We start from the raw sequence: 144,179 nt of genomic DNA on the forward strand, positions 1-144,179 counted from the left end.
TGAAACCATCAAGTATAAAGACAAAAGAAATAAGCATGCCATGTACATGAATATTTCATAAGTCATATATGTTCTATGTTATAGTATGTATGGTTATGTTATGACTTATGTTTATGAGAAAAGTCCAAAGTGTATGATATGTTTTATGAACTTGTTATATCAAAGAATGAAGGTCATGTTTTGTAGGTAGGTAAGGTCCTAAGTAATATACTTGTATAATGAACCTTAATAGTTTACAAATGACCATCTTCCCTTACTGAGCAATGAGCGTTCACCCCACAAAATGTTTTGCAGGTAAGGATTAAGGCATGAAACTGGGAGAGGATTCCGAGGGACACTATGAGCATGAAGGGATGTTTTAATGATGACTATTGAATGTTTTTGCTAGTATTTAGTGTAGCAATTATGTTCATATTTCATAATGCAGTAAATATGTCCATGTTCTATAATGGAGTAAATATGTTGTGTTAATAAAGGAAATCAAATTGCTAGTAAATTTTGTAAAAGTGTGTATGTTCTAGTAAGTATTACTATGGATTTCATAATTTACTCCAAGAAAGGAAACTATATTTTTTGATTTATACAATGAACTTATTATAGTTTTGAAAATAAATTAAACAAATATATATATTTATTTTAAACTACAAGTTTATTCTTTAAATAGGATTTTAAAATAAATTTCTTTCCTAGGCATGCGTTTTCTAGGTTCTCAATGGTCAAGGGATACTTAGGAAATATTTGGCTACGGAGGGGTTTTACACTGGCCTTCCCCAGCTAGATCCACCATGGATCTTACCGGAAAAGGCCAGATCAACGGCTAAGATCTAGCCGTTGACAACGGCCATATCTTGGTCATCATTGACGACTAAACAACAGCCAGAAATCTGGCCATCAACGATGGCCATCGTTTGGTCGTCTTTGACAACCGAGATGTGGCTGTCAATGGCCAAATCTTTAGCCACAGATCTGGCCAGAAATGGACAGATCTACGCACGACTGACAAAATCCTACCAATCATGTGTCATTATGGCGCCAGCGTCCGACAGTAGTAGCGGTCGGCGATGGTTGCTGGCGGGTGACAGCTGCTTGGGTAGGTGGGGGTGTTTTTGTTAATTTATAAATTTTTATTGAGAAAAGTAATTGTTAAATGTTTTGAGTTGAATAGAATAGGATTGGATTTTGAGTTGAATAGAAATAGTAATTATTTTATTGGATTGGATAGGATAGTGAAAAAAAAATCTAAACAAACGCAACCTTAATGTTTTTATAAAAATAATTTTTAGCCATTTGACATAATTGATGAAACATTAATGTGATAGGAGATGTGGGATGATTGAAAATCAAATGTCATAATAAATCATGAGTGAACGACTTTTTCCCACCCAAGGTCCTACCCAAAAAGTTTCAAATTAATACAACTTTACTACCCATATTAAGATCCGCCCATCAAGTTTAACTGAAAAATGACATAATAGTAAAATAAAAAAACAGTCAATGGGTAATTATTTCATTATATTCCCTATATATAAACTTAAAAAAAAACAAAAAAAAAAAAAAAAAAAAAAAAAAAAAAAAAAAAAAACATGAACCCTAATTCAAACCCTTTACTCTCTTCCCCACCCCACAGCCCCAAAGTCCTCCACCCCCACAAATTAGCCAGAATCATCGAAATTCACCCCCAACACCACTAATTGCAAGCAAGAGAGGTTGTGCACGTTGTTGGGAGAGTGCATGTGCGATATTGGCAGAAGTTGAGGGGGTGTTTGGGTGGGGCAAATCCACAAATAGTTGGTGGGCAATTTGAAAGGTTAGCTGGGGGAAGACGTGGTTGTGGTTGGAAAATCTAATTACGTACAACTCAAAATATTGTCCTCTCGCGTGGGATTTGACTTGAAGAACTTATTTATGAGTTGTAATTGAGGAGATAAATGTTTGAAATTAAGGAGAAAAACTTCAACGCACAACGGAAATTATATTATGTTGATTTTGGAGATATTTTTTAGTAATACTATGCCCATAACCCAATCTCACAACCTATTCTTACAACCCCAAAGTGGCAGCTGAGTTGGCAACTATCTCGTCAGCTCCCACCACACCTAAGGTACTAAATGACTTTGACTAGACACGAACGGTCATTTCCTAGGGACGAACGATCGTTCCTTTGTAAGGAATGGTTGTTCCATATGAAGGAAATACCATTCCTTATTAATGGAATGGTTTATGAAGGAACAATCATTCCTTATGAATGAACGGTCGTTTGTCCCTAAAGAACGACATTCATGTTCAGTCAAAGTCACCAATTGACGTGGTAGTGCCAACTCTATTGTCACATTAGGGTTATGAGAGAAGGTTATGAAATTGGGTTGTAAATGTAGTGTTTTTGGATATTTTTAAGCAGTTTGATATTATTGAAATGGTCGTTTTTCAAAACTATTATATCAAGAGTAATGCCATGTCCACAACCTTTTTCTCACAAACTTCTCTTACAACCTCGACGTGGTAGTTGAGTTTCCGTTGTCATGCCAAAATGATTTTGGCTAGACCAAAGATATGATCGTTCGTTGAAGGAATGACTGTTCCCTATGAAGAAACAACAAAAGGAATGACCGTTCATAAATAAGGAACATTCATTCCTAATGGCCGTTCATAATAAGGAACAACCATTCCTTATGAAATGAATCGTTTCCCTTAAGGAATAACAAAAGGAACAATCGTTCCTTATGAAGGAACAGTTGTTTGTTTCTAGTAGTGCCTTTGATGTCTTGCGTGTAGTGGGACTTGATGTAACAATGTCAATTTGCTATCACGTTAAGGTTGTAAGAGAATGTTATGAAATTGGGTTATAAACGTAGCAAGTTTTCTTATATCACAAGGGATAAAGATCTTTTTTATGCAATCTCTAATTAGACCTAGGCAAAGACCAGTCCCAACCAGGTCTAGGTCTAGGCTTGATTGGGACCAGTCACTCATGGGCTTGGGATCGGTCCTACCCCCATGAAAAATTTTAGGGCCCGGACTAATCCTAGGCCCATAGGACTGGGCCTGGAAAATTTATTTCCCTCCCCCCCAACTTTTTTTATATTTAGGGGCCAAATGAAATTATGTAGGGGGGTTTATGTAATTTTTTGGGAGAGATTAGTAAATTTTTAATTAATTTTAAAAAATAAAAAAATAATTAATTAATTAATTAATGGTTAATTATAATTAATAATTATTTATAAATATGGGGTGTTTTAAATTTAAACTTAAAAGAGATAATTTAATCAATTAATTTTAACATAGATGTAATATTTACACAGTCACATATTCACACTTCACAAATAAACAATTAAATAAATTTGTTTTTATTAAATTATTCATCTACATCATCAACAATATTTACATCATTCAAATCTGTATTCCTGAAGAGTTCGAGTAGTTCGAGATCTTTAGGGTGCTATTGTAGTCTTCTCTGTGCATGAGTCCAATCCCTTAACACGTTATCACTTCAATCATCTTATTGGTTAAAGAGAATATTCTATCTTCAACAATCCAGCCACTCGTTGAGATTTCTGACTTGGATGCAATTGTCGAAACTGGCACAGATAAAATGTCACGTGCCATTTGGGCTACAATGGGGAATCGACTTTGATGTTGGTTCCACCATTGAAGCACATCCATCTCACGTTTCTCCTTCTTTGTCATGTAGGACATGTCCATTTGTAGGTAACGATTTAGCTCATTTGGTCTATGTATGTACGAGCTAGAGCTACTACTTTCGTCATATTTCATATACGTCCACATGCTCGATCCACGATAAATGTCTTCATTAGGGTCCTGTTGGTCGTCTCTGCTGGACGTTCCAATTCCACTTCCATTGTACCTGCTCTGATATAAAGAAAAAAGGCTTTTCAATTTTTGCTTAAAGTTAATCAAATAAGATGTATGATCATGTCCTAAATGCTGGCCTATCTCAATAATTAAATAATTAACTACATGTAATTTAAACCTAGGATCTACAACAAGGCCTAATCCATATAAGAATGGAATATCTAACCAATATTTCTTATATTTTTTTCCATCTTTGAAACAATTTCCATTAAAACGTCATTATATCTATATTTAGCAAAAGTTTTAGAAATTTGAAGTAAAATATTTAACGCTAAATTAGTAGTAGGATAATAAATATCACTTAATATATTAGTGGAATCATAAAAAACTTTAAGAAATGAATAAAAAAGTTTGCAAACCGTCTAATCATCATAGCTGACAACTTTCTCTGGATAGTTCTTCCGGTTGACGAAATCTGTAATTTGTCTTGCGGTTAGCAAAACTTTTCCAACATCAAATAGGTGGAGTTCCAACGGATAGGCATGTCCGTACATAACTTTAAAGGTCGAACCGTGAGTCCTCTTACTTACAATATTTGATGTACTCCTGCCATTTTTTTTTTGCTATAGCCGCACGCACCCTTTCAATCCTTAAATTTATAGCTTCTAAACTTGTTGTAACAATCAAATTGATGATGTGGCAAGCACATCTCTGGTGAAAAAAATTTGCCTTCACCACGCGGATCCAATCTCTTTTCAAATAAAAAGATAGCTACGGTGTTAGCAGTTGTATTATCTAACGTTAGCGCTACAACTCTATCAGTTAATACATATTCTTGCAAAACTTCAAGAATTGTAAAATAAATAGTGTCAACATTATGTGCAATATATAATAGTCTAAAACCTATATATTTTTGTTGTAAACCCCAACTATAATCTAAGTAATGTATTGTGATCCTAGTTAGTAAATACGGGAACGGCAAAAAAAGGGTACGGGAATTTTACGGGTATAATACGGCAAACAGTGAAAAATACGTTTATAAAAATTTGGCCATAAAATTCGGATACGGGAAAAATACGGTATTGGTATATACGGGTTTAATACGGTGCATTGTCAATAATACGTTTTAAAAAATACGGCAATATCAATCTTAGTTTTAATACTTTTATGGATTACTTGACTAAAATCAATATAGTATTTTAAATGTAAAGTATTCAATTAACCAATAACACAAATATATAATATATAACTGATATTTAAATTATAGTCTCCAGACTCAAACACAATATTTAGTCATGATTCTTTACTAATTTAAAACTTGATAAGTTTGATATTAAATGCAACCAATTTTAACTTTCTATTAATCCATTAAATTATTTCAATCAAAAACTAAAATTTTGTCTCACAAATCTATATAAAAGATTAGTGTTACAATAGTCTAACTATTATTTTATACCTATAATACATGACAGTTTTTTTTTTCATAATAAATTATTATTTTAATTTCATTAATCCAATCTAATTTATTAGATAGCATGGAAATAATTTAAAATATGAAATGTGTTTTGACTCAATATCATAATTAAGCAAATTACTATTTAATTCAAGAAAATTATTCATCACAAAATGAATACAAAGAGGTAGGTGAAAACGTCAACTCTACATATTACTTTTGAGTTTAAAATGTAAAGGTGTCAGGTGTGGGGGAATAGGCGGGAAAGTGGATGTCTTTGGGCGGGTTAGTTTTTTTATTCCCCCCCTTTAAAACGACGTCGTTTCAATTATTATTATTTTTTAAAAAAAAATTCGCGAATAATTCGTCTTTGGGCGGGTTAGTTTTTTTATTCCCCCCCTTTAAAACGACGTCGTTTCAATTATTATTATTTTTTTAAAAAAAATTCGCGAATAATTCGTGAATTATTCGCGAATTATACGAATACTCCAATAATTCGCGAATAATTCGATAGTCCTTTATAAAATACGTAAATACACGTTTTATACGCATAGTTACTAACTAGGATTGTGATAGTTAAAAAATCTGTTTTAGATCTACAAGCCCATATATGTAAAGTAAGTGCAATAAATATATTCCTAAAATTTTGAAATTTGTTTTTAAGTTGAACACTTATTTTGTTATTAAGTTCTAGTACTTCCTTTCTACTTGTACCTCTACTAACAGGGGTATATGCTGGACAAAATGATGTTTTAATCATGTGAATAAAATAAGGATTTTCAGATAAAGAAAGGGGAGAGTCTGCAGTAACTATGTATCTTGCTATTTCCTCTCGTGCTTGGAGTGCATTGTATTGCCATGTTAACAGAGTTGAGGATTGTGGGTTACAATTAAGTTGAGTTTGAATTTGCTTACCGGGTTCAGTTGAAGATTAACCAGACAGCTGCATTATTTGGGGGTGCTTCTTCTCCAAGTGTCGTCGCATCGTCGAAGTCTCATTCTCAACGTCAATAATGGTTCCACATAAATTACATACCCTGCATGATTCTTCCCCCTCCCCATTTTGATTTGGTGAAGTATCGCCATGCATCTGACATGGCCTTCATTGATGGTCGGGGGGGAAGGGGTGTCGTAGAGTTGCAACTCGCTTGTGTTTGGTTGCATCCCGTCCCAGTCGAATATGGTCGTTGAATTGCAGTTGCTGCCTTTGGAAATGGTGAAAATGGATCGAACCATTCCATTTCTTCAGTGGATGAAACGTAAAACTCATTTGAGGATGATCCTCTGATTGCATAATTTCGGGAATCCATTATGAATTTATGATAAAAATAATAAATAATTAAAATAAAAAAAATGGATAATAATATGAATAAGAAATGATATTGAATAATATAAATAAATAAATTATAGTATCAATAAATTATAAATATAAATATAAATTGAATTGAAGAGAATATGAATAAGAATGAGAATTGGATTGGAGTAGAGAGACTGAGAGAATAAGAGATTTAGAGTTAGTGTGAAGAAAATGGAGGTGTGAGGGATTGATTTAGTGTAGGTTTTTTTTTTTGGGGGGGGGGGGGGGCCAGGGGAAGGGACCAAAGGTTATCTAACGTTCGCAACAACAGTCTGTGTTGTGTGGTTTTTTTTTTTTTAATTTTATAAAATATCAATTTAACCTTCACAAGAGGGGGGGGGGGGGGGGGGGGGGGGGCTGAACCAATGGTTATCTAAACCGTTCGCAACCAACAGTCGTGTTGTTTGTATTTTTTTTTTTTTTTAATTTTATAAAATATCAATTTAACCTTCAGTATTTTTATCAATTTCAAAATTTACGAAGATTTTTAGATATTTTACAGGAGGCTTTTGAAAAAAAAAGGTAAAGAGGTTTGGGCTCGAGCCTAGGAAAGCCTAAGCCTTAGAAAAGGGTCCGATCTAAGAACTGGTCCCTCTTTCATGGGTCTGACTCCGGTTTGGGACCGGACTCTAAGACTAGTATTTCGTGCGGACCGGATTTCAATCCCAAATGCTCAGCTCTATCTTTAATGGAGACCCATTGGAAACAATGTCAATCCAACGGATGCTGAAAAATCTCAATAATCGAGGCACCATGGTTTACCATCTGAATTCAATGTACACATATTCACTGTCAAAGCAATTTTCTAGATAGGCCTCGTGGATGCAGATTCTTATCCTATCTAACTTCAATTATTGAAGCTTTTCTCCTCGATCTTATCATCTTTGTCTCTTGTTTCTTGTCTCTGCATCTGTGGTAAAAAAGATAACGAGGTTGCTTAATCAAACTTTTGATTATGAATGGTTAAAAAATAACACCTATTTCTCCAAAATCATCTCAATAGAACTTCAGGTAGGGAAGTTTTTCTCCACAATTCTAATATCTTTGTCTCTCTCTTTTTCTCTTACCCCTCCTAATGTATCACGTAAAATTGAAAATTCCAAAAACTTCTCTAACGTGCGAAGAAATTCAGCCATAGCAGAAGTCAGCAAGTTTTCCAATTTTTTTTTTTTTTTTTTTTTTTTTTAATAATCGAACAGATTTCGCTCTCTATGTGGCAATTGTCGGTAATCGGTCTTACAAGGAGGTGATGGGATGCGGAAAGGAGAGGAACGTGTTTGAATTAAAGCTTTGCTTTTACACGAAGTGGCATGTTTGTGTTTCCCAGTCGTGAAAATCTATATGATACCAAAACCATATTTTTGATATTGTATGCTGATTAATGCATACATATCAAATATTTATTATATTAAATAATAATTAATTAAATTTAATATAAAAATAGATAAGAAAGAAAAAGATCTAACATAAATTCAATGATAATATAATATTTAATAGAGTAAACGATGTCTACCCACCCAAGGTTTCATAAAATGGCAAGTTTTTATTCCTTGTTTCATAAATTTCATATCCTCGCCCTTAATTTAACATCATTAGTAATTTTTGAGTTCTAACACAATATAGAGTGTTATCAGCAAACTGCCATTAAACCTTTTACTTTTGATTGTGACAGCTAATTATCAAAAACCTCCTTAGAACATGAAAGCATGCCCATCGCCCCCCTGGAAGTTGGGCAAACCCTAGCCGCTATAATCGACACCATAGATCAGCCAAAGTCAATGACAGTAGCGGTGAGTAGGAGACTAGAAGCGGCAGGGAACGCAAAGAAGGTAGGGAAACGAAGAAGCCGCACAACAACGCCATTCAGCGTGGGCCGCGATGTTGCATGCTGGAGTTGCTCATGGCGGACAGCGTTTGACAAGCTACTAGACACCGGGGTGTTGGGGGTTTTGATAAGGGGGGCCGATGATGCTAGGGGTGATGAAAGGTGGGATTTTTGCCATTGGAATCCTGCTTGAAAAGGCGAAACCCTAAACCTAGTAGCAGTCGACTATTGGTGGGAGCAATTAGGTGGAAATCATAGGGGTTTTGGTGTAGGGAGGACAAGGATGCTGGTGTTGGGGGTTTTGAATTAAGGTTTGCTTTTACACAAAGTGGCACGTTTGTGTTTCCTGATCGTGAAAATCTATGATATCAAAACCATATTATTGATATTATAAGTTGTTTAATGCATACATATCAAATATATATTATATTAAACGATAATTAATTAAATTTAATATAAAAATAGATAAGAAAGAAAAAGATTCTTAGATAACATAAATTCAATGATAATATAATATTTAATATATGAGTGAAGTTATTAATTATAACACAAATTTTTTATAAAGATTTGTGACATAAATTTCTGATCCTTATTCATGATAATATTGTTAAGATGTTTTTCTAATAATCCAATGATTTTGTTGTAATTGTATTGGTACGTTGCAATACTCAAAAGGAAGTGTTACAAACTTAGAAGTATGAAATGAAAGATGATGAAACGTGTTTAGATGGGTTTTTGCTTTTTAATGAAGTGTCAGCTAAGTTCATTCTATGTTAGAAATTGACATGTTTGTTGAAATATTAATATGATACTGTTGTGTGTGATTTTGTCAGAAATCTCGCAGATCCCAAAAGCTCGCAGAGATGTAGTTCGACTCATAATCAACTCAACCCAAGAATAAGCACAACCCAGAATCAGTATGATTCGAAATAAGCTCAATTCAGTTGAAGCTTGTCACAGCGACCAATCCCAACAACTGTTTGACAAAATCAAAGATAAGCTTCAATCTCAGATATTTCGGAAGGGATAAGATCAATACCACTGGCAGCGCAATCTTAGAGCTCAATCACGAAGATCATGGCATTGCATATCAAATCTGATCGCAATCCCGAACTTATCTCTCTTTCCTTTTACCAAAACTTGTAAAAATATCCCCTCAAACCATGAGAGGGGGGTTAGCAAATTAGTATAGACACTTTCATAGTTTTCTCTTGTAAGCTCTCTAACGAATAAGAGAACAGTGAGCGTAGGCTTAAGTTCTAACTTGCCAAACCACTTAAAAATTGTTTGTGCTCTTTACTTTATACACTTTTACATTATCATTGCTAGTTTATCTTAAATCACGCACACACCTGTTCCGATTTCACCAAGGTCAATCGGATCATTCCGGTTGCTAAGAGTTTTTCGTATCAATATTTTGGCACTAAAAAAAGGGCCCTCAACTAGCTCTCCTATTTCTAGCAAAGACAAGGAATTGCAGTGAACAGCCGATCACTTGAAATCCCCAATGATTCGTACGAGATCCAAGGCAACCATCGGAAACAACGACAATGCAAAGGCCACCCACCAAGAGGTAAATCATATCATTGCTCAAGGCTAATCACTAGCACCACTAGCGTAGTAAGTCGTTAATTAGCTAGGGGTTGGGACCACTAGCCTAGAAAATGGCCAACTGAAGGAGATGATAAGGTCGCTAGTTGTATAGATGGTGCAACAGAATGTGGCAGAGTTGAGAACGAGCAATAGGCCCACCAGAACCTCAATTAGCCACACTTCACAGAGCCTGCACCCACCAAGCAGAATAACTCTATTGGCGATCAATCTGGCTCGTCGACAGCAAGGAGTGACTATCACCCCCGACTTCAAAGGGCACATTTTGCTTACGAGCGTGAATCTTAGGAACAAGCTAATCCTAGGAGGCGACCAAGCAAGCAGCCCATGGAAGAGAATGAAAACAATGGTCCCACAGAGATTCTCATCCTAAGCAACAAAATGCCCAATGCCAATGTGCTGATTTTAACCCACACCAAAGGCAAGCTTAAACCTTTCAAACACGCGAGGTTAACCATTTAAGCCAATCTGGCAATAAGCAACGTTCCGATTTTAACCAACATCGCTAGCAATGAACTAAGGAGCATGATAACACCTACTACCCCAGACATCATGATTCCACCTCGCGCACCAATGCGCAAGCTAGAATTTGCTAGCAAGCGATCGATCTTAGGGCTCATCTGCTCGAGGTAAGATTGAACAGAGCTCGTGAGCAAAATCCTCCTCATAATGAGGATTTAGATTAGGTGTAGAGAATACTCGATGATCTAAGAGCCTGCTAAAATAACTCAGTGGAAGAGATAGTGAGCTCTTCATTCACAGAGGAAGTCCATCGACAAGCATCGCTTCCCTGGGGATTTAGGGAGCCAGAGAATGAGTTTGATAGGAAAGGAGATCCCAGAGACCACCTAGATACCTTCAACAACCTGATGGAATTACATCAGGTCTCTGACTTGGCAAAGTGTCATTGTTTCATGGTCACTTTAGTAGGAGATGCCAAAAAGGTGGTACAAAAGGCTGAAGGTGAACTCAATCCAATCTTGGTAGCAGTTCTCCTTGCTCTATCTCCAACAATTCGAGGTAAGGAGACAGTTCGCCATGGTGATAGACACTACATGCCCACTCGTGCATTTTAAATATGCATTACTCTATCATGTCTCTAGTTGTACTTATCAACCCTTCATGGAGGCAAATCCAACAAAGTACACCTACTTAAGTCATAACCCATCACCATTAAGGAAAAACTCTAGTGATGATTAACCTCCCAAAGGTAGAAGTGGCTCCCTATGGAGGCAAGTGAGACCGCGACAAACGATGGTTTGATTGATCTTATGGGATGGAAGGCTCAATTTATTTTTTGACTTAATATCTTTTATGAGGGGTTCATGCTTTAAAACCTCACCATTTTAATTATCTTATTTAGCATGTTATTGTTTGGCATTCAACCTTAGCATGCTTCTACAAATAAGACACTTCATAAACTCGTGTTGGTACATGGGCATTCTAACACCAATTTCCTTGAGCTTAGAGAAAGTTGGTAGGTCACCCTAGGTTTATTATTCTATTACAAAGAATAAAACATCTTCAGGATTTATCACGCCTTTGCCTCATCTTCAAAGCCTATTCTACTTTACATATAAATTTAAAGAAACCTCGAGCTACATTCAAGGGGATTTAGATGAGAAGAGAATTTACATTCAAGAAAATGAGTAAGGCAGGACACACAGGCCCAATTTAAAAACAAATCCAAAATAATAAAACCTAAAGTCTATGGCCGACTACCAAATACCATGCATAATAGACACCAATCATATAATGCATCAATTCAAATTTACCATATTTGAAATTTTGGGTAAATTTTACTTTACCCCCTTTAATTTTGTAAAATATCGCATTGGTTCCTAAACTTTGCAAAATTATAGTTTAGTCCCTGTCTAGTTTGAAAAATAATTGAGCAGTCCATGATAGCGACAACTTATTCTTCTATTGATGGCTAAGCATAAAAATTCAAAACATTTTCTCCATTCCCTTAAAATATCCTTATCCCATGGCAACGATTTAAGTCCTTTTCAACCTTCTAAATCCTACACGAAAGATCACAAGGTTTATCCTCATGGATGGCAACAACCATTAAAAACTAGTATCCCAAAACGGGCCACTCCCACTAGGCCCATGCACGTAGTGCAAGGCCTATAAGTCGTGGGCATAGCCTTGTCTTTTCGTGGCAAGGCATTGTTGTGCGCTTGCCCGTGAGGCAGGGGTTGTCGTCGCGCGTAAGCATGTGGCATTGGGGTAGTGTGCCACACACGCAGGCACCATGCACCAAGGGGTAATGCGTAGTGAGGCGCATACCCTCGAGTAAGGGTCAGTTGTGCATGAAGGCACGACCAAGGGCCCTTGGGGTTGCTTGGTGGCATGCAACAATGTGCAGTAGGAGGGACTATCGTGCGTGCCAACGTACAACAAAAGGCAGGGTTGCTAGGAACAGCAGATGAGGCAGGTTGCCTTGGGGCTGTGTGTAACGCCCCACTTGAGGTACGTAGCTAATGTTTCTTCCTTTGCTCTTATTTGAGTTGGTTTATTAGTATTATTGTTTGGTTGGCCTTTGATTGAGTGTTATATTGAACTTTTGCCTTGAATTGGTTAAAATAAAGGAAGTTTTATGTTCCAAGCTTCGCCCGGGCAAAGAATAATCTTCGCCGCGGCGAAGAGGTGTTGAAGCCACGGGGCAGCTGCTGGACAGTTTCGCCGCGACGACAGAAGCTTCCTCGCCGCAGCGACGTGTCGACCAAATTGTTTGTTAAGTTTTAGATATTTTCTTCCCTAGGGGTAATTTGACCATTCTACCCCTAATTAGTAGGAAAAGTGGGGAGTAAATTGAAAGGATTTTTCATGGAGAATATGTTATTGTGGGGGTGTTTTTGTAATGAATCAAAGGATATAGATGGAGTTCCTAAGGAAGAGTAAGGGCAAAATGGGAAGGCTTGTGCATAAAATGTGTTAAAAGGAATTAAGTCATTGCAAACCCTTCATTCTTCTTCTCCATCGCTACTCTCCTTTCTTATTTCCTCTCAATTTCTCTTTCATTTGTTAAGGGACTTTTAGAGGGCTTTTGGAGTGATTTGGGGTAGAAAATCAATCTAAGGCATCTTAAGGTGAGGATTCTTGCTTTGGATGTGAAGTTTGTGAGATTTTGTGTATATCTGAATATTGAGGTCTTTTGGTTGAATTGTTTTAAGGGTAGAGAAAAGTCAAGCAAACCAAGAGAAAAGAAGTACTAGTGAGATCTCTCCATCACAAGGTAAGTAAATCCCAACCCAAGTTGAGATTTGAGAATTTTCTTGATTAGGGTTTTGATAGCAATTATGTGTGTATGTTGTATACATGTTATATGCCATGTTATTGAGTCTTAAATGGAGATTTCTAGTGCTTTGTGATTGTTTATACATTTCAAATATAAGAAGTGAGATGTGGGTTGGAAAGGTAGTTTGAGATGGAATTGAAGGATATTGAGGAATCCTTTTTGGAAGTGTCTTTCTTTGGCAGGATTTATGGCTATGTGAGGGGGTTTCTCCCCATTTTGGATGGTTAGAGAAAGACTTAGAATTATTGTTATAGTAGAGTTTTATTATGCACTTGAGTTGTTTGATGAAATGCCTAATAGAGGTTTGAGTATGAGTAGTGAACCTTAATTCTTGCAACATTGCATGTTGGCATTTCATAAGTGCATTAGTGGAGATGAACCATCCATAGGCATTAATTGTGCATTGAGAAATGACCTAAGAAAGAGTAGGAAACTTTGTGTATGCACTTGCTCTATGAGTAGAGAACTTTGTGGATGCAACTACTCTAAGGGTAGAGAGAATGAGAAGTGCTAAAGTAGAGTGAATGAGAAGAGTAGTAGAAATGGGTTGATGCTTTGTGATCATCACCCGATAGTTATGAGAATCGGGTTGATACTTTGTGATCATCACTCGACTAGCCATTAGAAATGGGTCGATGCTTTGTGATCAACACTCGATAGGTAGTAGAAACGGGTGGATGCTGTGTGATCATCACCCGGTTAGTTATTAGAAAGAGGTTGATGCTTTGTGATCATCACCCGACATTTATTAGAAGTGGGTTGATGCTTTGTGATCATCCCCCGACAGTGATTAGGAAAGGGGTTGATGCATTGTGATCATCACCCGACATTTATTAGAAGTGGGTTGATGCTTTGTGATCATCACCCGACAGTGATTAGGAACGGGTTAGTGCTTTGTGATCGTCACCCAAAAGTCATAAGGAACGGGTAGGTGCTTTGTGGTCTCCACCCGATAGTTACGAAAACCGGGTAGGTGCTTCGTGATCCCCACTCGGTAGTCACCAAGAACGGGTTGGTGCTATGTGAACTCCACCCGACAGTCATGAAGAGTGAGATGGTGTTGTGTGAACGCCATCCGGCCATGCCTCCGGTAAGACGAGGCCATGACGTTTAGTAGGAAACAACAGAAAATGTGAGGAAAGAATTAAGAGAAATATATACAGGGATAAACAGATAGAGGGTTTTACTTACTGAGCATTATTTTGTGCTCACCCCGTTATTTTCCTTTGTGGATGCAGGATCTAGGTGATGATGCAGTCAGAGGGGTGTCAGCAAGCGAGGAGCAATAGCTACACTGTTTCCCCTGTTTTTGTCTTTTTTAAATGGCATTTTGTAAATAATGCTCTTTGTGTATAAAAGACTTAGTACATATAATAAAAAGAAAGTTTTGGGCCCATTTTCTATTATTATTATGCATGCATTGTACTAGTTTACAGCAGTTGTTACACTGTGTGCACCCTATTCGAGGGGCTGTGCATAGCCACACACAGTCATGGTCAGGGTGGCTATGTGCGACAGTGCACAGCCAAGAAGTAAGAAGTGCGTATGCCAACGCACAGCCATGGACGGCGGCTGCATGCAGCAGTGTCCAGCCCACAAAATTCAGCCACCAAATTAGGATTTTTGCAAACCTATTCCAACCAATCTACAAGAAACTCATCAACACAATTAAATCCAAAAACAGTAGGTTTAAAATTAAAATTAAAAACCCTATACATGCCAATCTAGTACTCAATCACATACATGCAATTAATGGCTGAATCGAAGCTCTGATACCACTTGTAGGAACCATGTTGTGGCAAGCACGAAATTACAACAAAAATTTTCTTGCCATGGCATGGTCCCATTACCCAAGATCATGACTTCAACTAAATTAATCAACATATAAAATTAACCATACAAGGTTATGTGATTTACCTCCATTGGTGGCTCCTCCTCTGGATCTTTGAAACTAGTCGCTATCAATCCAACGTAGGATTGAGTTCATTGGTATCCACACGAAGGTAGGCTCAGGATCACCCTATGATTGACTGCTAGATCAATCAGAGGGCTTAAGGGAGGTGGCAGATTAGAGGGAGAGAATTTCTCTCTCTAGGGTTGGTGGCTAGGGTTTTTGGGAGAGTTAATTTTGCTCTTTAATTTGCAAAATTAACTTTTGATTATTAGCTCTCTAAAAATAAAACCCAATGACCCTTTATATAGAAAATCCCAAATAAGAATCCAATAAGGATTATCCTTAATTCCTATTTGGATTGCATTACAATCCTTATTTGAATTGGATTGCAATCCTTGATATAAGGGATTAGAATATCTCTTAAAGATATTCTCCTAAAATATGAATCCTAACTAAATAAATATTCCTATTTATTTAATTCCTATATAAATACATATACTAATTAAATAAATATTACTATTTATTTAATCCATATATATTTATATATATTTATCATATTTAATATATGGGTTTTAATATATATTTAATTAAATTAAATATATATTCTCCATATTAATTAAAATTAATATGATTCCAATTTTTCTAAAAATTCTCCCAATAAATTGGATAATAGCATTAACCCCTTAGCAAAATTACCAAAGTACCCCTTTCGCCCATAATGATGAAAATGCCCCTAGACTCCCAAATTACCAAATTACCCTTTTTGGCCCAAGGACAAGATTGTCTTCCATTTCCGTTTCTCACTTAACTACCTTCTATGTGTGTGACCCGAAAGCTTTTCACTTTGTTAGCAATGTCCCGCTAACTAATTAACCATCAAGAAATTAGTGTTTTTGTACACCAATCAAGATTGGCCTCTAGCAAGGCATCATGATTCCCCAATAAATAAAGAATCAGCAATTTGGGCTTACCTTGTCTTTGGTATGGTTATCGTGCAATTTGATTTGTTTCATCATCTTTTATCTCATCAAGGTTTGAGGTACATAAATAATGTCTACCTCAAAAGTTACTTTGACATGTTCTATATTTGGTTCTTGAATCTAACGACTATTGGATTCGAGCACCAACTCAATTTCACCGTGGCCATGGATTTGAGGTCATAGTTCTTTAACCAAATATCTCGCCGAGATAAGATCTCCTATAACCAGGAGTGATGAATCCTTTGTTGATCCATCATAGCCATAGTGTACTTCTCGATGTAACCAATCACTATCGTTCTGGTTATCCCTAAAAGAGACAACGTTAAGCTAGTGTCAAATCACATCAATATTTACATACGCTGCTTTGGTGATCTCAAGTCAAAGGACCACATGCACCACCATCCGTAGAAGGATATATTCCACAGACTCTAGGTTTACCATCTTGTATAGAATCCTCTGATGGGTTAGTCTAGTGTACTTGCACAAGCAAGCACCCATGCGTTACACTAGGTTGATGCCCACAACCTTGACATGTGAGATCTATCATTACCTTTCGATAGGGTCATTCAACACGATGATAGTCTCTTCATATAATCTGTGTCCTTGGTCCGAATTATAGTATGACTATGACCGGTTTAAGAAGGGCCACCTTGTGCTCCTAGGGTTCTCACAATTACCATTTATAACACTTAATTCCCTCGTCACTGGCTCCAACCTTTTCAAGGACATATACTATTTTCTTTACAAGCAATAAATAGATGTTACAATATATGCTTATAAACAAGTGATGACTTTTATTCATTAATTTGAAATGAGTTTACAAGAGCTAAATCATTGGCTCTAGTGCACTTACTCTAACAAATAGAAAGTTAAATGTTGTCATAAACAATTTACATTAGAAATTGACATCGTTGTTGAAATATTAATGTGATATGAGATGTGGGATGACTGAAAATCAAATGTTGTCATAATAAATCAAGAGCAAACGAGGTTTTCCAACACAAGGTTTGCCATAATGACACTTTCCAACCCAAAAAGTTTCAAAATACCCATGTTAGGATCCGTCTATCAAGTTTAACTGAAGAAGGACGTAATAGTAAATTCAAAAAAAGTCAAAGGGTAATTATGCCATTTCATCCCCTATATATAAACTTAGAAAAAAACATAAACCCTAATTCAAACTGTTTTACTTTCTTCCCCACCCTACCGCCCCAAAATCTTCCACCCTCACTAATTGGTCAGAATCATCGAAATTCACCCCCGACACCACCAATTGCAAGAAATAGAGGTTGCACATGCTATTAGGAGAGCACACGTGATATGGGCAGAAGCTTAGGCGGGTTTGGTTGGGGCAAATCCACAAATAGTTGGTGGGAAAATTGGAAGGCTGGTTGGGAGAAGATGTGGTAATGGCCGAAAAATCCAATTACAACTCAAAATCACAGCAACAATTAACAAACTTCCAAAATCAATCAACACCAACATCAATTAACATCAAATCAAACTCCAATCAAGCCTAAAATTCAACAATTTTGCAAAACCCTAATTAGGGTGGTGGCCTATAAACGACGAACTACCATGGTCGGGGAAGATGGGGTTTTGGTGAGGGCTAGCTAATGGTTACAAAGGTGATCTCAAGGAAGGTTTCCGACAACAACATTAGTCGTAAAAGGGGAAAAATGAATGACACAATTAGGTTAGCCGCGGCTAGCAAACGGTGGGTTCAATCGGTCAGGAGAGGTTTCGAAAGGGGGTCAAGGATGTGAAGACGGTGAGGTCGTGGGGTATCAACAATGCTGGAATCAGGTCGATTTTGCCTAAAAAAAGGTAGTCAACAGTGAGGGAGTAGCAACAAGAATTGGCAAAATCCGATCAAAAATCCGGTTAATCGGGGTTGGGGAAGGTGCAATCAAGGATGGGATGATGTTTCAGCCAAGATATGATTCTCTCGTACGTGCTCTACCTTTGCACCATTGCTACTCCCTTGCATTCATGCCACCGTTGCACGCGTTTGCTGTTTGGTTGACTGTGGGTTATGGATTGATTGTTGAATTATTGGAGTGGGATTCCGGCCAATTGGTGTGAGAAGGTGAGAAGATTGTGTGTGTTGATTTGTGTGAGAAGATTGTGGTGAGAAGGCTGGGTTCGATTCCGGCGAATCGGTCAGAATCGCAATCGAAATTAGAGGTGGCAAAGGAGAAAGAAGAAAACAAAAGAATAAGAGATAAGGGTGTTTTCGTCCTTATACTGTTTATACCATGTTAGAGAATGGATTTTCCTAATGGAACATAACGGTGGGTGGGGAAAGTGTTGTTTTGAAATTTGACGGGTGGGAAAAAGTGTCATTTTGAAACTTGATAGGTGGGAAAGTGTCATTAGGCCAAACCTTGGATAGGAAAAAGTTGTTTACTCAATAAATCAATTATATGTAGGAAAGTGTAATTATCACTGGCTTGTGTGTCACGATTCTCGCCTCAGGACAATAAATATGTTACAAACATTAATCATTTACCCGCCAAATTTTATTCGATCAAGGTGTAAAATTGGAAAGAAGACAGAGTAGTCTTAATTAAGAGAGTTAGTAGGGTGCATATAGCATCACTAAGGAGTAAATTCAAATTTCATGTAAGGAAAATATTTTTTTTTCCATATATAATTTTCTCACCAATTACTTACACATAGCGAAAAATTAATATTATTTATCAAATGCGTTTCGGTATATAGTAGTAATTGGTATACAAATTAAAACTGCATGGCAATAAATCTTTTATCTGAAAATTATAATATACCTTTGAGAGATCATCTTTCATCACCATTTAATAGTTAAGAAAACTCTTAAAGCTTCTTGAGAGATCATATTTTGGTATTGTAGATGCAAAAAATCTACCGTCATGAAAATAGGGTCTAATCCTGTGAGGTTGAGGCCACTGACAATTCGCTAGACCTGCACACATGAAAGAACAAGCGTGAAGCTTCCGGAAAACACCAGGGTGGTGTTTTCCGTAGGCACTCCGACGCTCAAGTCAGCAAGGCTGAAAGAGATTATTTGATAAAAATTAAGGAGATGAAGAATTACCAGGAGTCTTGTCGGAAGCTAAGACTACGGTAGAGGCGTCGGGTTCTCGGGAGCAAGAACTTTATGAGTAAATAGATGGTTTTGAGTAGTGTAGATTGACTATGGGAGATTACATGCCTAATGAGGGGGCGAGCCTCTGCTTTTATTGTTTTCCTTAGGTTTTGGAATCTTAGTATTACACTAAGTCCTATTTTGGGAGATAATCCCTATCATGAAAGAGATATGATTTCTTGACTTTATCAGATTAAGTTTGTTAGTTTGAATAAGATTTGGAATCTTAGTAGAAGAGGAAATAGAATGGGATTTTGATTTCCTATTTATGGACTGTTGCAGGTTAATAAGCTGAAACCCAGTTTAGCTTAACTTATAGGATAGCCCAACTCATAGAGTGGGTAGTTCACAAGGTGATTTTAAGCATAGGCCCAATTAGGGTTGGGTTGAGGCCTTGGGCCATGACATATTTATTTTGTTATTGGGCCTCGTCAAGCCCAAGATGATTTTTGGCCCTAACAGTTAGCCCCCCACTCTCTAAGTTAAAGAGTATTTAGCTTAGAAAGTAGATTTAATCGAATGAATGCAGACTGAGCGGATTAGTGATAGCAGCTCGTTAGGTCGGATGGATCGTTGTGTAGTCTAGGTCGATCGAAGGTGTAACTTATGAATCGGTCTGGGCTGATCGAAGGTGTGAACTTATGAATCGGTATGGGCCAATCGAATGTGTAAACTTATGAATCGGTCTAGGCCGATCGAAGGTGTAAACTTATGAATCGGTCTGGGCCGATCGAAGGTGTAAACTTATGGATCGATCTGGACCGCTATCGAAGGTGTAAACTTATGGATTGGTCTGGGCCGATCGAAAGTATAAACTTATGAATCGGTCTGAGCCGATCGAAGGAGTAAACTTATGAATCAGTCTGGGTCGATCGATAGTGTAACTTATGAATCGATCTGGGCCAATCGAAGGTGTATGCCAAGTGGAGCTTGTATGGAGTTTGTGGTCGAGTCGGCGTGACCGACTTGTAGTTGAAAATCAATGTATTGGGCCTTGTGGCCGAGTTGATGTAAACCAGCTGTAGTTGAAAAAATTATAGATACTAAGTACCAAGACCCTGTCGGCGTGACTGACTTTGTAGTTTAAAACCTTTGAGGGCTATGTGGCCTAGTCGGCGTGACCGACTTTGTAGTTGAAAACATTTGATTGAAGCTGGAGCAATGACATAAATGGCATGCATGTTTTAAGCAAAGTGCCGAATAGAGAGTCAATATGCATGATATGCAGTGTTATGGACTAAATGAAGAGTGAGCTAAATGGAAAAATGGGCTGCATGTATTTAAGTAATGGGCCAAATAGAGAAAGATTTAACCAAATAGAGTGTTAGTTAAAAGGAGATAATGGCACATACCTTTCCCTTTCAAATGCTGTCACCCATGCTTGCTAGACCGAGTGGAGAGAGAGGTGTCACTTTCTACATCGGAGTTGAACTAGTTGAAGTTGAGTGGGCACGTGATTCATTTTTGGGCTGAACTGAATGGGCACATTGATATTGTATGTTCAGACCCAAATATCATTGAGTGGACTACTCGTGTTGTTTAGTGGTGCTGAATAGTGCTAAACGTTGGCGAGTGAAGGTGGTTATTGGAGTAGAGTGAGAAATCGTAAAGCGAGGGCCATGACATATCCTCCTGCATGTTTGGCATCAAAACTCGATGAATTGTTACTTGTATTAGGGTAGAATGTTGATAAGGAGCATAAGATACTCCTTGCTAGGAATTCAATCATTGAGAAAAGGAAAGGAGAACAATAACATCAACTTAGTGAAATGGAACGTGAAGAGGAGTCAAGGGGACTAATTGTAACAGAAAATAACAGAGGAGGCTGAGCCGAAAAGGCTTGTTGCTGAGTATGAGCAAAGAAAATGAAAAAATAGAAATCTAAGGAAAACAGATGAGCATGAACTTGAAGAAGCTCAAGCACTACTTGAGGAAGCTGAAAAGCGTAGTAAGGAGAAAGGGTAACTGCATGAGGGTACGTCTCTCTCTATATTAAAAATAATAAAAAAGCAGTCACAAGTAGACGGAATGGTGATAACCCGAGAAGGATAAGAACAAATCAAGCTGCAAGTGACTTTGAGAGCAACACCAAGAGAGGTACTATTCTTAAGAGTGTTTTGTTCATCAGTCTTCAATAGTGTTTTAAGTCTAGAAAAAGGGCTTTGTTTTTAGAGTGGTAGAACCTTTGCCCTTGAAACTAGAAAACAAAAGGTAAAGAAAACAAGCAGAGGTTAAGAAATTGTTCCAACAGTCCAAAAAAGGGGAAAGACTACCACCATGTGCCTCTATATGAAATAAGGACGTGTCTCTACTATCTGTCAGAGTAGTCTCTAAACGAGTCAACTCCACTGGGACGAAGCGTACTGTAATTGGTAAAGTTCTTGTTTAGGAAAACAGCAAGATTGGCATTGGTGTTGGCTGTTTCGAGTGAAGCTTTATGGGGAACTTTAACATTTCCATGCAAGAAGAAAGAGATCGAAAGGGGGGGGGGGGTGATGGTAGAAAGGGCACAGCGGCACGATATGGGAGCTCCAAAGACGATATCGATGGTGAGTGAGTCGGTAAGTGTCGGTGCATTGATAGTGGATGCGTAGGATATGAGGTAGACAATAAAGAGGAGAAAAATTAGTTAAAAGGGGGGTTTTGACTCGCGATAGGTTTAGCAGACTTGGCTACATTTTGGTGATAATTTGTTACGCCAAACAAAAGTCAAAATGGGTTCTCTAGCTGCACTGAGTGGATCTTAGGAACCCAGCTGAGGGGAGAGTTGTTGTTGGGCTTGACCGAGGCATATGGGACTGACTGACTTTTCTCACATACATGGAAGATTCAAGGTAAGGCATGTAGAGCTAAATGAGAGCTAAATCAACCAAGCAATTACCATGGGCGTTGGTATAAAAAGAAAGAGGGAGAGTGTGTGAGAAGAGAGAGTGGGAAAGGGAGAATTTATAGGTGGAGAAGAAGAAGGGTGGAGAGTGACAATTTCGTGGCATTTCTTAATGATTTTTTGTTTTGGATCTGCAGCAAATAATTTGGGTTAGATTTGAAGGGGTTTTTGGTAGTGGGAACCAAAAATGCAGGTTCTACGTTTCTTTCCTTTGAGTAGTGTTTAGATGGTGAGAAAGTCTTTTTGGTTTTTAGAGAAGCTTACTAGCGAGAGGGGCAGTTGGTTTTTATGTTTGACTTTTGGCGGACTTTGAGAAAGTTTACAAAGTCTTTGGGAGGGGAATCTGATTCGGTTTTTCTGAAGGGGAGTCAATGTAATTGGGTTTTTCTCTTGCTGGCGTTGGGAGTAGGGTTGATGCTTAGAAAGATGGATTGCAATTTATGCTTCAGAGGGATGATTTCCGTCACATGATATTCTACCAAATTTCACTGGTAATTTGATGGTCCCTCATGCTCGATTGGGTGAAGATGTGGAGATTGACTTAGGTGTGTGGGATTATAAGAGGAGGACGTTGAAGTAAGTAAAAGAGAGAGGAGAAGAAGAAAAGATGCGAAGAATATACAGACAGAGAATGAGAAGCGTGAGTTGTATTTTGATGTTTCAAGGTATCATATTACACGCTGAATAAATATAATACGCATGAAACAGATTATGATATGCTGAATAGATATAATATGACGTGAACAGATAAACCAATGAAGAAAAGTAAAGAAAAAATTTTCTTATCATGATAGAACTTTTCAGATTAACGATGTAGTCGAAGGAAGTTTCTTGTCTCCTCTTATGTTGCAAGTCATTGTTGGAATAACGATTGTCAAAAGCCCCACGGTGGGCGCCAAACTGTAGATGCAAAAAATCCACTGAACTGAAAATTGGGTCTAATCCTATGAGGTTGAGGCCACTGACAATCCGCTAGACCTGCACACATGAAAGGACAAGCGTGAAGCTTCCGGAAAACACCAGGGTGGTGTTTGCCGTCGGCGACTCTCAAGTCAGCAAGGGTAAAAGAGATTATTTGATAAGAATTAAGGAGATGAAGAATTACCAGGAGTCTTGTCGGAAGCTAAGACTACGGTAGAGGCGTCGGGTTCTCGGGAGCAAGAACTTTAGGAGCAAATAGATGGTTTTGAGTAGTGTAGATTGACTATGGGAGATTACATGCCTAATGAGGGGGCAAGCCTCTGCTTTTATAGTAAACCCAAGGGGTTGGAATCCTAGTGGGACACTAAGTCCTATTTTGGGAGATAATCCCTATCATGAAAGAGATATGATTTCTTGACTTTATCAGATTAAGTTTGATAGTTTGAGTAAGATTTGGAATCTTAGTAGAAGAGAAAATAGAACGAGATTCTGATTTCCTATTTATGGACTGTTGTAGGCTAATGGGCTAAAACCTAGTTTAGCTTAACTTATAGGATAGCCCAACTCATAGAGTGGGTAGTTCACAAGGTGATTTTAAGCGTAGGCCAAATCGGGATTAGGTTGAGGCCTTGGACCATGACATGTTTATTTCGTTATTGGGCCTCGTCAAGCCCAAGACGAGTTTTGGCCCTAACAAGTATAAAATTATTATAATCTTCCTAAAAATTATATAAAAAAAGAAAAGAAAAAGAAGAAAACTACATTAAGAGGTGTTTTTTCTATGGTTTTTGAAATTACTAGATGTTTGTTATGATCCTTATTTGCCGCTAAAACTCTACGTGATAAATTATTTTATAATTTAGTGGCATTTCATTAGTTTATACTATGTGTTATATCAACTTATAATTTTATATATTTAACGATACTTATTTTATTATTCAATAATAACAATACACTCGTAAAGTTCACTTATTAAATAAATTTATATCAAGATGTCAGGATTATATATGTGTGTGGGTGAGTTAGTCTCTGTTCACCCTGGTCAAAAGATTGAAGAATATTATTTAGAGTAAACAACATGTTCCCACCCAAGGTTTAGCGAAATCCAAGGTTCCCACCCCTGGTTTCATAAATTTTAGATTCTCACCCTTAAATTAATAGAAATTGTTTAATATAACGGTTAAAGGGTAAAAAAAAGACATTTTACATTGCATTAAATATAAAATGAATATAAAATTTCAAAATAATTATGTTTCCACCCATGATTTTTGGTCGAATTCATCACCCTCCACAACTCACCTCCACCTTCGCAACTACCAGTTCAAGCCGGTTTGGCTTGATTCTGGTGCTGTTCATCACCCTCGACTCCACCTCTAGCTTCCCCACCCTTCACTCACAAAAACCCCTCTCATCTTCACCCCCTTATCACTCGCTGATTGCAGGCCAAGGCAACCACGTCATGCAAATTTTTTTTGCTAGTTTCCAGCCATTTTGAGTGGCGAAAACCCCAACCACCACCACTGTTTGACTCCTCGGCCCCCCTTTTACAAAACTCCTAACCTTACTGGCCACGGTAGCTCACCGTTTTCTATCCACCACTCTGCTTAGGATTTTTCACGTTTGTTGGAATTGGATGTTGATTGAGGAGTTTTTGATGCAATTGAAATTTTGGGTCTGTTTGGCTATTTAATTGGAGTGTTTGTGTGCTTGTTTTTGGCTGAAGAATCCACCCATTCACCACCATGTGCTCATCTTTTGTCGGTGCACATTAGGTGCTCGACGAATTGCCCCAGCCAACTTGACCATCTCCTTTTGATCGTTGTCGACTTGTTATGCAGTGGCTAGGTGGTTAGGCAGTGATTTTCGACTTCGCAAACCTCTATCATTGCAACCATTTTCCAATCGCCTCACTCATCGAAAATTCACCTAACCACCTCCATTCAACTCCCCATTCTTCCCTCTTCAAAATCTAACCCTACATATGCTTCCCTCACTCACCATTTGTTATCCATCGGCCTATCTTTTACACTAAGATGGGCGGTGGGTGGGCCAAAATCTAAAAATGGTTTCAGGAATGGCCAAAATCTAGGGGTTAAAACCTCATTTTTTTTTTAATTTCTTTTTCAAGGTTTGTTTAGTAATAGTACTATCTATACTATGCTACAACCAAAAAATCACAAACGGTGTTAATTTAAGGGTGGAAATTTGGAATTTATGAAACCGGGGGTGAGAACCTTAGATTTCGCTAAACCTTGGGTGGGAACATGTCGTTTGCTCTATTATTAATGAGAAATAGTTTTTGGATTTCTATATTTATGGTTTGCTTAGTATTCATTTTCATCATGTGGGCATAAAAATAATATATTTATGGTTCTATCATAATTTTTTTACAAATAAATATGTAATCAGATCTAGAATCCCCTCTCCGTTGTAAAATAATGGTGGACATCCACCGCCTTAACTTTGAGGCGGTGAATGGAGGAGGGAGCGTTGGCTATAAAAAGCCCCCCTCCCCTTCATTTTACCATTACAATGAAGTGAGAAAGAAAAGATAGTTTACAACCTCCTTTTAACTTTTATTTCTTCATATTTAGTCCTTCTACTCTATTACACTTATACCACTACAATTACAATACGTTATCAGCACAAAATGCTTAACAAGTGTAATGGTGTACGCCTACTAAAGTACATATTTTCAACCCTACAAGTGTTATTTAATCCCTATTTCCACCTTTAAGGCTGGATTTATTTATTACAGTTAAATTCCACCTCCATGGTCAGATTTAATTATTACTGTTAAATTCTGCCTCTATGGTTGGATTTATTTATTACTATTATATTCCGCCTCTATGGTCGGATATAGTTATTACTATTAAATTTTGCCTCCATAGTTAGATTTATTTATTATTGCTAAATTCTGCCTTTATGGTCAGATCTACTTATCATTGTTAAATTCCGCCTTTTTGGTCGGATCTACTCATTATTGTTAAATTCCGCCTTTATTGTTGGATCTACTTATTATGATCAAATTCCGCCTTTATGGTCGGATCTACTAATTATTGTTAAATTCTGCCTTTATGGTCGGATCTACTTATTATTGTTAAATTCTGCCTTTATGGTCAGATCTACTTATTATTGTTAAACTCTACCTCTATGGTCGGATCTACTTATTATTGTTAAACTCTGCCTCTATGGTTGGACCTATTTACTATTGTTGAATATCGCCTTCATGGTCGGATTTGTTTATTCTTGTTAAATACAACCTTTATGGTTATATATGTTTTTATTATATTTTCGATAACCAATGTTAGCAATTGTGCTTCCATCTTATATTTGATAAATGAACTTAAAGTTCCACAAGGAAATATTGTTTTAGAACTTGAAGTTCTAAATATTGATTATAAACATGAAGTTAGTAAAACAGAAACAAAAATGGACCTGAAGTTCATATCATGAGGATGAAATTCTAAATTTTGATTTTGATCTTAAATTATGAAGTTTCAAGATTATGATATCGAAACCCAAAGTTCTGAAAATGAACTTCAGAATTGACACCAGTAATAGACATTTGTATAGTAGACAGTGCAACAACACACACCATCCTTCGGGATAGAAAATATTCCTTAGGTTTGACCTTTGCTGAGGCTAAAATAAATACCATATCAGGATCTGCAAACATAATTGAGGGCTCCGGAAGAGCAACACTCATGTTACCAAGCGGAATTAAATTAAATATCCATGATGCTTTATATTCTAGCAAATCCAGAAGAAATTTGCTTAGCTTCAAAGATATACGACCCAATGGATACCAAATTGAAACTTTAAGTGAAAAGGATGAAGTGTTTCTATGCATCATTGCTAATATTTCATGCCAAAATCATGTACTGGAGAAACTCCCTACTTTCTCATTAGGGTTATATTACACATTCCTGAAGAATGTTGAAGTCTATGTAGTTATGAACAAGAAGTTCACTGATCCTGAACTTTTTAAGATCTAGCACGATCATCTTGGTCACCCAAGATCCACTATGAAGCGTAGAATCATAGAAAACTCACATGGGCACCCATTAAAGAACCTGAAGATTCTATCACCTAATGAGAGTGCTTGTATTGCTTTCTCACAAGGCAAACTGGCATTTAAGCCATCCATCACTAAAGTTTGTCTAGAACCCCCATCATTTTACAAAGAATTCATGAGGACATATGTGGACTTATTCATCCACCAAGTGGACCTTACCGTTACTTTATGATACTTATTGATGCATCGGCACGATGGTCATATGCTTGTCTATTATTAACCCGTGATGTTGCCTTTGCTAGATTGTTGGCACAAATTATTAGATTACGGGCACACTTTCCAGATTACCAAATTAAAGCAATACGTCTTGACAATGCTGGTCAGTTTACCTCAAAGACATTTGATGACTATTGTACAATAATGGGAATTGATGTTGAGCACCCAGTACCGCATGTACATACCGATAATGGTATGGCAAAGTCATTTATAAAGCATATCCAATTAATTGCAAGAACTCTGCTACTACATACGTAATTACTAACTTCTGCTTGGGCTCATGCTGTTTTACATGTTGCGATGCTAATTCACCTAAGACCCACTGCATATCATCAATACTCTCCAATACAGCTTGTATTTGGACACCAGCCTAATATATCCTATTTAAGAACTTTTGGTTGTGCTATGCAAGTTCCAATTGCACCCCCTTAACGCATTAAAATGGGACCCCAACATCGTTTGGGAATATATGTTGGCTATGACTCACCATCCATCATCAGATATCTTGAGCCCCTAACAAGTGATCTATTTATCGCATGTTTTGCGGATTGCCATTTTGATAAGACAATATTTCCTCCTTTATTGGGGGAAAGGTAAAGCCTCTTGAAGTAAGACCTAAAATTTCTTCGAAAATAAATTTTATGTCTCATTTAGATCCTCGCACATCTCAATCTAAAATTGAAATGAAAAGAATAACACATTTGCAAAATATTGCCAACCAAATGCCTGATGCATTTACAAATGCAGCAAAAATAATGAGATCATACATTCCTGCTGTCAATACACTAGCAAGGATTGATGTTACCAATGAATAATCCATACGGGAAGCAATCGATTCATTTGTTACATGCCAAAGGCGTGGTAGGCCGGTTGGAGCCAAGAATATTATTCCTAAAAAACGAAAGGCATAGAACCAAATAGGTGTCAATGTTAACAATACTGGAATAATAGATAATTCCACATCTTCAAAACTAACTCTAGAATAGTTAATAGTTCCTGAAAGGACATAAGCCCCTGAAGAGGAACAAATCCCTGAAGGAATGCAAGAACATAGAAATGAAGAAATTTTTATAAACTATGCTCATAGTAAAGAAATGTGGAATCATGAAACAACTATTGTTGATAACATATTCTCATATGTAGTAGCTTCTGAAATTATGAATGATGAGTTTGAGCCATGTTCTATTGATGAATGTCAACAAAGACATGATTGGCCAAAATGGGAAGAGGCAATTTAAGCAGAATTAACCTCCCTAGCAAAACGTAATGTATTTGGATTTGTAGTCCAAACGCCTAAAAACATGAAACTCGTAGGATACAAGTGGGTATTCACAAGGAAACAAAACAGGAAAAATGAGATTGCTAGATTCAAGGCCAGACTAGAGGCTCAAGGTTTCCGGCAGAGACCTGAAATTGACTTTGATGAGGCATATTCACCAATGATGGATGCTATCACATTTCGATACTTGATTAGTTTATCAGTCTCAAAAAGACTCAATATGCGTCTCATGGATGTTGTCACTATGTATTTGTATGGTACACTGGATACTGATATCTATATGAAAATCCCTAAAAGATTCAAGGTGCCAAAAGCAAATAAAAGGAACATGTATTCAATAAAATTGCAAAAATCGTTATATGGGTTGAAACAATCAGGACGAATGTGGTATAATCGTCTTAGTGAGTATCTGATGAAGGAAGTGTCTTTATAAAAATGTCAGAATCAGGATTTGCAATTGTGGCAGTATATGTCAATGACATGAACTTAATAGGGACTCTTGAAGAGGTCACAAAAGCTGCTGAGTACTTAAAAAGAGAATTTGAAATGAAGGATCTAGGGAAAACAAAGTATTGTCTCGACCTGCAGATCGAGCATTGTTTAGATGAAATTTTGCTCCATCAATCAAATTATACTGCAAAGATCCTTAAGCGATTTAACGTGGATAAATCTCACACCTTAAGTACGCCAATTGGAGTTCGGTCCCTTGATCCTAAAAAGGATCCATTTTGTTCTAAAGAAGACGACAAAAAGATACTTGATCCTGAAGTATCGTATCTAAATGCAATAGGTGCATTATTATATTGGCACAATGTACGAGACTAGACATAGCATTTGCAGTGAATATATTAGCAAGATTTAACTCTGCACCAACTTGCCGACATTGGAATGGGATCAAACATGTCTTTTGCTACCTTAGTGGAACAAGAGGCTTAGGATTATTTTATCCAAGGAAGTCTGATAATGATCCTAAATTAGTTGGCTATACAGATGTTGGGTACCTTTCTTATCCTCGCAAAGCCCGCTTACAAACGGGATATGTTTTCACTCATAATGGTACTACAATATCATGGCGCTACAAAACAGACATTGGTTGCTACTTCCTTCAACCACTCCGAGATTCTTGCGCTTCATAAAGCCAATTGAGAATGCATATGGTTAAGATTTGTCATCCATCATATTGAAAGTACATGCAAATTGCCACGTACCTCATAGGCTCCCACAATTATAAATGAAGACAATGCAGCATGTATTGCTCAAATCAAGGGAGGATATATCAAAGGAGACAAAACCAAGCATATTTCACCGAAATTCTTTTACACTCACGAACTCCAGCAAAATCAAGAGACTGATGTAAAACAAATACGCTTCAGTGATAATCTTGCATATTTATTCACTAAGGCCTTACCGACATCAACATTTGAAAAGTTAGTGTATAACATCGGTATGCGGCGGCTCAATAAGTTATAAAATTAATTCTACCATTATGAGGGGGAGCATTGATCAAGAAGAGCAACAATTAGGGAGAGTTTTTAGACAAGTATATTATACTGTTTAATGTACTGGACAATGTGCACTATACTCTTTTTTTCTTAATCAGGTTTTGTCCCACTGAGTTTTCCTGACAAGATTTTTAATGAGGCAGTATGAAGCATGTCCAACTTCACGTTACAATTGTATTTCTTTACTTAGGTTTTTTCCCACATAGTTTTTCTTGAGCAAAGATAAATACACTTATTGGTAGGTAGTGGATGTCCAAGGGGGAGTGTTGTAAAACAATGGTAGACATCCATCGCCTTAACTTTGAGGCGATGAATGAAGGAGGGGGTGTTGGCTATAGAAGCCCTCCTCCCCTTTATTTTACCATTACAATGAAGTGAAAAAGAAAAGAAGGTTAACAGCCCCTTTTAACTTTTATTTCTTTCATATTTAATCCTTCTAGTCTATTACACTTACACCACTAAAATTATAACACGCTCTCCTTATAGAACCTTACAAAAAGTTATTATCAATTATCAGCCTATATATTTCTTAGGTCAAAAAAGTTGACGAATGCAATTCAACAAGACAACAAGTGGTATATTTTCTATTTAAATTCTCTCTCACTGCACCTAACTAACTTTCCTCTTTCTCAGCTAACATACATGATACACCCATTTTCATTACTTCTGATCACTTCTCATTTTCATACCACTCCATTACCAAACTTCTCCATTGTAATAAATTTCCTTCTGATCCACAGCAAAGAACTTCAATCTCAGCTTGTAAGTTATAAGTCCTCATTGCTCTCTTCCTCAATATTCTTTTTCTTATTTAATTTTTAGTTAACATCTAAAAATTTATCACATACTAATTTTTACTTCAAAAATTTTTCAATTGTCTTTGGAAGTGTATATAAGCCACTGTTTAAAACCTGGCCCAGCCCGGCCGGTCCAACCGGTCAGACCGGGACCAGGGTCCGAGCACTCTTTATACCCGATTTGCCATTTTAACCCGGAATGACCTGGGAAACCGGATGAATAGTAACAACCCGCCAGTTCAACCGGCCTGCTGCCGAAACCGGGTCACTAAAAAATTAAAAACCCGTAAAAAATTTGGTTTTTGTAACTGCGTTTTTAAAAGTTCAAACTTCAAAGTTTAATTCAACCCGTAAAAATGAAATCTACATCAATGATTCTCTTGATGCGAGCAAGAAGGAGCTGGTGATTCTTGAAATAGTTGACTTGGTCGATTTCTTGACACGGGTAAGACCAAAACATTGGGAGATGATTTTGCTGCTGTTGAGGAAGGTGGTAAAAACTGAAAACTGAAAAGGCGCAGCGGCAGCAGTAGCAGCAAGGAAGGAGGTTGGGGTTGTATGTATGAGGAGGATTGACCTTGGTGGGTGCTCCATTGCATTTTGATTATGGTTAAGATTTTTGATGATGATTGTGGATTGGTGATGTTTGTTTGATGATTGAAATGTGGAAAGATATGAGTTTGTTTGATCGGATGTGGGAGGCGTTTGCAGCGGTGGAGATGAATGAAGAAACGGATGGTTGGGATTTTGTTTGGTAGAAAGAGGATGGGAAGAAATGGATGATTGAGATTTTGTTTGGCAGAAAGAGGATAAGATTGTTTAGACTTTAGATTCTCTTCACGTTTTTCAATTCACTTGTTATTTAATTAATTCATTTATTTGTTTATTATTTTGAATTAAGTGCAAGTTATTTTTTTTTTCCTAAAGTCATATTTAATTCGGTTTAATTTTTTTAATTATGTGATAATGAACTGATTAGACCGATCAACTCGAGACCGGATTAAAGCCTAGGTCGGCTTTAAAACATTAATATAAGCTACTTCAATGGCCTCGTTATTGTTGTCTTTTACTGATTCATTTAGAGGTTTCTTCCTAAATATTCATTTTAAAAGCTGAATATATGTAGGAGGCCAGACTCACTCCAAAATATATAGTCTTATCAATTATGTTTTCAACTTGCATCTAAAACCTGCAAAATTCTGTACAAGGTTTACCAGACAATGTCTACGAATGATGAAGTGACGGTTGACATGCCACCATAATATGATGAGAACGAGCTTAATTACATCTCTGCAAGACCTTGATGGTATGATTCAACATTATCTTAATAAACTATATTTTTTATTATATAATCAAACATAATAAATATTCACAAATGAAATAGTGAGGGGTACAGCAACTGCATCAGAAAATGAGTCATGTAGTCAAGAAAAAGTTAAAGAGTAGGATGTCTCCTCTTCTAGACCAAACTGGTAAGGTTTGATTTTATCTTGTAAATTGCTATCTTTTTAATATTTCTGAAAAAAATACATTGTTTTGAGTACTCTTTTATTGTTAAATCTTTAAACTTCTTTAAAAATCGTTTAAAGAAGAAGGATGTATAAGGCTCTTTAAAAATCGTCTAAAGAAGGATATATAGGGCTATATACAACCATTAAAATTTCTCTACTCCCATTTAATCAATTACACATAACATTTAAATTTAAAATATGATTTATTTTATTAATTATCAACAATTTTTTTTTTCATTTTTATTATACTTTTCATTCAATTAACTTGATATACTGCACATTTAATTTGTTGAAATTACAGAAAGATGTGAATCAAGATCAAATTTTAAAAAATTCTGATGGTTTGTGAACTTTGGAAATTCTTGGATGCAAATTGTTGTCATTAGTTCAATATAACATTGTAAAGTGTAAACTACATGTTAATTTATTTTATACTAATTAAAGATACAATGTTTAGATATCTTTCACATATATTTGAATTTCTTTTAACAATTGTTTTGGTTTCAATACAACAAAAAGAAAAATTAATTTGTTTCTCTAGTACTGTATAAGATTTATCTCAAAATTTGGACTAATAAAATAGTGAGAAATACAACAGCTGCATCAAATAAAGAGATATCTGAAGAAATAGTTCATAACAAGATATTTCTTCCTCATGAAGACCAAGCTGGTATGTTTTTAAATTATCTTGTCAAATTTCTATTATTTAATTTTATAATTTTAAAGATGCATTGTTTCGTGTATCCTTTCATTTTTACTTCTTTAGACTTTTAACCATGTAGACTATATATATGTTATAATATTATTTATTTTCCAAGATACTTTACCTCTTTAGGTGGTGTGTCCGAGTGTGTGTTTTTTTTTTTTTTTTTTTTAATTTATGTCCTTTTTTATTTTCTGAAAATATTGAAAACATTTGGAAAATGTAAAAAAATAAAAAAATTGTTCAGCATGTTTGTCTAAATAGTATTATTTACAAATGAGAAAAATAAAAAAAGCATTTAGTATGTTTACCTGAAAGCATGAAAATAAAAACATGTTCGACTTATTTCCTTGAAACAAGATTTTCAGTTTATTGTCTTGAAAAATGAGCGCAAAAGAATCACCGCCAAATACATTAAAATGGAGCATGTTTTGTTGATCTCGTAAGATCTACAAGTATTTTCTGGTCTTGAATTTATATGGAAGTGAAGATCTGTAGTTTTGAATTTCAAACTTTTAATTGACAGAAAATTTCAACGTAGAAGAGGACATGAGAGAGAAAAGCATTACCTAGAATGTTTTCTCAGTTCATTAATCTATTCCTTTATATTTGTTGTCTTTATTGCATTTTTTAATCATTTTTCTTGGTTAATATCTTTATTGACCAGAACAATTCGTTGCATTTCTTCAAACCCAATTTGCTAAAAACATACAAAAAAATGAAAACAGTAAGTTAAATACATAAACGAAATGACCTCTAACAATTGCTTTGGTCATCCTACAACAAAAAGAAAATTAATTTGCTTGTCTAGTATTATAATCGCATAAGATTTATTGCAGAATTTTGACTCATAAAATAATGAGGGATATAATAGGTACATCAAAACCTGCTGGGTCATCAGAAGAAGAAATAGTTGACGATGCGACATCTCTTCCTCAGGAAGATCAAATTGGTACATTATGATATTTTTAAGATGTTTTCCACCTTCCAAGCAATAGGAAGTTTTCAATGCCTTTGAGCTACCTCAGCAACATAAGGCAAAAGAGGGATGAATCCCTCCATTTTACATCGACAGATTCCATAAGGAGCTCCATAACGTAGCTCACACTCCCGAAGAGTCTGTTTGGACTCTGTTTGGACTTTCATCATTGCAGGAGTTCGTCCATAGACAGATATGTGGAAATAGCTACAATCAGAGGACGACATTTTCCTCACCCACTTCTACAACCTTGCGGAGAAATACCTCCGTATTGAAAACTCTGTGGCGGTGCTCCACCGCCACGACCTCGGCACTTTAGATAGGGTACCTGGTCAAGGGGAGAATAGAAGAGTTGATCGCTGATGGGCTAAGACATCAACGAAAAGGAAAGAAACCACGGTTCGAGCAAGAGTCAATATACCATTTTGAATGCATTTGTCTCGTCCATTCTGACAAGTCAAAGAGGCCCTGCTCGGAGAACTCGAGCCATGAAAGGTTCTCCTTCATCCAGAAAAGTAAGAAATATTGTTGTATCATCAGGACAAGGGCATCACACCGATAAGTGCCGAGCTCTTAAGCAAGCAATCAAAGACCTTATCAAGGGGTATTTCAAGAGTATGTTGATGACTGTGCTCCCGTGAGGGGGAAAATTGAGAGGAACCCGAAAAGAAGCGTCGGTGATCGCAAGGGTATCTAAAATGTAGGAGTAATCTTTGGTGGGGCCGATATAGGAAATTCGTGAGGTGCCAGAAAGATATGTTCGCACAGCCCATCAGACTCCATCAGCGTGATGAACACGACGCAGCGACCACCAAAAGTTTGCAGAGAGAAGGAAATCACCTTCCCCAAAAAAGACGTAGTCCGTTTGATCATCCCCATGATGATGCTCTCGTCATCACATCCCAATAGAGCGCTTCGACGTCCATAGAATGTTAGTGGACAATAGAAGTGCTGTGAACATTCGTTCCAGCCAGCTTTCAAAAGAATGAAATTGGACGAGGCTGACCTGAAGCCTGCCTCCTCCCTTATATGGTTTTACAAGGGATCACCTGATCCCAAAGGAACAATCTTGCTTCCAGTCACGTTGGGTGACTCTGCGAGGTGACCAAAATAATTGAATTTTAGTAGTGGATTGCCCGTCCACTTTCAATGGCATCTGGGGCGACCTTTATTGAGAAACTTCAAGGCGATCACTTCGAATACACATCTCAAGATGAAGTTCCCACCCTGACAAGGATAAGAGAAGTAAGTGGATTCAGTGTGCATCTCGCGATTGCATGTAAAGGCAGTGCAGATGGCGTGCAAAGTGAAAGGATCTCGCGTGGCATTCCCAGATAGGCAATGGCGATCAGCAGATCAAACCATAGCTGGCCCAGCCGAGGATAATATGGACCTCGTATAAGAAGCCTTCCAGTGGGCAGTTGAGGATTTATCTAAAGTGTCGGTCAATCACAGCGAGCCAGCGAGTGTTGAGGATTGGAAGCAATCTCAACCCCTAGCTCGCTAGGGGTCTGACCCGCTTTATTTGATGTGTTCGCGTGGATGCACGCTGACATGGTCAGGATTAACACGAATGTCATCTGCCATGCCCTGAAAATCGACAGTGAAGTCGATCGGTTCTCCAGAAGAGAAGAGCGATGGATCATGAGTGATATGCTGCCTTGAAACTTGAGGTAGATATCTCCTTTGCAATAGATCCATCTGGGAAGTGCTCTATCCGAGCTTGGTTGCCAACCTAGTTCTTGTAAAGAAGCCAACGCCAGTGAAGGCTTGTGTTGATTTCACCGATCTCAATAAAGCGTGCCCAAAGGACTGCTTTCCCTTACCAAGGATCGTTAGCTCATGGATGCTACCTTGGGCATGAAATGCTGAGTTTTATGGACGCATGCTCGGGATACAATCAGATTTCGATGTAGTTCTGGACGAAGAGCATACCTTATTTGTTACAAATCGGGGTATATTGCTATAGAATTATGCCCTTCGGCCTAAAGAAGCTGGTGCAACTTACTAACGGCTAGTTAACCGATAGTTTTTCTAGCAGATAGAAAGTCGATGGAAGTCTATGTCGATGACATGCTGGTCAAGTCGCATGTCGCTTCAGATCACTAGTGCATCTTGCTGATGTTTGACATCCTCCGGAAGTACAGAATGAAACTTAACCCTCTTAAAGTTTCTTCGGAGTTTCCTCGGGAAAATTTTTGGGGTATATGGTAACCAGAGGGGAATAGAGATCAACCTTGAGAAAATCCAAGTTCTCCTCGATATGAAAAGCCCAGCCAGAAAAAGCAGGTTCAAAGTCTAAAGGGAATAGCGGTACTCAGTCGCTTATATCGAGAGCAAGGATCGTTGCTTACCATTCTAATGTACTCAGGCCAACAAGAAGTTCGAGTGGACCCCGAGTGTGAACAAGCATCCAGAGCATTAAGAGCACCTCAGGAAGCACACTTTTCTGTCCAAGCCTTTCCGCAAGAACCTCTTCCTGTATCTGTCCGTCTCCAACGCGGTCAGTGCAGCATTAGTTCAAGAAGAGAACACGGTTCAATGGTAGTGTATTATGCAAGCAGCATGTTGTTGGATGCTGAGATGCAGTATCCAGAAATGGAACGGTAAGCTTATGCCTTACTATCGCTTCCAGAAAGTTGCGACCTTACTTCCACACCCATATAATCATGTGATGACCAGTTACCGCTCAGACAAGTCCCTAGAAGCTGAGGCATCAGGTAAATTGCTCAAATGGCCATGGAATTAAGTCAGTTCGATCTGAGTATAGACCGAAAGCAACCATCAAAGGGTGGCTATTGCCGATTTTATCTCAAAATTTTCATATCATCCGACCAAGGAATCCGAGCAACAAGCCAGCAAAGTCAACCAGGAAAGTATTCAGAATCTGTCGACCTAGAGCTATACGCGACGGATCATCAAACAGGAAGAGGGTTGGGGCAGGTCTTCTCCCATTAAGTCCTGAAGGGACTCGTATCCATGGCATCCTCCGGTTTGGGTTCAAAGCGACCAACAATAAGGCTGAGTATGAAGTTGCTCGTGGGTTGTGGTTGGCCAGAGAAATAGGATCAACACGATCAGCATCCACAGCGACTCCATGCTGGTTGTCAACCATATCTTGGGAGAATACCAGGCCAAGGAAGAAAATATGATTAGCTATCTGAAGAAAGCTAAGGTCGTGCTCGAGCTGTTCAAGCATTTCAGGATCACACAGATTCTTAGAGATAACAATTCTATGGCAGATGCATTAGCAAGGATAACCTACGTTAGACTCAGACGCATCGAAAAGTATTCCTGTTCGATTCATAGAGGCCCCCGATATCAGCTTGAAGAACATGCCATGAATACCGCGAGAATCAGTTTCCTGGTGACCTCCATCATTTAGTATCTCTGAGATATGACCTGCCCAATGACAAAGTCGAAGCTAGGACCCTCCGAAAGAGCTACTCGTTACACACTTATCGAAACCAACTGTACAGGCGAGGGTTTAGTGTCCCTCTCCTCCGATGTGTAACGGTGAGGAAGCAGACTACGTCATGAGGGAGATACATGAAAGGACGCGGTAATCACACAGCCATACGATCTCTCGCAACAAAGTTGTTCGTCAAGGGTATTACTGGCCCCAAATCCAAAGACACCTACAACTTTGTCAAAAGGTGTGAAAAGTGCCAACGGTTCGCAAACATACCACGAGCTCTTTCGCACCAATGATAACCATGACCAGCCCCCTGGCCATTCTCCATGTGGGGAATTGATTCTCATTGGTCTCAGCCAGTTGGTAAAAGGGGAGTCAAGTATGCGATGGTCGGGTAGATTACTTCACCAAGTGGGTCGAAGCAGAGCCATTAGCTGTACACCAACAAAAAGCTCAAGAACTTTGTCTTCAAGAACATTGTGTGACGCTATGGGATTCCTCAACCTCATATCTGATAATGGGAAGCAATTCGATAACGAAGAGGTCAAGCAATTTTGCGACGAGCTGGGTATCCATAAAAAATTTGCCTTAGTTGCAAGACAGCAAGAAAATGTATGGTTGAAGCTATCAACAAACCCTGAAGCACACTGAAGGCCAAACTTGGTCAGCAAGGGAAATTAGGTCGATGACCTTCCTGAAGTCTTATGGGCATAAGGACAACTGCGAGAAACTCACTCAGAAACCCTTTCTTTGCTAGCATATAGTGCGAAGCGATGATCCTTGTGGAGGTAGGGACCGGTTCACTTCGGAGGAACCTGTTCAACGAAGCCAACAATGAAGCGCTTATGGCACAGTTTAGATTAGTTGAAGAATATCGCAGCAAGGCTCAGCTAAGAATAGTAGCCTATCAACAACGCGCGAAAAGGTTCTTCGACTTTAAGGTCAGAAGAAGAGACTTCCGGTTAGCAACCCGTTTTGAAAGAAGTCCTCCTTAGTACTAGAGAACCAAGGTCAGGAGTTTTGGGACTGAACTAGGAGGGCCCATACGCATCGCCAAAGTGATGAGACAGGGGATTTCATCTCAAAGGTTAAATGGTTCAAAGTACCCGAGCTTGGAATGCTGAACATCTCCGACGATATATCAGTAATTCCAAACTCAATTTCCTTGTAAAGATTTTTCTTTTTTTAGTCCTTGCAAATGTAAATAACAAGTGTAATTCTGTTCTTTTGCAATCATTTTTACATGTATAATTCTATTCACATAGAATTGTTCAATGTAATTGTAAACAGTTAGCATGTGATCTCATAGTAATACAGGGTACGAAAGTTAAGATTAACAAAAGCGATTATTTTTATTTATTTGTAATAAAAGGGAGAGTACATAAACGAGCACGAAAAAGAATACAAGGGAAGACACTGATCCTCGTCCCAGGCTGGTCATAACCTCATGTTCAGGTGCGGGCTCCTCCAGGACGTACACCGGGTGCTCTCTTCCAAGTCAGGTCCCCAAGCCGCCTCCTCAGCCTCGGCCCATGCCATGGAAGCCATTTCATTCTGGTACTCGTTAGGGAGGTTAGATAGATCCATCTAAGGGTTCTTCGATTGAAGGGCAAAGATGGACTAAATCGTCCATTCTACGACCCTCCTCTCGATCCGCCTCTTGCTGTGCATCTCCGTAGTTAGCAAAGTGACGCAACCTCGAGTGAAGTGGAGCTCGACCTCAAGCGCCGACCGATGCTTCTCAATAGAGTCCCATAGCTCGCCACTTTCCCGCTCTACTCGTAAGGCTTGCTCAGAGGTAGTTTACAGCGCTTGGTCTTTCCGCAGCCTCTTGGTGAGTCTAGCCGTGGTCCTTAGAGCTCCTTTACCTCCTCGTTGCGCCTGTCTGCTCGACCCTCTGGAAGTCCACTGTGCAACGGGTAGCATCTATCTCAAACAAATGCTGGCTTGCCTGAATGATAGACGAGTCTCTCTCTGCTCGTGCGACCTCTAGTTCCTTCTTAAGTCGCATTCTCCCCCTCAGCTCGACCAGTCCCTCGGTAGCCCCCAGTGAACCTTTGTAGGGACATGTGCATGGATAGCAAGGCTTGCATAACGAAGGAATAAAGAGTTAGTTTACTTTCCACTAAAAAGCGAACAAAATCCTCATCGAGGACAACTTGTTTACCTGGCTCAGGTGCTGGAAAGACAGACATCAGGGCCATAGGGTTGGAGGCCATGAACTACTCGAACGCCTCTGCAATGCATTCCAACAGGGTAAAAACTGGCTATAGATAATTTGGGAGCTGGCCTATCGTGTCCAGACGGGATGCTGTACCCTTAGCAGGAGAGTCTCCCTGACGGGTCCTGCAAACTCCTCCCGGGACCATAACCACCTATTGTCTGTCTACGGACCCCAGGGCAATGGAAATGCCGATGCACCCCTAGGTGGGCCTCCAAGCGGAACGCTTGGTAAGGCTGCGACTTGGGCGGATACCCAAGCTTTCCATTTCAGACTCCGACTCCGACCTCTCGGTCCAAAGTTGCCTCCTCTCTTGGGCCTCTAGGCCATGGTTTTCTACTTCGGGCGAGCCGCCGAAGGTTGAGGAATGCTGCAGGTCAGACTAAAGCACCTGCCGGTGTCCCTCCGATAGGGGGACGTAGGGACTACTCCAGCTGGTCTGGTAGCACCCATCCGAGGGAAGGAAAATGTGCTTGGTCGCGACGACCTAGGCACCTTGGGAGTAGACCTAGCAAACAAGTCCAGACCCGTAGGTCAGCCCATACCCAAGTAAAAAATATAGGGCATGGGGTTATGTTGGACCCGTTAATTTACACCGTACCCGGCCCGACCTATTTTTTGACAGGTGCCCGCGGGTACCTCTTTTTTTAAAAGCTGAACCTTAAGTCCCTAACCCATTAACGCACCCAACTCTAAAATAAACTTTCTCTCTCTCTCGCCTCTGAATCTCATCACTGTACTAATTCATTCTCTCAACTCTCATCTCATCACTCGTTCAATATTCACTTAATAGACTCTCATCACTCATCACTGTCATCATCAATCATCACTTCAGTGTTCTCATCGTGAACCGTGATCCATTCCAGACCCACCATCACTGATCACCATCATTCATCCTCGTCAGCTCGTCATTTCCTCTCTCTGTCGTCATCGGATGTCGGCTCGTATCTCTTGTCTCTCTCTATGCAAGACTCACGGCCTCCTCCACACCCATTGCAGTTGCAAATCGGTGTGAGTTGGGTTCCCTTATTTGTTTTTTTAATGTTAAATCTAATGTTTTGGCGTTTAATGAAGTTTTTATACTCCATCATTATATAATCTTCTTGAAGATAAAGAGTCTTCAATAGATTGCATCATGTATATTAGCTGGGTTTGAAGAGCTGAAAAGTTTGAAGGTTGTTCTATGTATAATGTACCGGTTGATGGGTTTACTTAAATGTATAAGAGATGAATGTTGTGGTTGAATAATAATCTTACGGTGAGGGTTACTTAATGTTTTATGAATTGTTTTGTATTATTAGATGATATATTATATTAACTGATATCTATGATCTATTATGAGCACAAATCCCTGATTAACATTTTATACGATTTAGATATTTATTTTGGGGGGTGCAAGAGCCTTAGTCTAAGGAGAGAGACTACCTGGAAGAAAAAGTCAGGGCAGTGGGTGTTTTTTCAGTAACCTGTCTCTGGAAATCGAAAGAGAATGATGGAACTACTTATTGATGTAGAAACTTCTAAATCTTGTGATAGGGACTTCCTAAACTATCTATATAAAGTGGAATGTTAAATTAGTTAAAGGTTGAATTTTTGAGAAAATTATTTATCATATATTTGTAGAAGGTATTCTATTGTGTCCGGAATTCTTCAACAAAATTATTTGGAGGTGATGTTTCATGTATGGCATATGAGATGACAAGAAGCCTATTCTAAGGAGGGGTAGAGGCAATTTTGAAGTTGAAAGCCAAGGCAGGTGTCTTTATGGTAGTATCCCTTTTACAAGATTCAAAAGTCCCTAGTACAACAGTCTTTCTCTGTTTAAGTAAATTCAATATCAAATTTTCTTTTTGAAGAAAAAAAATTTCCATGAAGAAGGTTGGAGTTAAAATGGATTCAGAGTTCTTATATAATAGCATCGACGCATCTTATTGTCCCATAAAGTTTGTTTGAATTCCATTTTCTGAAACTTGGAAATTGATAACCTATTGGTAAACATAGCGTTAGTAAAGTCCTGGAGGGTAGGACAGGTAGGATGTCACCATATAAAATTATTCTCTCTTTCATCCACTTATTATGCCCATAATTGATTAATTTTAAAGTAAGCATGAATGGTTATGATGTTTATGTTATAGTATAGACAAAATGATACGAATACCCTTCTTTAGTTAAATTAAAATTCTGAACTTGAAAAATCGAGGTGATGTTTTCATTTTTCAAAACTAAGTGGTGAGATTGTTCTTAAGCCATGGGTCCGGGGAGTCAATATAGTTTACCATTCACACAATTCTGGTGTTAGGATATCATTCTTTTGCCTTTTCTGTGGATGAGTTTGTAAATCCTTTAATACTTTATTTATCTATGGGTCAATTTCTTTGCTCTTGCAGGTTTGCTTCATTATGCGAGTGAGTTGTAGAGATATATGAATATGATTTGGCAAAAAGCATTGATGTGCATGATTACCTTCAATGGTGGAGATTTTAACATTTTTCTCGTACAAGTTTTTTACTAGAAATCGATCATTGTATCATTAAATGGGGACCTAGTTGTTTGTCAAAGTCAAACATTTTGGTGGATTTGTAGTTTGTATATATGTTATTGTTTGTTTATTTGTTTATTTTGGTTCCTATTTGTTTATATTCTAAATTGAATTGCATTTAGAGTAATTGATTTAGGGGGTAAATGTAAAAATAAAATTACAGGAATTTTGGGGTGTAACTGTCATAATTGAAAACTATTAGGGGTGAAACTATTAAAACTAAAACCTGGAAAGAGAGAAAAACGGGTACCCGCAGGTCCACCCGTACCCGTAAGGGTAGGGGATGGGTCCAAAATATTGGACCCATATACCTCGACCGTATTGGGCCCGTACCCGTTTGGACCCGACCCGTACCGGCCTACCCACCATTTTGCCAGGTGTACTTGGGAGGCATGGTCGCGCATACGAACGTCGTCAGTAAAACAGTTCGTGATGCAGAAATAAAAAAGACGTGCCAAGATTGAGAAGCTTACTCGATGTGGTCTCTAGGATTGCTCAAAGTTGAAGAAACCGTACTTCCGCAATTTGCGGTTATCATAGCAGTCTTGCATCGCGAATCTCTTTAGCAGAAAGCCGAAGGTAGCGATCTTGTTCGGATCCTCGAGAAGCTCTAACCTGGTCATTTTGTTAACTGCGAGAAACAAAGAGCTCATTAGACAAGAAACAAAAACAAGCTCGCAAACTCAAAGGAAAGGAGAACCTACCAAGCTCCTGAAAATGGCAAATGCCATGATGAGAAAGAAAAAGAACTTCGTTCATAGGCCCCTACATTGCCGGGTAACTATGTATCCCGCTTTAATGGTAGGTATCTAGAAAGGCAGTAGGAATCCTTGTCCTTACTCTTTTCAGAAGTACGAGCAACCGAGGTCTAGCACGGTCCGCTCACCCAATCTGTTTTCGTTGCACGTGATGTACATGGCCACGACTATCATGTACGCGTTCGGCATAAGCTGTAATGGTACGATCCCGAAATGATCGAAGACCGACTTGACAAAAGGGTGGAAAGGGATCACCCCCCACTCTGAATATGTTCTCAGAAATCGCAACCATCCCTCGTGGGGGACTCCGAGCTTGTGTCCTATCTCGGAGACCTCCACGCTGAGAGCGAATTGGTTTACACCCTCGAAGCTCCTCGACCGTAATTATTGATAGGATCTCTTGGGAGGATCGGCAGGGCGTCTGCACAGGCGAACTGATCTGCTCCTCAGTTTTGGTCGTAGGGAGTCCATTCTTCTGTGGTCTGAAAAGAAAAGCAACATGCAGAGAATCACTCAATCCTCGTACACTGTTTTGTACGATGACATGGAGGGAAAAAGTAAATATTTTCTCCCTTAAACCCTAGAAAAACCCTAACAGAATATTTAGAAACCACCATAATGGCTTTGACCCAAAGGAGAGTATTTCATCTCCGATCATTTATTGGTGGACTATTATCGCATGGTAACCATTGAGAACAAAAAATAACAAAGTGGCAGAAAGGAACCATCCGTACCTCTTGAGATGGGAAGAATAATCCTTCTGCTCCGAATATCATACGAACACCAGTCTAGAAGGCAAAGAACCAAGGCTCACGAAAGCTTCTTGCTCGTCTCAGAATGTGAATATTGTGACTTTGCCTGAAAAGAGCTTGGGTTTTATAGTGAAGGAAATGGCGCTTTGGTTTCCCGAAGTCAAAAGACGTTTGGGTGGAAAATGATCTGACATTGTCGTGACCATGTGTCACAAATTAGTGAGGAAGAGTGACCGTCGCCTCGAGAAACCAGATCGTCATTCCCTTCTGTTGAAACACTCAAGTGACAGCTCGTTTCTCTCACCATATTTATGTGCCCACGTCGCATTTAATGCTCTGATAGGGAATGTCGTTTCAACATGGCTCGCATTAATGTGCATGGCTGACATTTATTGCGCAAAAGACACGTCGTCAGAACAAAAGGTGTTCATCAATGCGTCGGCTGAAAAAGTGCAACAGATAACATCTGAAGAGGTCATTAATAAAACACTTCACCTTATGTCAGTCGTGAAGCGATGTGACCATTCGAGCTAATTCGTCAACTGCGAAGCGGCGTGACCGTTCTAGCATTCTGTCAGTTGCGAAGGGACTTGATCGTTCTACCTCATCCTATCAGTCGCGAACCAACGTGATCATTTGAGTTCATCTCATGACAGTCGTGAGGCGGCATGACGTTTCGACTCGATGAACATCAGTCGCGGAGCGACGTGACTCTTCACCTTGGCAAAATTTTAAAGTTTATTCAAGTCATAATTCAATCCAGGTCGGAAACATCATTACGGTACTGGGTACCTAAAGACAGGTCGCTGACCCAAAAGGTAAAGATCATCCCAGGTCCCTTGTGAGGAAATTTCTCTCGACCCCTTTGCAACCAGGTCGGATCAACCAGCATCTCTTCAAACACATCAGATCAATGCATGATTGTATAGTTTCCAAGGTTCGATTCTCAAACCTTAAAAATTAGGGAATTTTGTTATGCCTGGAAAAGTAGAGCTAACGTGGTGCCGTCAACGCAAGTGGTCAAAGTTTAGGTAGGTCTGCAGTCGTTCAGACGCAGCCACGTGCGTGCTGACGTGAGCAACATGCTCCTGCCAGTGCAATGGTGCGTGCCAGAATGACGAGAGTCTAGAGGCGTTCCACATGTCTAACTCTACACACGTCGCGTGAATCACTCGAGCAGGTGGATAAAAGGACACAAGAAGGATCGCACGGCAACTGACCCACTCCCAGATTCAGTAATCACTACCTCAATTCATCCCACTATAAATAGAGAGCTCATCTCCCGTTTGTTGGATTAGCTATTTCTCTCTGGAATAGCATATACTCTCTTTTGTAATCACTTGAAGTCCGTTCGCTGCACGCGACTGACCCCTAATATTAATACAACATAGTGCACGTAAGAGTCGCTTGTTTAAGCATCCGAACCACTTTAAAACATGTCTCTCCAGTTTTTACTCAATTTATAACCCATTCACATGTGTCTTCTAGGCCAGCTCAGCATTTCACACGTACGTTTAGTTGGTGTCAAAATCAGCATCAACAGCTTTATTTTTTTTTAATTCATTTTATATTTTAAGATGCTTTGTTTTTAGTATAAGAGGTGTTTCCTTTTTGGCCTAAAACCTGAAGCGTATGTTATCTAAATATGTCGAAATATAGATGTTGACCATTATGTTTATTTTTATTTTTCAATGTAGTTTATAAGTATTGAACTGTTTGTTTTTATATAGTAACAATAACATCTAAAACTAGTGTTTTGATGCATATGTCTTATAAGTATAATATAGTTTATATTTTCCATGTTTTAAACAAGTTTAAATTATCGAATTTATGAAAATTAAAACAAAAAAATGTAATATAAAACTAAAGATAACTAGTATTATAGTGTTTAATGTAATAAGAATTTATTATAAAAAATTAAAATAATACTAAAAATACATAATACATATGCATAAGAGTTTTGTCAAATTGGAATTATATAAAATTAATAGGGGTATGTTGACAGAAAAAAAAACTTTTATTATGATTTTTTTTTTTTTATTTAGATAAAAGTAAAATATTCAGCTTTTTATTTATAATGATAACAGACATAAGTCATACAACAAACAAACTAAAAATTTAATCTATTAAAATAAGTGAAATTCAGACTTAAGATTAAAAAACAAACATTTTCCTTTCACTTTATGTCTTTGAACATTCTTAATTAATAATCCTTTTATTTCCCTAAAAGATTGAAAATTAATAATTTTTTATTGTAATAGTAAAAGCACATAAGTAGTATTTTTAGAAGTGGTACTAATTAAGAAAAAAGATTAACCTTGACATTAGGAGGATCATTATAGAGAGATCAAGTTTGGTCATGCAACTTTTGGTTCAGTATATACCTACAAAACTGCAGATGCAGATGTCTTGACCAAAGCACTTTCAACTTAATGTTATTCTTGTCTCTTGTTTAACTAGTTACTTGTTGGTTTGTTTTCCTGCTATATTCTCTCTATTTAGGACTTCTCAATGATTGTCATTATCTGAAGAGATGTCTGTGTAATCTCTAGTTCATACTATGTGTTATATCTAATGAAACGAAGGAATGAATGAATAATGGCTTAATCTTTTCATGTGTTAGGGATATAAATAGGATTACAAAAGAGAATCATTTTGTTACAAAGGAATCAACCAAAACTGATAACTAAAGAATCGGTCAATATTATAGAATATCTGAACCTACTATCCTATGTGAGGGAAGAGAGATAATTACAATATATTAGATAATTACAATTAATATATTAAGATAATTCTCTATTATGCCCCCGCAAGTTGGAGCTCCTTGAGGTGAGACCACTTGTTCAACAGGTCATGAAACGCATAGGGGTAATGGTTGGTGAGTGCATTCGACAGACATGAGTGACCCGTAAGATGCCATCTTGAACTTGTTCACGAATGAAGTGAAAATCGAGAGCCACATGTTCATGCGAGAATGAAAGACCGGATGGAGCAGAGGTTTTTGCACCCATATTATCACAGTAGATTACCAGTGTTGTGAGGATGTGAAACCAAGTTCACTAAGAAGAGATGTTATCCATCTCACCTCGCAGCTGTTGAGCAAAAGACCGTACTCATCTTCAGTCGAGGAGGAGCTACATTCGTTGCTTCTTTGAACTCCAGGTATCGGGTTTCGCCCTAGGTAGACAATATAAGCACTGGTGGAGGTGAAGTCGTCTTTGTTACTAGCCCGATCAGCGTCTGAGAAGCGTGTAGGGTGAGAGGCGACTGGCGTGTAAATGATGCCATGTCAATGGTGCCGCACAAATAGCGAAGAAGTCGCTTGGCAGCATTCCAGTGTTCGGTAGTCGGACGATGCATGTATTGAGACAGTTTGTTGACTACATAGGCAATGTATGGACGAGTAATTGAGAGATACTGAAGACTGCCAACCACAGCTCGAATCGGTTGGGTCAGTAAGTGTCGTCCAGACTGAAGAGTGAGGATAGGAGCGGTGGCAAGCGGAGTTGCGACTGGTCGAGCATCAGTCATCTTTGTTCGAGCCAATAAGTCGTAATGTATCTTCGTTGTGAGAGGAGAAGTCCTTGAAGGCAAGGCAACTTCAACACCAAGAAAGTAGTGAAGAGTGCCGGGTCTTTGAGGCGAGAAGTGACGAGCAAGGACCAAGATGAAGTCCTGGAACGATGTTGCATTGTTACTGTGTGATGATGTCGTCAACATAAACAAGTAACATTATAGTTATACCTTTGTCATTGAGAATGAACAAAGAGGTGTCGGCAACTGAGTTTGAGAAGTAGATGCAAGTAGAAACTGGCGAAGTTCATTGACCAAGCTAGAGCGCTTCGACCATATATGCCTTGCAATGCAAACTGGTGTGGATTGTCAGCATCAACAAAGCCTTGAGGCTGGGTCATGAAGACATATTTGTGAGTGGTGCTTGAGAAAGGCATTATTGACATCGAGCTGGCGAAGATCCCACCCTCGGCTGACAGCAAGGGAGAGGACGAGTCGAAAAATCCATTTGCACCCACAATATTTTGGACACCATTGGGAGGTACCAGTTCAAGTGCCATTCTCAACCAAGGCATCAAATTCTTCGGACATTGCCTGTCTCCATCTGTTATCTTGATGGCCTGAGTTACACCGGTGGGTTCATATTAAGGCAAGTTGTGCCGAGAGGCTGAGTTTGGTGATTGGTTTGTGGATGTTGTTTCGGGAACGGGTGACCATAGGTGAGGTGCGGATCAAGGGTGGGATTTCTGAGACTTGGTTAAGAGCAGGTGGGGGTAAAGCCAAAGGCAAGGTGGGGACGTGCTAGGAGCGGGTTCAGGTATTGGGGGGGGTAGTAGGGTGGTAAGGTGTTTGGGGAAGTGTGAGGTGAGTCTGGAAAGGGAAGGGAGAGTGCTGAGGCAAGTCTTGTTGATCCATATCCGTTTGTGGTTGGAGTGACTGGCGAAGAGCCGCTGGAACTACCTTCGGATGATGTGTATGAAATCGGGAGAATGACATGTTGAGGGAGCCATGTGTCACATGTCAAGTCATCAGGACGAGCGAGATGCGAATCAACTTTAGACATGGGAAACTCAGACTCAACAAATCGAACATGACGCGAGATGAAGATCTTTTGAGACTTGGATCAGACACAGATAAGCACCTTGAGTGGGGAATAACAAGAAAGACACAAGGCGTGGAGCGACTGGCGAGTTTGTGGAGAGAGTAGACGGAGCCAAGGATAGCACAAACAGCAAAGGCTCGAAGCTTTGAATAGTTGGGTGGCGACTCAAAGAGTTTATGATAGGGAGAGGTCATATGGAGAGTGGGTGTTGGAAGGCGATTTATGAGATAGGCGGCAGTGGAGAAGGCATATGACCAGAAGGTTGTGGTAGGAAGCTGTAGAGAGAAGAGAAGACCTGTTTCAACAATATGACGATGTCTACGTTCTGAGAAGCCATTATGTTCTGGAGTGTGAGGTGGCGAGGTGAGGTGCGAGATGCCATTGTGTAAGTATATGGCAAGACCAGTGGATTTGGCGAGACCCATGTATCCCCCCCATTGTCAGAGAAAATGGACTTTCTTTTTGAAGAAGTTTTCAACAAGAGCTTTGAAACGAGGAAAATAGTGGAACATCAGATTTACGTTTGAGGGGGTAAAGCCCTATGTAGTGCGTGAAGGGATCCACAAAAATGACATAGTATTTGTAACCATCAACAGAAGAAATAGGCGAGGTCCACACATCAGAATAAATAATTTGGAGAGGAGAAGTAGACACAATAGATGATTGGAAAAGGTAATTTATGACTCTTATTGCAAAACAGTCTTTACAATGGTAATGCTGGAACTAGAGGAATCTAAAGGTAAACCAAACTTAGAGATGATATGACGTTGGATTGACTCGGATGGGTGACCAAGACGATGATGCCAGGCACAGGAGGACACTTTTGTACTGGTGAAGACTGAAGGACGAGAAGCGAGGTGCGAAACCGGCAATTCATACACACACCTTTAGTTGTCCTTCTAGCAATGTGGCCCCTGTCAGTAGATCCTTCACACGAAAAGAAGATGGTAAGAACTCAATAGAAGTATTATTGGTTTTGCCAAATTGAGAATTGAAATCAGGTTTCTTTTCATGGCAGGAACAAATAAAACATCATGTAATTGAAAAGTTTGATTGGGTGTTTAATAGAAGTGGAACCAGTTTTGGAAATGGTAACCCAGTACCATCACCGATTTCGATATCGTCAAACCCGTTGTATGGAGCATGAAGCGAGAGGTTTTCGAGGTCAGCTGTGACATGATGAGAGGCACCCTGTCGAGAAGCCAGGCGGGGTTTCGACACCTGATGTTGTGGCAACATGCGCCTTTGGGTGCACTGAGAGACAGTGGGCAAGGAGGAGTAGCGCCTTGCGAGGGGACGGGTACTAGCTGAAGTGGGGACACTGAGTAACAGTGTGGCCCTGTTGGCGACATCTTGACACTTGCCGAGGTAAGGCCTCGCTGGCGAGTCGCAGTTTGAAGAGGTGAGATGGCTGTTGTCGAGGAGCAGAGTGTAGAGGTTGCGTCTGGTTTGATGAGGAGCGGTGTGAACTACTGTACCTTGTCGACGCAATGTTTGCGTGGCGGGAGCAGGAAGGAAGCAGATTGCGACTACTGAAGAGTCAGTTCCCTGTTGATGAGTTTCTCATGAAGCTCATCAAATGAGATGGGGTGTCCCTACCTTCCACTATATATGCAATGTGACGATAATCATCATCGACCCCTTAAGATCTTCTCAATGATGTCTTCATGGTCCACGGTTTGCCGAGTGCGGCAAGTTGATCAGTTCGGCACTTGACGTATGCATGTAGTCCGATATGGGACGGAGCCTTTCGTGGCTTTTTGATCTGGTCCTTGATTGCTTTATGTGACCACGAGTGGGCGAGCATAGGCGTTTGCAAGAGTTTGCCATGCTTTGCGGGAGGTGGCTGATTGCTGGATGAGGGAATGAGAGAGGAGGAGATGAACCAACAAGTGCACCAAACAACGTTTATCTTGTCGAACATGGGAGGAAATCGGGTTGGGAGCTTCAACGTTGTCGGTGGTGATGGTGCGAGGAGGACATGGATGAGTGTTGTCAATGTATTTGTAGAGGTCATAGCCGATGAGAAAGGCCTCACTGAAGTTTCCATGCAAGATATTTGTGGAAGTCAATTTGATATGGATTGATGGAGATGTTTATGAGTTGAAGATTTTGGGTTGGATTTCCTGGGTTGGGGATGGCGATAAGCTGAGGATCAGTGGCCATGATGATGTGTCGGGTAGGATTGGCGGAAGAGTGGTGAGAGAGGTTTAGGATGGACTAGAGCTTGATACCATAATGAAACGAAGGAATGAATGAATAATGGCAATCTTTTCATTGATGTAGGAGATATAAATAGGATTACAAAAGAGAATCATTTTGTTACAAAGGAATCAATCCAAAACTGATAACTAAAGAATCGGTCAATTATAGAATATCTGAACCATTATCCTATTGTGAGGGAAGGAGATAATTACAATATATAGATAATTCTCATTAATATCAACTTATAATTTATATATTTAACGATATTTTCATTCAATAATAACAACGTACTCGTAAAGTTCTTATTAGATAAATTTAATCTCTGTTTACCTGCTAAAAAAATTGAATAAATTATTAATGAGAAACAGTTTTCGGATTTCTTATTTATGGTTTGTCATATTCATTTGCATCTCGTGGGCATAAAATAAATTTATTGTTTCTTTAACAAATAAATATGTAGTCCAGATCTAGATCTCCTCTCTCCTCATAGAACCTTACTAAAAATTATATGAAAAGAAGTAACGAATGCAATTCAACAAGACAAGAGCGGCACTACAACTAACTAATGCAGCGCCACCTAACTCCTTAAAGAACAAACCAAGCACTCCACTTCTCAACTTACATTCACATAATTATTTAACAAATAAATATGTAGTCCAGATCTAGAATCTCCTCTCTCCTTATAGAACCTTACTAAAAATTATTATGAAAAGAACTAACAAATGCCACAACAAGACAACAAGAGGCTAAATTCGACTACACCCAACTAATGCAGCGCCACGCGCCACCTAACTCATTAAAGAACAAACCAATCACTCCACTCTCAACTTAAATTCACACATTTTCGCTACTTCGTAGTTCTCACTTCTCATTTTCATACACTCCATTACCAAACTTCTCCATTGGTGTAAATTTCTTCTGATCCATAGCAAAGAACTTCAATCTCAGCTTGTAAGTCATAAGTCCTCATTGCTCTCTTCCTAATATTCTTTTTCTTATTCATTTTTAGTTAACATCTAAAATTTACACTATAATTCTTAGTTTGAAAATTTTCAATTGTCTTTGGAAGTGTATATAAGCTACTTCAAGAGCCCTTATTGTTGTCTTTCACTGATCATTCTGACGTTTCTTCCTAAATTTTCATTTTAAAAGCTGAAAACATCTAGGAGGCCAGAGTCACTCCAAAATATATAGTCTTATCAATTATATCAACTTGCATCTAAATACCTGCAAAAATTCCTTACAGGGTTTACCAACAATGTCTACAATGATGAAGTGAAGGTTGACATGCACCAGAAAATGATGAGAACGAGCTCGATACATCTCCGCAAGAACATGATGGTATGATTCAACATTATCTTAATAAACTATATTTTATTTATAATAACATATAAATATTCACAGATGAAATAGCGAGGGATACAGCAACTGCATCAGAATAGAGTCATCTGGTCAAGAAAAGTTATGGTCTTCTAGACCAAAACGGTACGGTTTGATTTTATCTTGTAAATTGCTATCTTTTAATATTTCTAAAAAAATACATTGCATTATTGTCCAAAATTTTAATTAAACAAGGGTAAAATTGAAATAGGATATTAATGTAAATTTGTTTTAAAGTAGGGGTATTATTGTCCAAAATTTTTATTAATAAGGGATAAAATTGTAACAAAAAAAGATAACCCTGGTAATCTCAGAAAACCTAAGAAAATGGAGGTAATCAGATTACCTCTTATATTACCAATAGTAACCACTATTGGTATTTAAAGATTACCGGTATCTTATATTACTTGACAACCAAACGTGGTAATCAAGTAATATAAGATGACATTACCCCAGTAATGTCACTTAACCCCGAACCAAACTGACCCATAAAGTTTTCTCATTTCATTAATCTATTCCTTTATATTTGTTGTCTTTATTGCTTTTTTTAATAATTATTCTTCGTTAATACCTTTATTGACCAAAACAATTCGTTGCATTTCTTCAAACCCAATTTGCTAAAAACATACAAAAAAATGAAAACAATAAAATACATAAACGAAATGACCTTTAGCAATTGCTTTGGTCATCCTACAACAAAAAGAAAATTAATTTGCTTATCCAGTATTATAATCGCATAAGATTTATTACAAAATTTTGACTCATAAAATAACGAGGGATATAATAGGTACATCAAAACCTGTTGGGTCATCAGAAGAAGAAATAGTTAACCATGCGACATCGCTTCCTCAGGAAGATCAAATTGGTACATTTTGATATTATCCTGTAAATTGCTTTTGTTATGCCTGGAAAAGTAGGGCTGACACGGTGCCCTGTCAGCACAAGTGGTCAGAGTTTAGGTAGGTCCTGCAGTCATTCAGACGTAGCCACGTCGCGTGTTGACGTGAGCAGCATGCTCCTGCCAGTGCAGTGGGTGGATGCTAGAATGATGAGAGGCTAGAGGCGCTCTACGTGTCTAATCCCTGTACACATCGTGTGAATCACTTGAGCAGGTGGATAACGGGACACAAGGAAGGATCTGCACGGCAACCTGACCCACTCCCAGATTCAGTAATCATTAGCTCAATTCATCCCACTATAAATAGAGAGCTCCTCTTCTGTTTATGGGATTAGCTAATTTTTCTCTAGAATAACACATATACTCTCTTTCTTGGAATCCCTTGTAACTCAGCTCACTGCACTTGACCTGACCCCTAATATTAATACAACATCAGTAGACGTAGGAGTCGCTTGTTTAAGCATCCGAACCACTTTAAAACATTGTCTCTCCAGTTTTTACTCAATTCTATACCCCTATTCACGTGTGTCTTTTGGGCCAGCTCAGCATTTCACACGTGGGTTTAGTTGGTGTCAAAATTAAGCATCAACAGTTTGGCGCTAGAAGGAGGGCTTGATTTAGTGTTCATCCTTCGTCAGGAGAATCTCTAACTAATCAGTCCTACAACAGCAAATGGCAGCTGATTCGAATCTGAGCGAACCAATCATGGTGACGAGGAGATCCTCTAGGTATAAGAGGACACTTCTCCCGAGGTGCCCTCAGTCCTGCAAAATACCGTGGGGAATATCCCTTCAAGCTCACGGCTTGACCCAACCATCGTGAGCTACCTGGAGAGGTTTAACAATACTCTCCAAACGGTGAGCCAAAGGCTGGCCCGGTTGGATCAGGGTATACCACCCGAATCAAATGAGGCGGTGCAGCCGCCCAAGACGCTTGCAGGTCACGTGAAAGCGCGGAAAAGGCAAAAGCCTATGCCGCGCGCACTGTAACGCGTGAAAGAAAGGGTAAGCAAGTGGTGGACAGTGGGCCTAGAGGCTCCCAGAGGCCAGCGAACACCGACCGCACCCCGGGTAAAATACTCGTGGCATTAAGGCTCGGTGGCATGTCGCGACCTAAGCCTTCCCGTGCCACATCGCGCGAGCACTCCCACAAAAGTGCAAGGCGGGTGATTCCCATCACCGCCAAAATGATGACTTCGATTATCGTGCAAGAAGTTTCCACACTCCGCGGGTCGGTTCGTACCACCGCAGAGGTCGTGAAGGTTCCCCAGATCATTCATCGCCATCACACTACTCTAGCCAGGGTGTGCCGAGATTGGCTGGGACTTCCGACAAAGGCGAGAAGGAATCTGACCTATGGTCATTCCTCAACTATAGCCGCGCGCGTCGCCGAAAGTGATCCACAAGTAACTCCGCTACCTCAGATTGAGTAGATGCAGTGAGCTCTGGATCAGTTAAAGGCTCAGCAAAATGAGCGAGGGCAGGTCGCAGAGGCGTCTCCCTTTTCTCCGGCTGTATTGGCAGCCCCTCCCCCATCGAGATTTAAAATGCCCGACATGTGGGCGTTCGATGGGAATTCTAATCCGCAGGATCATCTGTACGAATTCAACGAATTGATGGAACTTCATCAAGTTTCTAACTTGGCAAAATGTCGTTGCTTGGCGGTAACTCTAACTTCACATGCCAAGCGATGGTTCAGATCGCTCCTAGTGGGATCGATCAGCTTGTAGAATCAGATGAGTTCGACATTCTTGAGACACTTCCAAGCAAATAGGAAGTTTTCAATGCCTTTGAGCTACCTCAGCAACATAAGGCAAAAGAGGGATGAATCCCTCCATTCTTACATCGACAGATTCCATAAGGAGCTCCATAACGTAGCTCACACTCCCGAAGAGTCTGTTTGGACTCTGTTTGGACTTTCATCATTGCAGGAGTTCGTCCATAGACAGATATGTGGAAATAGCTACAATCAGAGGACGACATTTTCCTCACCCACTTCTACAACCTTGCGGAGAAATACCTCCGTATTGAAAACTCTGTGGCGGTGCTCCACCGCCACGACCTCGGCACTTTAGATAGGGTACCTGGTCAAGGGGAGAATAGAAGAGTTGATCGCTGATGGGCTAATGACAATCAACGAAAAGGAAAGAAACCACGGTTCGAGCCCAAGAGTCAATATACCATTTTGAATGCATTTGTCTCGTCCATTCTTGACAAGTCAAAAGAGGCCAGCCTGCTCGGAGAACTCGAGCCCATGAAAGGTTCTCCTTCATCCAGAAATAGTAAGAAATATTGTTGTTATCATCAGGACAATGGGCATCACACCGATAAGTGCCGAGCTCTTAAGCAAGCAATCAAAGACCTTATCAAGTAGGGGTATTTCAAAGAGTATGTTGATGACTGTGCTCCCGTGAGGGGGAAAATTGAGAGGAACCCGAAAAGAAGCGTCGTGATCGCAAGGGTATCTACAATGTAGGAGTAATCTTTGGTGGGCCGCACCTCATAGGAAATTCGTGAGGTGCCCAAGAAAGATATGTTCGCACAGCCCATCACGACTCCATCAGCGTGATGAACACGACGCAGCGACCACCAAAAGTTTGCAGAGAGAAGGAAATCACCTTCCCCAAAAAAGACGTAGTCCGTTTGCATCATCCCCATGATGATGCTCTCGTCATCACATCCCAAATAGAGCGCTTCGACGTCCATAGAATGTTAGTGGACAATAGAAGTGCTGTGAACATTCTGTTCCAGCCAGCTTTCAAAAGAATGAAATTGGACGAGGCTGACCTGAAGCCTGCCTCAATCCCCTTATATGGTTTTACAAGGGATCACCTGATCCCCAAAGGAACAATCTTGCTTCCAGTCACGTTGGGTGACTCTGACGAGGTGACCAAAATAATTGAATTCTTAGTAGTGGATTGCCCGTCCACTTTCAATGGCATCCTGGGGCGACCTTTATTGAGAAACTTCAAGGCGATCACTTCGATATACCATCTCAAGATGAAGTTCCCCACCCTGACAAGGATAAGAGAAGTAAGTGGATCTCAGTGTGCATCTCGCGATTGCTATGTAAAGGCAGTGCAGATGGCGTGCAAAGTGAAAGGCATCTCGCGTGGCATTCCCAGATAGGCAATGGCGATCAGCAAGATCAAACCATAGCCTGGCCCAGCCGAGGATAATATGGATCCTCGTATCTAAGAATGCCCTTCCAGTGGGCCAGTTGAGGATTTATCTAAAGTGTCGGTCAATCACAGCGAGCCGAGCCGAGTGTTGAGGATTGGAAGCAATCTCAACCCCTAGCTCGCTAGGGGTCTGACCCGCTTTATTTGATGTGTTCGCGTGGATGCACGCTGACATGGTCAGGATTAACCCGAATGTCATCTGCCATGCCCTGAACATCGACAGTGAAGTCGATCGGTTCTCCAGAAGAGAAGAGCGATGGATCATGAGTGATATGCTGCCTTGAAACTTGAGGTAGATAATCTCCTTTGCAATAGATCCATCTGGGAAGTGCTCTATCCGAGCTTGGTTGCCAACCTAGTTCTTGTAAAGAAGCCCAACGGCAAGTGACGGACTTGTGTTGATTTCACCGATCTCAATAAAGCGTGCCCAAAGGACTGCTTTCCCTTACCAAGGATCGATTAGCTCATGGATGCTACCTTTGGGCATGAACTGCTGAGTTTTATGGACGCATGCTCGGGATACAATCAGATTTCGATGTATGTTCTGGACGAAGAGCATACCTTATTTGTTACAAATCGGGGGTTATATTGCTATAGAATTATGCCCTTCGGCCTAAAGAATGCTGGTGCAACTTACTAACGGCTAGTTAACCGAATGTTTTTCTAGCAGATCGAAAAGTCGATGGAAGTCTATGTCGATGACATGCTGGTCAAGTCGCATGTCGCTTCAGATCACTAGTGCATCTTGCTGAGATGTTTGACATCCTCCGGAAGTACAGAATGAAACTTAACCCTCTTAAATGTTTCTTCGGAGTTTCCTCGGGAAAATTTTTGGGGTATATGGTTAACCAGAGGGGAATAGAGATCAACCTTGAGAAAATCCAAGTTCTCCTCGATATGAAAAGCCCAGCCAGCAAAAAGCAGGTTCAAAGTCTCAATAGGCGAATAGCGGTACTCAGTCGCTTCATATCGAGAGCAACGGATCGTTGCTTACCATTCTTTAATGTACTCAAGGCCAACAAGAAGTTCGAGTGGACCCCCGAGTGTGAACAAGCATTCCAGAGCATTAAAGAGCACCTCAGGAAGCCACCTTTTCTGTCCAAGCCTTTCCGCAAGAACCTCTCTTCCTGTATCTGTCCGTCTCTCAATACGCGGTCAGTGCAGCATTAGTTCAAGAAGAGAACACGGTTCAATGGCTAGTGTATTATGCAAGCAAGCATTGTCTGTTGGATGCTGAGATGCAGTATCCAGAAATGGAACGGTAAGCTTATGCCTTACTTATCGCTTCCAGAAAGTTGCGACCTTACTTCCACACCCATATAATTCATGTGATGACCAGTTACCTGCTCAGACAAGTCCTCTAGAAGCTAGAGGCATCAGGTAAATTGCTCAAATGGCCATGGAATTAAGTCAGTTCGATCTGCAGTATAGACCGAAAGCAACCATCAAAGGGTAGGCTATTGCCGATTTTATCTCAAAATTTTCATATCATCCGACCAAGGAATCCGAGCAACAAGCCAGCAAAGTCAACCAGGAAAGTATTCAGAATCTGTCGACCTAGAGCCTATACGTCGACGGATCATCAAACAGGAAGAGGGTTGGGGCAGGTCTTCTCCCATTAAGTCCTGAAGGGACTCGTATCCATGGCATCCTCCGGTTTGGGTTCAAAGCGACCAACAATAAGGCTGAGTATGAAGCTCTGCTCGTTGGGTTGTGGTTGGCCAGAGAAATAGGATCAACCACGATCAGCATCCACAGCGACTCCATGCTGGTTGTCAACCATATCTTGGGAGAATACCAGGCCAAGGAAGAAAATATGATTAGCTATCTGAAGAAAGCTAAGGTCGTGCTCGAGCTGTTCAAGCATTTCAGGATCACACAGATTCTTAGAGATAACAATTCTATGGCAGATGCATTAGCAAGGATAACCTCATCGTTAGACTCAGACGCATCGAAAAGTATTCCTGTTCGATTCATAGAGGCCCCCGATATCAGCTTGACCGAACATGCCATGAATACCGCAGAATCAGTTTCCTGGATGACCTCCATCATTTAGTATCTCTGAGATATGACCTTGCCCAATGACAAAGTCGAAGCTAGGACCCTCCGAACAAGAGCTACTCGTTACACACTTATCGGAAACCAACTGTACAGGCGAGGGTTTAGTGTCCCTCTCCTCCGATGTGTAACCGGTGAGGAAGCAGACTACGTCATGAGGGAGATACATGAAAGGATCTGCGGTAATCACACAGCCATACGATCTCTCGCTAACAAAGTTGTTCGTCAAGGGTATTACTGGCCCCAAATCCAAGAAGACACCTACAACTTTGTCAAAAGGTGTGAAAAGTGCCAACGGTTCGCAAACATACCACGAGCTCTTTCGCACCAACTGATAACCATGACCAGCCCCCTGGCCATTCTCCATGTGGGGAATTGATCTCATTGGTCTCATGCCAGTTGGTAAAAGGGGAGTCAAGTATGCGATGGTCGTGGTAGATTACTTCACCAAGTGGGTCGAAGCAGAGCCATTAGCTGTAATCACCAACAAAAAGCTCAAGAACTTTGTCTTCAAGAACATTGTGTGACGCTATGGGATTCCTCATACCCTCATATCTGATAATGGGAAGCAATTCGATAACGAAGAGTTCAAGCAATTTTGCGACGAGCTGGGTATCCATAAAAAATTTGCCTTAGTTGCAAGACAGCAAGAAAATAGTATGGTTGAAGCTATCAACAAAACCATGAAGCACACTCTGAAGGCCAAACTTGGTACAGCCAAGGGAAATTAGGTCGATGACCTTCCTGAAGTCTTATGGGCATACAGGACAACTGCGAGAACCTCTACCTCAGAAACCCTTTCTTTGCTAGCATATAGCTGCGAAGCGATGATCCTTGTGGAGGTAGGGACCGGTTCACTTCGGAGGAACCTGTTCAACGAAGCCAACAATGAAGCGCTTATGCGCACAGTTTAGATCTAGTTGAAGAATATCGCAGCAAGGCTCAGCTAAGAATAGTAGCCTATCAACAACGCGCGAAAAGGTTCTTCGACTTTAAGGTCAGAAGAAGAGACTTCCGGTTAGCAACCTCGTTTTGAAAGAAGTCCTCCTTAGTACTAGAGAACCAAGTGCAGGAGTTTTGGGACTGAACTAGGAGGGCCCATACCGCATCGCCAAAGTGATGAGACAGGGGACTTATCATCTCAAAAGGTTAAATGGTTCCAAAGTACCACGAGCTTGGAATGCTGAACATCTCCGACGATATTATCAGTAATTCCAAACTCAATTTTTCCTTGTAAAGATTTTTCTTTTTTTAGTCCTTGCAAATGTAAATAACAAGTGTAATTCTGTTCTTTTGCAATCATTTTTACATGTATAATTCTATTCACATAGACTTGTTCTAATGTAATTGTAAACAGTTAGCATGTGATCTCATATGTAATACAGGGTACGAAAGTTAAGATTAACAAAAGCGATTATTTTTATTTATTTGTAATAAAAGGGAGAGTACATAAACGAGCACGAAAAAGACTACAAGGGAAGATCACTGATCCTCGTCCCCAGGCTGGTCATTAACCTCATGTTCAGGTGCGGGCTCCTCCAGGACGTACACCGGGTGCTCCTCTTCCAAGTCAGGTCCCCAAGCCGCCTCCTCAGCCTCGGCCCATGCCATGGAAGCAATTTCATTCTGGTACTCGTTAGGGAGGTTAGATAGATCCATCTAAGGGTTCTTCGATTGAAGGGCAAAGATGGACTAAATCGTCCATTCTACGACCCTCCTCTCGATCTCCGCCTCTTGCTGCTGCATCTCCGTAGTTAGCAAAGTGACGCAACCTCGAGTGAAGTGGAGCTCGACCTCAAGCGCCGACCGATGCTTCTCAATAGAGTCCCATAGCTCGCCACTTTCCCGCTCTACTCGTAAGGCTTGCTCAGAGGTAGTTTACAGCGCTTGGTCTTTCTCGCCAGCCTCCTTGGTGAGTCTAGCCGTGGTCCTCTAGAGCTCCTTTACCTCCTCGTTGCGCCTGTCTAGCTCGACCCTCTGGAAGTCCACTGTGCAACGGGTAGCATCTATCTCAAACAAATGCTGGCTTGCCTGAATGATAGACGAGTCTCTCTCTGCTCGTGCGACCTCTAGTTCCTTCTTAAGTCGCACATTCTCCTCCCTCAGCTCGACCAGTCCCTCGGTAGCCCCCAGTTGAACCTTTTGTAGGGACATGTGCATGGATAGCAAGGCTTGCATAACGAAGAGAATAAAGAGTTAGTTTACTTTCCACTAAAAAGCGAACAAAAATCCTCATCGAGGACAACTTGTTTACCTGGCTCAGGTGCTGGAAAGACGTAGACATCAGGGCCATAGGGTTGGAGGCCATGAACTACTCGAACGCCTCTGCAAGCTCGCATTCCAACAGGGTAAAAACTACTGGCTATAGATAATTTGGGAGCTGGCCTATCGTGTCCAGCACGGGCATGCTCGTACCCTTAGCAGGAAGAGTCTCCCTGACGGGCTCCTTGCACAACCTCCTCCCGGGGACCATAACCACCTATTGTCTTGTCTACGGACCCCAGGGGCAATGGAAATGCCGATCGCACCCCTAGGTGGGCCTCCCAAGCGGAACGCTTGGTAAGGCTGCGACCTCTTGGGCTGGATACCCAAGCTTTCCATTTCAGACTCCGACTCCGACTCCTCGGTCCAAAGTTGCCTCCTCTTCTTGGGCCTCTAGGCCATGGTTTTCTACTTCGGGCGAGCAGCCGAAGGTTGAGGAATGCCTGCAGGTCAGACTAAAGCACCTGCCGGTGTCCCTCCGATAGGGGGACCGTAGGGACTACTCCAGCTGGTCTGGTAGCACCCATCCGAGGGAAGGAAAATTGTCTTGGTCGCGACGACCTAGGCACCTTGGGAGTAGACCTAGCAAAACAAGTCCAGACCCGTAGGTCAGCCCATACCCAAGTAAAAAATATAGGGCATGGGTTTAATATGTTGGACCCGTTTAATTTCCACCCGTACCCGGCCCGACCTATTTTTTGACAGGTGCCCGCGGGTACCTCTTTTTTTAAAAGCTGAACCTTAAGTCCCTAACCCATTAACGCCACCCAACTCTAAAATAAACTTTCTCTTCTCTCTCGCCTCTGAATCTCTCATCACTGTCACTAATTCATTCTCTCAATCTCTCATCTCATCACTCTGTTCAATATTCACTTCAATAGACTCTCATCACTCATCACTGTCATCATCAATCATCACTTCAGTGTTCTCATCCGTGAACCGTGATCCCATTCCCAGACCCACCATCACTGATCACCATCATTCATCCTCGTCAGCTCGTCATTTCCTCTCTCTGTCGTCATCGGATGTCGGCTCGTCATCTCTTGTCTCTCTCTATCGCAAGACTCACGGCTCTCCTCCACACCATTGCAGTTGCAAATCGGTGAGTTGGGTTCCCCTTATTTGTTTTTCTTAATGTTAAATCTAATGTTTTGGCTGTTTAATGAATTGTTTTATACTCCATCATTTATATAAATCTTCTTTGAAGATAAAGAGTCTTCAATAGATTGCATCATGTATATTAGCTGGGTTTGAAGAGCTGAAAAGTTTGAAGGTTGTTCTATGTATAATGTACCTGGTTGATGGGTTTACTTAAATGTATAAGAGATGAATGTTGTGGTTGAATAATAATCTTACGGTGAGGGGTTTACTTAAATGTTTTATGAATTGTTTTGTATTATTAGATGATATATTATTATTAACTTGATATCTATGATCTATTATTGAGCACAAATCCCTGATTAACATTTTATACGATTTAGATATTTATTTTGGGGGGTATGCAAGAGCCTTAGTCTAAGGAGAGAGACACTACCTGGAAGAAAAAAGTCAGGTCAGTGGGTGTTTTTTCAGTAACCTGTCTCTGGAAATCGAAAGAGAATGATGAGAACTACTTATTGATGTAGAAACTTCTAAATCTTGTGATAGGGGACTTCCTAAACTATCTATATAAAGTGGAATGTTAAATTAGTTAAAAGGTTGAATTTTTGAGAAAATTATTTATCATATATTTGTAGAAGGTATTCTATTTGTTCCGGAATTCTTCAACAAAATTATTTTTGGAGGTGATGTTTCATTGTATGGCATATGAGATGACAAGAAGCCTATTCTAAGGAGGGGTAGAGGCAATTTTGAAGTAGAAAGCCAAGGCAGGTGTCTTTATGGTAGTATCCCTTTTACAAGATTCAAAAGTCCCTAGTACAACAGTCTTTCTCTGTTTAAGTTAAATTCAATATCAAATTTTCTTTTTGAAGAAAAAAAATTTCCATGAAGAAAGGTTGGAGTTAAACTGGATTCAGAGTTCTTATATAATAGCATCGACCGCATCTTATTGTCCTCATAAAGTTATGTTTGAATTCCATTTTCTCTGAAACTTGGAAATTGATAACATATTGGTAAACATAGCTGTTAGTAAAAGTCCTGGAGGGTAGGACAGGTAGAATGTCATCCATATAAAATTATTCTCTCTTTCATCCACTTATTATGCCCATAATTGATTAATTTTAAAGTAAGCATGAATGGTTTATGATGTTTAATGTTATATGTATAGACAAAATGATACGAATACCCTTCTTTAGTTAAATTAAACTTCTGAACTTGAAAAATCGAGGTGATGTTTTCATTTTCCAAAACTAAGTGGTGAGATTGTTCTTAAGCCATGGGTCCGGGGAGTCAATATAGTTTACCATTCACACAATTCCTAGGATGTTAGGATATCATTCTTTTGCCTTTTCTGTGGATGAGTTTGTAAATCCTTTAATCACTTTATTTATCTATGGGTCAATTTCTTTGCTCTTGCAGGTTTGCTTCATTATGCGAGTGAGTTGTAGATAGTATTGAAATATGATTTGGACAAAAAAGACATTGATGATTGCATGATTACCTTCAATGTGCTGGAGATTTTAACATTTTTCTCGTACAAGTTTTTTACTAGAAATCGATCCATTGTATCATTAAAATGGGAACATAGTTGTTTGTCAAAGTCAAACATTTTGGTTGGTATTTGTAGTTTTGTATTATATGTTATTGTTTGTTTATTTGTTTATTTTGGTTCCTATTTGTTTATATTCTAAATTGAATTGCATTTAGAGTAATTGATTTAGGGGGTGTAAATGTAAAAAATTAAAATTACAGGAATTTTGGGGGTGTAACTGTCATAATTGAAAACTATTAGGGGTGAAACTATTAAAACTAAAACCTGGAAAGAGAAAAAACGGGTACCCGCAGGTCCACCCGTACCCGTATAGGGTAGGGTATGGGTCCAAAATATTGGACCCATATACCTCGACCCGTATTGGGCCCGTACCCGTTTGGACCCGACCCGTACCCGGCCTACCCACCCATTTTGCCAGGTGTACTTGGGAGGCATGGTCGCTGCATACGAACGTCGTCAGTAAAACAGTTCGCTGCATGCAGAATAAAAAAGACGTGCCAAGATTGAGAAGCTTACTCGATGTGGTCTCTAGGATTGCTTCAAAGTTGAAGAAACCGTACTTCCGCAAATTTGCGGTTATCACTAGCAGTCTTGCATCGCGACTCTCTTTTAGCAGAAAGCCGAAGGTAGCGATCTTGTTCGGATCCTCGAGAAGCTCTAACCTGGTCATTTTGTTAACTGCGAAGAAACAAAGAGCTCATTAGCAAAGAACAAAAACAAGCTCGCAAACTCAAAGGAAAGGAGAACCTACCAAGCTCCTGAAAATGGCAAATGCCATGATGATGAAAGAAAAAGAACTTCGTCTCATAGGCCCCTACATTGCTCGGGTAACTATGTATCCCCGCTTTAATGGTAGGTCATCTAGAAAGGCAGTAGGAATCCTTGTCCTTACTCTTTTTCAGAATGTACGAGCAACCGAGGTCTAGCACGGTCAGCTCACCCAATCTGTTTTCGTTGCACGTGATGTACATGGCCACGACTATCATGTACGCGTTCGGCATAAGCTGTAATGGTACGATCCCGAAATGATCGAAGACCGACTTGACAAAAGGGTGGAAAGGGATCAACCCCCCACTCTTGAATATGTTCTCAGAAATCGCAACCATCCCTCGTGGGGGACTCCGAGCTATTTGTGTCCTATCTCGGAAGACCTCCACGCTGAGAGCGAATTGGTTTACCACCCTCTGAAGCTCCTCGACCGTAATTATTGATAGGATCTCTTGAGGAGGATCGGCAGGGGCGTCTTGCACAGGCGAACTGATCTGCTCCTCAGTTCTGGTCGTAGGGGAGTCCATTCTTCTGTGGTCTGAAAAGAAAAGCAACATGCAGAGAATCACTCAATCCTCGTACACTGTTTTGTACGATGACATGGAGGGAAAAAGTAAATATTTTCTCCCTTAAACCCTAGAAAAACCCTAACAGAATATTTAGAAACCACCATCAATGGCTTTGACCCAAAGGAGAGTATTTCATCTCCGATCATTTATTGGTGGACTATTATCGCATGGTAACCATTGAGAACAAAAAATAACAAAAGTGGCAGAAAGGAACCATCCGTACCTCTTGAGATGGGAAGACTAATCCTTCTGCTCCGAATATCATACGAACACCAGTCTAGAAGGCAAAGAACCAAGGCTCACGAAAGCTTCTTGCTCTGTCTCAGAATGTGAATATTGTGACTTTGCCTGAAAAGAGCTTGGGGTTTTATAGTGAAGGAAATGGCGCTTTGGTTTCCCGAAGTCAAAAGACGTTTGGGTGGAAAATGCATCTGACCATTGATCGTGACCATGTGTCACAAATTAGTGAGGAAGAGTGACCGTCACGCCTCGAGAAACCAGATCGTCATTCCCTTCTGTTGAAACACTCAAGTGACAGCTCGTTTCTCTCCACCATATTTAATGTGCCCACGTCCGCATTTAATGCTCTGATAGGGAATGTCGTTTCAACATGGCTCGCATTTAATGTGCATGGCTGACATTTATTGCGCAAAAGACACGTCTGTCAGAACAAAAGGTGTTCCATCAATGCGTCGGCTGAAAAAGTGCAACAGATAACATCTGAAGAGGTCATTACATAAAACACTTCACCTTATGTCAGTCGTGAAGCGATGTGACCATTCGAGCTAATCTCGTCAACTGCGAAGCGGCGTGACCGTTCTAGCTATTCTGTCAGTTGCGAAGGGACTTGATCGTTCTACCTCATCCTATCAGTCGCGAACCAACGTGATCATTTGAGTTCATCTCATGACAGTCGTGAGGCGGCATGACGTTTCGACCTCGATGAACATCAGTCGCGGAGCGACGTGACTCTTCACCCTTGGCAAAATTTTATAAGTGTATTCAAGTCATTAATTCAATCCAGGTCGGAAACATCATTACGGTACTGGGTACCTAAAGACAGGTCGCTGACCCAAAAGGTAAAGATCATCCCAGGTCCCTTGTGAGGAAATTTTCTCTCGACCCCTTTGCAACCAGGTCGGATCAACCAGCATCTCTTCAAACACATCAGATCAATGCATGATTGTATAGTTTCCAAGGTTCGATTCTCAAACCTTAAAAATTAGGGAATTTCTGTTATGCCTGGAAAAGTAGAGCTAACGTGGTGCCCTGTCAACGCAAGTGGTCAAAGTTTAGGTAGGTCTTGCAGTCGTTCAGACGCAGCCACGTCGCGTGCTGACGTGAGCAACATGCTCCTGCCAGTGCAATGGGTGCGTGCCAGAATGACGAGAGTCTAGAGGCGTTCCACATGTCTAATCCCTACACACGTCGCGTGAATCACTCGAGCAGGTGGATAAAAGGACACAAGCAAGGATCTGCACGGCAACCTGACCCACTCCCAGATTCAGTAATCACTACCTCAATTCATCCCACTATAAATAGAGAGCTCATCTCCCGTTTGTGGGATTAGCTAATTTCTCTCTGGAATAGCATATATACTCTCTTTCTTGTAATCACTTGTAAGTCCGTTCGCTGCACGCGACCTGACCCCTAATATTAATACAACATTAGTGCACGTAAGAGTCGCTTGTTTAAGCATCCGAACCACTTTAAAACATTGTCTCTCCAGTTTTTACTCAATTCTATAACCCCATTCACATGTGTCTTCTAGGCCAGCTCAGCATTTCACACGTACGTTTAGTTGGTGTCAAAATCAAGCATCAACAGCTTTTATTTTTTTTTAATTTCATTTTATATTTTTAAGATGCTTTGTTTTTAGTATAAAGAGGTGTTTCCTTTTTGGCCTAAAACCTGAATGCGTATGTTATCTAAATATGTCGAAATATAGATGTTTGACCATTATGTTTATTTTTTATTTTTCAATGTATGTTTATAAGTATTGAACTGTTTGTTTTTATATAGTACAATAAACATCTTAAAACTAGTGTTTTGATGCATATGTCCTTATTAAGTATAATATAGTTTTATATTTTCCATGTTTTAAACAAGTTTAAATTATCGAATTTATGAAAATTAAAACAAAAAAAATGTATATATATAAACTAAAGATAACTATGTATTATAGTGTTTAATGTAATTAAGAATTTATTATAAAAAATTAAAATAATACTAAAAATACATAATACATAATGCATAAGAGTTTTGTCAAAATTGGAATTATATAAAATTAATAGGGGTATTGTTGACAGAAAAAAAAAACTTTTATTGATTATGATTTTTTTTTTTTTATTTAGATAAAAGTAAAATATTTCAGCTTTTTATTTATATATGATAACAGACATAAGTCATACAACAAACAAACCTAAAACATCTTAATCTATTAAAATAAGTGACATTCAGACTTAAGATTAAAAAACAAACAATTTTCCTTTCACTTTATGTCTTTGAACATTCTTAATTAATAATCATTTTCATTTCCCTAAAAAGATTGAAAATTAATAATTTTTTATTGTAATAGTAAAAGCACATAAGTAGTATTTTTTTTAGAAGTGGTACTAATTAAGAAAAAAGATTAACCTTGACATTAGGATGCTCATTATAGAAGAGATCAAGTCTTGGTCATGCAACTTTTGGTTCAGTATATACCTACAAAACTGCAGATTGCAGATGTCTTGACCAAAGCACTTTCAACTTAATGTTATTCTTGTCTCTTGTTCTAACTAGTTACTTGTTGGTTTGTTTTCCTGCTATATTCTCTCTATTTAGGACTTCTCAATGATTGTTCAGTTATCTGAAGAAGATGTCTGTGTTAATTCATTAGTTCATACTATGTGTTATATCTAATGAAACGAAGGAATGAATGAATAATGGCTTAATCTTTTCATTGATGTTAGGAGATATAAATAGGATTACAAAAGAGAATCATTTTGTTACAAGGAATCAATCCAAAACTGATAACTAAAGAATCGGTCAATATATATAGAATATCTGAACCTACTATCCTATTGTGAGGGAAGAGAGATAATTACAATATATTAAGATAATTACAATTAAATATATTAAGATAATTCTCTATTATGCCCCCGCAAGTTGGAGCTCCTTGAGGTGAGACCAATCTTGTTCAACAGGTCATGAAACCGCATACGGGGTAATGGTTTGGTGAGTGCATTCGACAGACATGAGTGACCCGTAAGATGCCATCTTGAACTTGTTCACGAATGAAGTGAAAATCGAGAGCCACATGTTTCATGCGAGAATGAAAGACCGGATTGGAGCAGAGGTTTGTTGCACCCATATTATCACAGTAGATTACCAGTTGTTGTGAGGATGTGAAACCAAGTTCACTAAGAAGAGATGTTATCCATCTCACCTCAGCAGCTGTTGAAGCAACAGACCGGTACTCATCTTCAGTCGAGGAGCGAGCTACTATTCGTTGCTTCTTTGAACTCCAGGATATCGGGTTTCGCCCTAGGTAGACAATATAAGCACTGGTGGAGGTGAAGTCGTCTTTGTTACTAGCCCGATCAGCGTCTGAGTAAGCGTGTAGGGTGAGAGGCGACTGGCGATGTAACATGATGCCATGATCAATGGTGCCGCACAAATAGCGAAGAAGTCGCTTGGCAGCATTCCAGTGTTCGGTAGTCGGACGATGCATGTATTGAGACAGTTTGTTGACTACATAGGCAATGTATGGACGAGTAATTGAGAGATACTGAAGACTGCCAACCACAGCTCGAAATTCGGTTGGGTCAGTAAGTGTCGTCCCAGACTGAAGAGTGAGGATAGGAGCGGTGGCAAGCGGAGTTGCGACTGGTCGAGCATCAGTCATCTTTGTTCGAGCCAATAAGTCGGTAATGTATCTTCGTTGTGAGAGGAGAAGTCCTTGAAGGCAAGGCACAACTTCAACACCAAGAAAGTAGTGAAGAGTGCCGAGGTCTTTGAGCGAGAAGTGACGAGCAAGGACCAAGATGAAGTCCTGGACCGATGTTGCATTGTTACCTGTGATGATGATGTCGTCAACATAAACAAGTAACATTATAGTTATACCTTTGTCATTGAGAATGAATAAAGAGGTGTCGGCAACTGAGTTTGAGAAGTGAGATGCAAGTAGAAACTGGCGAAGTTCATTGTACCAAGCTCTAGGAGCTTGCTTCAGACCATATATCGCCTTTCGCAATTTGCAAACATGGTGTGGATTGTCAGCATCAACAAAGCCTTGAGGCTGGGTCATGAAGACATATTTAGTGAGTGTGCCTTGGAGAAAGGCATTATTGACATCGAGCTGGCGAAGATCCCACCCTCGGCTGACAGCAAGGGAGAGGACGAGTCGAAAAATCCATTTGCACCCCACAATATTTTGGACACCATTGGGAGGTACCAGTTCCCAAGTGCCATTTCAAACCAAGGCATCAAATTCTTCGGACATTGCCTGTCTCCATCTGTTATCTTTGATGGCCTGAGTTACACAGGTGGGTTCAATATCTAAGGCAAGTTGTGCCGAGAGGCTGAGTTTGGTGATTGGTTTGTGGATGTTGTTTCGGGAACGGGTGACAATAGGTGAGGTGCGGATCAAGGGTGGGATTTCTGAGACTTGGTTAAGAGCAGGTGGGGGTAAAGCCAAAGGGACAGGTGGGGACGTGCTAGGAGCGGGTTCAGGTATTGGGGTGGGTAGTAGGGGTGGTAAGGTGTTTGGGGAAGTGTGAGGTGAGTCTGGAAAGGGAAGGGAGAGTGCTAGAGGCAAGTCTTGTTGATTTACCATATCCGTTTGTGTGTTGGAGTCGACTGGCGAAGAGCCGCTGGAACTACCTTCGGATGATGTGTATGAAATCGGGAGAATGACATGTTGAGGGAGCCATGTGTCACATGTCAAGTCATCAGGACGAGCGAGATGCGAATCAACTTTAGACATGGGAAACTCAGACTCAACAAATCGAACATGACGCGAGATGAAGATCTTTTGAGTACTTTGATCAAGACACATATAAGCACTCTGAGTGTGGGAATAACCAAGAAAGACACAAGGCGTGGAGCGACTGGCGAGTTTGTGGAGAGAGTAAGGACGAAGCCAAGGATAGCACAAACAGCCAAAGGCTCGAAGCTTTGAATAGTTGGGTGGCGACTCAAAGAGTTTATGATAGGGAGAGGTCATATGGAGAGTGGGTGTTGGAAGGCGATTTATGAGATAGGCGGCAGTGGAGAAGGCATATGACCAGAAGGTTAGTGGTAAGGAAGCTGTAGAGAGAAGAGAAAGACCTGTTTCTACAATATGACGATGTCTACGTTCTGAGAAGCCATTATGTTCTGGAGTGTGAGGTGGCGAGGTGAGGTGCGAGATGCCATGTGTGGATAAGTATATGGCGAGACCAGTGGATTTGGCGAGACCCATGTATTCCCCCCCATTGTCAGAGTAAAATGTGACTATTTTCTTTTTGAAGAAGTTTTCAACAAGAGCTTTGAAACGAGGAAAAATAGTGGCAACATCAGATTTACGTTTGAGGGGGTAAAGCCATATGTAGTGCGTGAAGTGATCCACAAAAATGACTTAGTATTTGTAACCATCAACAGAATGAATAGGCGAGGTCCACACATCAGAATAAATAATTTGGAGAGGAGAAGTAGACACAATAGATGATTGAGAAAAAGGTAATTTATGACTCTTATTGCAAAAACAGTCTTTACAATGGTAATGCTTGGAACTAGAGGAATCTAAAGGTAAACCAAACTTAGAGATGATATGACGTTGGATTGACTCGGATGGGTGACCAAGACGATGATGCCAGGCACAGGAGGACACTTTTGTACTGGTGAAGACTGAAGGACGAGAAGCGAGGTGCGAAACCGGCAATTCATACACACCACCTTTAGGTTGTCCTTCTAGCAATGTGGCCCCTGTCAGTAGATCCTTCACACGAAAAGAAGATGGTAAGAACTCAATAGAAGTATTATTGGTTTTGCAAAATTGAGATATTGAAATCAGGTTTCTTTTCATGGCAGGAACAAATAAAACATCATGTAATTGAAAAGTTTGATTGGGTGTTTTAATAGAAGTGGAACCAGTTTTGGAAATGTGTAACCCAGTACCATCACCGATTTCGATATCGTCAAACCCGTTGTATGGAGCATGAAGCGAGAGGTTTTCGAGGTCAGCTGTGACATGATGAGAGGCACCACTGTCGAGAAGCCAGGCCGGGGTTTCGACACCTGATGTTGTGGCAACATGCGCCTTTGGGTGCCACTGAGATCCAGTGGGCAAGGAGCGAGTAGCGCCTTGCGAGGGGACGGGTACTAGCTGAAAGTGGGGACACTGAGTAACAGTGTGGCCCTGTTGGCGACATCCTTGACACTTGCCGAGATAAGGCCTCTGCTGGCGAGTCGCAGTTTGAAGAGGCTGAGATGGCTGTTGTCGAGGAGCAGAGTGTGGAGGTTGCGTCTGGTTTGACGAGGAGCGGTGTGAACTACTGTACCTTGTCGACGCAACGTTTGCCGTGGCGGGATGCAGGAAGGAAGCAGATTGCGACTGCTGAAGTGTCAGTTCCCTGTTGATGAGTTTCTCATGAAGCTCATCAAATGAGATGAGTGTGTCCCTACCTTCCACTATATCTGCAATGTGACGATAATCATCATCGAGCCCCTCTAAGATCTTCTCAATGATGTCTTCATGGTCCATCGGTTTGCCGAGTGCGGCAAGTTGATCAGTTCGGCACTTGACGTACTGCATGTAGTCCGATATGGACTGGGAGCCTTTCGTGGCTTTCTTGATCTGGTCCTTGATTTGCTTTATGTGACCACGAGTCGGGCGAGCATAGGTGTTTGCAAGAGTTTGCCATGCTTTGCGGGAGGTGGCTGATTGCTGGATGAGCGGAATGAGAGAGGAGGAGATGGAACCAACAAGTGCACCAAACAACAGTTTATCTTGTCGAATCCATGGGAGGAAATCCGGGTTGGGAGCTTCAACGTTGTCGGTGGTGATGGTGCGAGGAGGACATGGATGAGTGTTGTCAATGTATTTGTAGAGGTCATAGCCGATGAGAATGGCCTCAATCTGAAGTTTCCATGCAAGATAATTTGTGGAAGTCAATTTGATAATGGATTGATGAGAGATGTTTATGAGTTGAAGATTTTGGGTTGGATTTCCTGGGTTGGGGATGGCGATAAGCTGAGGATCAGTGGCCATGATGATGTTGTCGGGTAGGATTGGCGGAAGAGTGGTGAGAGAGGTTTAGGATGGACTAGAGCTCTGATACCATAATGAAACGAAGGAATGAATGAATAATGGCTTAATCTTTTCATTGATGTTAGGAGATATAAATAGGATTACAAAAGAGAATCATTTTGTTACAAAGGAATCAATCCAAAACTGATAACTAAAGAATCGGTCAATATATATAGAATATCTGAACCTATTATCCTATTGTGAGGGAAGAGAGATAATTACAATATATTAAGATAATTCTCTATTAATATCAACTTATAATTTATATATTTAACGATATTTTATCATTCAATAATAACAACGTACTCGTAAAGTTCTTTTATTAGATAAATTTATATCTCTGTTTACCCTGCTAAAAAAAATTGAATAATATATTAATGAGAAACAGTTTTCGGATTTCTATATTTATGGTTTGTTCAATATTCATTTGCATCTCGTGGGCATAAAAATATTATATTTATTGTTCTTTAACAAATAAATATGTAGTCCAGATCTAGAATCTCCTCTCTCCTCATAGAACCTTACTAAAAATTATTATGAAAAGAAGTAACGAATGCAATTCAACAAGACAAGAAGCGGCACTACAACTAACTAATGCAGCGCCACCTAACTCCTTAAAGAACAAACCAAGCACTCCACTTTCTCAACTTACATTCACATAATTATTTAACAAATAAATATGTAGTCCAGATCTAGAATCTCCTCTCTCCTTATAGAACCTTACTAAAAATTATTATGAAAAGAACTAACAAATGCAATTCAACAAGACAACAAGAGGCATAAATTCGCACTACACCCAACTAATGCAGCGCCACGCCGCCACCTAACTCATTAAAGAACAAACCAATCACTCCACTTTCTCAACTTAAATTCACACATTTTCGCTACTTCGTAGTTCTCACTTCTCATTTTCATACCACTCCATTACCAAACTTCTCCATTGNATTGCCTTGGAATCATTTGGAGATGGTTTATATGCTCCAAGATCAAACATTTTAGATTCACCAAATCCTTTAACTCTTTAGGCAACTCTCTTACGGCAGTCGATGATATATCAAGATGTCACAGTGAAACCAATTTTGAAATTCCTGAAGGTAAAATTCTGTTAGATTTCTATTGTTGGACAACTCTAAAACTCTTAGAGAAGGCATGAATTGGAATAAACCACTAGTAATCACTCTTAAAATATTCTGATTAACGAACAAAGTTGTAAGACGGGGGCGAAAAGGTATCACTGATAGTTTCTCAATTTTAATTTTCCGTCAACAATGTCCTTTTAACTTCCTCACATTTTTTCATCTCTATAAATTCATTTAGTTGGACTTTTGTATTTACAAGAAGGTTATGTTTTTCTCTCTCTATTTCGCATGCTATCCACAAACTCATATCACGAATCACATCATGTATTTTGACATAATTGTCTTCTTCCAATAAGCAGGAGGTATCACCTAATATCTTCATTTTGTACTCCTCTTCTATCATTTCACCTAGAAGTCCTTCACTAATCCAATAATTTATCATTCCTTTTTAGTTCTATGATCTTCTGCAAATAAATAACAGTACAAGAGACAAGATTTAATTTTGTCATTAGGCAAACTGTGGGGCATTTTATTAAAATACCAAATCAAATTTAAATTTAATTAAAAGACCATATAGTTTTAAAGTGTTAAGTAAATAGCCTTATTATTGATTAAGGTTAATTAAACATGACTAGTGGTTAATTAGGAGTAATGAAGTATTGTATAATCTTTTAAAAATTACATATGTCCCCAAAAAGCCGAAATTCTTGCAAACAAACCCAAACACCTTCTTCTTCTTCCTCCTACCATTAATGCATCTCCCCTGGTTGTTGTTTCTTCTAAGCTTCGTCTACATCTTCTTCTTCCTCTCCATCTTCTCCTTCCTCTACATCTTCTTCTTCCTCCGCCATTAACACTTTCTTCTTCCTCCACCATTAACATCTTCTCCGCCAAAGATCTGCTTCCTCCTCCTCCTGACATTTCGACCAGGTATGTGTATCTCCTCTTTGCATTTTAAATTTCGATTTACAAAGATTTAATGATGGATTGGGTTTGGGTTATGATTTTGATTTAGTTGTTTAGGTTGTTGGGTTGTGTTTGATGTAATGCAAGTTCAAAGGAGTGAAATTTGTTGAATATTTTATTGCATTGCGGGTAGCTAGGGGTGTTAGCATTGATTGTAGGTAGAGATGACTGAAAATGTGTTCTGGATCTGATGGATCGCTTAAGCGATCTTGTGTATCGCTTAAGCGATCTGGTATGTCTAGTATAATGCAACAGATGTCAGATCGCTTAAGCGATCTGCTATAAGTCTAGTATATGGCAGCATATCGCTTAAGAAATCAGGTATATGACATAAGATCACTAAAGCAATTAGGCTTATTTATACCAGATTGCTTAAGCGATATATTTGATCGCTTAAGCGATCCGGTAGGTGATATACCAAATCGCTTAAGCAATACACCACATCACTTAAGCGACTCTGGAGATGCTTTTTAAAATCTGTCAACCCTTAATATATTGGTTAATAATTTTTGTTTTCTTGCATTATAGGCACTTGACTATTATTAGACATGGGCCAAGTGGTTTTGGGTGTTGAATATTTTGGTGAGTGGGTGGAGGAAGAAAGTTGCTGGAAGTGGATTGGGAAGAGCAGACAAGTTAAAGCAATTGTTGTGAGTACAAAAGTTAGTTTTGATGAGTTGATTGATGAAATCATTAGAAGAGGTCGGTTGAGTTGCTCACGTAGTGATATAGTTGTGAAGTATGTTTTAAGTAGAGCTTCTGCAAATTTTAAGGTACCCCCTATTGTATTAATGTTTGATGAAGATGTGAAGTTAGTTATGCTTGATGTGAGCAATAATGGTTCGAGGCCGATTTTAACAGTTTCGGTTGTGGATAAAGCTTTGGAAGTTGGTTCAAGAGTAAGCGGTGATTTGGGTGGGGAGAATGCTGGTTTTAATTTTAACTATGAGGGTATTTATTTCTTTGTTGAAAAATCAAAATTAGGCGGTGATTTGGGTGGTGAGGAGGACACTGTAGAAGAGGTTGGTCATGTGGGACATAATGAAAATGTGGACGAGGAGGACCCCGTACATGTTCCCGCAGATGTAAAGATTCCTATAAATACAGATTATACAGAATGTGTAGTTTGTGAGGAAGAGAACACTATGGTCGTTTATACAGGTTTAGAGGTGATAATTGCAGGTAATAGTGAATCAACTCACGTTTTTACTGATGGATCGGACTTGAGCGTAAGTTATTTATTTGACAGCAAGGAGGAAGTGGTGAGGAAGCTAAAATTTGTTGCCATGAAAGGTAATTTTGAGTTCATCACCAAAAGGTCTAATTTATCGGTAGTGACGGTTGCATGTCGTGACCAAAAGTGCAAGTGGCGGGTTTGTTGTAGAAGGTTGGCGGAGTCCAAAAAATTTATTGTTAGCACATATATGTAACGCCCCACTTGAGGTACGTAGCCAATGTTTCTCCTTTTTGTTCTTATTTTAGTCGGTTTATTAGTATTACTTGTTTGATTGGCCTTTGATTGAGTGGTATGTTGAATACGTGCCTTGAAATTGGTTAAAAATAGAAGAAGTTTAGTGTTCTAGGCTTCGCCGGGGCGAAGAAGAATCTTCGCCGTGGCGAAGAGGTGTTGAAGCCGGGGAAGCTGCTGGACAGTTTCGCTGCGGCGACTGGCCGACCAAAATGTTGGTTAAGTTTTAGATATTTTCTTCCCTAAGGGCAATTTGATCATTCTACCCCTAATTAGTAGGAAAAGTGGGGAGTAAAATGTAAGGATTTTGCTTGGAGAATATGTTGATATGGGGTTGTGTTTGTAATGAATCAAAGGGTATAGATGGAATTCCCAAGGAAGAGTATAGATGGAATTCCCAAGGAAGAGTAAGGGCAAAATGGGAATGCTTGTGCATAAATTGTATTAAAAGGAATTAAGTCATTGCAAAACCCTTCATTCTTCTTCTCCACCGCCACTCTCCTTTTTACTTTCTCTCAACTTCTCTTCCAATTGTTCAAGGATTTTTAGAGGGCTTTTGGAGTGATTTGGGGTAGAAGATCAATCTAAGACATCCTAAGGTAGAGGAAATCAAGCAAACCAAGAGAAAGGAAGAGCTAGTGAGATCTCTCCATCACAAGGTAAGTAAACCCCAACCCAAGTGGAGATTTGAGAACTTTCTTGAATAGGGAGTTAATTGCAATTATGTGTGTATTATGTGTGTATGTATATACATGTGATATGCTATGTTATTAAGATTCAAATGGAGATAACTATTGCTTTATGGTTGTTCATACACTTTGATTATGAGAAGTGAGATGTGGGTTGGGAATGTAGTTTGAGATGGAATTGAAGGATATTGAGAAATCTTTTTTAGAAGTGTTATTCTATGACAGGATTTATGGCTATGTGAGGGAGTTTTCTCCCATTTTGGATGGTTAGAGAAAGACATAGAATTATTGTTATAGTAGAGTTTTGTTATGCACTTGAGTTGTTTGATGAAATGCCTATTAGAGATTTAAGTATGAGTAGTGAACCTTAATTCTTACAACATTGCATGTTGGCATTTCATAAGTGCATTAGTGGAGATGAACCATCCATATGCATTATTTGTGCATTGACAAGTGACTTAAGAAGAGTAGAAAACTTTATGTATGCACTTGCTTTATGAGTAGAGAACTTTGTGAATGCAACTACTCTACGGGTAGAGAGAATGAGAAGTGCTAGAGTAGAGAAAGTCATTAGAGATAGGTTGATGCTGTGTGATCGTCACCCGATATTTAGTAGAAATGGGTTGATGTTGTGTGATCGTCACCCAATATTTAGTGGAAACGGGTTAATGCTATGTGATCGTCACCCGATATTTAGTAGCAACGGGTTGATGCTTTATGATCGTCACCCAAAAGTCATGAGAAACGGGTAGATGCTTTGTGGTCCCCACCCGATAGTTAGAAAAACTGGGTAGATGCTTTGTGATCGTTACTCGGTAGTCACTAAGAGCGGGTTGGTGCTGTATGAACTCCGCCCGACAGTCATGAAGAGTGAGATGGTGTTGTGTGAACGCCATCCGGCCGTACCTCCGGTAAAATGAGGTCATAACGTTAATAGAAAACAATAGAAAGAAAGTGTGAGGAAGGAATTAAGAAAACATGGTTACGGGGATAGACAGATAGACAGTTTACTTACTGAGCATTATTTTGTGCTTACCCCGTCATTTTCCTTTGTGGAAGCAGGATCTAGGTGATGATGCAGTCGGAGGGGCGTCAGCAAGCGAGGAGCAATAGCTACACTGTTTCCCCTGTTTTTGTCTTTTAAATGGCATATTGTAAAATAATACTCTTTGTGTATGGAAGACTTATTACATATAATAAAAAGAAAATTTTTGGGCCCATTTCCTATTATTATTAAGTAAGCATTTTACTAGTTTACAGCAGTTGTTACAATATACTTGTGAGCACACATATGGGTTGGGACATATTTCAGACAAGCATCGACAAGCCTCTACTGATGTTATTAGACAATTTGTCGAAAGTCAATTTGTTGAAGAGAAATGTCCATCTCCTAAGAACATTCAGAGACTTGTGCGCACAGAGTTGGGATGCAATGTTAGTTACTAGAAATGTTGGAAAGGGAGACAACATGCACAAGATTTTGTGAAGGGCATGCCAGAGCACAGGTACACAATATTAGAAGCGTACCGTTATATGCTTGAGTTGATAAACCAAGGTAGCAAGACAGCTTTGAAGTGGGATAAGAATATGAGGTTTAAATATTTTTTTGTTGCATATGGTGCTGCTATAAGGGGTTTTGTAAACATGAGAAATGGGTATTATGCTTAAGTTGACAAACCAAGGTAACAAGATGACTGTTGATGGTTGCTTTTTTTATGGGAAAGAATGGAGGTACATTATTGGTAGCCACTGCACAGGACAACGAGAATCACACATATCCCGTTGCATGGTGTGTGATTGACTTTGAGAACGACAAGTCGTGGACTTGGTTTTTCTAGAAACTACTTATGATAGTGCATGACAGTGACAAGTTGTGCATAATATCTGATAGGCATAACTCTATAAAGAAGGGGATTGCCACTATTTACCCTCAAGTACATCACGGGTTCTTCATAAGGCACCTTGGCGAGGACATAAAACGAAAGTTTAAGTGTGCTGGCCTCCTTCAAACATACTACATGGTAGCAAAAACTTATCGAGTTAATGAGTTTGAGGAGCACTTTCGGCAAATCCGAATTAAGGATGATATAATTTCTAAGTATCTTGAGCATGATGTTGGTTTCGAGCGATGGAGTAGAGCTTACTTTCCTAGAAGAAGATTCAATATCATAACCACAAACATAGCCAAGCCCATAAATTTGAAGTTATTAATAGAAATAGAGTTTCCAATTGTTGCCCTTTTTGATGCAATCCAAAGGATATTATTGCGAGAACGTATGGAACTATTAAATGCACTGTTTTCCTATCCTCTCAATGCTCAAGAGTTCACTGTGCATGGCTATGGTCTGGATGCCCTAGTTAACCTTCTTAGTAAAACATCCAGTTGTAAAGTGTTTGACATTCAACGCTTACCTTGTCCTCATGCACTAATAGCACTGAAACACCAACGGAAGTTGGATTTTGGTTCAAGAATTTACATGGAGCTTTGCTCCCATCTCTATATGGCAAACCACTACATGTGTAATTATTCAAAAACGATATATTCAATTCCTCCAGAAGAGCAGTGGGTGGTGCCACCAGAGTTGGTTGACATTATCATCCATCCGCCATTCAAAAAGATAGAAAAAAGGGAGAAAATAAGTTAAGCGTATTCCATCAACCTATGAGGTTCCCTGGAGAATGAATAAGTGCTCAATTTGCAAGCAACCTGGCCACAAGAGAAGCAGTTGCTAGAATCGATTACATGTAGATCTAGAAAATTAGGTTTGAATCGATCAGAAGCAAGAAAGGAAGTAATCTATAGATAAGATCATATCGCTTAAGTGACAGAAGATCACTTAAGCGGTCGGCTGGTATCTGTAGATTTGAACAGCAAATCGTTTAAGCGATCTTAGGTCACTTAAGCGATCTGCTATTCAAATCTCCTGATAAGAGTAGATAGCTTAAGCGACCAAGGGTTGCTTAAGTGATCTGCTCTTATCTGTAGCTTTGAACAACAGATCGCTTAAGCAACCTAAGATTGCTTAAACAATCTGTTGCTTAGATCGCTCAAGCGATCCTTGGTCGCTTAAGCGATCTGCTACTCAAATCAAATCTGGTGAACACCAAATCACTTAAATGACAGAAGATCGTGTAAGCGATTTTCTCTTATATGCAGATCTGACCAGCAGATTGCTTAAGCGACCGAAGATCGCTTGAGTGATCTAATAAAGTTATTATGTTTCTCTTTTGTGGTGCATTAAACTGATTTTATGTCCCTGCATTTCCAGCTATATCATCAAGAAGAATGATGAAATCGAGAGAGTTGCCATGGCCAACCGTTGAAGAGTTGTTGTTTTCAATTTTTTATGTTTTAAATTTAATTGTCACCTTGAATAAATCATCTTTTATATCGTATTAAATCAAATTAATTATTTTTTATTTTCATCCATTTTAAAAAGGGTTTAAGTAAGTAAAATTCCGCGTATTACCTCTGTACGGCACTGATTGCTGCCCAAAGAAGTAAGACAGGCAAAATAAATATTATCAACATAATTGTCTTGTTAAATCAATCAATCAATCAATTTACTGAATTAGTCACGAGTGTGACACATTAGTAGAAATGTACCTCATTTCACATATATTGATGGTTATGATTGAATATGGAGCTGACCCACAATACGGAATATAATTTCTCACTCAAACGTGCACAATATCAAAAGATCGAGGAGATAAAAAGCAAAATGACCTTGGTCGCTTAAGCGATCATGAATCGCTTAAGCGACCAAGGTTAAAAGTGAAGAATTGCTTAAGTGATATTGATTCTGCCTTGAACATGTGATCACTTAGGCGACCAAGGGTAAAAGTGAAAAATCGCTTAAGCAAGACCTTAAATCGCTTAAGCGATCGTGTATCTAGGGTGACTTGATCACTTAAGCAATCACGCATCGCTTAAGCGACCAAGGGTAAAACTGAAGAATCGCTTAAGTGATCTTGATTCTGGCTTGTACGTGATCGCTTAAGCGACTAAGGCTAAATACACTAGATCGCTTAAGCGAGACCTGGAATTGTTTAAGCGATCTAGTATATTTAGCCTTGATCTTCATTCTGCCTTTGAAAAGATTGCTTAAGCAATAACATATATCTCTTAAGTGACCAATGCTAAATATAAAGGATCACTTAAGCAAAACAATATATCGCTTAAGCCATCAAGGCTAATTTACTTTGGTACTTTGAAAACATTAAAATTTGTATTATATAGAATCATTCTAAACTTTAATATTTCTTTTCCATGTTTATCTACACACATAAAAAAATTAGTTTAATTAAATTATAATTTTAAAAAAATTGATTAAATGATATAAATTATCAAATCAATTGACACAAGACAAATGATGGTCCACTGAACTAATCGTATAGTCAAAATTCAAGCTTATTTCAATCTATTCCCCCCACATCATACAAGATTTGATTGCATTTTGGTTAGTAAAAAAAGCACAATAATCATTCTCAAATACACCATCCATATTTATGAAACGAGGTACGTTTCTACTAATGTGTCACACTAGTGCGCTATTACATTCATTCATATATCATACGGTTGTAACCTTAATATGTGTTGATAGAATTAGCTTGCAAATAATCATTCTTAATTGGCCTTAATATGTGTTAATAACCGATGTCGCTTAACATTAACATTAATAATCATATGATGTTGTGAACGTCTAAAGTTCACATTAACGTCACTTAATATGGGGTTGACAACCTATTCCCAAAAAAAAAAGGGATCCCGTAAGCGATTGGTTTATCGCTTAAGCAATCCAATGTTTATAAGCCTTTGTCGCTTAAGCGATCTTGTGAAAGGCATAATAAAGATCATCCAAATATATTGGATCGCTTAAGCGATTTCAAGTCTTGCTTAAGCAATCTAGTATATTTAGTCTTAGTCGTTTAAGCGATGCACAGTTGCTTAAGCGATCACGTACAAGCCAGAATCAAGATCACTTAAGCAATTCTTCACTTTTACCCTTGGTCGCTTTAGCGATCAAGTCCAAGGCCGAATCAAGTCACCCCAGGTGTACGATCACTTAAGCGATTTAATGCCTCACTTATGCGATTCTTCACTTTTACCCTTAGTTGCTTAAGCGATCATGTCCAAGGCAGAATCAATATCACTTAAGCAATACTTCACTTTTAGCCTTAGTCGCTTAAGCGATTCACGATGACTTAAGCGATCAAGTGCAAGGTAGAATCAAGATCATCCCAGATGCACGATCACTTAAGCGATTCTTCACTTTTAGCCTTGGTCGCTTAAGTGATCAAGTCCAAGGCAGAATCAAGATCATCCCAAATGCATGATCGCTTAAGCGATTTATGTATAGCTTAAGCAATTCTTCATGTTTAGCCTTGGTCACTTAAACGATCAAGTCCAAGGCATAATCAAAATTATCCTAGATGCACGATCGCTTAAGCGATTTGCATATTGCTTAAGCAATTCTTCACTTTTAGCCTTGGTCACTTAAGTGATTTAGGATCGCTTAAGCGATCAAGTCCAAGTCAGAATTAAAATCATCCTAGGTGCACGATCGCTTAAGCGATTCACGGTCTCGCTTAAGCGATTCTTTACTTTTACCTTTGGTCACTTAAGTGATGTTGGATCACTTAAGCAATCAAGTTTAAGGTAGAATGAGGATCACCCCCAATGCACGATCGTTTAAGTGATTTAAGGTCTCACTTAAGCGAACCTGTATAGAAAACTCTTGATCGCTTAAGCGATATATATAGTCGCTTAAGCAATTATGGGCAACATATATTTTTTCTAGCTTTCCTCCTGAATTTTGACAAACTAAAATCACCAACACATATTAATTCCATCTTTTCTCCTAAATTTGACAACTTAATTACATCAACACATTAATGTCATTTAAAAAGAATACTAAATAAACTCAAACTCAAAAGAGGGAAAGAAATATTGAATTTCTTTTGTACAAATCTGAAATGTGTCAATTACAACAAATAAATGTCCTATATACACCCAAAATAAAAGCAATATCGATAGCCTCCATCCTCCCTCTTCATCATTCTCTTCAGCCACTTTCCATCCTCCAAAATTATCTAGCACACATTTAGCATTAGAAGCAGTAGTAGCCTCTTCGTCTTCTTCTATAGCACCCCTTCCAACGTTATCCAGCCTTGGTCTTGGTCACAAAGACAATCCAATTATTCAAGACAACCCAATAAGAAATGCATTTCACATAAACTACAAAACTCTAAGTCCAACTTCCATACCTTTTGATGACAGCATCAACAATGACTTGGATTGGGTTCTGGTCAGTCAAAAGGGATCCATATGCCCATGAAATCACTCAACAGCCAAGCGGTCCCGAAAGTTGCTCATTGTTTCATCATTCAACCTGTCCATTGGGGTGTTGGTCATGTCGAACTCAATAAATTTTAGTGCATATGCCCCGCAATCAACACTACAATGAGAGGAAGACATTAGCATTACAATCAGTTTATAGAACAATTGTATTATGTAAGTTTTATACAAAATTTACCTCGAGTCATTTATTGAGATGGGAAGGCGCTTGAGTGGCTACTTTCTCGTCAGTAGTTCATCACCCAAGTGCTAAGACATCCTGCTGTCACGCAACAGCCGTGGGAACAATATACACAGTGGCTGCAACTCCGTCTCCAACTGCCTCTCTCAACAAATACTCAGGTTGCAATCAAGGATTTACAGCAAGCCCTCCTCTAGTAGCCAAACGACGGTTATCCAATGCATATTCTTGATGTTCATGATGCAGAAAACTCTTTTAATGTTTGCCAAACTGCTGCCATATTTGGGTCTTTCCCCCTATACATATTGCATCATCCTCTCATCAAACCAAAAATCATCAAGGACACTATCGAAGTCATATGTAGCCAATCTTTTTTGCTTGCGTCCCCTTGTTGCATCTCCACTATTGGCCTTTTTCATTAAAATGTCATATGTAGTTACTAGCCTTTAACCAAAAGCCACATCGGTGATGACATAGCGCGAATACAAAATATCATAATTACTGCTCTATCGCAGCCTCATAAGTGCCAGTACCTCATTAATGTGTTGCATCAAATAAAAACAACATGATAAGTATACAATACCTCATGGAAAACATAAGAAAAAATAACTCGTCGAGCCACCTGCCCATTGTCAACATCTTCTCAAACTACTCCTGAGGATAATCCTCGATCTTGCACTTCACACGCCCGTCACTTCTAGAATCATTGTAATAGGCATAGAAGAGTTTTTCTTTTCCTCATCTATTGGCCTATACAAATTGACCTTTAACTCCTCCGTTTTCACTTGCCCACTTCCTCTGCCTTCCTCCTCACCATCCTCCATTTTCACTTCCTCACTTCCTTCGCGTCCCACCTCACCCTCCTCCATTTTCACTTCCCTCACTTCCTCTGCCTTTCTCCTCCACCCTACTAACTTTCTCTGCCACGCAATCAACTTTCTCCACCATCCTTTTCATCCGCTTTTCCATCTTCTCAAACCTCTCATAAACGGCTATTGTAAAACTATCAAACAGACTATTTATGGTGTCAACCACCTCATTCTCCCGACTCCGACGCCTCAACAAAATGGTACTTGTTGTACCGATTTGCCAATTGGGTAAAGGCGTTCGAACCTCTTCATCATCCTCCTCCTCCCTCCTGCCAATTGGAGCTTCATCATCCCCGGCCTCAACAACATTCTCAAGTAGTGGCCCTACAACTGCACTCACATGTGTGACCCCTTCTAGGTCCCGCATTAGGCGGTCTATCTCTTCATCTGTTATATCGTCCAGTGCTCTAACCGATGTAACATACTCATCTCCCACCTCACCCCTGGTAGGGGTAAGGAAGGGACAGATGACTCCCTACAATAAGAAAAAAAAATCAATCAAATTTAAGCCACATTTAAAAGCAAGTGCATATTCAAAATATTAATCCTATAATCTGACCCGAGCTGCTTGAATTTCCATTTCTATTTTGTCGTAATCCCAATGGGTACACTTCTCGATGTGCCACTGCAACATCCTAGGAAATTGCGATCGCTCATTTGAAGTCTTCTTCCGCCCCTCGCCTTAGCCAAGACAGAGACAACCTCATACATCGAAGCCTACATTGTAAAAAAAATAGTCTATATCATAATTAAAACACATATAATACAAAAAAATATTACAAAAAGCTATTAATATTTACCTGCATTGCCCATTGAAGCCAAATAAATTGTACGTGCTCGGTCTATCCTTCTTGACAGAGTAGCGATGCTTTATCGTCATGTCTTTTCCACGCAAGGGGCCAATGGTTAGCTGAAATGATACCCATCCCCACAAATAAGCATTAAAGAAGTTCATGTTGCTTGCAAACTTCACCCAATCCATATTAACGGCTTTTGTTGAGTCAGAAACCATTAGGATCGAATGCACGAACCATACCAGACACATCTTGAGCTTCTCTGAAGAGGTATACCCACCTTCTCCTAACCTTTCCTCTAAATTGTGTCCCGTAATAGACGCCTTCCTCTTAACACCCCCCCCCCCCCCCCCCCCCAAAAAAAAAAAAAAACAAAAAAAAAACCTTTTTAGCTAAGTGATCAGCTGCCCTACTCTTCGTTATTCTCTCTTGCTCGTCTACATCTGGAAATGCCCCACATCTTAAGCTTGTCATCAGGGCATATTCCATCATCCCAAAAAGTAGTGGCTTCCCATCCACCACGAACCACATTTCATTTTTTTTTTTTTTTTTTTTTTTGCTTTTAACTGAGTGCAACAACATATAATGCACTCCCTGCCCCTAGAACACCTTTTTTCCAATTTTCTCCAATGTCTACAAAATGACCAAAACAACTCTCTTTGAATCGGTCCATACCCTTCTTTTGTTCCTCTAAAATCTCCATTATTCTCATAAAAACTTGCCAACTCAACCTAATTGTCGCCCTTATAGGGAAGTACAGTACTTTATTGCTTACAACCTCCAACCCATACTCTTTATAATTTACACTTCGAAAAATATGCACAATCGATATAAATTAAATATCAGCAAAAAAAAAAAAAAAAAAAAAGACCAAAACAACCAATAGCTGCCAATTTGGGGGATATGGGCTTCGAGGGCATTGGGGAGTGGGTGTTTTTGGCTTCGAAAGGACCGAGGAAGCTAATGCAGACCCCATAGAGGCTGTTGTGGCAGGTTCCATGATTGGAGATGGCTGAGGATGGTAGGAGGTGGCGGAATATCCCCCATCCTTTGGAACCCAAACAAAGCTACTCCCCCGATGCCCACCAATTGCTCGACAAAACGCCACAACCATCGTAACAATAAAACCAACTACATATCCCCCAAATTCGCACAAACCAATCAAATTATTCATCAAATTAAAAACCACCAGTAAAAAACGTACCCTTTCTTTATCGCGTCCTCCTCTTCAAAACCATTTTTCAATTCTTCTCTCTGCTCTTGTGCCGTCGTTGTCTCCTCTGCCTCTAGACCACCTTCACTCATCGGATGATCCACTGGAGCATCTTCTTGGACAACCTTTGCACAGTCGCCGCCACCGGAGTCTAGGATTTGGAGTGGGGTTGGGTTTTCCTCCTCTTTGTGAACATCAGCCATGATTTTGAGTAACAAAACTTTAGGATTGAATATTCGCCGGAAATAGGGAACTTTTATTGCCGAAAATCACAGAAAAATCGAAGGTGTTTCATCAGTCATTTTTTGGATATGCTGATCGATTAAGCGATTTTGAAGGGAGGGGGTTGTTTTTAATTTTCAAAATTTAAAGAAACTTTCGTTAATTATAATATTATCTACATATGTTTAAAACTTTTCAGTTTAACCCGTTTTACATGTTTAATAAATCTTAAGTGTGCCATGTCAGTTTTTCTAACTTAAAAAATATTGCAAAATTTTTTCAGGGTTACTTTTTAAAATGCAAACTTAGGAGGTCTGGGAGTTAAATTTCTTGGCAAACTGGAGAAAATTTAGCTGACCGGCCATCCCAAGTTTCGATTTAAGAAAATGGCCTTGAAACTGTTTTTCATTTTTTTTTAATTTAGAGAAGCTGACGTGGCACAGTTAGGATCCATTAAACATGTAAAATGGGTTAAAATGAAAAGATTAAAACATATAAGGACAAAATCATAATTAATGAAAGTTTTTAAAATTTGAAATTTGAAAAAGAGCCCCACCCATTCAAATCGCTTAATCGAAACCAATTAAGGCAAAAATCGATATCTTCAATCCCTAAACGCATTCTTTGCAATTTTCGATGATAACAATCCACATTCCAGAAAATTTTCACACCCAAATTCAATCCTAAAGCTTCTTCCTTTCTTAAAACCATGTCTGACATTCACAATGAGGAGGAAAACCCAACACCTCTTCGAATCGTAGAGTCCGGCCACACAAGCAGTTCAATGGCTGCTCTGGTGGATCCTCCAATCAGTGAAGGTGTTCCAGTAGCGGAGACGATGGCAGCACAACAAGAGAGAGAACAGGAGCAAAACGGTTCTGAAGAGGAAGAGGAGGCCGGGCAGAATTCAGGCCAGGAAGAGGAGTCCAGCAAGAGTTCAGATGAGGAGGAGGAGGCCGCCGAAGAAAAGGTATTTGTACTTGCCGAGACCTAGGATCGCTTAAGCGATCCTTTGTATCGCTTAAGCGATTGATGGCTTTTACTCTTGGTCGCTTAAGCTATTTAGGATTGCTTAAGAGTAAAAGCGATGAATTGCTTAAGCGATATAAACGATCGCTTAAGCGATCTTAGATCTGGCAGATGTTGATTCTGCCTCGTTTTAGATCGCTTAAGAGATCTTGTATGAGGCAGAATCATCTAGCCATCGCTTAAGCGATTCTTCCAGAGCGTATTTTGTTTATATTTGATTTGGTTTAATTTTTTTGCTGATATTTTGTTTATATCGATTGTGCAGATTTTCCGGAGCGTAAACTATAGAGAGTACGGATTGGAGGTTGTAAGCAATACGGTACTATACTTTCCTGTGAGGGTGACAGTGAGGTCAAGTTGGGATGTTTTAATGAGAATAACGGGGATTTTAGGGACAGTGAGGAATGGTGAAAGGAGATTTGAAGAGACTTGTTTCAGTCATTTTTGGGATATGGACACAAAATGGAAAAAGACATTCTGGGGGTCGGGAGTGCATTATATGTTGCTGCACTCAATAAAAAGCAAGAAAAAGCACAAAATGTGGTTCATGGTGGATGGAAAGCCACTACATTTCGGGATGATGGAATATGCATTGGTGACTGGCTTAAGATGTGGGGAATTGCCATGTGAGGTTGAGGAAAAAAGAATAACGGACAGTACGGAAGCCAAAAGGTTGGCTAACAAGGTTTTGGCGGGGAACAAGTCTATTAAGGCACAAGAATTAGAGGATAGGTTAAAAGATGGTGAGTTTAATGATTCAGAGACGTTTAAACTATGCTTGGTATTGTTCTTACATTCGATCCTAATGGCTAGTGACTCAACAAAAGCCATTGATATTGATTGGGTGAAGTTTGTAAGCAACTTGAACTTCTTTAATGCTTATCCATGGGGACGGGTATCATTTAAGCAAACCATGGAGTCCCTGCAAGCAAAAGACCTGGCGTTAAAGCACTCCCAATGGGCCGAGAAGAATAGACCGACGACGTACAATTTGTTTGGCTTCCCATGGGCAATGCAGGTAAATATTAATAGCTTTTTGTTATATTTTTTTTAATATATGTGTTTGAATTATGATATGGACTGTTTTTTTACAATGTAGGCTTGGATGTATGAGGCCATCCCTGTCTTGGCTAAAGCATGGAAGAGGATTAGGGCTTCGGTTGTGCAACAGACATTTCCTAGGATGTTGCGGTGGCACAACCAGAAGTGTACCCATTCGGATTATAAGCAAATAGAGATTGAAATTCAATCAGCTCGGGTAAGATTAAAGGATTAAGCTTTTGAACATGCACTTGCTTTAAAATGTCCTTAAATCTGATTGATTTTGTTTCTTATTGTATGGGGTTGTCCGTCCCTTCCTCACCCCTACTGGGGGTGAAGCGCAATAACACTATTTCACATCTTTCCGAGTACTGGAGGATCAAAGGGATGAAAGGATAGACCGCCTGACGCGGGACCTGCAAGGGGTCACACATGTGAGGGCAGTGTTGCAGGGCCACTGCTTGAGAATGTGGTTGACGCCAAGGAGGATGAAGCCGCAATCGGTGGGAGGGAGGAGGAGGGGAGGGAGGAAGAGGTTCGTATGCCTCAGCAAACCGGTACAACAAGTACCGCTTTGCCGAGGCATCGAGGTCGGGAGAGTGAGGTGGTTGACCTCATAAAGAGTTTGTTTGATAAGATGGAAGAGCAGTTGAAAAGGGTGGAGGAAAAAGTGGATAAGGTGGCAAAGAAAGTTGTTAGGGTGGAGGAGGAAGTTGGTAGGGTGCAGGAGGAAGTTGGTGGAGTATTAAAGGCGGTTAAAGTGCAACCTGGGCTGAAAAGAGAGAGTCGAAAGAGCAGGTTTGTGAAATCGCCTTACACCGTACTAACACGTGGAATTAAGAGGAAAACAAAGAAAAAAATTTAGGAAGAAGCCAAAATTGAGGGGGTTAAAGAGGTTTTTAGAGGAAGTGGGGCAGTTATAATGGAAGAGGTTGAGGCGGGAGGCGAAGGAAGCGGGGATGTACAAATGGAGGAAGCGGGAGGAAGCGGGCAAGCAAAAATGGAGTCCACTGTCGATTTGTATAGGCCAATAAAGGAGGAAAAGAAAAAAACCTTCTATGCCTATTACAATGAATCCGGAAGTGATGCCCTTGTAAAGTGTAAGACCAGGGATTATTCTCGGGATTGGTTTGAAAAGATTTTAACGATGGGCAGCTGGCTTTACGACTCGATGAGTTATTTGCGCTTTATTTTTCTTATTTTTGCTTATGTTTTCCATGAGGTATTGTATACTTATCATGTTGTTTTTATTTGATGCAACACATCGATTAGGTATTGGCACTGAAGAGGCTGCGAAAAACCAGCAATGGTGATCTACTGTATCTCGATTGTGCCATCACTGATGTGGCCTTTGGCCAAACACTGGTATCGACATATCATAATTTATTGAAAAAGGCCATTGGTACATCTGTAGCAAAAGGAGCCAAGTGAAAACGATCGGGCACAGAAGACTTGGACTGCATCCCTAATGATTTTAAGTTTGATGATAGGATGATGCAGTATGTAATGGGGGATAGGCCCAAATACGGCCACAGTTGGGCAAAGGTTAAAAGTGTCTATTGCATCATCCTGGTCAAGGAAATGCACTAGATAGCAGTCGTCACGCTCTTAGAGGAGAGGTTGCTGAAGATCCTTAACTGCAACCCAACAATTTGTCGAGACAGGCAGTTGGAGGCCGAGTTGGAGCCACTGTCCGTGTTGTTCCCGCGGTTGTTACACGAGAGTAGGATGCTTGAGCACCTCGGTGATGAAGCATTGATAGGAAAGTGGCTACTCAAGTGCGTTCCCGTCCCAACAAATGAGTCAAGGTAAATTTTGTATAAAACTAACTTACATAATACAATTGTTCTATAAGCTGATTCTAATGCTAATGTCATCTTCCTATTGCAGTGCTAATTGTGGGGCATATGCCCTGAAATTTATTTAGTTCGACATGACCGACAGCCCGATGGACGGATTGAATGACGAAATAATGACCATCTTTCGAGAGCGCTGGGTTGTTGAGTGCTTCTATGGGGAAATTGATCCGTTTTGAGTGATCACAACCCAATCAAAAGCTTTGGAACTTGTACTTTTAATTTTGTAGTTTATGTGATGTTGATGTTGATACTTGGGTTGGGTTGGGTTGTGGTGCTGATGTTGTAGGTGTCATGCTTATAGACAGCTTTACCGAAATAGACGGACTCAGTGAACTTTTAAATCTTGCACTCCATAACTTCGGTTCGTGAAAAGAGAACATTTTACTCCCCGGACATCCCAACTTTCCATTTAATAAATTGGCCTTGAAAAACTTTTTGTTTTTTTATGCTTTATTTAGAAAAGCTGATGTGGCTGCAGGTGTGCCGGATAATTTTACAGGTTGCTGGCAAACAAGGAGAGGGAACTCCTCAAACTGGCTTGGGCTGTCAGAGTAGGTTGCCGGCAAGGCATCTGTAATCAAGGCTGGTGGCCAAGAGGAGGCATCTGCAATCAAGGCTACTGGCAAGCATGGTACCAAAGAATGATCTCAGACAGTGATTATACCGAATTCCAAAACTTGTCAAAATGGCTTAGGATTTATTCTGTTTTGGCACTATTATGAATGATTTTAAGTTTAAACTTTCAATTACATTGATGTCTCTTATATTTTGATCTGTGATAGATTAGATTGATATAAATGACTTCATTTTGTGGCTTATTCTTTTCGAATTTGGGAGGAAAATGAGTTATTTCGAAATTAGCTATATACAGACAGATTATTACATAATTCAGGAGAAATGTAGGATTTTTCTATTTTTGTCATGATCGCTTAAGCGATATATGAGCGACCACATATATCTCTTAAACGACCAAGATTTTTTCTCAAATGATCGCTTAAGCGACCAAGAGTAAAAGCGAAGAATCGCTTAAGAGATACCAGAGGATCGCTTAAGCAATCATCTATTTGGGCAGATTTTATTCTGCCTCGGAAGAGATCGCTTAAGCGACCAAGAGTAAAAGCGAAGAATCGCTTAAGAGATACCAGAGGATCGCTTAAGCAATCATAGATCGGGACAGATTTTATTCTGCCTTGGAAGAGATTACTTAAGCTATCTAAAATCGCTTAAGCGACCAAGATTAAAACCGAAAAATCGCTTAAGCAATACCAGAGGATCGCTTAAGGGATCATCTATCTGGGCAGATTTTATTCTGCCTCAGAAGAGATCGCTTAAGCGATCTGAAATCTCTTAAGCTACCAAGAGTAGAAGCGAGGAATCGCTTAAGCAATACCAGAGGATCGCTTAAGCGATCATAGATCTAGGCAGATTTTATTCTGCCTCGGAAGAGATCGCTTAAGTGACCAAGAGTAAAAGCGAAGAATCACTTAAGCGATACCACAGGATCGCTTAAGCGAAGAATCGCTTAAGCGATCATCTGGGCAAATTTTATTCTGCCTCAGTAGAGATCGCTTAAGCGACCAAGCCCCACTAACTAAACACATAAAATGGGTTAAAATGAAAAGATTAAAACATATTTGGGCCAAATCAGAAATAATAAAAGTTTTTAAAATTTGAAATTTCTCAAAACAAGCCCCACTAACTATTCACCTCGCTTAATCGAAATTCATTAGGGCAAAAATCGATTTCTTGAACCAAAGGGAGACAGTGCGATTTCCGATCGAACCCGCAAATTTCCACACCATATTCAATCGTAAACTCAATTTCTTGAACCCTAAACGAAATATAGTCACGATTTTTGGCAATAAGTCATGATTTTCGATCGATTTCTTGAACCCTAAATGGAATCTGCGCAATTTCCAGCGATGCATCCCATATTTTCGATCCAAACTACAAATTTTCACACCAAATTCAATGCAAAACCATGGCTGACACTCACAATGACGAGGACAACCCAACGCCACTTTGAATCCTAGATTCTGGTGGCGCAAGCAGTTCAATGGCTACTCCGGTGGATCATCCGATCAGTGAAGGTGGTCGACGGGGAGAGGAGACGCCGACGGCACAAGAACAGAGGGAAGAATCGGCAAACAGTTCTGAAGATAAGGAGTCAAGCGAGAATTCAGGCCAGGAAGAGTCTTCTAAGGATTCAGGCGACGAGAAGGAGGCCGGCGAGAACGAGCAGGCCGCCGAAGCAAGGGTACATTTTGAATTGTCGGTTAAGAGATCATTTGTATCGCTTAAGCGATTAACCTCTTTTACTCCATCTGCCCAGATCTTAAATCGCTTAAGCGATCCTTTATATCGCTTAAGCGATTGATTAAATTGACTCTTGGTCGCTTAAGCGATTTCAGATCGCTTAAGCAATCTTTTCGAGGCAGAATCATAGATATAAGATCGCTTAAGTGATCGTTTGTGTCGCTTAAGAGATTCTTTCAGTTAACTCTTGGTCGCTCGAAATCGCTTAAGCGATCTTGCACGAGGCAGAGTCAAGATCTCTTAAGCGATCTGAAATCACTTAACCGACCACAGTGTTGGTTTTTGTTGCTGATATTTTGTTTATTAGTTGTTTTGGTTTATTTTTGTTACTGACATTTTTTTTATATCGATTGTGCAGATTGTGCGGACCGTAAACTATACAGACTACGAGTTGGTCCTTATAAGGGATAAGGTGCCCTACTTCCCTGAAAGGGTGATAGTCAAGTCAAGTTGGAAATTTTTTGACAGAATACAAGACATTTTAGATGGAATTACGCATGGTAAAAGAGATTTCAGTCGCACTTGTTTCGGTTGATTTTTAGGACTCGGAAATCATTGGAGAAATGCATTTTGGGGGCAGGGAGTGCACTATACGTTGCTACACTCAGTAAGATGCAATAAAAAAAAATGTGGTTTGTGGTGGGCGGAAAGCCACTATGTTTTGGCATGATGGAATATGCCCTGGTGACGGGCTTAGGATGTGGGGAAGTGTCAGATAAGAAGGCAGGGGCAGTAAAGAATAGTTGGGGAGCCAGACAGTTTTATGATAAGGTTTTGCGGGGGCTAAGTCTATTACAGCACAGGTATTAGAGAATAGGCTAGAAACAGTTGAATTTACTGATACATAGAAGATAAAAGTGTGCTTGGTTTTGTTTTTACATTCAATCTTATTGGCTGGTGACTCAATAAAAGCTGTTGAGAAAGATTGGTTGTTGTTTGCAAGCAACTTGAAGTTCTTTAATTCTTATCCATGGAGACTGAAATCATATAAGCGAACCATGAACAGCCTGAAAAAAGTAGACATGGCGTTAAAGCAGTCCCAATGGGAGGGGAAGGATAAACCAATCACATACAATTTGTTTGGCTTCCCATGGGCAATGCAGGTAAATATTAATAGCTTTTTGTTATATTTTTTGTAACATATGTGTTTGAATTATGATATGGACTGTTTTTTTTTTTTTTTTAATGTAGGCTTGGATGTACGAGGTCATCCCTGTCTTCGCTAGGGGGGGGGGGGGTGGGGGGAGAGAGAAGAGTAGCACAGTTTAGATGTGCAACAGCAATTTACTAAGATGTTGCGGTGGCATGTCCAGAGGTACACCCATTCAGATTACGATCAAATAGATGTTGACATTCAAACGGCTGGGGTAAGATTAAAGGACTAAGCTTTTGAATATGCAGTTGCTTTAAAATGTCGCTTCAATCTGATTGATTTTGTTTCTTATTGCAGGGAGTCGTCCGTCCCTTTCTCACCGCTACTAGGGCTAAAGCGGAAGAGGACTATGTCAAATCTTTCAAAGCACTGGAGGATGCAAGCGATGAATGGATAGACCGCCTGATGTGGGACCTAAAAGGGGTCACGCATGTGATGGAAATTACGAGGCCACTGCTTCACAATGTGGTTAATGCCGAGGAGGATGAAGCTCCAATCGGTCGAAGGTCCGAGGAGGATGAAGCTCCAATCAGCCGGAGGTCCGAGGAGGAGGAGGAGAAGAGGGAAGAAGAGGTTTGTATGCCTCAGCAAACCAGTACAACAAGTACTGCTTTGCCGAGACATCGACGTCGGGATAATGAGGTGGTTAACCTCATAAATGGCCTGTTTCAGAGTTTTACAACAACTGTTTATGACAGGTTTGACAAGATGGAAGAGCACATGAAAAGGGTTGAGGAGAAAGTGGATAAGCTGGCAGAGAAAGTTGGTACAATGGAAAAGGAAGTTGGTGGAGAATTAAAGGCACTGATGAGGCTACGACAGACTACTGATGGTAATCTGTTGTATCCCGACTGTGCCATCACTGATGTGGCGTTTGACCAAAGGCTTGTTTCGGTATATCGCACTTTAATTAAAAATGTCGTTGCTAGTGGTGCAGTAAAAGGACCGAAACGAAAAAGATTGGCCCCAGTATAGTTGGACTGCATCCCTAATGATTATCATTTTGATGAAAGAATTATGTAGTATATACGGGGGGATCAGCCCAAATATGGCCATAGTTAGGCCTTTATTAAAAGAGTGTACTGCATCATCCTCATCAAAGAGAAGCATTGGATAGCAATCATTGCGCATCTCGAGGAGGGGTTGCTGAAGATCCTTGACTACGACCCCACTATTTGTCGAGACAAGCAGTTGGAGGTCGAGTTGAAGCCACTGTCCACATTATTCCCACGGCTGTTGCATGACAGCGGGATGTTTGGGCACTTGGGTGATCAAGTACTAACCGGAAAGTGGCCAATTAAGCACTCTACCGGCCCAATAAATGAGTCAAGATAACTTTTGTATAAAACTAACTTATATAATACAATTATTCTATAAGTTTATTCTAATGCTAATGTCTTCTTCCTATTGTAGTGCTGAATGTGGGGTATATGCCCTGAAATTTATTGAGTTCGACAAGACCAACACCACGATGGATAGGTTGAATGACGAAACAATGAGAGACTGTCGGGAGGGTTGGGCTGTCGACTGCTTCCATGGGCAGATGGATCCGTTTTGAGTGAGCAGAACCCAATAAAAAGGTATGAAAGTTGGACTTTGAATTTTGTAGTTTATGTGATGTTGATGTTGATACTTGGGTTGTGGTGCTGATGCTGCAGGTGTCATGCTTATATAGAGCTTTACCGAAAGACACGGACTGAGTGAACTTCTCACCTACACGCACTGTAACTTATTTACCTGTTTTTTTTTTTTTTTTACAAAAGTTGACGTGTCTGCAGGTTCCTGGCAAACAATGAGAGAAAACTTCTCAAACAAAGGCTGGTTGGCAAGAGGAGAGGAGGCATCTGCAATAAAGGCTGCTGGGAAGGCATGGTACAAAACAATAAAGGGATTGTGTTATGGCATTAAACTATTTGGCATCAAAAAGTAAATTAAAGGCAGTGTATAGGAAATTCTTATGCTGTGGCTCTTCTTGCGGCAGTGTATAAGAAATTTTTGTAAAGAATTGGATCTGACATTTGGGAGATAATTTTTTTTGTCCATATAAGATATCTCATCAGCACGTTGAATTTACTATGTATGGTGTGATCATTGCTTCACCCAAGCCAGATAATGGTTTTTTAGCGTTTTGTTTCATTTTGTGTATCACTACAACGTGTGATATACTGGTGTGATTATTTGATTCACCCAAGTTGGGGCTAATGGTTAGCTTGTCCATATATTTTGATATTTGCCGCATCCCATGCCTATTTTTTATTTTTTGTTTCGATTACATTGATGTCTCTTATATTTTGATTTGTGATGAATTTGATTGATACAAATTCTTTTTGGATTTGGGAGGGAAATGAGTGATGTACAAATGTTTCCTGAATGACCAAGACTTTTCCAGATATGATCGCTTAAGCGATCTCAAATCGCTTAAGCGACCAAGAGTCTATTACAAAGCATCGCTTAAGCGATACATCAGATTGCTTAAGCGATTACCCATCTGGGCAGATGTTCATTCTGCCTTGACAAAGATCGCTTAAGCGATCCTAAATTGCTTAAGTGACAGAGACTCGTTTAGGAAGCATCGCTTAAGCGATTATAGATCTGGGCAAATATTCATGCTGCCCAGGACAAGATCACTTAAGTGATCATAGATCTGGGCAGATTCATTCTGCCTTGGCCAAGATCGCTTAAGCGAATTTGAGATCGCTTAAGCGATCAAGAGTGTTTTACGAAAATCCCATAAGCGATACAAATGGATAGCTTCAGCGACCAAGAGTAAAAGCAATGAATTGCTTAAGCGATACATAAGATCGCCTAAGCGATCATAGATATGGGTAGATATTCACTGTCTAAGACAAGATCGCTTAAGCAATCTGAGATCTAGGCGGATTCATTCTGCCTTGGCCAAGATCACTTAAGCGATCAAGAGTGTTTTACAAAAATCGCTTAAGCGATATAAGTGGATAGCTTAAGCGATATAAGTGGATAGCTTAAGCGATTTTCAATCTGGGCATCTGCCGTGAGTTAGATCTCTTAAGCGATTACCGATCGCTTAAGTGAGCATGAGTAAAAGCAAAGCATCGCTTAAGTGTTCCTATGTATTCGGATATTATTTATTATATTTCAGAGCATCAGTTTAGCGATTAACGCTATGCTAAACATATAGGGTTTACAATTCGTTCAGTGGACTATGACCGTTATTATATTTATATTAAACATATAGTTCTTTTACGTCAGTATGAAACATATAAAGTGTTGAATGTTTACGTTTATGCTAAACATATAGGGTTTACGATTCTTCTTTGTGGACTATGACCGTTATTATATTTATCTTAAACATATAGTTCTTTTATGTCAGTATGAAACATATAAAGTGTTGAATGTTTACGTCTATGCTAAACATATAGGGTTTACGATTCTTCTTTGTTCAGAACATAAAGGGTGTGTTTGGTTGAATATTCCTATAAATATTATAAATCCTATTCCCATAATATTTCTTTGTTTAATTATTTAGGAAATATTAGTATTTTTTTAATAAATTTTAGACCCATTAACTAAATTAATTTCATTAATACCGCCTAAAAAAGTTTAAAAAATAACAAAAACACCCCCACCCACCAAACTTCCCGGATTTCGGCACCACCGGCGGCTACAAATGACCTGCAATGGCTGGTAATTCATAGATGTGACATTTTTCACCAGATCCACTATGGATCTGGTCGAAAAAGGCCACATCGGGCCGTCATCGACTTTCAAAAGAAATGGCTGACGTTGACGGTCAACGACTGCCAAATCTTAGGCATCGTTGACCGAAAACAACGGCCATATATTTGGCCATCGCAGATGGCCAGATGTCAACTTTTTCGTCCGTCGACGGCCAGATCTGGCCTTTTTCGGAAGGGCGTTATGACGCATAGCGGTCGGATCAGGTTGGTAGGGCATCGATATGGCCTTTTCTGGCCAGATCCGTGGTCGATCTGGTCGGAAAAGGCCATATCGATGCCCTACTAGCCTGATCCGATCGCTATGTGTCGTAATGCCCTTTCCTGATAGGTTTCCGGAGGTGGTTGCTGGAATCTGGGAAGTTGGGTAGGTGGGGGTGTATTTGTTAAATTTTTAAATCTTTTGTTGGTCGATTAAGCGATCGTACTAAAAGGAACTTCGTTTACATAGGGTCGCTTAAGCGATCGTATATATCGCTTAAGCAACTCTTTTCTTTTTCACTTGGTCGATTAAGCGATCCTGGATCGCTTAAGCGATTTCATGTGATTGGTAGAATCAAATCTGCCAAGGTGCATGATCGCGTAAGCAAGCCGAGATATCGCCTAAGCGATTCTTGTCTTTTTGTCTTGGTCGATTAAGCGATCGTGCATCGCTTAAGCGATCGTGCACCTGGGCAGAATCATCAGACCAAGTGCACGATCGCTTTAGCGATCCCAGATATTGCTTAAGCGATTCTTGTCTTGGTCGATTAAGCGATCCCAGATATCGTTTAAGCGATTCTTGTCTTTTTGTCTTGGTCGATTAAGCGATCGTGGATCGCTTAAGAGATCGTGCACCTGGGCAGAAGCATTTGCCCAGGTGCACGATCGCTTAAGCGATCCTAGATATCGCTTAAGCGATGCTTGTCTTTTTGTCTTGGTCGATTAAGCGATTCTTGTCTTTTTGTCTTGGTCGATTAAGCGATCTGTGATATCGCTTAAGGGATCCTGTTTGAAAAAACCCTTTTGTCGCTTAAGCGATATACTTAGTCGCTTAAGCAATCATGGGAAATATATACTTTTCCTGCTTCTCTCCTGAATTTTGACAAACTAAAATTACCAACACGTATTAATTCTATACTTTCTCCTTAATTTGACAACCTAATTCCAAACTAAAATCACCAACAAATATTTAGGCCATGTAACAAGAAATATAAAGAATGATTTATTAAAGGTAACAATAAAATTTATAACATCAATAATTGAAAACAATAACTCATCAATGGTTGGCCTTAGCAACTCCCTGAATTTCATCCTTCTTCGAACCTAATTTTCTGGATCTGCATGTGATGGCTTTTGGCAACTGCTTCTCTCGTGGCCAGGTTGCTTGCAAATTGAGCACTTATTCATCTTCCATGGAACCTCAAAGGCTGATGGAATACGCTTAACTCTTTTTCTCCCCTTTGCTATCTTCTTGAATGGCGGGTGGATGATAATGTTAGCCATCTCTGACGGCACTACCCACTGCTCTTCTGGAGGCACTGGATATATCGTTTCTGAATAAGCTAGCATGTAGTGATCTGTCATACAGAGAAGGGAGCAAGGTTTCATGTAAATTCTTGAACCAAAATCCGGCTTCCGTTGGTGTTTCAGTGCTGCTAGTGCATGAGGACAAGGTAAACGTTGAATGTCAAACACTTTACAGCTGCAAGTTTTTCTAACAAGGTTAACTAGAGCATCCGGACCATAGCTACGCACAGTGAACTCTTGAGGATTAAGAGGATAGGCAAACAGTGCATTTGACAGCTCTATACGTTCTCGCAATAATTTTTTAGCTGACGGAACAATGGTTGTAGTAAAATTATCTGACTCTGTACGACGCTCATGGAACCATCGCGACAGTGTCATTTGGATTGCATCAAAAAGTGCAACTATTGGAAACTCTCTTTCTATTAACAACTTCGAATTTATGAACTCGGCTATGTTTATGGTCATGACATCAAACTTTCTTCCAAGAAAGTAAGCTCTACTCCATCGCTCGAAACCAACATCATGCTTAAGATACTTAGCAACTCTATCATCCTTGATTCAGATTTGCTGGAAGTGCTCCTCGAACGCATCAACCCGATAAGCTTTTGCTGCCATGTAGTATGTCTGAAGGAGGCCAGCACACTTAAACTTTTGTTTTATGTTCTTACCAAGGTGCCTCATATAGAATCCGTGATGTGCTTGATGGTAAATAGTGGTAATCCCTTTCTTTATAGACTTGTGCCTATCAGATATTATGCACAACTCGTCAGTGTCAGGCACTATCATACGTAATTTCTGAAAAAACCAAGTCCACAACTCATCATTCTCAGAGTCAACCACACACCATGCAACAGGATATGTGTGATTCTCGCTGTCCTGTGCAGTGGCCACCAACAATGTACCTTCATACTTTCCCGTCAAAAAGCAACCATTAACAACCAACACCTTTCTCATGTTTACAAAACCCCTTATAGTAGAACCGTAAGCAACAAAAAAAATATATAAACATCATATTCCTATCCCACTTCAAAGCCGTCTTGCTACATTGGTTTGTCAACTCAAGCATATAATGGTACGCTTCTAATACTGCGTACCCGTGTTCCAGCGTGCCCCTCACAAAATCTTGTGCATGTTGTCTCCCTTTCCAGCATTTCCAGTAACTAACAGCACATCCCAACTCTGTGCGCACAAGTCTCTGAATGTCTTTAGGAGATGGACCTTTCCCTTCGACGAACCGACTTTTGACAAATTGTCCAATAACATCAGCGGACGCTTGTCGATGCTCACCTGAAATATGTCCCAAACCACATGTGTGCTCACGGGTATATGTGCTAAGAATAAACTTTTCCGACTCCGCCAACCTTCTACAATAAACCCGCCACTTGCAGTTTCGGTCACGACATGCAACCGTCACAGCCAATGAATTTGACTTTTTGGTGATGAACTCAAAATTACCTTTCACAGCAACAAGTTTTAGCTTCCTCACCACTTCCTCTTTGTTGTCAAATAAATACCCTATGCGCAAGTCCGATCCATCCGTAAAGACATGAGCTGATCCACTACTACCTCCAATTGCCCCCTTTGAACCTGCATAAACGACCATAGTGTTCTCTTCCTCACAATCTACGCCTTCTGCATAATCTGTATTTAAAGGAATCTCTACATCTGTGGGAACATCTACGGGGTCCTCCTCCTCAACATTTTCATTCTGCCCCCCATCACCAACCTCTTCTATAGTGTCCTCCTCACCACCCAATTCACCGTCTACTCTTGATTTTTCAGCTAACAAATCAATGGCCTCGTAGTTCAAATTACAACCAGGCAAATCTCCGCCTACATCCTCGTTATCCCCTTCCTTGGAACCAACTTCCAACGGTTTTTCTACATAAGAAACCCTTAAAATCGGCCTCGAACCACTATCGGCCATATCAATCATAAATAAGTTCACACTTTCATCCGACTTTAATACAGCAGGAGGTACCTTATAATTTTCAGGAGCTCTGCTTAAAACATACTTCACAACTATATCACTACGCGAGCAACTCAAATTACCTCTTCTAATTATTTCATCAATCAACTCATCAAAACTAACCTCTGTGCTCACATCAATTGGTATAACTTCTTTGCTCTTCCCAATCCACTCCCAACTACGTTCTTCCTCCACCCACTGACCAAAGTATTCAACACCCAAAACAACTTGTCCCATGTGTAATAATAGCCAACTACTTGTAATGCAAGAAAAAAAAATTCTTAAATGCTGTACTAAGGGTTCAAATTTTTTAAAAAGAATCTGCACAGTCACTTATATGGTCTGCTGTATCGCTTAAGCGATCTTATGCTATTTACTGATCGCTTAAGCGATCTGCGCCTATACACCAAACTTTTACCAGATCGCTTAAACGATCTATCTGCTATATATTTGATCGCTTAAGTGATCTGTCTGCTGCATTACCAGACCTACCAGATCGCTTAAGCGTACACCAGATCGCTTAAGCGATCCATCATACCCATAACACATTTTTAGTCATCTCCACCTACAATCGATTCCATCATACCCAAAACACATACCCAGAACAAAATTTCAACAAATTTCACTCCTTTCAACTTGTATTACATCAAACACAACCCAACAACCTAAACAACTAAATCAAAATCATAACCCAAACCCCATCCATTATTAAATCTTTGTAAATCTAAATATAAAATGTAAAAAGGAGATACACATACTTAGACGAAATGTCAGGAGGAGGAGGAGGGGGATCTTTGGCTGAGAAGATGTTAATGGTGGAGGAAGAAGATAGTGTTAATGGCAGAGGAACAAGAAGATATAGAGGAATGAGGAAGAAGAAGATGTAGAGGAAGGAGGAAGAAGAAGAAGATGCAGAGGAAGAAGAAGAAGATGCAGAGGAAGAAGAAGATGTACAGGAAGGAGGAAGAAGAAGATGTAGACAAAGCTAAAAAGAAGAGAAGAAGATGCAGAGGTAGAGATGCCTTAATGGCAGGAGGAAGAAGAAGGTGTTTGGGTTTGTTTGCAACAATTTCGGGTTTGTGGGAATATAGTATAATTTTGAAAATATTAAATAATACTTCATTAATCCTAATTAAGCACTAATTACCTTAATCAATAATATGGCTATTTAGTTAACACTTTAAAACTTGATAGCCTTTTAATTAAATGTAAACTTCATATGACCTTTTAATAAACTGCCCCCTTATTGCTATCCTGCTTCTTAGACCTTTCAGAGTCATCCGCCTTATTCTTTGAGTCCTTCTTTTTCTTCTTTTCCGTCGAAAAGTCAGTTTCGTCTAAACTTTGAAGAGCTATTTTCCTCTTCATCTGCCTTTCTTCTTTCGTTCCGTTAATGTCAAAGGGTGCTAAAGAAGGCATATAGAGAGAGGTGTAGAGAGTTTCTTTTTGGGTAAGTAGGTATAAAGAGTTTCTCCTGCTACACAAATTTGTGGCAGTGAGTCGCAGAAGCAGGAGAGAAAGAGGAAGAATAAGAGTTAGGGTTCGAGCTTTTAATGTTTGGCAGTAGAGCTATTTTGGGACGTTGGATGCGAAACCCTATTTTTGTTTGTATATCTACCGTTGGATTATAAATGTCTTAAAACTGGTCTGATTTAGAGGTTATAAAAAGCATCCCACTGTACGGGATTGTGGCACAAATGCCAAGCTGGGGCTTAACATAAAATAACGGAAGTACCCCTCTTTCCGCATTAAAGAAAATGGTAAGACTGTGTATGGTATGGCCTATGAAAATTACTTTGATAACTTTTAATTTGGTAATTATCTTGATTGGTTCAATAGTTAACTCAAATAATATAAGAGGTGAGAAGTAATATAGGGAGGGGTTGTGTGATTATCGACTTAAAATGTAGTATTTTAAGATTAATATGGTAATCATATTTTTATTACAATTTTATATTTAATAAAACAATTGGCGTCATTGAAATGCCCCGAGACCACCAAACAAATCCCCTCACCTCCCTCATCAAAACCCTTATCATCTCTACCCCTCCACACCACCAAATCGTCGACGTCACTCACTGTGGAATCATACGCTTCTTGTCGATTTTCGGCCTTCCCGACACCACCTTTTGATCCACTGGTGTCCCCTCTCTAAAACCCCCCACCACCCAAGCTATGATTGCCCATAGGTAGCCGCCCCCCACTCCCCCAACGACTTGTGCAATAGTTGAAATTGGGTTTTAAATTGGAGTTTGTTTTGAAGTTAAGTTGAAGGGAAATTGATTATTTATGGAAATTTTAGATGTGGAGGGTTATTTTGAAATTTTTATTTTTATTGCAGATTTAATGCGATACAAGTTATTACAATATTTCCTCACCTCTCTCTCCCTCGTTTACAATGAATGAATTACCCTATGATTTGCTATCACACTCATAATAAGATAAAAGTATGTTTATATTCTAGGTTTAAGTGAGTAAACCTAGTTTACAAGGATTCTTATTCCTAAGCCCAACCCAAGAAGAAATTAATAACTTAAAGAAATCTTACAGCGGTTATACATGGAAAAGGCCCAAACCGCCCAGGGGCCCGGGGGCGCTGCCCCTGCACCCCTGCCTACTAACTGGGCAACAAGACCCCCGAATGCATCTACGTAACCCAATAATGTTGAAGTAGTCGATAACTCCAATAGTAATTGCCACTATCAAATTTTGATATCCAAACTTTTTGTAACTAATTGATTTTGGTTACTAGTAATATATATTATTTTTAATAAATAATATTTAGTGGCTAACATTTTGGTTGTGAACAACTCTTATTAACAACTATAACTTTAGTTGCCAAAATAACATACCCAAAATTTCAATTTATTTCAAGCTAGAAAATGGGGCGCCCAAACTAATTTGCAGAATTTACCATACATTTGACAACTAAAATCTTAGTTGCCAAACGAAGATAATTTGCAACTAATTAATTAGTTACAGAACAATAATTTTAGTCATAATTTAAAATATCATTTTTCATTTTACCGGGAAAGTGGGAGCCAAAAAAATTTATCAACTTTTAGCGACTAAATACATCTTAGTTGCTATACATAAGTTTTTGCAACTATTTGTAATATGCACAAAAGAATTAGTTACCATATGTACGCTGGGCCCTTTGTAATTATTGTTAGAAGCTTGGATATTTAGGTAATTGTATCATTTTGTAACTAATAAAAATAGTTACAAATTAATTAATAAATATTTGCATCTAATTTAGCAACTATTCAGTAGTTACAAATAATTATTTTCTGTAACCATAATTTTAGTTGTGGAATCTCTTGTTGTAGTTGCTATTAGGGCCAAAAATCGTCCGTGGTCCAAATAGGAAAACGAGACTGACAATGAGGAAGAGACAGGCCCAATCACGATGTAGCCCAATCTGGATTAGGCCCATTCGATATGAGGTACAGTCGGCCCAAACCCTCCGGGCATAAGCCTCCCAACCCCAATTCACTTCCTGGACCTATGAGTAAGTTCAAAGCCCACGGACTTCCACAGATCACTTTCCTATTTGATAACACTTTCTTGTTCGAGATCACTTTCCTGTTTGAACACTGGTAAGACAGCTCACCACCGCCCTAATTCCTCTAAGGTCCATATTAGAGTCACACTAGGATTCCCTCTCATGCCAGGATAAGGGGATCAAAGGGCGTATCCCTGGAGGAAAGGGATTGCTACGAGAACTCCCAATCCCACCAGGATTGGGAGACCAGACAGTCACTATATAAACAGAGGCCAGCCCTCTCACAAGACACATTATACTACACCTTCACACCCGGAGTTCCTACTTGAGAACTTCACATCACCGCCGTAGTCACAGTCCCCGACTAGACTTCTGGTAACCTCTCTACTCCCTAGCCCTCATTAAATTAGCCTCTTTCAGCCTTGCTGAATTGAGCGTCGAAGTGCCTATGGCAAACACCACCCCGATGTTTTCCATCGCTTCACGTTTGTTTCTTTACGTGTGCAGGTGCAACAAATCGCTAGTGGCCTTAACCTCACGGGATCAGACCCTATTTTCGTACAGGTAGATTTTTACGTCTACAGTTTGGCGCCCACCGTGGGGCCTCTAGCAATCATTTAGCTCAATAAACCTTGCTACATAGAGGAACTTTCCATGGCTGACAAGTCTGACAACGCTAACCCCGGCCTCGAGGCCAAATTGGAGGCTCTGACCACCCTCATACAACAGAACTCAAACAAGGTAGTCGCACTGGAGGCATAGAACCCTGCCATCCGGACCGAAAATGCCTCCATCAGGGCCGAGAACCAGTCTCTGAAAGAAAATGTAAGCCAGTTTTATGACCTTGAGCTTCTGCCTTCTCAGGTACCACCCAATCAGCTACGTGTCTCGGTCTCATCCATGCAACCTCTCCAAACCTAAGAACACGGACCAGTGGTCTCCGGTAAAAGGCCACGTCCATTAAGTTTGTCGGCGGTCTGCGATTCGGTCCTGACTCATAGAGAAAAGGATCTACCAACAGTACCCCACTTAGCTGATCCACCCCAGTCCCGAGATCAAGACGCCCAAGTGACGGAAAGCCCACACCCACAAGACCAGCCCATTCTTACCATCCAGCCTCACCTTCAGTCAACCATGCCCACACAAACACCATTAGGCTCGGCTTGCCCTCACAGGTTGAATGGCCAACCTAACCAAACTACAGCACTTGAGCCCACCCATCCTGACGGACCGAGTGACTATTAAACAACCCCCCTGACCATTCGTGTAGGGCGAAACACCAGATCGGTTACCATGGGAGTCATCCAACTAGAGGGAATGAACGGAGATCCAGGCTACCAGGGTGTGCACGAAGGAACAATCCACCAAACTACACCGCACGAGATGGCCCAACAGAATACCTGAGGACGAATGCAAAGGCCGACCCAGTCAAACGGGATGACCTAGTGGTGTCTCTCTCTCCTATGGAACAGGTACTGGCCTAGAAGCTGACTGATGTAGAGGTAGTGAAGAGGCGCATCCTAGGAATGCCGGTGTCGACCAAGAAAAGTAGGCCTCACTACTACGCTAACTCGCCCTTTGTGGATGAGATCACCCTAGCTGACATGCCCTAGAAGTTCACTATCCCCAGCATGAAACCCTACGATGGCATAATCGACCCGGATGACCATATAGCTTCGTACAAGCAGCGGATGTTCACTATCTCAATACCCCAAGCGTTTAAGGAAGCCTGCATTTACAAAAGCTTTGGTTCAAGCTTATCCGGTCCAGCACTTTAGTGGTACACAAACCTCCAGAACGATTCCATTGACTCATTCACTCAGCTCACCGACACCTTTGTGGAGCAATTCGCCAGCAACAAGAAACTCGAGAAGCTGTCAGCCGATCTATACAGAGTATACCAGAGGAGGGCAGAGCCACTAAGAGAGTATGTTAGCAGATTCAACAAAGAAAAGATCTCCATCCCTTCTTGTAACCCCGAGACAGCTGTAGACACCTTCAGGAAGGGTCTCCTCTCGGATGGAGAACTATACAAAAAACTGACAAAGCTAGGTTGTACCATGATAGAAGATGCTTTGGCCCAAGCAGTGATCCAGATAAGGTGGGAGGAAGATGACATAAACCGGGCTACTCACGCCAGATACGACCCAAGGCGGAATGAAAGTAAGCCAGAGCACAGATCGATGGAACACCGCTATCAATCCCCAACGCGTAACATGAGCAGAGTCAGGAAGCTTTATGATCGCCAACCAACGAGAATCGATAACAAACAGGTTGGACCGAGCCGGTACAAGATACTGGAGTATAACCTTAACATCGAACCGGCCTAGGTAGTTGCAATAATGAAAGGAATGAGATCTACCGTTAAATGGCCAAGCAAGCTCAATCCCGAAGCAAGGAGAGACACAACCAAATGGTGCGAGTTTCACGATGACCATGACCATAACACTGTAGATTGCATCGCCTTACGGCTAGAGGTCATAGCACTTTTGAAGAGGGGACATCTTCGAGATCTACTAACAGATAAAAGGAAGAACACCATTAGCCAAAGAAGCACTAAAGAAACATCACCACCTCCATGGGAACCCACACCAAAAGGATTCTGTTCACTCATCTCTGGGGGATCAGATATCAGCGGGGTCAGTTACTCATTAGCCAAACGATGCTCCAAAGCCAACAACCACCATGAAGTGTAGTCCATCCATCCGGTTTCACGGTCACACACCCATCAGGTAATTCAGTTTGAAAATGATGAGCCAGTCACCTTGGCCGCTACTCATCACGATGCTCTAGTCGTCTCTCTGCAAATCACCAACATCCTAGTTAAGAGGGTATTCGTAGATGGAGGTTTCTCAGCAAACATCCTATTCCTTAAAGTAGTGAAGGTTATGGGTCTGGAAGAAGCAAACATCAACAGGCGGCCGACACTGCTGGTTGGTTTCAGTTCTGAGCAGAAGTACACCATCGGAGAAATCATCCTTCCCATCTACGCTAGCAGAGTGAACAAACAGACTGTCTTTCTGGTGATCGATTGCCCTTCACCCTACAACGTCATCTTGGGCCAGCCTTGGATCCATGACATACGAGCAGTCCCATCCATTTTCTACCAGACGATCAGGTTTCCTACCGAGTGGGGGATACGAGAGATCAAGGATGACCCCAAAGCTTCTAGAGATTACTGCAAAATGCCTTCAAGGGTAAGGGTAACACTTCATAGCAATTACAGTCCCATCCAACCCCTTCGACCGAGCAGGACCAAACATCTATGGAAGAGTTAGATGACATACAGATACATCCAGACGACCTCGAGAGAAAGACACACATAGGTTCCCGCCTCAAGCCCGAGGCAAGAGAGAAGCTGATAGAATTCCTCAGACAGAACCAAGACTATTTTGCCTAGGCACACGCTGACATGACGTGAGTCAGTCCAGAAGCAATGGTCCACTACCCCGAATGGCTGGTGAACGTCGTGGTCGTAAAGAAAAAGAACAGAAAGTAGATAGTGTGCATCGACTTCACGGACCTAAACAAAGCCTACCCCAAGGACTCCTTCCCGCTCCCACATATCGACATGATGGTTGATGTGACCGTAAGCCACAAGCTCCTTAGTTTTATGGACGATTTCTCACGGTATAACCAGATCCTGATGCACCCGGACGACTAAGAGAAGACAATTTTCATCACGGAGAGGGGAACTTATTACTACAAGGTGATGCTATTCGGTCTCAAGAACGCCGGGGCTACCTACCAGCAGCTAGTCAACAAGATGTTTGCCGAACACCTCGGAGACACCATGGAGGTTTACATCGACGACATACTCGTTAAGTCTTTGATGGCCGAACAACACTTTGACCACCTCAGCCAGGCGTTCGCCGTCCTCAGAAAGTATAACATGAAGTTAAATCCAGCCAAATGCTCATTCGGTGTCTCCTCAGGTAAGTTCTTGGGCTACTTGGTAACTCAGCGAGGGATAGAAGCCAACCCCGACCAGATCAGAGCGATCCTCAGTATAACATCTCCAGCCTGCATCAAAGACGTCCAGCGCCTGGCAGAACGAGTGGCCGCCTTAAGTCGCTTCATCTCCAGATCTGCCAATAAGTGCCATCTCTTCTTCCATGCCCTAAAGAAGTCTAAGAAGTTCGAGTGGACCCCCTCATGCGAGGAAGCCCTGCAACAGTTAAAAAGGTACTTGACCTCCCCACAGCTACTTTCCAAACCTATGGACAGGGAGAAGTTTTACACTTATCTGATGGTCTCGGAGACGGCAATCTCAACAGTGCTAGTCTGGAAAGAAGAGACAAAGCAGCTGCTGGTCTACTATATAAGCAAGTCACTCCTTGACGCAAAAACGCGATACCGTCAGCTGGAGAAACTGGCCATCGCCCTCATCCATGCATCTAGGAAGCTCAGGCCATACTTTTAGTGCCACTCCATAGTTGTACTCAACTTTTCTCCCTCAAGAAGATACTACACAAACCAGAGCTATCAGGCCAACTCACGCAGTGTACAGTAGAGCTAAGTGAGTTCGACATATCCTACCAGCCTCACACAGCCGTCAAGTCTCAAGCATTGGCAGACTTCATGTTAGTGTACATTAGTGTATGCCCTAGAAACCATTCGTGTTGTCGGTTTCAGAGCATTTTGTCTTGTATCTATATATATATATCATAAATAATAGAAGAAAGAGTTCTTCAATTCATATATGTAAATTGCTTCCTTTATTCAGTCATGCATTTAAAATAAAGTATGTATATGAATTGTCCAGATGATTCATTTAATAGGTAAATGAATTATCGAAAAGGGTTCTCTACGGAAGCAATATAATTTGGGCAACTATATTGCACAGTAGGCATACCGGATGCTTCCGAAAGATATCATGAGTTGATATAAGTACGGATGACGATGATAGTCATGCCACTGGGGCATTGGTATGGATTAATGGTTGGTGAACTGTTTTCGAACGTGACCGAATAACGACAAATCACTTGGAAAAGCATGTAGTCAATGATTTATCGTTTGGTTATATCAGTGCACGATGTAGTCCATTGACCTGAGACATTGTAGTCGGATCCGATATGGATGCGTATGGTTCATACGGTGTATAAGTACGAGACTAATCATGTTTCGTATAATAAAGCCTATTTGGTCATGCGTTGTTCATATGCGGAAACGAACGATGGTCAAGAGGGGATCCATTGACTCGGAAATATAGGATCGGGAGTACTGCTGACTCCATCCGGATTCGAGTTCCTAGACGAACATCGATAAATGTCAAAAAATTGAATCTTTGGCCAGAGTCTATTATTAGTCATACAAAAGCAAGTTTGTGATGACGAGTTCCGAACATATTGATCGACGATTTGGTAGAAGATCGAGTTTAGGATTTTGACGTTCCATGAATCCATTCTCGATTAAGATATCTTAATGGAGGGACTTTACCTGCATGGTACATATGATCTGAAATGGGTTCGATGAAGTATTTCTTCATCGTGGTTTAGGGACTATGGCACATTGCTAGATGTTTACCATAGTCGTTGGGCCTCTGGACAGGTTTTTGGATTCATCTAGAACCGGCTCACGGCTAATCCACGGTGGACCTACATGGTCACACCAATAGCCTTGAGAAGTTAGAGAAGGATGAGAGAGAGAAATGATTATCCGAAGAGGGCTAGCACCTTCCGAGGGTAATAATGGGATTTCTATAGTAATAGTTACATAGAAATCATTTGAGACGTTTTAAGGGTTAAAATGGTCAAGCAATAATTAATTATATTTAATTATTATATCTTAAAGTGTTAAGATTAATGAGATGAACAAAAATAACCTTTTAATAGTTAAAGGGTAAAAAGGGGTAAATTTTTGGGTTGTTAATGTAAACTAGTTTAGTTTACATGGGCCCTTGAATAATATTGATTATTCAAAGGGTAGCATATTAAATTCGTGGGGTCCCTTTATAAAATAAGATTTTATTGGGCTTGGAAGTGAAAAATAAATAATTGCAATATTGCCCAAGTATATATAAGTGCAAAATGTTGCATTTTTGTTCATTCTTGACTTGTTCACAAAAACACAAACAAGAAACTCTCTCTCAAACCCACGGCCACTCTCTAATCTCTCAAGGTGGTGTTAAAGTGTGGAGGTTTCATCCTTTTGAAGCTAATCTTCATCAATCCAAAGCAAAGGAGTAGGTATAATTTCATTTCCATGCTTTGTATGAAACACGGTTTTTGAATCCATCCTTTTATGCTTTCTTCTCCATTTCCACCACTCTTCATGCATGCATGCTGTTCTATCACTTCATTGCTGATTTCACCCCGAGTACCACCACCCAAGCAGAAAAGGAGTTGTTATGCTTGAATGAAGAGCCACCCTCCAAATGGACTCTCTTAGTGGATGGCTCAAGTAACGTGAATAGAAGTTGACTCGGGCTAGCAATGATTGCACCAGAGGGAGACATCATCTAGCAAGTAAAACGGTGTGGGTTCAAGTACACAAACAACGAAGCCAAGTATGAGGCTCTCATCGCTGGACTCTCCTTAGCCAAAGAAATTGGAGCAAAGAGACTAGAGGTGAAGTCCAACTCCCAGCTCGCATGCGACTCGAAGATGACGGCTTACTTGAACATGGTCAATGAGTTGTAGGCCCAATTCGAAGAGTTCTCCATCTTCCAAGTCCCAAGAGCAGAGAACTCTCATGCTAAAGCCCTTGCCAACCTTGGCTCAGCACTCAAATGTTCTTCTCAGTTATCCTTCCCTATATTGTTCATGCAATGGCCAGCCAACTGGAAGGAACAACTACCAAACAAGTCACCCGAAGAAACAATGGATACTGAACTAGCTGATTGTTGGATGACTCCGATAGTGAAATACTTAGAGCACAACGAACTCCCGGTTGACAAGAATGAAGCACGCCGACTGAGAGCAAGAGCTACCAGATTCACCATACATGAGGGCCAACTCCTCAGAAAATCATTCTCGAGTCCCTATCTCAAGTGCATAAGCCTAGAGGAGGCCCAACAAGTTCTCGCCAAACTCCATAAAGGCGAATGTGGAAACCATGCTGGGGGACACAGCCTTGCAAACCGGGTGATCACTACTGGGTATTATTGGCCCACAATACGAACTGATTCGGCTGCTTATGTGAAGAAGTGCGACAGGTGTCAGAGGTTTGCTCATGTCTCACACCTCCCACCCAAGCGACTCCACTCCATCCTCACACTCTGGCCTTTTATGGAGTGGGGAATAGACATAGTGGGAAAACTACCGACCACACCCGGGTAATGAGTCTTCATGTTGGCTGTGACAGATTACTTTACCAAGTGGATCAAAGTCGAAGCTTTCGCACAAGTCAGAGACCGAGAGGAAAAAGCGTTTATCTGGAAGCATGTCATCTGCAGGTTCAGGATACCGAAGGAAATCGTCACCGACAATGGATCCTAGTTTATCAGTTCAGGCTTCAGGGATTTTTGTGACACGTGGGGAATAAAACTGAGCTTCTCGACCCCCCGCAACCCCAGTCCAATGGCCAGGCTGAGTCATCAAATAAGACCATCATGCAGACCCTAAAGAAGCAATTGCAGAAAGCGAAGGGTGCATGGGCAAATGAGCTACCCGGAGTCCTTTGGTCATACCGAACCACGGCTCGCTCGTCAATAGGTGAGACCCCCTTCTCCCTGACATACGGTTCTGAAGCAGTCATCCCAGCTGAAGTATCAGTCCCATCCACCAGGCTCCAATGGGCGAACAAGGAAACAAACCACCAGAACCTTTGCCAGAATTTGGACACCGTCATGAGCTATGGGAACGGGCGAGCATCCGCAATGCAGTCTATCAGCAATAGGTCGCCCTACACTACAACCGCAACATGAGGATCCAAACTTTCAAGATAGGCGACTGGGTCCTCCGCAAGGTCTTCCAAAACACAAAGGAGATCAACTCTGGCAAACTCGGCCCCACCTAGAAAGGTCCCTACAAGATTACCAAAGAAGTAGAGAAGGGTGCTTACAAACTCCAGACCCCCAAGGGCAAAGACATCAGCAATAGCTGGAATGCCGTTCACCTCAAACGCGACTACTTTTAGGTGAACTTCTTCTTTCTATTTGTTTTCCTTTGTTTTTATTTAAGAAAAAAGGAAGAGTGGGCCTATCCACCTCCTCATAGATAGTCGGCCTCATGGCCCAATTTAATGAAGTATTATTCAGAAAATTTTCATATTCAGATCAACCCTGTTCAATCAATTGTTCGTTACACCATCGGATCGGCCTTGCTCGATCCATGACACGAATTTGCACCATCGGATCGGCCCCGCCCCATCCACGATGCTAATGTACACCATCAGATTGGCCCTGCCCGATCCACAACACGAATTTACACCATCGGATCGGCCCCATCCGATCCACCACACTAATTTACACCATCGGATCGGCCCCACCTGATCCACCACGCTAATTTACATCTTTAGATCGGCCGTACCTAATCCACAACACGAATTTACACCATCGGATCAGCCCTGCCCGATCCACGACGCTAATGTACCCCATAGGATTGGCCCTGCCCGATCCATGACATGAATTTACACTATCAGATCAGCCCTGCCCGATCCACGACGCTAATTTACACCATTGGATCAACCCCGCCTGATCCACGATGCTAATTTACACCATCGGATCGGCCCTACCCGATCCATAACACGAATTTACACTATCGGATCGACCCGCCCGATCCAAAAATTCACACCTTCGGATTGACCCCGCTCGATCCACGAAGCTACACATTCGGTCGGCCAGACTGAGAGAAGGGTTTCTTACTTCTTTAGTCAGCAAAACATTGATCTAGCCCAACTAAAGGCCCACATGTCTTAGCCACTAGGCCGCATTAAAATCACAAACACTACATGAGAGCTGAACCCTAGTACATCCATAAGTAAAGAAGCAATGAACAACTCATTCATCCATCAAGAAAGCATAAAAAATTAGAACAGTAAGTATAATACATACAGCCTCAAACGACCTAGTTTAGAGTACAATAATAGGCACACACGCCAAGAAAAAGGGCATCGCAGGCCCCAAAATACATGAGCAAACAGAAATAAAGCTAAGTATTGTCGATACGAGTCGTCTCTCCCATCTTCGACTCGGTCACTCCATCGCCAACACCAGTACCCGTCCCTGCAGCCTAGTTGCTCACATCCCCAATAACCAACGGTCTCGATCAACTAGCAAAATCGAGCATTTGCTCATCAATCTGCTCCTCCGTATGCTCAGCTCCCTCCTCCAACATCTCCTGCATGAGCTGGATGTCTTCATCCGAATTCCAGTGGGAAGTGGTAGCGTGCCGAATGCTCCAAATTAATAACCTTCCTAACCTAACTACTGAATTGTATATAGGGTAAGCAAGGGTTGATCCCACAGGGAATGCTTCGATTAAATTCTATGTTCTAAAACAATGAAAACAACAGAAAAATAGAATAAAACCCTAAACAGTAAACATGACAACAGTAATGAAAGGGGGTTGTAGTCAAGCCAAACTAAAGTAAAACAAAGAAATCTCTAATGGTAGAAAATATCAAGTTAAAAGCAATCAATTCTCGGTTCAAGATCCACCTAAACATGCACTGGTCATGAACTAACCGTAACACTATTCTATCTCGTTATTATGGAACTACTGACCTTAGGAAACAACAAGCTCTGTTACCCAAATTTTCCCTTAATTGTCACTACTGAAACAAGCTCTTCAAGTAGATCATAACCCTTGAACAACCTAGAATAAGCTCTCTAGGTTTAATTCAATGACAGCATTAAGAATTAGGAAAATAGATCAATCTAAGCAACAATCTCGCAAGCTCGGATTATTTAACTTAGGTTATGTTATTCAAGATGACAGAATGAAAACTTGTCCATAATCATCTATCATCATATGTTACTCATTGAATAGAAAAAGGACAATTACGTATCACAATTCCTAATTCTATTAGGTAAAATTCCGATTAAATAATTTAGCAGGCCAAAACTAAATCACTCAAACAAGAATCATAAATAATTAAAACAGAATAACATAAACAATTCCAATAAAAACGAGATTAAGAACAATGTTACCGAAGTTAAGTTGCACCAATGACATGAATTTAGGCTTCAAAATCCCCTTGAACTGAAGAAGGAAAATCAACCACACATATTGACCTAGAAAGCAACAAAAAACTGAAAAACAAAACTCCACTGCCATCCCTCCTTGGTTAACCTAAAAATCCTGAATAAATAATATGTTTTTCTCCTAATTTTACCCCAGGAATCACAGAAAATCTTTCCTAGACGTTTCCTAAAAGATAGACTTCCAGATTTGTCAAAATCTTATCAAATCTGGAAAATAGAATTCGTCTCCAGCTTGCACCAGGATTCTAGCAATGTAAAATATCTTTTCTGGGCTTGGTCACTTCATAAAAATTGTAGTCCCAGATGTGTAGATGAATCTGGGCTTTTGAATCACCCGCTTTCGATATTTGACGCTCCAGTTAGGCCCATTCGAAGATTCAATACTCAGCCAAGGAATCCTTCCGCGACTAGGATTCCAGGTTCGGTTTTGCAACAACTACTGGGAACCCAAACGAACTCGAATTCTCGCCCATAATACCTTCTTGAAAATCTTGATTCATCTACTTTACTTCTTTTGAAGGACACTTTTGCAATCGAGAAATTTAACTCCATGAAAAACGCAGTACTGGTCAGAATAACAAAAATTCTGGAATTTCCTAATCTTTTATCACTTATTTCCTAAAGTCTATCCAACTATGCCAAACTCACAAAATAAACTCTAATCAACTCAATTAGGCATAAAACATAACAAAAAACATAATATGGAAGGAATAAAAATATATTAATTACACTCTTATCAGGAAGTGTTCCCGGCTTTATACTCGAGCATGAGCTCCCCTCGGGCCCTGATAATAGCGTCATCTACAATAGAGAGGCACTGCTCCTTGAGGGACTCGACCTCTATGGTCTTCTCGGCCAACTCATCCCTCAGTCTCTCCAGCTCACGCTCAACGTCCCTCAGACGTTGCTGACGCTCTTGCTCAGCCTTTTGGGCTGCCACCTCCCTCTGGCGCAAACTAGTGTTCGCCTTGGACACATCTTGTATCCTCTTCTCCTACGCCATCATAGACTTCCTCAGATGAAGACTGCTCGTGAATGTGTGCACAACAAAGTATTGTAATCAGTACGAAAGTCAGGAACAAATAAAAAGAAACTCCTGCCATACCTGAAAAGCGCGGGATACCCCATAGTCAGCAGCAGCAACTGCGCCCATCTGGTTCAAACGCGCCTCATCCACCGGGAATAAGAACGAGTCGGTCAGTTTGCCCATGGAAGCCGTGTCAGAATAGGTCGATGCAGTAGCCGGAATCTTGAAAGTAATTGTCTCGGTCTCCTCATCCAAGACCGCGGTCTGGGATGACCCAGCTCCGATTGCTGGCTGCTAACTCGGTGGCATTGCCAACACATCTTCCGCTCTTCTATCCTCTCTGGCTGAGGATTCCCTCCTCCTTTTCTCCCGACGACGGGCGATGGACTCGCTCGCACTGGGGACGATCAACTTCTTCATCAATGCCTCTGCAAGCGCAAACTCTCCAACGGTTAGTGGGTTCAGCCTTGACTCACCATAAATGATATAATTGCAGTACCAAGCCAGAAGCACATCCCAAGTCTGCCTCAACGAAGGGAAGGGAATACCTCGCTGAATCGCCTCTACTCCGGCCCAAAGATGGCTGGTCCTGAGGTTGGACTCTGCCAATACTACTCGCCAATCCCTCTACGTCTTCGGAATGGTTAGCACCTTCTGGGTCACCACGTCCAAGCCGTCTCCGGTTTGCCCAGCCCGATTGTACTCAAGCTCTACAAGCAAAAAAACACAATAAGATTTAGTAATCAAAGTACACAAGAAAGACAAAGTTCTCACCAGTGGCTCGCCAACTGCTCGAGATATCACCTTGGCCTCTCTCCCCAAAGACAGCCTGACCCCTCACAAAGAAGTACCGATCCTTCCAGTTCTTATCACTGGACCTGAGGTCGGTCACCAAATGAGATCGATCATGCCTTAGATTTATCAGATAGCGACCTTTCTCTTTGTCGTTCTCTTTCAAAAAGTACGAATACAACAGCTTATGTAGCCTAAACATCACCTGGTTCCGCACACAGAGGTCCTCTAGAGCCATGAGCAACCTCCAACTGTTCGGCATGATCTGAGACAGGGCGATCATGAAGTGGTTCAATACCTAGACGAGGCGAGGAATAGGCAACCTCAACCCATCGTGGAACCACTTCTCATAAACACTCACCCAGCCTTTTGCCTCCCAATCAACCCGCTCATACGACTGTGGCGTACAGATGTCAACCAAACTCGGAATATGATACATAGTCCGGATGTGCCACACATCACTGTCCTTAAGAATGGGCGGATAATCTCTAGTCAAGATACCGCTGCCCTGTTGACTCGACTCTTCCTCAGAATTGCTACTAGACGACGATGGATTACTAGCTCCTTCGGAGTTTTCCCCACTTCTCCCATGCTTGCCCATACCACTCGAACCGATAGCACTCGGGACAGCTACACTAACACCGGTCATTACACCCACCAGAATGCCCCTCTCGGGCATCATCACTATGGTTAGGGCGCATTCGTACTCATCCCTAGCATCTGCCATAACCCCGCTTGAGTTAGCTGACTCCGAGTCTGACATTTCGACCTGATCGCCCTACCCAATCGATCGACTAGATCCCAGGTTCTGAACTCCCAAAAATCTAAGTGTCAAGCGACAACTCGCCCTGAACCACCAACCGAATACGACTGTCACCAAGATATGGCTTGTCCTACAGCACTAGTCGACCTATCACCGTCAACAATCTGTCAACTCACAAGCCTAAGCTCCGATCGACCCTCGCTACCGACTGACCAGATCCCAGATTCAACAGTCTTTATTCGCTCGCCCCAAATGACCGACTGACCTACCTTTAAGCTCACCCCTATAAGTATACTCGCCCCAAAACACTTAGGAAAAGCTCACTCGCTCACCCCGACCGACCGACTGACCCACTTTCGAGCTTACCCTTACGAGTCTACTCGCATTGGATCACTGACTTACCAACCCAAAACACTTAATACTGTCGTACCACCTATGCGGTCTGGATGACCAATCACCTTTTCAATCCCCTCACCACTTGGTTGGATAGACCGGATGACTTACTTATCCCATGAGAAGCTGCCCACTTGAAACTCAGATTCACTTGTCACTTGATTCGGTCAGGCAGACCGACCGAGCCAAATCAAGACGGTATGTAACTCGACTTCACCTTCCTTTCCTTATTCAAACCCGAAAATACCAAAAATCACGCAAAAACCATCGGAAACTCACCAGAAACCCAAAAATTCAAGCCTATTCTAGAAAACCAAAATTCCAACATTTCAATACCCAAGCAAAACCTTTCGGGAAAAACAACCAAAACCCAAACCCACGCCAAACACCACTTAATCCCCTCAAGAAACAATGCAGGAAACGAAAAACAATGAACCGTAAAGGAAAAAAGAACAAAGGAATGAGATTTTACCGTAAAAAGGGTGTCAAAATCTAGGAAAGCTCTAAAGCTGCGAAAGGAAAACCCGAAACCTTTGAGAAAAAACGTAGAAAATGAAAAATGCAAAATGGAAGATGAACAGACCGCCCCCACATTTTTATAAAGAAACTCTGACGAAAGCAGACACGTGGCAAACTGCGTTTGGTCCACCGTCAGAGCGCTTCGTTTTCCCGCTTCCAAAACGAAAGGTTCATCATCACTGTACACGTGGCGGAGATCCGCGGCACCTAGGAAACTACAATGAGGTACGAAAGTTTGGATCAACCGCCCTGTCCTCCTGACCGACTCAGCGTATGACTACCAGAATAGACCCAACATGCTCATATGCTTCATAGGCCTAGGAGATCCTCCTGGCTGGTCGACTGGTGCGGAACCGTCTAGCTGGTATCCCCCCTCAAGGTGATCAAGGCAACAGATCTCATCCATTCGGTCCTCCATAGCGAGCGAATGGGCAACCAAGGTTTTGCGCATTTTATTCAACCCTATGGCTTCCAGTAAAGAGTCCCACTGTACCACAAACGCAGTTCACGTGGTCAAGCAAGCCGGTTGAGCCGATTCTATCCCACGCAATCACCCAATTACCCCGACCGAACAAACCTGAAATGCAATATCGTCTTTTCTTCACTCGACTCGGCATACCGAGTGGACACCCCAGCTATGGAATGCTACATTACTTGTCCAATCAGTGGGACATACTGAACGAGCGCATGAGCCCCAGAAGTCTTGTTATCTCAGCCCCTTCGGCCCTTCACACCGATCGGGCACACTTTCTTGGGATGATGGCATACTCTAGATCAGTATGGGATACCGAATGACCTTCGACCAAGAATCACCTGCAATAGTCTGGTCAGCTGCACCGATAATCGGTCATCCAGGGAGGGAGAACGAGCACGCCTCAATCACTTTCTACTCTCTGACTTAAGAAAATCTTAACTCAGAGAGTGGGGGGCAAACTGTTAGGGCCAAAAATTATCCTTGGCCTAAATAGGAAAACGAGACTGACAATGAGGAAGAGATAGGCCCAATCACGATGCAGCCCAATCTGGATTAGGCCAATTCTATATGAGGTACATTCGGCCCAAACCATCCGGGCACAGGCCTCCCAACCCCAGTTCACTTCCTAGACCTATGAGTAAGTTCAAAGCCCACAGACTTCTACAGATCACTTTCCTATTCGAGATCACTTTCCTATTCGATAGCACTTTCCTATTTGAGTCACACTAGGATTCTCTCTCACGCCAAGATAAAGGGATCAAAGGGCGTATCCCTGCAGGAAAGGGATTGCTACGAGAGCTCCGAATCCCACCAGGATTGGGAGACCAGACAGTCACTATATAAACAGAGGTCAGCCCTCTCACAAGACACATTATACTACACCTTCACACCCAGAGTTCCTACTTGAGAACTTCACATCACCACTGTAGTCACAGTCCCCGACTAAACTTTTGGTAACCTCTCTACTTCCTAGCCCTCACTAAATTAGCCTTTTTAAGTCTTGCTGACTTGAGCATCGGAGTGCCTATGGCAAACACCACCCTGGTGTTTTCCGTCGCTTCACGTTTGTTTCTCTACGTGTGCAGGTGTAGCAGATCGCTAGTGGCCTCAACCTCACGGGATCAGACCCTCTTTCCGTACAGGTAGATTTTAATGTCTACAGTTGCCAATTGTGTTCACGCAAGAATTGGCAACCAAATAAATTAGTCGCTAATGTGATATTTTGGGCAAGAAATCAAATTAGTTGCAGAATATTAATTTTAGACTCCAAAGGCGAGAATAAATTAGCCCTAGAATTTTATTCCCCTTTGGCTGACTAATTGGAATTTAGTTACTAAATGTGGGGTATCTGCAACTATTTTTGCCTAGTTGCAAAAAAATTGGTTGCAAAAAGTACTTTTTCTTGTAATGGTGTCGTTTGATGCTAAAGGATGACATGTCAGTTTGTTTTCCCTCACTAAACAGCAAGTCATTTTTGCTATAGACGACAGGTCATTTTTTCTGTAGACAATGTGTTGGATTCTTGTTGAATATCATCGAACCCCCATGAGGTTTGTTTAATATCATATAGATCCTTGTGTAAGTGAATCTAAAATTTGAATGGACTTAAATAATATTTCCCAAAATAATTTTTTTATTCGTTTCTTGAAGGCCTATCGTTTATAATAAAAATGACATGTCGGACTTGAATGACGACAATCAACTGCATTCTTGGGGATGAGTAAATATCTGATAAAACCGTAATATTGCCAAAGGTTTTGGACTAGAGTGAAATTTGCCAATATGTCTGTACAAATTAATAAAAGTTGACAGAAAGTGCATAAGACGTCCTGCAATCAATTTTTATAATAATACTACTTTTACAAAGAAATCTTGACAAAAAACAAGCGAAGTAGTAAAATAAAAAATAAAACTCATTATAATTATTTTTTTATTTATTTTTTGCAATATCACCTTGTATGAACATCTTTGTAAGATTTATTTGTAAAGGTGATATTACTCAAATTTTTAATATGTCATTAATTACAAGTTTACCACTAGTTAAAATTTTAGGAAAAAATCTTCTTACCGTGAATATTAATTTCCTTTTTAAACCATCGACTTTATATTAATACTGAATAAAGCAAACAACATATACCCACCCAAAGATCAGCTCTGGTTTAATTTATTCCAGTTCCTCACCCATAAATTAACACGTTAGATTTTTTTTAACAGTTAAAGGCTAAATTTGTCTTTTGCTTATTATTTGAAATAAAATTGAAACGTCAGCGCCTAGGGAAAAGTAGCGAAACGTCTACAGAGAGGTTATGTTTGGCGGCTGAACTGATTTTAGAGTATAGCGCAAAAACTCTCTCTGAACAGTGCTTCCTGATTCAAGCTAGAACCCTAAACGAGTGAAAAACAACCGACAACCCCACTCTTAAACCGGCAGAGCGTTTTTGTTCTTTTGTCAACGGCAAAAACGCGGTTGAGTTATCTTCTTTGTCATTCGCGCTTGGCGAAAACAGAACGGCTAAGATGAAACGGCTACCAGAGCCATAAACCGGTAGACCACCATTGCAGTTGCCCGGTCTGAAACCCTCGACGAGTGGTCGACAAGTGGAACGAGTGGAGGAAGACGACGGGTCGAGGAGAAGTAGGCTATGGCGACGTGGTCTGCATCTAGGTATATATATCGCGTCGCCTTTTTTTTTGTAGATTGATTGTATATGGTCTGTGTTTGTGTTGAATATGTAAGTCAGAAAATGAAATGTAAATGGTTAGGGTTAGGGTTGGTGGCTGTTTGGTCGTATTGGGGTGGTGGTAAGCGATATTTTTTTTTGTGTACTAAGGTTTCAGTTGGTGGCTGGTTGGTGGTGTATGCTTCCACAACCTGATTTCTTAAAACATGGGACGTTGAACTGTTTTGTGTAAACTTTAATCACACCTTTTCCTTTAATATTTGACCATAACTCCATTCCTCACTCTTCTATGTCATCGCTTTTCCAGTTTCCAATCTCAATAAATGAAGTTCTGAATTACTAAGAGGAATCCTGATTCTAGACACAGTATTCCTTGATGAATTGTTCTATAGAATTTATGCAGTAAAGGGATATTGTCAAGGTGTTACCAGACAGAAAATTGATAAGATTAATGTCTCTGATGATGGAGCCTTCAGCGTAAACCCTTATAATTAGATAGAATTTGTTTCCTTTCCTCGTAGGTATCATGCTATGAAGAGATCAAAAATAAGACTGCTGACTTCTAAAATAAGGGTCATTTTATATACAATTATGTTTTTTTTTTTTCCTTTGGAAAGGGTGCATAGATTAGCATTTACTAATGATAAAGCTAAATTGACCCTGCGAATAAATTAATCATGATGACATGAGCTACTGCTTTATTTTTCTTTCTTTTTTTTGGTGTGATGTTATATTAATATTTATTATGGCACGATTGATAGGATCATCTGAACTTGTTAAAATATTTTTAAAGACTTTGATTTTCCTTTATAGTCTATTGTACAGATTTAATTTAAAGTACTAAATTGCAATATAAGCTCACTATTGCTGATCTTATTGACTTCTGTGCCTTTTTTCCCCCTAAAATTCAAATGGATGATGTTTGTCAATTGAAAATGATTGTTCCTCATTCATCAGTAATTTTTTTATATTAGATATGTCTGTCATTTTATGTTCGGATTTCATCAAATATGTTACGTACTATGGAATATGTTGATAGAATATGTTCATTTTTTTCTTTTATTAAATTGTTTGAATTGCAGTTTCATTAAATGTCTGCTCTTTTTAGTACATTTAACTGTTTTTCATGTTGTTTTCATGTATGTAACAGAAGTAATCTTAAACCTCACTACAAGAAATTTAACATTTAGGGGCGAAATATTTAGGGATGGATTTTGTCCCAGAATAGTCATTTTGTCACAAAAGGATTAGCACTTAATTTTTGCCCCGCGCCAACAATGCCATTTAGAGGGAAGGATGAAATAATATGGAAGGAAATCATTCTGAGACGAAATTTATTATTTTTGGACAAAAACTTTTGTAGCTAAAAACCTTCTTTTTCTGGGACAAGATTTGTTGTCTCTAATTGTACAAAATTTGGAAAACTTATTAGATACGAAATATGATTTTGTTCTTGATTGTAAAAATACATTTTTAGGGACGAAATGTATTATTTTTGAACGAAAAATTTTGTAGCTAAAAACTTTTGTCTTCTAGGACGAATTGTTTTGTCTCCAATTGTACAAAATTTGGAAAACTTATTAGCGACGAAATATAATTTTGTCCTAAATTGTGAAAAATACATTTTTAGGGACGAAATTTAGAACTACAACAAATGTTTAATTTAGGGATGAATTCAGTTTCATCCCCTCCAACAATGCCATTTGGATGGAATGATGAAATAATATAGAGGGAAATCAATCTGGGACGAATTTATTATTTTTGAACGCAAAATTTTGCAGTTAAAAACCCGTTTTTTCTGGACAAAATTTTTTGTCTCTAATTGTACAAAATATGGAAATTTAATTAGGGAGCAAATATTATTAGTTCTAGGTAAATGTAAAAACACCCACTTCCTTTTTTATTTCATTTGAAACAAAACCCAGACTTGTTTGCTAGTGAATCTCGAACTCCTACTTTGAAATTGATTGAAACCCAAGATAAAAAATTTAAAATTAAGTGCAAGTGGCGAATGAGGATCAATGGTAGGAAGGTGTGGCAGGTGCCTTTGAGGATCACGACATGCTCTAAAGGGCTGTCGTTTTGCCCTTTCTCTACATTTTGCTCTTTGCTTCACCCATTACAAAAAAATTGACTTATAATAATACTGGATAGGAGCACTTTTTGAAAATATGTTACTAATATGTATCTATGGTAGCATTTTTTCTGAAAATGTTATGAATATAATTTTGATAAGTAAAACTTCATATTTTTATAACTCATTATCTATCAATTGTTGGATATGGTTTATATTTTGCATAAGCTTGAAGTCCCCTATGCAGACGCATTCAGGGATCTTGCTCCTCGGTGAGTGGGCGGTGGTCCCGCTTGCCGGTGAGCGAGCGAGGATGAGGGGGCAGCATCTCCTTCATGGTAAGTTCAATTAGTAATTAGATTTGTTATTAATTTATTAATTGAGCCTAGGTTGGGTTAGATTTGGGTAAAGTCAAATGGGATAGGGTTTTCTATTATATTGGTTTCATGAACCCTAGATCCAAACCTCTTCCATGTTTTATGTTCCAACCATTAACCCGGTCCAATTCATGTTCATCATCCTCTTCACCAAACCATATTCCAGATGTACCTTCTGAATTCGATAACCTTGTTCATTATTATTAACCAGGAAACAAACACCCATTTGCTCCCACCCAAAATTTCCCAAAATTTGTCCCCAAAAACCTAATACCCATTAACCCAAAATTTTCGTCCCAAAATGTCCCAAAGTTTTCGTCCCCAGAAACCTAATATCCATTAACCCAAAATTTTTGCCCCAAAATGTCATCTTCTTCAAATCTTCTTCTCTCAATTAAGATTTTCGCAATCTTCACTCAAATTTCCTCCAAAACCGATGGCTAGATCCCTCTTTCTCTCTCTAAACAAATCCATCTCCCCCGTCCATCTCCACCCCCACCACAAGCGTCACCTCCTTCCCCTTAGCCCATCGTCTCGCCTTGTATGTCTCCGCGCTCAATCCAACCAAACCGACCTCTCCGACCTTTCCACTTCTTCCGACTCCACCATCGACCCTTTGCACTCGACTTCATTATCGATGCAATGTTTTGTTTTAATTAGCTGTTTGCTTACTCATTTGCTCAAGTTCTTTAGAATTTTGATGTGTTATATTTTGTATTTTTTAATGTTTCAAATGGGTTAACTGTTTTGTATGCTTGTATTGTTGGTTGCGCTACTTGGAATTGGTACCCAGATGGATTTCATATCACCTACTGTAAGTACTCGCTACTCCGTGTTTATCCACTGGCTTGTAATTATATAATCATCTTCAATTCCTAAAATTACTTGGGGTTTTGTGACTTTTATTATGTTATAATTTGTAAATTGGATACTATGATGTTGAATAAACATTCAGGTAGTATATCTGGCTTGAAATACAGATTTTTTAATGTTGTATGCTGTGTCATGAGTATTTTGAAACTCAGAGTAGGCATTGTCATGTGAAATGATAAAAGTTTCAAAGTGATAAACTTAAGATTATAGGTTCAAATTATAAGTATATATGAAATGTTTTGACAACCCTCATTCAACTTGACTTTTGATGGTGCGTGTTTTTGTCTTTTTTCTAATTAAATTAGGTTTAATGTGTTATTTGACATTTATGTGAACTTGAGCTGCTATCAGAAACTTTAATGTTTTGTTTTCTTGTAAGTGATGTAGTTTCTTCTTTGGTGCCTGGAAAGTTTGGTAGGTGGTTGTTGAATGAAATATACTTATTCATTTAATTGGTAAACATTATTCTTGAGTACATGCATGCTCTTATGTGTCAGCATCTTTCTTCAAGTTTACTTATCATAACTTACAGCATTATATTTTATTGACATTGTTGAAGGTTGAATTTGCATTCTGACTCAAATCATTCAATTATAAATTTGAGGTGTCTCCGTAGAGCCACAACCTCAACTGTGTAGATTGTAAATGTTTAAAACTCGATTTTTATCATGTGAAGATTAATTAGTGCTTTGCTAAAATGAGTTGGTTGAGAAAGTTCTGCCAGTACTTAAAAGATGCTGAGTGTCTCATTGATCTCTAAAGAGACATGGGAAAAAATGACTTCAGTATAGACCATCAAATTTTCATTTCTTTTGTTTACTGTCTTTTATCTATTTCAACCTTGGCAAGACCCATGATGTCTTTTGTTGTTTGCATTCATGTTGAATAATTGATTACTAAGAGGGAAAAGTATTCTTTCTTGACTTATTAGATGCATCCATTGTAGTTGAGCTAATATTATGGTGTCTACCAGAATTGATTCCCTCTAATTTTTATTTATTATTAAATCACATTTTCTTTCTTTTCCTTTCTTAATCAGTTGTTGCATTTGCCTTTTCTATTTTATGCCAGGTCACATGGGTACTCTTTTTTACTGGGTTCAGGTCACACAATAATGGTTTTTCCCTAAAGCCTCATGTCATAGCAAACATTTTACATGACTGGTATTGGATAAATAACATAATACACATATTCTAAAGCATATAAATGTTTTTCTGAATCATATATCCTATCTAGTTTTTGAGACAACTACTGCCCTTATAATTTAATCATTTTCAAAGATCCCTTTATAAATAATTTAATCATTTTCAAAGATCCCTTTATAAATTTTTTTTTTTTTAAAAAGAAAAAAAACTAAATTATCAATTCGTGTAACTGAAAATGGAAAAGTTAGTGTCAGTCAAATACTTTCTTTCTGTCTTTTTGGTCATTTTTAACAGTCTGTATTTAAATTTCTGATATTTTTACCTTGTACATAATTCCTTAGGTGGTTGGAATACAACTGAATCCTCAGTTTATGGGCATTGATCTCAGGTATGTAATCCTTCTTCAACTTTCTGGGAAACTTTTCTTGTTCATGTGCTTGACAATATATTGGAAGCAGTAATGACCATTATTTATATTGATTTTTGTTGCTGTATATTCTTGAAATTGGCAGGCTCTACTGCAATTAATTATTGCCCTTACAATCAAAACTCTTCTTCTGTCTTCTTCTGAGTTTTGGTTGTGTTGATCAGTCTGAGTAATGGCATCGTTGACATAAATGTGTCTAATATACATGGTAAATTTTATATAGAACACTCTGTTAAAGTGGTAATCGACGGACGGTAAAATGGAGGAAAAATCATTGTGAATGATGTTATTTTTCAAAGGCATTTAGAAAGCTGTTTCTGGTTAGATATCTTATAAAGAATTTTTTTTGATAATTATGTCACTTTTTTTGTGCAGATGAGTGTGGCAGAGCCAGAAAAGCTTGTCAAAGTCAATATGGGTGTTTGAAGGAAGCATTGGATAGATTAGTAGAGCAACTAACGTCGCAACGACAACAACTTGATGAGGAATAACTGGTAAATCATTCTTTGAAGCTATCAAGAAAATCTGAATTGTAATAAAATGTTGTTGAAGACAAAGGATTGCTTTAGGAGCGATAAACTTGAGCTCGACGTAGTAGGGATGGAAGCAAACAAAAACTATGACAGCATTGAAGATTTGGGCTATAGGAAAGAACAGATGTTTGCAATTTTGTTTCTTGTTTCACTCTTTTGATTGGAATCCTGAAACTTACTTAGAAGATTCTGTGGTGTGGGTAAGTAGGAATTGTAATGACAACAGTTTTTGTTAATAAAGTCAATTTGATTTGGGAATTCAGCTTTTGTTGTTTGTTTGTTTATATAGTGAAGTGAAAATGAATCTGGGTATTATCATGAAGGAAAATTAGTAGGGTTGATTCATAAATTGGAATTACTGTTAATCATCATATTATCAACCCAACCAAGGACAAAAATTTTCGTCCCCAATTCACCACACCATAAGGGACGAAATTTTTCGTCCCCAATTCACCACAACATCGGGGACAAAAAAATTTGTCCCCAATTCATTACATAGTTATGGACGAAAATTTTTGTCCCCAATGATTGATCCAGTTTATTTCGTCCCTAATTGTGCTTTTTGGGGACGAAACAGTCTCATTTGGCACAATAATTATTCTTTTGTGAGAATTTTTTTTTTCACAAATAAATAATTTTTACAACGAAACGGTTTTTCGTCCCCAATGGCATGGCTTTGGGGACGAAATGTTTTTCTGTGGGCACTACCTTTGGCGACGCGGCTTTGGCGATGAGTTGGTATGTCGTCCCCACATACTTTTTAGGACGAATTTTACACTTTATGTGACGAAAATTTTCGTCCCTAAACGTTAAATTTCTTGTAGTGCCTTTTCTTTTTTAGTTCTTAAAATTATATATACTTTTCTGAATTGGACTCTGATATGCTATATGTAGTTTCTTTGCTTTTTTAGAGAGAGAAGTTTCATCAGCCCAAGCAAGTCAGACTTTAAGCCCGATTTCAACATTACACAGTAGGTTAGTGTAACATTTTTGTTTCAAATGTTGTTGTTATTGTTTTCTTTTACATTTTAGGGCTCTAATACATGGTTTACAATTGTTATATGTAGTGAAGCTGCTGGTCCATTGAATTGAGCCACATGAGAGTTTGAAATCTTGTGGATTTTTTGTGTGGAGTTTTATGTGAAAGTGGTTTAGCATTCTTTTGGTGAATTTTGTGCAGCAATATATAGAAACTTGTTTGCTTTTTTGATGTGCAGATATGGTACAATTCAATTGTGCAGATAGATAGAAAGGTTTAGTTGTTTTTTGAAAATCTTGTCGCTGGTGCATGTGGGTTTTTTTTTATATGTAATTTGCAACATTTGGCCTGTTTGTGGCTTAACTTGTTGGTTAAGATCATCACATCTTCATGACAATTATGTATACTTCATATATGTTCAATGTAAACAATTTTTATGGAGTATTTTATAGTTAGTTCATATAGTTTTTTGTGTGGATGTTGGGTATGTCTAGGATGTGTTTTGGAGGTCGTACAGTGCTGTCCAAGATGTGTATGTTTTTTATGGAAGTTGGGTGTATCCAGGATGTATTTGTGGAGGTTGTATAGGTTGTCTAGGATGTGTATTTTTTTTTTTTTTGTGTGGGGCGATGTTGGATTGTCCGGAAGTGTTCGTGGAGAGGTTGTATAGGACTTCCAAGATGTGTATGTTTTTTTAGCATGTTGGATATGTCCAGCACGTTTGAATTTTTAGAAAATTTACTGTTATAAAATGCCACTCTAACATTCAAAAAAGTGTTCAAATTAAAACTAAACTTTAAAATAAAAAGGGGCATTATAGTGATTTCACTATAATGTTATTATGGGTATACATAATAAATATTGGGGCATTCTTGGTTTTTTATATGTCCATTCAATTTTATTGCTAAATAACCAAAAGTCAAAGGTTTAAGTAAGTTTGATAATAGCATCATTTGTACTGTCAATTTAGAATAAGAATCTGGAATAAATTAAACCAGGGTAAAAACTTGGAATTTAGCTAATCTTTGAGTGGGTACATGTCTTTACTCTACTTAATAAGAAACTTTCATAAATGCGACCATATTTGTAGTAATGAAAAAAAAAAAAAAAATTCATAAACTGACTAAAAACATAAAAATATCCAACATAAAAACCCTTGATTTATTATACTCTTCAAATGAATCCTCGTATGGTAGGAATTATAATGAAATTCGGATATATTGATATTAAGGATGTTATATCTTTTAAAAATAAAAATCATAATATCTTCCACACAATAGTAACATCTTTTAATTTAGGAATCATTCAATATAGGACCCACTATCTTAACCTAATTTAATTGAGTAAATTTAGTATCTATAATATATATTCATAGTTTACGAATAAATAAAACAATAGCCTTAATCTAGACCTGATAATGAGTTGTGTTGAATTTTTTTCATGTTGGGTTGCATCATGTTGCGTCAATTTCTTAACCCGAACCTTACCTCATTAGCTTGTTGAGTCTAGTTATGAAAACCTGAACCCAAGTATATTTTTATGTGGAGTAAACGACATATCCCCCCAAGGTTTGCCGAAATCCTAAGTTGGTATCCCAGATTACATTTTTCTAGATTCCTACCCTTAAATAACAGTATTAACAATATTTAGGGTTTAGAGGATGCAATTACCATAAGCCCTTAACCCTAAATTAATAAATATGTTTTAACCTTTAAATTAGTAGATTATAAACTTACCATTTATTTTCAAATTATGTCAAAAAACCCTCGGTCACTATGCACCCTCGTTGGAAACAGCCCAATTTGGTTTGTTCCAATGTCGTTGAACCCCTTGGTCATCTCATCACCTTCCCCATAGTCCGTCTCCAAAACCCTCTGGTTCCTGATTCATTGGCCCCTCCAATCACCACATCGTTAGGCTTAGGGTTTCGGCGTTTTGTTGGATTCCGATCGATTCCGGCGGCGAAAAGCCATTGGACACAACCACTGCAACCTTCGTCCCAATCTATAAACACCTATGTCCCTAGCAACCGTTTCTTCACCGTTCGCCGACCGAGAGTTCATGTTCATTGGCCCTTTTTTGGTGAAGTGATGGACGACAAATGATGAGTTGCTGTGGCTAGGAAGGTTAGGGGTTTTGTAGAGGAGGATGCGAGGGTCAAATGGTGGTGTGGTGGTTGGGGTTGTCGCTGTTCAAAACGCCGGAAACTGCCAAAAACTATCACATGTTACGGCTGCCTTGCTAACTGCTCCAGAGACTGTTAAAGGTGATGTCTACTAACGTACGTCGCCCATGTAAAATGACCAATTTACCCTTTACCGTTACAACAAAACTTATGACGTTGATGTTATTCCAAAAATTTCTTTATTTCTTCAACAAGGAATCACTTAAAGGGAGAGATTGCCCGAACTTAATAAATAGGCGCTCGTGATTCATAAACACTAATAGAATTTGATAAGAATTTGTATCCTTCCTTGATAGCATTTTATCCGAAGTTTTCAAAAGTGTATGATATGATATTATTTATATGTATGAAGATTAACTATTAAACCAATTTTAATGTAATACTACACAACAACCCCCTCTCATTTTTGTTTGTTTCTCTCTTTCTCTCTCATTTTTTGTTTGGTTTACATTTCGTTTAACCTTAACAATCCTAGTAGCAAGAGGTCAGATTGTGTACTTGATTAATGAGGATGATATTTATGTATAAACAAGTTTTTATGTGAAACATATAATTTATATAGCTATGAAATAGATATCTAAACCAAAAGAAAACAGAGGATTGAGCTCTGGAATCTAGAATCATAAAGCTGTCATCTGCAGAAACTGGTGTTTGTTCCTGACATTAATTGTTGGTTGGAGATGATGAATGTCTCGTAAATAGACCCTTGTAAACTAATCATATGTGTGAGTGTGACATGAAATGATATATTACCATATTGTTTTTATTGGTTGCATAAATACCCAGGTGTTTTTGTCCTCTTGTTTGATTGGGAGAAAGAAAATAAAAACAAATTAGGTAGGCATTATCTGTATTTATCAAAGTTAATTCAGCAAAAGAGAGAGTGTTTTAACTTTGTTTGGTTGTGTTTGTGTGAAGAAAGCGAAAGATAGACAACATTGTAATTTACTGATTTGTACTTCTCTTCTTTAAGTTAATTAGGTATTTTTATAGGTCATATATGTAAATTTATATTTTAAAAAACTGTCAGAACCGTTGAAAATAAACTCCCAAGCATAGGTTGGGTGCTTTAAAAACCGCTACTAAAAACCCTCAAAACTGCTACGATGGTTTACCCTCAAACCGTATGATTGTTTACCCTCATAACCGCTACCATAAAACTCCTAAGCAGACCCTCAGTTTTCTCCTAATTGGTCTTCTACAGTTACATTTATACTCATGAAAGGTCTTACAGACGTTGATGTTATTCCAGAAATTTCTTTATATTCTTCAAACAAGGAATCACTTGAAAGGGAAGAGATTGGCCCAAGAACTTATAAAATAGGCAGCCTCAGTGATTCATAAAACACTAATAGAGTTTGATAGATTTGTCCCTCGTTAGCATTTTATCTGAAGTTTTCAAAGTGTATGATATGATATTATTCATATGTATCAAGATTAACTATTAAAACAAATTTAAATGAATATACTACTAACAACCCCCTTTCACAAACTTTCTCTCACAATCCTAACGTAACAGCTCGTAATTGGTCAGTTCACATAGGTCTTACATGGGTCTCGCATGGGTCCCACTAATTATTACGAACTGACTAATTATCAAGGTTATGAAAAAGTTTGTGAGAAATGGTTGTGGTAAGTGGTGTGTATAATATATATAAGAGAGAGAGAGAGAGAGAGAGAGGAATAATTTATGCAAATTTGAAGGTTTGAAGTGTGAACTTCAAGACATTTTTCAATTAACTTAAACATTAGATCTGGCTTACTAGAGAATGATAAAGTCCAAAGACACAACCCAAATGGATAAATCTTTGTTAGATCTCAATTTTATATTATTGATGGAAACCGCAGATAAAGTACTGGCAATTATGTGTAAATTTTTTTTAACAGTTAAAGGCTAAATTTGTCTTTGGTTATTATCGAAATATAATTGAAACGCTAGCGCCTAGGGAAAAGTAGCGAAACGTCTACGGAAGGTTATGTTTGGCGGCTGAACTGATTTTAGAGTATAGCGCAAAAACTCTCTCTGAACAGTGCTTCCTGATTCAAGCTAGAACCCTAACGAGTGAAAAACAACCGACAACCCCATTCTTAAACCGTAACGTTTTTGTCTTTTTATCAACGGCAAAAACGCGGTTGATTTATCTTCTTGTCATTCGCGTTTGGAGAAACAGAACGGCGAAGACGAAACGGCTACCAGAGCCATAAACCGGTAGACCACCATTGCAGTTGCCTGGTCTGAAACCCTCGACGATGTGGTCAACAAGTGGAACGAGTGGGGGAATACGTAGGTCCGAGGCGAAGAGGCTATGGCGACGTGGTCTGCATCTAGGTATATATATCGCGTCGCTTTTTTTTTTGTAGATTGATTGTATATGGTCTGTGTTTGTGTTGAATATGTAAGTCAGAAAATGAAATGTAAATGGTTAGGGTTAGGGTTGGTGGCTATTTGGTCGTGTTGGGGTGGTGGTAAGCGATATTTTTTTTTGTGTATTAAGGTTTCAGTTGGTGGCTGGTTGGTGGCGTATAGATTAACATGTACTAATGATAAAGCTAAATTGACCCTGCGAATAAATTAATCATGATGACATGAGCTACTGCTTTATTTTTCTTTCTTTTTTTTTGGTCTGATGTTATATCAATATTTATTATGGCACGATTGATAGGATCATCTGAACTTGTTAAACTATTTTTAAAGACTTTGATTTCCCTTTATAGTCTATTGTAAAGATTTAATTTGAAGTACTAAATTGTAATATAAGCTCACTATTGCTGATCTTATTGACTTCTGTGCCTTTTTTCCCCCTAAAATTCAAATGGATGATGTTGTTTGTCAATTGAAAATGATTGTTCCTCATTCATCAGTAATTTTTTTATATTAGATATGTCTGTCATTTTATGTTCGGATTTCATCAAATATGTTACTATGGAATATGTTGATAGAATATGTTCATTTTTTTCTTTTATATTATGTGATACTTTATTAAATTGTTTGAATTGCAGTTTCATTAAATGTCTGTTCTTTTTTGTACTTTTAACTGTTTTTCATGTTGTTTTCATGTATGTAACAGAAGTAATCTTAAACCTTTTCTCCTTTAAGTTCTTAAAATTATATAATACTTTTCTGAATTGGACTCTGATATGCTATAATGTATGTTTCTTTGCTTTTTTAGAGAGGAGAAGCTTCATCAGCCCAAGTAAGTCAGACAGGTGAAAATTTAAGCCAGATTTCAAACATTACACAGTCAAGGGCAGTAGGTTAGTGTAACATTTTTGTTTCAAATTGTTGTTGTTACATTGTTTCTTTTACAATTTTAGGGCTCTAATACATGGTTTACAATTGTTATATGTAGTGAAGCTGCTGGTCCATTGAATTGAGCCACATGAGAGTTTGAAATCTTGTGGATTTTTTGTGTGGAGTTTTATGATGAACGTGGTGCAGCATTCTTTTGGTGAATTTGGTGCAGCAATATATAGAAACTTGTTTGCTTTTTTGATGTGCAGATATGGTACAATTCAATTGTGCAGATAGATAGAAAGGGTTTAGGTTGTTTTTTGTAAATCTTGTCGCTGGTGCATGTGGGTTTTTTTTTTATATGTAATTTGCAACATTAATGGCCTGTTTGTGGCTTAACTTGGTTGGTTAAGATCATCACATCTTCAATGACAATTATGTATACTTCATATATGTTCAATGTAAACAATTTTTATGGAGTATTTTATTATGTATAGTTCATATATGTTTTTTGTGTGGATGTTGGGTATGTCTAGGATGTGTTTTTGGAGGTCGTACAGGTGCTGTCCAAGATGTGTATGTTTTTTATGGAAGTTGGGTGTATCCAGGATGTATTTGTGGAGGTTGTATAGGAGTTGTCTAGGATGTGTATTTATTTTTTTTTGTGTGGGGCGATGTTGGATATGTCCGGAAGTGTTCGTGGAGGAGGTTGTATAGGACTTGTCCAAGATGTGTATGTTTTTTTATGCATGTTGGATATGTCCAGCACGTTTGAATTTTTAGAAAATTTACTGTTATAAAATGCCACTCTTAACATTCAAAAAAGTGTTCAAATTAAAACTAAAACTTTAAAATAAAAAGGGGCATTATAGTGATTTCACTATAATGTTATTATGGGTATACATAATAAATATTGGGGGCATTCTTGGTTTTTTATATGTCCATTCAATTTTATTGCTAAATAACCAAAAGTCAAAGGTTTAAGGTAAGTTTGATAATAGCATCATTTGTACTTATCAATTTAAGGATGAGAATTTGGAATTAATTAAACCAAGGTGAAAACTTGGAATTTAGCTAATCTTTGAGTGGGTACATGTCGTTTACTCTACTTAATAAGAAAACTTTCATAAATGCGACCATATTTGTAGTAATGAAAAAAAAAATTCATAAACTGACTAAAAACATAAAAATATCCAACATAAAAAACCCTTGATTTATTATACTCTTCAGAATGAATCCTCGTATGGTAGGAATTATAATGAAATTCGGATATATTGATATTAAGGATGTTATATCTTTTAAAAATATAAAATCATAATATCTTCCACACAATATGTAACATCTTTTAATTTAGGAATCATATCAATATAGGACCCACTATCTTAACCTAATTTAATTGAGTAAAATTTAGTATCTATAATATATATTCATATTTTACGAATAAATAAAACAATAGCCTTAATCCTAGACCTGATAATGAGTTGTGTTGAATTGTTTTCATGTTGGGTTGCATCATGTTGCGTCAATTTCTTAACCCGAACCTTACCTCATTAGCTTGTTGAGTCTAGTTATGAAAACCTGAACCCAAGTATTATTTTATTGTGGAGTAAACGACATATTCCCACCCAAGGTTTGCCGAAATCCTAAGTTGGTATCCCAGGTTACATTTATTCTAGATTCCTACCCTTAAAATAACAGTATTAACAATATTTAGGGTTTAGAGGATGCAATTACCATAATGCCCTTAACCCTAAATTAATAAATTATGTTTTAACCTTTAAATTAGTAGAATTATAAAACTTACCATTTTATTTTCAAATTATGTCAAAAACACCCTTGGTCACTACACACCCTCGTTGGAAACAGCCCAATTTGGTTTGTTTCCAATGTCGTTGAACCCCTTGGTCATCTCATCACCTTCCCCATAGTCCGTCGTCCAAAACCCCTCTGGTTCCTGATTCATTGGCCCCTCCAATCACCAGCATCGTTAGGCTTAGGGTTTCGGCGTTCTTTGTTGGATTCCGATCGATTCCGGCGGCGAAAAGCCAATTGGACACAACCACTGCAACCTTCGTCTCCAAATCTATAAAACACCTATGTCCCTAGCAACCGTTTCTTCACCGTTCGCCGACCGAGAGTTCATGTTCATTGGCCCTTTTTTGGTGAAGTGATGGACGACAAATGATGAGTTGCTGTGGCTAGGAAGGTTAGGGGTTTTGTAGAGGAGGATGCGAGGAGTCAAATGGTGGTGGTGGTGGTTGGGGTTGTCGCTGTTCAAAACGGCCGGAAACTGCCAAAAACTAGTCACATGTTACGGCTGCCATTTGCTAACGTGCTCCAGAGGACTGTTAAAGGTGATGGTCTACTAACGTACGTCGCCCATGTAAAATGACCAATTTACCCTTTTACCGTTACAACAAAAACTTATGACGTTGATGTTATTCCAAAAATTTCTTTATATTCTTCAAACAAGGAATCACTTAAAAGGGAAGAGATTGGCCCAAGAACTTAATAAATAGGCAGCCTCGATGATTCATAAAACACTAATAGAGTTTGATAAGAATTTGTATCCTTCCTTGATAGCATTTTATCCGAAGTTTTCAAAAGTGTATGATATGATATTATTCATATGTATGAAGATTAACTATTAAACCAAATTTTAATGTAATACTACACTAACAACCCCCTCTCATTTTTGTTTGTTTCTCTCTTTCTCTCTCATTTTTTGTTTGGGTTTACATTTCGTTTAACCTTAACAATCCTAGTAGCAAGAGGTCAGATTGTGTAGCTTGATTAATGAGGATGATATTTATGTATAAAACAAAGTTTTTATGATGAAACATATAATTTATATAGCATATGAAAGTAGATATCTAAACCAAAAGAAAACAGAGGATTGAGCTCTGGAAATCTAGAATCATAAAGCTGTCATATGCAGAAACTGGTGTTTGTTCCTGACATTAATTGTTGGTTGGAGATGATGAATGTCTCGTAAATAGACCCTTGTAAACTAAATCATATGTGTGAGTGTGACATGAAAATGATATATTACCATATTGTTTTTATTGGTTGCATAAATACCCAGGTGTTTTTGTCCTCTTGTTTGATTGGGGAGAAAGAAAATAAAAACAAATTAGGTAGGCATTATCTGTATTTATCAAAGTTAATTCAGCAAAAGAGAGAGTGTTTTAACTTTGTTTGGTTGTGTTTGTGTGAAGAAAGCGAAAGATAGACAACATTGTAATTTACTGATTTGTACTTCTCTTCATTTAAATGGTTAAGTTGAGGTATTTTTATGGTCATATATGTAAATTTATTATTTTAAAAAACTGTCAGAACCGTTGAAAAATAAACTCCCAAGCATAGGTTGGGTGCTTTAAAAACCGCTACTAAAAACCCTTCAAAACTGCTACGATGGTTTACCCTCAAAACCGGTATGATTGTTTACCCTCATAACCGCTACCATAAAACTCCTAAGCAGACCCTCAGTTTCTCCTAATTTGGTCTTCTACAGTTACATATTATACTCATGAAAGGTCTTACTCACATTGATGTTATTCCAGAAATTTCTTTATATTCTTCAAACAAGGAATCACTTGAAAGGGAAGAGATTGGCCCAAGAACTTAATAAATAGGCAGCCTCAGTGATTCATAAAACACTAATAGAGTTTGATAAGAATTTGTCCCTCGTTAGCATTTTATCTGAAGTTTTCAAAAGTGTATGATATGATATTATTCATATGTATCAAGATTAACTATTAAAACAAATTTAAATGAATAATACTACACTAACAACCCCCTTTCACAAACTTTCTCTCACAATCCTAACGTAACAGCTCGTAATTGGTCAGTTCACGATAGGTCTTACATGGGTCTCGCATGGGTCCCACTAATTAATTACGAACTGACTAATTATCAAGGTTATGAGAAAAAGTTTGTGAGAAATGGTTGTTGGTATAGTGTGTGTATATATATATATAGAGAGAGAGAGAGAGAGAGAGAGAGAATAATTTATGCAAATTTGAAGGTTTGAAGTGTGAACTTCTAAGATCATTTTTCAATTAACTTAAACATTAGATCTGGCTTAATGGAGAATGATAAGAAGTCCAAAGACTACAACCCAAATGGATAAATCTTTGTTAGATCTCAATTTTATATTATTGATGGAAACCTGCAGATAAAGTGACTGGCAATTATGTGTAATAAGATTTTTTTTAACAGTTAAAGGCTAAATTTGTCTTTTGCTTATTATTTGAAATAAAATTGAAACGTCAGCGCCTAGGGAAAAGTAGCGAAACGTNATGAAACATATAATTTATATAGCATATGAAAGTAGATATCTAAACCAAAAGAAAACAGAGGATTGAGCTCTGGAAATCTAGAATCATAAAGCTGTCATCTGCAGAAACTGGTGTTTGTTCCTGACATTAATTGTTGGTTGGAGATGATGAATGTCTCGTAAATAGACCCTTGTAAACTAAATCATATGTGTGAGTGTGACATGAAAATGATATATTACCATATTGTTTTTATTGGTTGCATAAATACCCAGGTGTTTTTGTCCTCTTGTTTGATTGGGGAGAAAGAAAATAAAAACAAATTAGGTAGGCATTATCTGTATTTATCAAAGTTAATTCAGCAAAAGAGAGAGTGTTTTAACTTTGTTTGGTTGTGTTTGTGTGAAGAAAGCGAAAGATAGACAACATTGTAATTTACTGATTTGTACTTCTCTTCATTTAAATGGTTAAGTTGAGGTATTTTTATGGTCATATATGTAAATTTATTATTTTAAAAAACTGTCAGAACCGTTGAAAAATAAACTCCCAAGCATAGGTTGGGTGCTTTAAAAACCGCTACTAAAAACCCTTCAAAACTGCTACGATGGTTTACCCTCAAAACCGGTATGATTGTTTACCCTCATAACCGCTACCATAAAACTCCTAAGCAGACCCTCAGTTTCTCCTAATTTGGTCTTCTACAGTTACATATTATACTCATGAAAGGTCTTACAGACGTTGATGTTATTCCAGAAATTTCTTTATATTCTTCAAACAAGGAATCACTTGAAAGGGAAGAGATTGGCCCAAGAACTTAATAAATAGGCAGCCTCAGTGATTCATAAAACACTAATAGAGTTTGATAAGAATTTGTCCCTCGTTAGCATTTTATCTGAAGTTTTCAAAAGTGTATGATATGATATTATTCATATGTATCAAGATTAACTATTAAAACAAATTTAAATGAATAATACTACACTAACAACCCCCTTTCACAAACTTTCTCTCACAATCCTAACGTAACAGCTCGTAATTGGTCAGTTCACGATAGGTCTTACATGGGTCTCGCATGGGTCCCACTAATTAATTACGAACTGACTAATTATCAAGGTTATGAGAAAAAGTTTGTGAGAAATGGTTGTTGGTATAGTGTGTGTATATATATATATAGAGAGAGAGAGAGAGAGAGAGAGAGAATAATTTATGCAAATTTGAAGGTTTGAAGTGTGAACTTCTAAGATCATTTTTCAATTAACTTAAACATTAGATCTGGCTTACTAGAGAATGATAAGAAGTCCAAAGACTACAACCCAAATGGATAAATCTTTGTTAGATCTCAATTTTATATTATTGATGGAAACCTGCAGATAAAGTGACTGGCAATTATGTGTAATAAGATTTTTTTTAACAGTTAAAGGCTAAATTTGTCTTTTGGTTATTATTCGAAATATAATTGAAACGCTAGCGCCTAGGGAAAAGTAGCGAAACGTCTACGGAGAGGTTATGTTTGGCGGCTGAACTGATTTTAGAGTATAGCGCAAAAACTCTCTCTGAACAGTGCTTCCTGATTCAAGCTAGAACCCTAAACGAGTGAAAAACAACCGACAACCCCATTCTTAAACCGGCAGAGCGTTTTTGTTCTTTTGTCAACGGCAAAAACGCGGTTGAGTTATCTTCTTTGTCATTCGCGTTTGGCGAAAACAGAACGGCGAAGACGAAACGGCTACCAGAGCCATAAACCGGTAGACCACCATTGCAGTTGCCTGGTCTGAAACCCTCGACGAGTGGTCAACAAGTGGAACGAGTGGGGGAAGACGACGGGTCGAGGAGAAGCAGGCTATGGCGACGTGGTCTGCATCTAGGTATATATATCGCGTCGCTTTTTTTTTGTAGATTGATTGTATATGGTCTGTGTTTGTGTTGAATATGTAAGTCAGAAAATGAAATGTAAATGGTTAGGGTTAGGGTTGGTGGCTATTTGGTCGTGTTGGGGTGGTGGTAAGCGATATTTTTTTTTGTGTATTAAGGTTTCAGTTGGTGGCTGGTTGGTGGCGTATAGATTAACATGTACTAATGATAAAGCTAAATTGACCCTGCGAATAAATTAATCATGATGACATGAGCTACTGCTTTATTTTTCTTTCTTTTTTTTGGTGTGATGTTATATTAATATTTATTATGGCACGATTGATAGGATCATCTGAACTTGTTAAAATATTTTTAAAGACTTTGATTTCCCTTTATAGTCTATTGTAAAGATTTAATTTGAAGTACTACATTGTAATATAAGCTCACTATTGCTGATCTTATTGACTTCTGTGCCTTTTTTCCCCCTAAAATTCAAATGGATGATGTTGTTTGTCAATTGAAAATGATTGTTCCTCATTCATCAGTAATTTTTTTATATTAGATATGTCTGTCATTTTATGTTCGGATTTCATCAAATATGTTACTATGGAATATGTTGATAGAATATGTTCATTTTTTTCTTTTATATTATGTGATACTTTATTAAATTGTTTGAATTGCAGTTTCATTAAATGTCTGTTCTTTTTAGTACTTTTAACTGTTTTTCATGTTGTTTTCATGTATGTAACAGAAGTAATCTTAAACCTTTTCTCCTTTAAGTTCTTAAAATTATATAATACTTTTCTGAATTGGACTCTGATATGCTATAATGTATGTTTCTTTGCTTTTTTAGAGAGGAGAAGCTTCATCAGCCCAAGTAAGTCAGACAGGTGAAAATTTAAGCCAGATTTCAAACATTACACAGTCAAGGGCAGTAGGTTAGTGTAACATTTTTGTTTCAAATTGTTGTTGTTACATTGTTTCTTTTACAATTTTAGGGCTCNTGTTGTCTTCTTCTCCGTGTTGTCAACTTTTTTGGTTCTTTTCCATTCTCAAATTGAATGATTTTGGTGAAGTTATTTGATGTGAATTGTGATGAATAATTGTTTGTGTTTTGGTTTTGATTGACGAATTTTATGTGAATTGTGATGAATTGATTGAATTCAAGTGTTGCTTGGAGATTACATGTTATGAGTTACATTGGACACAAATGAATGAATAATCAAATTTTGTTAGGGGTGTATTTGTAAACTTTTAAAGTATTTTTGTCATTTTTTAAATTAATAGGGGGTAATTGATTTTTTACAAGGTACACGGGAAAGGAACCAGAACTTGCATTTTAGGTTCCGGTTCCTTGAATTGAAGAACATGCACTGTGCAGTTTTGGTTCCTTTTTTTGGAACCTGCACTGTACGGTTCCGGTTCCGGTTCCGGTTCCGGTTCTCTCGAAAAATACAGGGTACCCGGAACCGCTCACACCTAAATTTTACCTAATTGAATGAGTTGACTAAAATTAATAAAAAACTAAGATATAAACTTCAAAGAAATGAATAATAACTAATGGGCCTGAGCCCTAAAGTCCATACGAACTTCTGTAAACCTATTTCTTTTTTGTGATTTTAATTCGTCTCTGCAAAATTAGTAACCCCATGTCTCATTTCTTCTCTACCAACTCATCACTACTGCAAACCACTAAGCGCCACCACCCCAAAACAACCCCCAACCAACCCACACCCCCCCCGGGGCCCCGGTGGCGATAAACTGAACCTTTTCCTTTTTTGTTCCTTCTTTGTTTTTTAAAATTACTATTCTCTTTTTTATAGACTAAAAGTTAATTAGCTATTATCACTCTCTTTCTCTGTCTATAAAATTCAAAACTCTCTAACGGATGCATTTCCCTCTCTTCCCCTCTTCTTGTCTCCAACGCCCTAAATCTCAACAATCTTTGCCCAAATTAACAAACCCTACTCTCTCTTCTCTCTCTTTAGTTTACTGATCGGAATGAGCACTTCATGCAGCCAAGAAACACAATCTTGCGAGAAGTGAGTCGCCATCTCCAAACCCTAATTCAAAATTAAAGTCATTGCGGAAGCAAAAATCATCCAAAGAAAACGCTTCGCCGTCAGATNCCAGGGTGCACCAACATGTCAATCCTAGAGTTCATAGTTAAATTGTTGCATATAAAAGCCATTACTCACATGACTGATAAATCATGTGACTTGATAATACAGTTGATAAAAAGTGTGTTGCCTAAAGGATCTAATCTCCCTGAATCCTACTACGAAGCTAGAAAAATTATGCAACAATTAGGCTTAGGCTATGAATCAATCAATAAAGCTAGGGACACCGAAAAACCTGCACCGAAATTTTGTACCGGCCTACGTGTAACACGCCTTTGATTTTTTTAATAATTTTTTTCTAGTGAACGGCCGTCCATCAAATTTGGATGGCCATTCACTCACATGGACACCCGTCCATATTATATGGACGAGCGTCCATATATAAGAGACGGGTGTCCCCATTTAAAGGAAGCCCGTCCATAAATAAAATACAATAAAAATTTTTTATAAACATTTGGGACGGCCGTCCATCTGTTATGGATGGCCGTCCATTATGAATGGACGCCCGTCCCTTATGTTTGGACGGGCGTCCATTCGCCCGTCCATACTTAAAAAAAAAAAAAAAAAAAAAACTGCTCAACTTCTGCACTTTCGCTTCTCTTCTTCTTCTTCTTCTTCTTCTTCTTCTTCTTCTCTGATCATCTAATAACTGCCCACAACTTTTAACTAATCAGACTTTTAAGTAAATGCATGTAGATATGCATATGGACCTGTACATCTCCATACTCAATACTGATTGAGGCAAGAATACATTATTATTATTATTATTATTAGCTCGACTTTGCCGCAGTTGCTGGATCTTTTCTGCATCCTTGGACATGAAAGCATAAGTTTTTCGTGGAGTGGGAGTTCTTGTATCAGTGAAAGGTGGCTCGTCCTCATTTGGGATCACAAAGCTGTCTTGTACAGGCCAAGCAGTTGAGTACTTCTGCTATTAAGGGTGCTGGTATAGGCTTTGATATTGATGGTTCAGTGGCTTCTTCCTAAAACCTAGAAATATTCCTCTTAAAATTTCCATAGCAGATGATTCAGTGTTGACAAAAAGCTTTGCAAGGGATCCAAAGAACCTTCTTCTTGCTTCTTCTATTCATCCTTCATAGGAATTAAAGGCGGCCTGACTGATTTCAGAGCCACTTATTCCTTCAACTCAACAGAGTAGACGTCATGGCCTCTGGAGGCCACTGTAACAGGCACCATAAAGCTCTCTCTGATAAAAACAGGGCCAGAAGCATCTAAATTAAGATCTACCAGTGGCTCTGGTTCTTCAACCTGAATAGCCTTCTAACTGGAGAATGCTAGTTTTTAGAAAAAAAAAAAAAAAAGAAAAAAAAAAAGGGAATAGTATGGACGGCCATCCATACTTAATGGACGGTCGAAGAAGAAGCAGTATCCATGTTTAGAATTTTTTTTTTTTTTTAAATTATGGTAATGGACGCCCATCCAAACATAAGGGATGGGCGTCCATTCGGTCGTCCCAAATGTTTATAAATTTTTTTTTTCATATTTGGGTGAAGAACGGGCGTCCATTATTTGTGGGCGCCCGTCCAAAATTAATGGACGGCCGTCCATAATGGATGGACGGCCGTCCCTAATGTTTTATAAATTTTTTAATCGTATTTTAATCAGGGACGNAATAAAAAGAAAGGAGAGAAAGAGAACTGTTTTATCGAGAAAATTAATTGCTTTTTGATTAATTGTTGCTCCTCGTTTTCATTTGTGGTTGAGTGGGATTGAGTACTAACATAATCTTTTCAATTTTTCTTTTAGTTATTGCAAAGATAATAGGAAAAATAGATACGTAGACATGAAAAATATTTTAATTTTAAAGAAATTATTAAATGAAGATTTGACAAATAAATATCACACTAAATAAATAAAATTTAATTCAATGTTTGAGTCCACTTGCTTAGCCTTTTTACATACAGTCATCATCATCATCAGAGCCATTTATAGATCTCAATCTCTGGTCTCTGTCCACTCTTGCATCTGTTCACAAATCATTACCGTTGGCGTACAACAATTTGACTCCACACTTTTTCAACTTGCTCGGAGGCAAAGAATCACCATAACGTGAGTAGAAGTAAAAAAAGCCTTCGCTATTCGAACTGAGTGTAAGCAATTTAGACAAAATTATGTACTTGAATCCTATGTTTACACAATCCAAATCTGATTTTAAAGCGGTATCTCCTAGATAGTCACTATAAAGACTGGCGCCCCAGAAAATGCACTCCTTGTCAACAAAAAGATCAAATTTAGGTTCGACATAATAGGATTTCAAATCTAGACTCGGGCATGGAGATGATACAACGCACAAAACGAAACCGATTACTTTATCATTGAGGCAACCCCTTGGAAGCTTTATAAAACTTTCACTACTTATAAAGTCAAACCAATCTGGAATTTCGCTTCCAGGGTAAAATATGATACCACGTACAGTGCAACCACGTAAATAGTATTCCTTCCGATTCCGTACCTTTAACATGTCGGATTCTCTTTCCTGTATCAAGAAGATCATCAAATTGCAATTTCCCTTTGATATATATGTACAAATGGAGAGAGACATAATATGGGTGTGATTGTATTGGATAAAACAAGTGGGTGTAAACAAAGATTTGAGAGTAAGCATTACACAATCTCCAAATCTGTTATCCTGGGAAATAGAAAATATATTCTCTATTTTTATACTAACTATGGACCTTGAACCGGTCAAGGGACAGTCTAGTTTTAAAAACATTGGGCACTACAAGAATAAGGGTAGGAATTGCTTATATTGGTGTTTAATAATTTATAGTAAAATTTAATAAAAAAATCACTTTTAATATTATATTATGTGTGAACTGCTTTAATAATTAAAAATTAATAAAATAAATCAATAAAAATCTCTTATTGTGTATTTGATTTGACTACAGTTAATCAATAAATCATCTCTTGAGAAATCGATAGCTTAATATTAGAGAACTATTTTTTTAAAGACAAAAAAAAATTAATATCATATGAAAAGAGAGAAAGTGAGAGAGAGAGAGCTCTTATTGTGATGAAACCATGTAACTGCATCACTCTGAATATTGAGTAAAGCCTTTGCATCTAATTTCAGTTTGTAACAATGTGAAGTTAACAGTCACCCAATCGCACATATCATTGGCACGAGTTGGTACACTTGATACTTTCTCAAGTGAAATGCAGCCCCATGCTTCTAGAGATGTTAACTTGTGTGGAAGCTCCGGTAAGGATTTAAGTCTCGGGCTATCGGATATATCAAGGTCACCAAGTTAGAGAGATCTTTAATATCCCTGGAAGACTCTCAAAATTGTTTCCTCTATCCATAATTCTCCAGAGAGCGTAATTGGCCAAGATTGCTGGGTAACTCTTTCAAACAAGAGTGAGACAGATCTAGCAACATCAGATTGTTCAAGAAAGATGAATCATGCGGTAGGAAACTCAGTGGGTTCTCAATCGTACATCTCACCAAAGAATGTCTCAAGGTTGTTCAAACAAGCTATAGACGGTGGTACTTCTCTTAGAGAAATTCCCTCGAGTTTAAGTTCCTTCAGTGCTGTTAAATTTCCCAGGCCTTCAGGCAATCTGTCAAGTTTTGAAC

The sequence above is a fragment of the Pistacia vera genome, unplaced genomic scaffold, assembly GCF_008641045.1.
Source record: "Pistacia vera cultivar Batoury unplaced genomic scaffold, PisVer_v2 Contig177, whole genome shotgun sequence".
In the NCBI taxonomy this organism is placed as follows: Eukaryota; Viridiplantae; Streptophyta; class Magnoliopsida; order Sapindales; family Anacardiaceae; genus Pistacia; species Pistacia vera.